The sequence below is a fragment of the Leptonychotes weddellii genome, chromosome 4 (genome assembly GCF_054177405.1).
Source record: "Leptonychotes weddellii isolate Sample4059 chromosome 4, ASM5417740v2, whole genome shotgun sequence".
Classification (NCBI taxonomy): Eukaryota; Metazoa; Chordata; class Mammalia; order Carnivora; family Phocidae; genus Leptonychotes; species Leptonychotes weddellii.
In genome coordinates this window covers 134,502,991-134,647,169 of record NC_138372.1, presented here as the reverse complement: position 1 = coordinate 134,647,169, position 144,179 = coordinate 134,502,991, and the positions used below count along the sequence as shown (strand labels likewise).

At 43.6% G+C, this 144,179-nt stretch overlaps 1 protein-coding gene and 1 long non-coding RNA gene across 2 annotated transcripts; one reads left to right on the top strand and one right to left on the bottom strand.

Moving 5' to 3' along the window:
- The first annotated feature begins 19,979 nt into the window (after positions 1–19,979).
- Positions 19,980–39,699, top strand: GDF6 (growth differentiation factor 6). Its single transcript, XM_081816282.1, has 2 exons — positions 19,980–21,425; positions 36,391–39,699. The coding sequence occupies exons 1-2, from the start codon at positions 21,002–21,004 to the stop codon at positions 37,353–37,355; spliced, it is 1,389 nt and encodes a 462-aa protein (XP_081672408.1). The 5' UTR covers positions 19,980–21,001; the 3' UTR covers positions 37,356–39,699.
- Positions 39,700–46,685: 6,986 nt separating this feature from the next.
- On the bottom strand, positions 46,686–105,269 carry LOC145721144 (uncharacterized). The gene is made up of 3 exons (XR_014144608.1): positions 105,257–105,269; positions 49,532–49,572; positions 46,686–46,769 (listed from the first exon to the last, which is right to left on the bottom strand). It is a non-coding gene; the product is annotated as an uncharacterized LOC145721144 (long non-coding RNA).
- Positions 105,270–144,179: the final 38,910 nt, after the last annotated feature.

Sequence of the window (144,179 nt, the reverse complement as noted above, 5' to 3'; positions counted from 1 at the left end):
TCAAAAGAGACCCTTTTCACTGGATTAGATTGTTTAAGTCCCTCTAGCCAGGAAAATTTTTTTCGTGGTCCTCCAGGTTTCTTTCTGGAAAGTGAGTAGGTCAGGAGGAGAGAGACCAACCTGACTCAACTTTTGTGGCGATGACAAGGGCAATACAACTTCCTAGGGTGAGCTTTGAAGTTGGGCAGACATAGAAGGGAATCTTGTATTCTCTCCATCCCTAGTTCCACAATCAGGGCAAGTTATTGAGAGAGGTGGTATTGAAGAGTAGTTAAGAAGACGGGCTTCTAGGTCTGACAGCTTGAGTTTAAATCTTGTTCCTGCTACTTAGTCTATGATCTTGGACAATTGACTTTACCTCCCTGAACTTCAGTCTCTTCTTCTGTAAACTAATGCTTTACTGGGTGGTTGCAATGATTAAGTGAAATAAAGATGTTAAGCTCTTAGTACAGTTTCTGGCACACAGCAAGGGTGCAATAAATAGAAGCTGTTACATCATCATCAATATCATCATCACCATTGGTAACATTAGTAATATGTGGTATTAGTTAAGATCGCACAGCTAGTCAGTGATGGAATCTCAAAAGTCCCTAGTTGCCTTATTTCCAGCCAAGTGATTTTTCTGTTATGTCAAAATATGTAGCTTTGGGAAAAGATTGGGCAAGAAGTTCAACAACGAGGGTGGAGATGATGATGATGATGATGTTAGCAATGACGGTGGTCACTTGAACCACAGCCTTCTGTAGAGTAGTGGTTCTCATCCTAGGTCACATACTGGAATCATCTGGATGGTTTAGAAAAGACCTGGATTTCACTCCCAAAGACTTGGATTTAAATGGCTTTGAGTGCAGCCCAGGTGATGGGATTTTTAATAAATCATCCTGGGAATTCTCACGTACAGCCAGGGCTGAGAACCACTGGTGGAAGGGCACCTCTCGTGGCTTGCTCCTCAGTGGCAATGGTCAAGACAAGATCAGGTTCTGGTGCCTGCAGAGAGGGAAGCCAGCAGACCTGGTCCCCAAATTACCTGCTATTACAAGACTGAGAGGATGTGAGCTCAGTTCACCTTGCTGGGCATCAAGAAAGGAAACAAGCAGCTGGTTACCTTTTCACTTGGGAGCCACCAACCCACGGTGATCTCCGTGGGAGCCTCTCTCTGCACCCAACTGTCAGAGGCTAACCCGTCCCAACTGTCAGAGGCTAACCCGTAAGCAAAAAGTGCGCCTACATGTAGACCTGCACATGCTTAGAAGCATGTTATCCTGGAACAGCCACGAGAACCTCAAAATGTGAGTGCATGCAGGCATGTGTGTGTATATATAAGTGAAATCATTACATTCAATTTCAGATTCTCCTGCATGTAATTTTATTCAACACAAAACAGCTGAATATTGTATAGGAAGATGACCATGATCTTGAGAGAGCCTTGAGGTTGTTCTGAGCCACCAGGTGGCACCATATTGCACATCTAGCTAATGGCCTTCGGTTTAAGAGTGCTGATTGAGTCCACCTCGCGATTTATCGCCATTATTTATCAATACATGATCTCCTCTCTACCCAGAGGTGCACAGCACAGGGTGGATAGGGCCAGCCTGGCTTGACCAGATCTCACAAAGTTGAGCAGATGTCTCAAAGTGATGTGTCAAGCTGGGGAAAAGAAACTTAGCATTGTGTCCTTGAGGAGTGGGGAGTTGAAGCTGGGGCAGCAGAGCCAGGCCAGGGTTCTGGAGTGAGAATCAACGTGTGGAGTCCCAAAAGGGTATTGTGATACCAGGAAGGTCAGAGGAGCTAGAGAAACAGGAAGGGTCTTGGAGCAGTTCTGATAAAATGGGTCAACACACCTTCATTTGTAAGGGAAGCAGGGACCAGAATAAAGTGGACAATTATCATTGCCTATGTATCTATTGCAAATTATTTGCCTCTTGAAACCCTGGACACATCAGGTAGCTGAAGCTGGTGATTTTATCAGTCCATTGATCTCTTGGGGTCTGGTCCATGGACATTTGACCCTTCCGGAGTTTTAGTTACTGCTTTCCTGCCTCTCTTCCTTCCCAGTGTGCCTTCCTCTTATGAACCACTCTCATCTTTGCCCCGATCAGGGCCCATGACCAGGGGCTGCTGCGCCCACTCTGTGCCCTTGTTCAGGACCCTCTGCTCCCTCCTCCAAGAAGTTGGTGAGGTTTCCTGTTGGAAAGGGTGAGTAAACTAGTTCACACCACAGCGTGACTAACTTAGAAATGCTTAGCATGCACCTCTTCCCTTTAGGGTATTTGCATTTTGTGGGGAAAGCATATTACAGGGAAAGGAATTTTAAAATAGAATTTCAGGCATCTGTCAATAGGACAACGACAAATGATTAAAGATACTTGTGTAAGAAAAGAGGAGTTTTGAGAATTTCACAAATTCTCGTGGGCATGCTGCCCCTGAGACAGGAACGGTCTTCCCCCACGTGCTGGTCTATACACACGTCCAGGTGGGGGGAACCAGTGGGCCAGGGAGGTGGAAAAAGCACTCTGGAGAGGATCGGTGACGTGAGTCTGGGCTCACACTCAGGCACTAGCAGTGTGTGATCCAGGCAATCCACCTGAGCTTCCCAGAGAAGTAGCCCAGCCAGCATTTATGGGATACCCACTCGGTTCCAGTGCAGCATGCGCTAAGCTTCAGGGTGCAAGGCGAAGAGCATTTACGGACGGAGACAAATGTGGCTACAAGGCTTTCTAGTGGTACGCACCACAGGGTGCACAGAAGAGGAGTGGAGGGAATGTCTAACTCCGCAGGGGTGCCAGGGAAGCCTTCCGGAGGTGAGCTCTGCGCTGGAACAAAGCTCTGAAATGTCCAAGCACCTGATGCTGGGGACAGTGCAGCCTGGCCTGTGGGAGCCTCAAGCTTTGGAGTCGCAGAGCTAGCCTGAATCGAGGCTCTGCTCCTCACCAGCTGTGGAACTTCATGTGACCAACAGGGAGGATGACAGTATGTCCCCCATAGGTGAGAAGTAAGATAATACAAGCGACCTGCTCAGATCGGTGCCTAGAACATAGGAAAATCCAGCTTTTATCTCTTATTATTGAATAACTGGTAAAGAGGGGGTTTCCAGGAAGAGAGGAGAGACTGGGACAGCATTCTAGGCACCGATTAAGGAGTGGGGGCTCCACCCAGAGCATCAGAGGAACCAGTCACGGAGGTGAAAGGGTTGGAAGGTTAGAGCAGAAAAACATCTCTGGCAGCTTTGGGAAGGTTGAACTGAGGAAGGGAGACAGGTAACAGGGGTGTGGGAAGAGTCAATGAACTGTCTGAGAAAAGCTCACTCGGGTGTGCAAAGTGCAAGGTGAATAGGAGTGGTCCGGGGAGACCATGGCAGTGCTGCCAAAAAGCCCTTGGCTGGGAGGCCCCTGGGGGAGAACCATTGCTGTCCTGCCCTGGGAGGAGGCGGGAGGGCTGTGGTAAGGCCCCTGCCCACGCCTACGTGTGGCGACTGCTGCTGACCACAGGAGTGGCAGACAGGAATCCTCGGAAGGGACTGCTCCCCACTCAGCCCTCCTACCCTACCACCCCCCACACAGTCTCTCGAATGGTGGCTGTAAGCAGACAGAGTGACGGCATTAGAGGTGGCCGGGACTTAAAACTGCTTCTCTTAATTACGAGCAGTTACTCAACTTTAGCCTCAGTTTTCACATCCATAAAATGGGGTTAATGAGAATGCCTACCATAAGACGGCTTTGTGGATTAAATGAGTCACTCTGTGGAAAGCACTAGAATGGTTTCTGGCACACAGTGCTGAATAAGCCGTTTGTTGGCTAAAATATGTAAAATGATAATAATTGCACCTACTTCAAAATGTATTGTGAACATTAAAGGATTTAGGGCAATGTCTGGAATGTAACAAACCCTCAGGGAAGTTAGCTATGACTACTGGTATTCTAACAGATGCCCCGGAGCCCAGGGAAAAAGCCGGGGGCAAAGTAAAGGTGTGGATGGGAAGGACATTTTCCCCATTCCAGTGAATCTACTTGAACATGAGCCTTGCTTTGTTGCATTTCTAGTTGAAGTTTACTTTGGACGTGTTTGTTAATCGCTTTCTGCATGCATAGATTCTCAGCTGTACCATTTTTATCTCTGAAGACATATGAAGCCCCCATTCCTTGCATTGCATCAGGCCTTTATCTGCCTGACCCCAGTTGAGTGCACTTCTGTTGGGAGGCAGAGGGATGGACTAAATGATCTCCTCCTACCCTAAAGATTCTTTTTCTAAAAAGGACAGGTCAGATTTCCCTGGCTGTCTCACCCAGAACCCCACATGTCCTCCCATTCATCTCATTTGCTTTGCAAGATCAATGGGGGATTGCTCCTCAGTTTCCTGGAGCACCCCCACCACCCCAACCCCCCGCCCCAGCTGGGTTTGGAGAGAGGAGCCATAGGGCTAGAATCTCAAGAGGGAAGGTGAACATTTCGCAAAAGGGCAGAGAAGAAAGCAGGCAAATGGAAAGCTGGGGGCCTCGGGATATCCTTGACTCTCTTCTATGCAGAACAGTAAGACCACCTACGGGAGGGCTGGTCTCCTCAGGGGGACATCAGGGAAGCCCAATGGGGATCCCAGCTCTGTCTCCATTTGCAGGATCCGGACCTACTTACTTGACTGCACAAGCTTTTCCTCCTCTGTAAGATGAGAAGAACAGCAGTACATCAAGAGTGTTTTTAGGGATTCATGAAGTAATAGCCTTCTTTCTGTTTCTTAGACACATGAAGCTTGTTCCCACCGTGGGGCCTCTCTCCAGAGGGCTCTCCCACCAGCCTTTTGTTTGATTACTTTCTTTTCAACATTTAGGCCTCAAAGCAAGTATCTTCTCCTCAAAAGGTTTTTTTTCTCACCACCTAATCAAAAATAGCCACTTCATGACAACTGTATTACGAGTTCATTTTATTATTGACATTTATTTGCTTACTGAGCTAGCATCTGTCTCCCCAGACTAGCGTGTTAAGTCCCGTGAATACACACTGCTGTGTGCTGTGGGCTTGGCCCACTGGACTGATAAATCATGTATTAGAAGCACCTGTATATTCAGCACCTAAAACTCAATGATGTTATTTTTATTATCATGATTTTCCCAGGAAAAGATGTCAGTTTTACCGTTCTCTTGATTTATTTCTAACAATCAGAATTCCTTTCAATTTTCAACCCTTAGCAAAATATTCACTTCCTTTGGGGAACTAGTATGCATTTTTTCTTCAAGAGTTGAGTAGCAGGCCATGTTTCCCTTTTCACTTCAGCTGCCAGGAAGCTCAGGGCCAAATTTTCAACTCCCTTATAGCAGCTATGTAAGCTTTCCTGGCCTGCATATTTGCCTTTCTCTTTATCCTTAGTCTTTACTTCTTGCTTTATATTCATCTTCCTTATGCTTAATCTCTGAGAAGATAAAAAAATTTGGCTTAGAAAAGGGCAGGTACCAATGAGGCTGGGCTATGGAAACTACAGCCTAAATGTAAGAGAGGAGCAACTTGGGGAGGATACTCCTGCCACAGGCCCTGGACATGGGTCTCCGCCACTGTAGATGCAGAGTCCTGAGTGGGGACATCTGCTTGGACAAGACTAGTCACACGCGGAGACCCTCACAGCGAGGGGAGCAGTGCACAGGGGGTCTCTGGCCTTCTAGGCACCTGTATGAGGCATGGCCCCGCCTCCCTGCCAGACTCAAACAGTAGGGGATTCTCAAACATGGGAGAGGCATTCAGATCTCACCCAAAATACACACAATACAAAATACACACAAAATAACTACCCACTAGAGTTTGTTTCTGTTTGGAAGGCATGTTTTTCCTCATATACTTCAAAATCTTTGCGGAATGAAGTGGGATAGGAGGATATCAATAAATACAAAGGATGTGAATTGATCCATGCCAGAAGGTGAAAGAAACCTTTCATTTCCTTACCTTTCTAAATGAAAACCTGCTCTGAGCCCCGTTTTCCAGTGGCAGCGAGAAGTTACTTACCATGGCTCCCTTCTCATTTCTTGGACCACCAGAGCCCAGGAGTCATACTTCTCAGAAAAACCGACGGGGTGGCATCCATTCTCTGGGGAGCCCTCCCCCTCCCAGTTGCCATGGAGATGCCCTTGTCCGTCTGCCTGGGCGCTCACTCAGGTGGGCAGTTCCCCTGGTAACATCCTCTCCCTCTTTGAGCCCCTGTGCTGGGTTGGTTGCTAGCGGGGCCGCTCTGAGGTGAAAGCAGAAGTATTTTCTATCCATCTGAGGGTAAAATCCCTCCGGGTGGGAGGAAGTCAGGCTGTGCAGACACCTGGAGGCCGGAACATAGCGGTGGCCCCTCCGTGGTGCGTTCTTCTCTCCCCACCCCCACGCCACCCTGGTCCCAGTGTCCACGTGTTCAGCCATCCTTTACCCAACAGCGTGGCGCACCCCTCACACATTTTCCTCTCCCTCTGCTCCGTCTGCATATGGGGGACACACTGAGTGTGGGACCACACCGTTCTCCCCAGTGGGAGGAGGAGGGTGACATTCTATATTTTTAAACATAAAAGGAGGCTGGTTTGATCAAACTCCTCACAGCCAGCAAATTCCCAGGGCTACCAGGCCGAGTTTCCAGGGCAGCAGTTGCCAAGAACAGAACCATCAAGGTGTATCCAAGACTGTTGCTTTCCTGGAGGCCTTAAGTAACATGGCCTTGCCCCTGCCCCGAGCTCCCAGCATGAAAAAGGTTCACGATGCTGTCTGAACACCAGAGGGCGCCATTAGCCCGGTTTCTGGATTCTTGTCGCTGTGCTGATCTGAGTAAGAACCCGACAGGTGTGTGGTGGTGAAATAACACCCAGGATTTTAGATTTATTTTATTTTATTTTATATTTTTTATTTTATTTAGATTTTATTTATTTGAGAGAGAGAGTGAGCGAGAGAGAGAGCACAAGCGGGTGGGTGGGGGTGCGGGGAGAGGCAGAGGGAAAAGGAGAAGCAGACTCCCCGCTGAGCGAGGAGCCCAATGTGGGGATCCATCCCAGGACCCCCGGATCGTGACCTGGGCCAAAGGCTGATGCTTAACCGACTGAGCCACCCAGGCGCCCCTAGATCCATTTTAGAGCCAGTACTTGGCTCTTTGCTGTGAATTTAGGTGACCAACAATAAAGTAGGACAGAACCTCCTCCATTCCTTTCTGCCCAACCTCAATGTGAATAAGCAACTGGTCTAAACTATGGTTTAAATGGTTTCCAAGGGCCTGATAATTCCAAGCATAGGGGCAAATAATAGTGATTTTGGGCATGAGAAGCACGGGGCCTTCTGTGAAGGATGAGGAAGGCTTGTTTCCGTTTTATCACTACGTAATTGACATATAGTACTGTATAAGTTGAAGGTGTACAGCATAAGAGGAAATCTTTTAAATAATCTCAGTGAGAAGGCTTTCCAGGTTTTGCACATCACTCGTCTGAAAACCACGTGGTAGGTCCTCCTCCTCACTCATAGAACCACAGCTCTCCTCAGGCTACCCCTTGTCCAGTATTTTTCCCAGAGCTTCCATTGGCAAATAGCCCATCACAGGGGACAATACACAGCCATCTGGGTCTTCCACTGGGAGTCTGTCACCTTTTTGAATCTGGCCTGAGCCAGACTAGGCTTATGAAGAAAGTGCTTGGCAAGTGAATGAAAACTGTAAAGAAGATTTTGGGGTGGGGAGTGGGGGTGTGTGATCAAAGCCCTTGGTCCACGGCCCGTTGTGTGTAAATAGACTGAACTTATAAATGAGTCTCACGGGGCCATAAAAGCTGGTCTCAGCAGGGCATTCACTTGGAAACACTGGTAGTGGTTATGGTTTTGAAAATAATAAAAACACATTTTTAAAAATGTGTAAGTCATAAGAAATGCACCTGTCCTGATGAGCACCAGGTGGTGTATGGAAGGGTTGAATCACTATATTGTACACCTGAAACTAATATCACACTGTATGGTAACTAACGAATTAAAATAAAAACTTAAGAGAAAAGAAAAAAAATTCGTAGTTCAGACTCTGTGTATTCATTCATCATTCATTTAATTACTGGCTATTTGCCACTGAGTCCCATAGGTGCCCCATAGGAAATGAATTCAGTGTGGCCCTTTGCCCTGGGGCTGTTTGTTGTCTTGTGGGAGATAAATACATGTAAAATGTATTTATCGCTGTCTGATGGATGAGGACTGGGATGTAAACAATGTCCCAGGAACCTAGGAAACGAACCTAGGGAGGGTTAAAGGTGGTTTCTCCTTCAATAGTTCCACACCTAATCGTGCACTCATTCATTCCACACAGATTCATCATGAGGCATCTAGGGATCAGGCTCCGTGAGGCAGTGAGCACACTCCAATTGTAGGGGTGTGCAAAGCCTTCCATTACAAGGTCCCCATAGTCTGGAGCGATTGGGGCTCTGCAAGCTCGACACTAACTAGCTCACATGTAGGATGTGGCCCACAGTGAGGAGAAACTTCTGGGAGGCTCTTCCCACCCGTAGGGGCTGACATGCACTGATTTTATGTATTACCAACGGGAGTAACAATAAAATGTAGCACGGAAGAATCCTGGAAATCTGAGCACATCTTCCCTTGCTCGGAAAATTCCTTCAGTATGGTCAGTTTGTACAAACTCTAAGGTCACGTGTTTTAAAAATCAGTTTCTGGGGCGCCTGGGTGGCTCAGTCGGTTAAGCGTCTGCCTTGGGCTCAGGTCAGGGAGACTGCTTCTCCCTCCCCTCCCCGTTCGTGCTCTCTCTCGCTATTTCTGTTGCTATCTCTGTCTCTTTCTCTCAAATAAATAAAGAAATCTTTTTAAAAAATCAGTTTCTGAGTCAAGAAAACTTAATAAATGAAATTAATTCCTCTCCTTGCATAATAGCAAGGAGAGGAAAAATGCGATGAGAAGCCAATTTTGGCAAAATCAATATTGTTTCTGCTCTTAAAGTTTGGGCAGCATGTTTCAGATCAGGGTAAGCATGCCTCACCCAAGAATGTAGCCTGATTCAAAGAAAACATAAGCTTCAGTGTCCACTTGTCTGCAGGCTTCTCTGTGTAACGAATGGAGGCTGACCATCGTGGTTGACTTTGTCTTTTTGCAAGGCATTGCAACGCGCCTCACATCTTTTGAGCACCAGGAAGGGAAGAAACAGGAGTTGATTTGATTTATATAATAAAATGGGATCCTGAGATTCCCAGGACTATCTGGGGAAAGGGGGAGATGGATGAGGGAAGTGGCAGAGACCAGGGGGATGGCGAGGAGCGACGGTCAGAGGGAAGGCCTCCGAGGTGAGACCAAATGAGGACCCTTTAAGAACAAAGACATCTGATGTTGCTTTATATGTCGTCTTGTGGACCATGTGGCCGTCTAACTTCTCCACACCTTTAGTACCAGCCTGCCAGATGCAGCATCCTTGTGTGCTGTGGGAAAGCCGAGGTCACAGGATGATATTCAACGCAAGATGGCAAGAGACAGTCACAGGAGGACAGAAAGCGGTGAGAATTCAGCATAAATAGGATATTGGAATAACAGGAAGCTGGGGGAAACATACTCTTCCAAGAACCCCGAGAAATGTCAGGAACAGGAAGGATGCTAGTTTTCCTATATAAGATGCAGGCTCTAGATATTTTAAGGTTAACTATTAAAGAAAGGATGCCCCCACATGGCAGCAAGGTGCACCAGCACCCGGATGGCTGGCCTGTGTGTCACACCCCCACCATCTCTCAGACTCTCTGCTAGGGTTTCCCGCAGGCTTTTTAATTCATTTCCTTATAAACATTCAAAGTACGTTGGTGTCCCGTGAGAATAAATGGCATGGATTGAGTTTTTCTAAATTAATAAATTTCAAAAACAGTGATTTGATGGGAGCGAAGGAGAGAGTGAGGAATCATCGGGTTAGGTTTGCTTTCTATGTATTTGAGTTTTATGAAAGAGAGTCTCAAACGAAATAATGACACTGCACAGTGGCCGCGAAGAGCTCTTTGTGGGGCAGAATGGCAGCTTGAATTAAGTGGCCTGTTTCCGTGTTGTTGTTGTTGTTGTTTTAATCTCCAGCCATGCAAGAAAGATAACCACAGGACTGTGGTAATTACAGACTAATCGGAGTGATTTGTTAAAGATAAACCTAGCTGGTGGTACTAGGGATTCTGTAAACACTTTGTCACTTTGCACATTTTGCAGACGACTTTTAAGGGAGCATCAGCTCATCTAACGGGCTTCCTTGTGTGAAGTCTGTCATCGGGGCCACTGACTCCGCTTTTAATCCTTCTTCCATTTGAGCTGATGCCTTTCATATTTTTTCAGTCATCAGTTTTGTGGCCAGTGCAACCTGTCCTGGGGGAAATGCGGCAGCCATGGTCAGGGTTTCCGGAGAACGGCAGCAGTGATGGGCAGCGCCCTCGTGCTGCCCACTGCTGCTTCCCTCCAGTTTTCTCCCGGTTCTTGGTTCTTCCACCTGGGATGACTGACATCACTGCAGGGGGTGGGCACGCAGGCACAGAAATGAGCAGAAAGTGCTTTTGCTGATGGAGCCTTTTATTCCAAAAGAATCAAGGAGGTTGTGATTACTCACTGGTTTCTTATTTTCTAGCTAGACACCATGCAAAACAGTGTGAGAGAACCTTTCTACAGAAGTGGGTTTGTTTGTTTTTTTAAACGTCAACTGCATCCCTTAGTATTTTATGGGGGCAACCCGCAACACACACCCACATGAACATACGTACACGCCCCTCAACTAAAAGTTTTCTAAGAGAGTATTTGTGCTATGCACAGGAATTCTGATCTATTCTATTCTATTTTTTTAAGATTTTATTTGTTTATTTGAGAGAGCAAGAGTGAGAGAGAGAGAGAGAGAGAGCATGAGCAGGGGGAGGAGCAAAGGGAGAGGGAGAAGCAGATTCCCCACTGAGCAGGGAGCCTGATCAGGACCCTGGGATCATGACCTGAGCTGAAGGCAGATGCTAAACCGGCTGAGCCACCCAGAAGCCTTCTATTCTATTCTATTCTATTCTATTCTATTCTATTCTATTCTATTCTGGTTCCTCTCCATTCTTTCAGTTAAAAAACTGCTGGTCATTATTCATTGTTCTGATAGCACCACCCACAGTAAAATACTGCAATCTAGACCACTAGGCACTAGGTCACCATAGTAAAACTGTCCATTTTTTTTTTTCTTAAAGATTTTACCCATTTATTCATGAGAGACAGAGAGAGAGAGGCAGAGGGAGAAGCAGGCTCCCAAGGAGCAGGGAGCCCGATGCGGGACTCGATCCCAGGACCCCGGGACCATGACCTGAGCCGAAGGCAGACGCTCAACCATCTGAGCCACCCAGGCGCCCTGTCCATTTGTTTTTAATATGGCATGCCTGGAAAATGATTAGAAGGTTAGTAAGAATTTCCGCTCTCTGATCAGTCTTCTTTCTGATCTTTTTAACCATCCTTAAAAATAAATCACTATGAACTTCATGAAGGGGCATTCACCCTTCTCTTACCTGGTTACGTGGGGGTCAGGAGGACAAGGGTTTTCAACCCAGGTCTGGTCCCAGCTGTGCCACCAAATGTGAGAGCCCTGTACAGGATCCAACTCACCCTCATTTCTCTTGTCTATAAAATAATACTATTAATAGTTAAGGTATTTCTATGTGCCAGGCATTATTCTAAGTGTTTTACATGAATTAATTCACTTAACCGCACTGCAAACCTGTGAGTTTGATGCTACATTGACCCCACATTGTAGCCCAAAGTCAAGACCTGGAAAGTTATGTGCTGTGCTGAGCCCATAGACCTACAACGCTAGAGCCAGGATCTGTGCCTGGGCAGCCTGGACATTCTTCTATACCTCTTATCCGGGGCAAGTGAACCTGGGTGATCTCCCAGGCCTTGCTCAAATCTGAGTTTCTAGGATTCTCCCTGTCACGGTGGTTCAGAGTTCCTCAAAAGTGAGTCTCCCCACATGATCCTCCCTGTGGCTCCTTGGGAAAAGTTCTGTGTTATATGGCCGTAGAGAATTATGGCTTCTGTAAGACAAACCCCAACCAATGCTTCTTACTCCAGCAAGAGGTGTGTGTGTGGAAGTGGTCAGAGAACATGGAAGGCAGGCAAGTTGATAAAATCACCCAAGGAGGGTTCTTCCTTTGTCTTTCATACCCACATACAGCACAGCCCCCCTGCCCCTCCCAGGACACACCAGGAGCTTTGGTGAGGCCGGCACCATCAAACATGCCGGTTACAGCTAAGATGTTAGAGAGGACATAGGCGGGTCCAGAAGAATCTGGAACACATGTCAAAACCACTGCCAGGCATGCGCTCAGGAGTGGCGGAAGGCAAAGTTGAGGCTGAACTGTCACAGGCCTTGAACCCCAGGAGAAGCCAACATGGCTCTTGAAAAGACTTTAGCATTAAAATGATCCTTCCAGGTACTATTGTGTTACACTCCTACAGTGATATTCTTGGCACACTGGCTACGGCCTAATACTGCTTAAATACGAACTAACTTCTAAGAGAGGGTCAAACAATCCATGGCAGCCATTTAAACCTCCAAAAAAAAAAATACAGCAAGGGAATCATAGTGTTGCCTCCACACAATCGTAAAAGTGCCCCCCACAGGGAAGGAGTCAGTATTTGTTTGATGCTATATTTAAACAAATATCAAATAATAAAATCCTTATGGGGAGATAGGGTTCCCCCCCTCCATTAGGGCCACTGTGGAAAAATAAATCTATCAAGGGACACATTTAAATAAAAAGAAAAGTAGATTAGTTCCAAGTGGTAGGGTTTGGGGTTTTTTTAAGGAGGAAAATATAAGGTTCAATTCACTTGGTGCTTAAATTAGGATTAACGTGAAAGCAAAGTTTTTAAATGTGCTTCAGTCCCAAATTGTAGCTGGTTAAAGGAGAGGAATAAGAGGAGTGGTGGGATGGGAGGTGGCAGGGGCAAGAAGGGAAAGAGAGGATAAGGGACCAGGCTGGAGACAATGAGAGCCAGTCCCTGAGCAGGAAGAGCATACTCTGAAAGATGCTGTGATCTCAAAGTCTCAAGGAGTCAGGAAAGTGGGAACTGAAGGCGCACTGAAAGGATATTATACGAGGAAAAAAATAAGAGGAACTGAGGATGGTTCACATGATATCGTTGGAGAGGTGAAGAAGAGATGGATTTTAATCCCCAAAGGACTAGTATGAGTTTTCCATTTGATCTTTGGGTGGATAGGTATAAACTAACCCTCAGTTATGCTTCTTAACAGAGGTGGCGCAAAGGGGTTAAAAAGCCAAAATTGTCAACAAAGTCGTCTAGAAATTTCTGTCTTTAAAATTATTATTTTACAAATGGGCATTTCTTGAATTATCTTATTAAATCTTTGTACTTTTTTCATTGTGGTAAATACACACAACATGAAAATTGGCCATTTTAGCCCTTTTTACATGTACAATTCAGTGGCATTAAGTATATTCATGTTGTTGTGCAATCATCACTGCCATCCAACTCCAGAACATTCTCATCTTCCCAAACTGAAACTTTGTATCCATTAAACACTAACTCCCCATTCCCACCCCGACCCCTCAACCCCACCCAAGCCTTTGGCAACTACTATTCTACTTTCTGTCTCTGCTTTTTTTTTTTTTTAAGACCAATTCATTATAAACGTGACATTTCTTTCTTTCTTTCTTTTTGTAACTGTGACATTTCATAATCTCAGCATTTAAGAAGCAAAATTATGGAGAGAAGTCTCTTTGAGGAAAGGTAGGGCTTACACTGCCTGTTCAAACCTTAAATCCCATATTTATCAATTTCAAAATGAAATTTCAACCATTTCTCAGATTTAAAGTGTTCATTGAATTAATCCTTTGTCTTTATTTTTAGTGATTCCTAGACACAGAGACACTGGAGTATTGTTTTTAAGAAGTCCACAAAAGTAAATAGTTACATCAATCATTTCTATTTGAGTAGAATATATTGAAACTAGTCAGTGTAGGTTCATGCCCTAAATATTAACATAAAATATATGGAATTGTTTCTAAAATGCTTGACAAAGCATTCACCACTTTTGATGGAGTAGTTGTTCTTTGCAATTTCTTTTACAGGTTAAACCTGGCATGTCAACAAACAGACAAGAGAGCAATAGCCAATAGATGCTGCAATCATGTAGCTAATACTATTTAGAGTTCTGAAGCAACAATAGATTATGATAAATTGATAGTAAATGTGACGTTCTCAGTGCATGTAAATAAACCCTGAATTTGAGAACCTTTGTTTTCCCAGAGCCCTAGTAAATACACTTTTAACAGAGATCTCATGTAAAGTAGCCATATGCTTATAATTATCCAAATATTGTAGATCCCCTGTGTGAAATTTCACATCTTTATTGCTTCTATTTTAATGTTTACAAAGTTGGTAGTAATTTTTAAAACCAAATCTGATCCTAAACAGGAAAGACAATTTCCTATGTAATTGTAATTTTCTATGCAAGATTTGGCAAGGATCAAATCATCCTTAGAATTTAATCACCTTTACTCTTATAAGCATCCTCTACGCTCATTTGAGAAAGGCACTTTGTCTGCTCAGTTTAAGTATCCCAATACCTATTAGCAAACTGCAATGTGTTTTTAATCTAGAATATTTGGACAAACATAAAACATGTCGAATCATTACAGAAGAAAAGTGTTGCCACAAATTCACAGTGAGATACAGTAAAAGCTCACTATGTCAAACAAATTTAGCCTTTTGAGAGGAGTTACTTAACAAAAAGAAATTCTTAAGAGGATATGAAAGCTAGTTAGACTGAAGTTTTAAGATGTAATTTCAAAGCAAATGTATAAAGAGTGAGAACTACTAAAATTAACAGAGAATTCTTTGATACTTAAAAAATCCAAATTCTCAAGTAATTAACAACCACTCTAGTTACTAAACATCTGTAATAAAAATTTACATATGGTGTTGTATATGTAAGCTGCATAAAAAACCTAGAGGCATGGATTTTCACCTCCATCGGAGGGGACAAAAGTTGAGTTAGAAGATTCTGGGTTCATGTGAGACAGAACTGGGATCAGAACCATCAGCTCCAACCCCCTCCTCCTTCTTTCACATCCATAGTACACAAGATGTCTACGGCCCGTTTCATTCTGATGCTGTTTTTGTCTCCCTTCCAGGTTCCAAACAGGCCCAACCCTGCTTGCTTTGAGAGATCTGACCAGATGAGGCACTTTTAGCCTGCTAGCCCTGTAGGCAATTAAATACACCTGGTTCGCATGGGGAATGAAAATTATTTGCTCATTAGGAATAAGAATCACTAATTTGAGAATAAAATTGCATACTATGCATTTCCTTTACAGCTCCCTCTTAAAAATCAAAGCATTTCTTGAAGTTCTTGGCAGGTAGATTACCCCTATCTCAGGGCACAGACCAAAGGTTCTCAAACCCCAGCATGCCTCAGAATCCCCTGAGGGCTTGAGGACCTGTCAGTGGCTGGGTCTCAGCCCCAGAGTTTCTGATTCAGTAGATCTGGGGTAAGGCCTAGGAATTTGCATTTCTAACGAGGTTCAGGGTGATGTTGATGCTGCTGGTCCAGGGGAGTCCCCTTGAGAACTACTGGTATTGACAAACTACAATATGGTTGGACATCTACATGCCCTGTGGTGTCCCCAAAGGAGAGCAGTGATTGGGTTGATCGGATGCCCCAATGGGTCTTCGTGCTTCTTTCAATATTCAGAACCCAAAGTCACCATTCCCTGCCAATCTCAGTACTGTCATACTGGTGGTAGGCATGACCCCAAGTTGGAGGCAGCTGGTGGAGTGGGGAAACCGAGGCCCAGAGAGCTTGAGAGTATTAGATCATCGGGCACTACTCTTCATTCCATTTCATTTAACTTGTTTGTAAGTCCTGCTGTGAAAGACTGGGAGTGCCAAAGCCAACAAGCAAGGAAACAGAGGAAATGGAATTATCAGTCTCAATATAAACAGAGGAAAGCAGGAAGGATTACAGAGCTGGTAGCTCCCAGTCTGAGCTGTGAAGGAGAAGTGGTAGCTTCTGCGCACCCTTCCCTCAGCGGTGTTTGGTTGCTGTTGTTGTTGTTTAGTGTTTCCTTTGTTTTTGTTTTGTCTTATCTCCTGCTTTTCTAAGGCAGAGTCCTTACCTTTCTTCCTGCTGCTACATTTTCCACTTTCTTTGAGGAACATGGCCCAATACTCTAAGCCAATGGCTTCTTTTGTCCTTTTGGAGGGATCTTGTCTGCAGATGAAATTTTATGAAAATGTCAAAACCATAAGAGCAGGGCTGCTTAGGGTGGAGTAAGGATGGTCATCATGAGCCCTGCCTGGTTGGCTAGTTGGTCTCCTTCTCAGAGTTTTAAACCCACTGCTTGGGTCCTTTCTGTCATTTGCTTTCTATTAAGCAATATCTATCAGTCTTAAGTCTCATTTCTCTTGGTCCACATAGGTGAGACTAGCTAGTCTTATCAGATCACCACTTTTATCAGTTTATTCAGAATAGTGTAACGGTGGTCATAAACTATGAATGGGGACCCTACTCAAGAACATTTGTATTTTAACTAGGACTTTCTGAAGATGGTAACTCAAACAAAAGCAGTTATTTCATTTGTGCAAATATGTCACTAGACTATATTCCCAGAACCCGTCGCCTCCCCTGCGGGGAGGGCGCGCACAAAAAGTCAGATTTCTTCACTCACTTTTATAAAAGTTGCCTTTCGACTGGCACTTGAATGAAACATGACATAATAAAAGAGATAAACTCCTTTATTTCTTCAAGAGAATCTTTCTCCCTGGGTAACTATGAAATAATAACTTGAAGATAGTAGCAGCACGGATTTCAGATAGGAACAGGACAATTCTATTTGCTTTGGGTCCAATATTTCTGGGCACACATATCTCTCATGTATGGTTGTTTTGTTGTCGAATGCTCCACACACCTCATTTGTGACTCTCTAGTTTCTTAAAATCATGCTAATGGATGTCACTCTCCCTTGTTCATCTTGCCAAGCTCCTGTAAACATTCCCCCTCCAGCGCGGGTTTGGTTCTTGGCAGGTAACTCCGTCGTTGTCCACAGGGGGGCAGGACATACCGTACTGCACAGCTGTTCCTGCTGCCTTCTCTGTGGGGGGAAAGAGCTATCCGAGCACAGAATGCGGGGGGAAGCTGCCCTGGTGCGTACGGCCAACCTGGCCGACCTCGTTCAGCTCAAGAACCCCTTAGCCTTTTTTTTTAGGTTCTTCATAGATGAAACTACTGAAGAACTTATGAGAGAATCAAAGACTGGACTGAAAATTTAAATTCTATATACTAGTTCAAATTCTCAAACTGTTGTGAGAAGATCTGACAACATATGTTCACTTGTAGTTTTTTCTCTGTATCTTTATTTTTAACGCACCCATGCGCATGCGTGCACGCACACGCACACACACACACACACACACACACGCACACACAGAGCAAAGGCCTTGGCATGGCCTCGTTAACACTGGGGTGAATTCCTATTTGAAACATATCCATGAGGGAGGAAGAGATAAGGCTTTATACATTACTGTGGATCATTGTCACGACATTGGAAATATTTAAGTCAGAAAGACTTGCCTCCCAGTCCTGACTGGACCAACTGACTAGAATTTCGGCCTTGGGCCCAGCCGCTGTTTGTTTGCTCACCTGGGAGACAATGCAATTTCCTTGCCTAGACCAGAGGCTGGTAGCAATGAAAGGGAGGAATATCTGCCCTGGGGGAATCCTGGAGCCGGGAAGACAGACCACATCCTTTGTGGTCCCTGTCCCAGTGTCATTTACGCTAACACACCACTCCATCTAGTGTGCTGAGAGATCCCAAGCCACAGCAAATAGGCTCATTACTTGGTTTCCTGTTTACCGATAACTTGTAGCTGATAATGATTGCTGTGAGCAAATGAAGAGAGAACATGCTGGGCTGCAATTGCAGGCAGGAACATTCCTATTGGATGGGGGGTCTGAAACCATGAATCATCATGAACCAGACTCCATACTGATAGAAATTAAAACACTGATAACACAAACCACAAGTGTTCATTTCCCCGAGGGAAGGGATGGAGAGAGACCACAAGGAGGAAGCCTCTCCTGGATGACACAGGAGAGGCGGATGTAAGAAGCCAGAAGCCGGGCGGGACCGGCTAGACCACGTGCATCTCAGGGGTGACAGGTAGGCAGAAGGGGCGACGTGGCTTGTGCTGGTGAGCAATGAGTTTTGAGCCTGTGGTTTTGAAGAGGTGGCCTGCACAGGCCAGGAGGGAGGTGGTGAAGACTTGCAAAGAGGGGCAGAAAGGCACAGAGGAGAGATGTCGAGGACAATAGACTTGGCAGTGATACAAAACCAAGCCAAAAAAATGAAAAGAAGGGCCAGCAGACATGCTTTGGGCGTCGTATTAAGTGACAGGCCAGGATACAGCAAGGTATCTATCCCTAGATTGCAAGGATAGGAAAACCATGGGCATGACAAATAAAGAAGGAATGGAAGGGAACCCATAAAGGTAAAAACATTTTGATTTGGTGATTTGTTGGAGTGGCAAGAATCTGAGAAACAATTTTGTCCCGTTTCAGTTCCATTTCCTTTTATGTTGTTAATTTAGTAAATAATAAAAAATTTTAAAGCACAGAGAGAGGGAAGAAGATAAGGCTATGGTAAAGCACCTTTGAGTTTAAAGGTAGGAACCTGACAATTATGAAATCAAAACTAGGGGATATATATGGGATTGGGATAGGGCCATGGGGCATCTGTGGAGGAGAGGAGGAAGAAAGCAGCTGGCAGACTCTGGAGCAGTGTGACCTTGGGCCTCAGTTTCCCTACCTGTAAAATAGGGATAGTACAGCCCTTATAAGACTGTTTTGAAGATTAAATGAAATGATGTATGTAAAGGGCTTACAACCCTGCCAATACACAAGTTCTCTTAGGTGTTTGCCATGCCCTGGAGGAGGCCTAGTGTCCAGGATGGAAGGCAGAGCCTAGACCTTAAGGCAGTTAAAGCATGAAGAGAGCGGGGATGTGCAACTTCATCCCCTTGCAGTCAGGTGAGTGGACAGTGCAGGGACAGAAAAAGGCAGGGAAAAGCAACAGTGAGAGGGGAACAGAAGATTGGGAACACACACATAAAAAGCGTGTGAGAGGAAATCATCTGAGAGCAAATAAAACCATAAAGAAAAGAAAAAGTCAAGAATGAGAGATACTGGGGTGCCTGGGGGGCTCAGTTGGTTAAGCCTCTGCCTTCGGCTCAGGTCATGATCCTGGGGTCCTGGGATGGAGCCTCACCTAGGGCTCCCTGCTCAAGCGGGGAGCCTGCTTCTCCCTCTCCCACTGCCTGCCCCTCTGCCTACTTGTGCTCTCTGTCTCTCTGTCAAATAAATAAATAAATAAATAAACAAACAAATAAATAAAATATAAAAAAAAAAAGAATGAGAGATACTGGGTGGGCGAGCAATTCTTCTATGCTGGAATGGGAACCCTGGATTTGGGGTCCTGGCTGTGGGTTCTGTCCCTGGCTGCACGTCCTCTGGGCTGAGTGTCATTGGAAAAGTCACTCATCCCCTGTCTGTCTCATTTTTTAAATCTGTGAAAGTGAAAATAGTAAGGCCAACTTCACAGAGCTGTAGGGAGACGAAAGGAGAACATTTTGCGGTTGGTGGCGGGACACCCAATAAATGCACAAGGAGACTCTACGTCCCTAGCATTCCAGGGCACAGAGCACTGTGGGAGAGAAGCGGCCCTCCGCCTTGACTTCCAGCGCTCAGGCCCGGGAGTGAACGAGGCAGTGGGCGGGGAAGACACGCACGGGGAATCTGGGGACAGATAAAGGAAACTCGTGATGGGGCGAGGCTGGGCTGAAGAGAAACAGATTGGGGAAGAGCTGCAAAGGGAGGGGTCCACTGAAAGAGGAGGGGGAGGCGGCGGGGGGAGAGGGTGGGAGGGCAGAGATGGGAGGGCAATGTGCGAAGAAAAGCAGGCTGGGGAAAGGGGGATTGGAATGCAGAAGGAACTTAGGGAAGGAGAAAGGATTGAAGGCGGGAGGGCAAGAAGAGAAAGAAAATGGGGATGCCGTGGAGGCGGGGGCCAGGCCGCGAGAGGAAAGAGGACCCGGGGAGCAGACCGAGGAGAAAAGAACCGGCTAAAGCCAGCGTCAGAAGAGGCTGGGGACTGCGAGAAGAGAGGCTGGGGCCTGCAGTAGAGCGCGGCAGCTTTTAGCATCCATCCAGACTCTAAAGACTCGTGGCCTTTGCCTGACCTCGAGGGTCGGGAACAGACGCCCTGTCTTTGTGGAGAGCGGTACCCCACCGAGAGAATGGGGCTGTTCGGGGCTGGGCCCTGCGCCTGGGACGCGGCGAGGCTTCGCTGGCCCCGGGCTGGCCCCTGAAGGCTGTGAACGGCCGGCCTGGAGGTTGGGGCCGAGGAAAGACGGTACCACCACCACCCGGAGCCAGAGCGCAGTCCGCTGCAGAGGCGCCGGCCGGGAGCCGTCTCTGGGGGACGCCGCCGCCGCTTCCCTCCTCCCGGGCTGCACGCTCCCCGGACAGTGGAGGCGACCGGCGAGGCCCTAGGGCCCGCGCGGCGCCCCGGGGGGACCGAGCTTCGGACAGTGCTCGGGGGACTCTGGCGCTGTGGATGCTCCCGGCCTCCCCGCCGCCGGGCTACCGCGCCCGCCTTCCCCCGCCCAGCGCTCTGGGCCCGCTCTGCGCACGCCGCCCGGCAACCCCGCGCGCGTCCCGCGGGGGCGCTGCGCCTCCCAGCCACACCGACACACGGCGGCCCCTCTCCCCTACACCTCCTGGCCGCACCACCCGCCTCTCCTCCCACCCTCCGCTCCCCTCCCCTCCCCTCCTTCCCCTCCCCTCCCGGCGAGGGGCGGGAGGGGGCGTGGCAGGGCCGGAGTTTGTGTGGCTGGGACCCGGCTCCTTGCACTCGGAGTCCGCGCGAGGAGCCGGGCCCCGGCCGCTGTCCAGCCGCTCCGTGCCCCTCGCGCCCTGCGCCGCCGCCTCTCCGGGAGACGCTGCCACTCGCTCGCCATGGATACTCCTAGAGTCCTGCTGTCGGCCGTCTTCCTCATCAGTTTCCTGTGGGATTTGCCCGGTTTCCAGCAGGCTTCCATCTCCTCCTCCTCGTCGTCCGCGGAGCTGGGCTCTGCCAAGGGAATGCGAAGTCGCAAGGAAGGGAAGATGCCGCGGGCGCCACGAGACAGTACCACGGCCCGGGCGCCCCTGGAGCGCCACGAGCCAGGACCGCGGCCACAGGATGAGCCCCGGCGGCGGCCGCCGCAGCAGCCCCAAGCGCAGGAGCTTCCCGGCAGGGGCCCGCGCGTGGTGCCCCACGAGTACATGCTGTCAATTTACAGGACTTACTCCATCGCCGAGAAGCTGGGCATCAATGCCAGCTTTTTCCAGTCTTCCAAGTCGGCTAATACGATCACTAGCTTTGTAGACAGGGGACTAGGTAAGTGGCAAAGAAGATGCCCCACGCCTCTCTCCCTGGAGCTCCGCAGCCACGGCGCTGCTCGGGCTCTGGCAGGAGGCTACATTTGTGAATTCCTCTCCTGCTCTGGACACCTCCCCCTTTCTTTTCTTAAATTGTTTTTCTCGAGCCCAGTAAGTTTCTGAATGCGGCTGCAGATTTTATTCCAGTTTACAATCCTCCCTTCCTCGCTTCCTTCTTTCCTTTCCTTCCTTTCTCCCTTCCTTCCTTCTTTCTCTTGTCTTTTGCAGAAAGCAGCTCGGTGGCCGCTCGTCTGGTGGCTGGTGGAGGAAGCGTGGAGGACGGGAGGTGGCAGGCAAATGACTGGGTCTGGAGAGGGTCCGCGGCGGGGACTGAGGGCACACTTGCCACGGGGTCTCGGGTTGTGCGCGGAGCGCGGTACAAGGCCTGAGCTGCCGTGGCCGACCGGGCCGGGGCGGGGTTGGGGGGGGGGACATGGGGCATGAGTGAGCGTTGGAAAGTCCCGAGCTCCCATCCGATCGGGGTGGGGGAAAAGCCGGCAGATGCAAGTCCCGCGGTCCGAGGAACAAGTCCGCGAACTGCATTGGGCAATGCCCTGACCCAGCCGCTGCACGGGTTCTCAGCCCTTCCCTGCCCTGGATGTGGGGATCATCAGCCCGGCAGGAGCCCCGCGCCCTCGGGCGTTTTTTGCTCCTCCAGCGCGCTCACCGCTGCGAGACGGCCAGCGAGTAGTTTCTGCTAGGGCAGGGGCAGCAACCGGCAGGACGGGGCAGGGGCAGGGCAACTAAGTCCAGGGATTTGTTGGTACTTAATTCATATGGGTGCATGGATATGCACATCCACCTTTCCAGCCAGGCATCGCTCCTCTCTCTGAGCTCCCAGGGTCCCTGTCCCTGGTCCCCTCTGAGAGCGTGGGTGCAAGAGTGGGCGCCTTCGGAAACTCCTGCACCCACTCCTTGCCACCCGCGTTCGTCCGCGCGGTGAGTGCCTCCGAGAGAACCTCGAGCTCCCCTTGGTCCCAGAAACTGAGGAGGGATTCACAGGCGCCAGGAACTCAGCTCCTAAAGAGGGGAGACAATAACGTGGAAGGAGACAGGAAAGGAAGGGAGATGAAGGAAAGAAAAGGGAAAGGGGAGGAAGGGGACGTGAAGAAAGGAAGGAGAAGATTAAAAAAAAAAAAAAAGATTAAGGATAGAGACTTAGGTTCGCGGCTTTGACCACTTCCCCGCCTCCCACTTCCTGCCACTTCCAGGTCAATGAAAGTGGGGTGGCTCGGGAACCGGCGAGCGCCAGGGTTCAGGCGGACGGGGCTGCTCCCTCCCCGCCTGCCGTGAGTACATGCTCGTCCACGGAGCTTTTCGGAGGAGGCTAAGAGCCCCCAGGCCCCCAAGCCCCGGGCTCTTCCCGGGCTTCAGACCCCAGCCTCCACGCTTGTAGCCACCTTCCTTGTGGGCCAGGGTTCCTGCCCACGCTCGGTTCGCCGCTGCAGCCGAGGTCAGAGAGGTTCATGAGCTGCTGAAAGGTCCGGGCGGCAAATTAACGCCTGCTATTTTATGGTGATTTTAGGACTACTAAAGTCACCTTTGCAGATACACACGGCTTCTTCGTAGTGCTGCAACTGCATCCCTAACCCCCGTGCTGCCAGCGCAGCTCGCCCCTCCTCCCCCCTACCAGTCTTTGCCCTGCCTCGGTTGTCTCCCTCCCTCCAAATCGTCTTTACCGTCCGTCTTCTCTACTCCTCTAGTCAAAGACTACCCTGCACATCCCTAGTGGAGACACTAAGGAAGCTCAGAGAAAATAGCTCAAGAGGCCTTTCCCCAGGGGAAGGACTCCCGGAGGCCCAGGCTGGCGGGCGGTTGGGCGCAAGTTTTCTTTTCCCCAAAGGAAGTGGCAAGAATCTCCGCCCCTCCCCCAAGCAGGCACCCCTAACTCGTAAGCTTCGCCCTGCGAGTTTGGCACGGGACCAAGAGACCCTGCAGGCTGTTCGGAGGTGTCTACCGAAGCCTGGGGCGTGCAGGCAGGAGTGGGAGGTCTCTGGGGAGTTCAGGTCCCGCGCAGACGCGGGCTCGCTTCACCCTTGCGGGCGCTGCATCCTCTCCCCCGGCACCGCGGTGGGCGTCCCCGGGCGCCGGAGGTAGGGAAAGGGACTGGCTGCGAGCCCAGGCCCAGGGGACCTCTGTTGCCGAGCCAAGGTCTCCAGGCTAGCCGGACCAAGATCCAGACGTCGGCTTCAACTCTGGAACGCGGTCCCCAGCCGGAGGAGACGAGGAGTGATCACTTGGACCGCAGCTTCGAAGGCACGGTCTCCTCCACGCTCTCAGGTTCCCAGCAAACGCAAAGAAGGGCAGTCAGTTGGCTGGGAAGGCTGTGCGGCTCGCCGCACGCCGCTCGGGGGTGAAGGAGTGCGGAGCCCAAGGCAGGAGGGGGCGCGCAGAGGAGGGGGTGTGTTGCGGGCTACAGCGCCAGCTTGATAAAGGGAAAGCCTCACTTTCCCTCTCACTGATTTTGATTTGATGTGTCACCGGCGGTGACCTCGGGCTGGACCTTCCGGGGCTTGCTTAGCATCGGGCCCCTGATTGGAGTGTTTCAACTCAGCGATCTAATTGAGGGTTCATGTCATAACACATCAAACGGTGTCTAGTCTCCCGTGATGGAAGGGACCCGCCAGCCGCGCATCCCCGGCTCCCCGCGAGGACTTCCGCCCCTCTCACGTGGGGACTCTGAACCGCGCTAAACCCGCCTACATCCCCTCCCCCACCCCGTGGATGGCGGGGCAAGGAGGAAAGAGCCGCGGCCAGCCGAGAGCTGGGCCAGCCGCGCTGACTTGGCGCCTTGCCTCGGGGATGTTTAAATCGCCGTCGAGTGCGGCAGGCTTGGCTTGGCGGAGCTGGGGACCCTCAGGGGGAGGAGCAAAGAAAATGGAAGGAATTCTGAAGCCTGTTCAGGAGGCAAGAACTCCTTGCTCACGTACAATATTTGTAAATAGCCTTCCTCGCCCGGGAACCCCGGAAGCTCAAAAGTTACCCCTCAGGCTTGAGATTAAGAGTGGGCAAGCAGGGATAAAAATCAGTCGGAAGTGAATGAAGAGCGCTTTGCGTCTATGAAGATAGCACGTTCTCTATTACCTCACCCTTGCCACCTTCCCCCCCCTCCACACACACACCCAAAGAGGAGAACTTACTGCAAGTTTTATTTTCTAAATGTCCATCCTTTCGATTTGCTCTCCAAACATCCAGGGGTAATACTAACCAACATATATTGAGCATTTACTGCATACCAAGTACTGTGCTAAAATCTGTTACCTGAATTATTTCATTTAATTCTAACAACAACCCCTGGGGAAAGTGCTATAATCACTGTTTTACAGGTGAATTAAGGAAGACAAAGAGGTTAAGTTAAGCAAGTTGCTTAAGGTCATACAGAGGGGTGAAGCGCATATCCAATTCTAGATCCTGCATGCTTAACTATGGCACTACACGGGTAGGGTAAAGGGTGAGGAGGTTTCTAAGGATGGTGACAGGAAGCAGAAGTTAAAAAAAAAAAATGGGCAGATTTCCCATCTGGTCTAATATTCTTCGGTGATTTCTTAAGATCCAGTTTGGAGTTGGAGTGGAACTTTGGATTTGAGGGTCCGGATCCGTGCTGTGCTTTGCTTCCTCTTTGTGCTCTCTGGAAAGGCACAAACCCTGCTATCCCTGATCTTTAAATATTCCTCCATATTGTTCTCTTAAAATGATTTTGAATCCACAAAGATGGAAAGTGTGTGCAGGTGTGTGTTGGTGCAGTTATAAGATCAGAATGGATCAGGTTGGATATAGAGAAATTACAGTTAGTGCATGGTGGAACCATTAAAAGGCCGCTGGTACTGGAGCCCTAGGGCCCCAACCCTGGGGCCTGAGAAAGGCAGACAGTTGGAATTTCTGTGAATTCAACGTGGCTGAGAGATAGAGGGGGAGAGAAAGAGAGAAACAAACCTCAGACTTTCCGTTTATGGAGTGAGAAGTGCCACATAATTCCAACAAGGGGGGAAGAAACCTCCCCCTTGGTTTGGGAAGAAACCAAATGAGTCTAGGAATACTGCTGCGAGTTCGGTTTCCAGATGATTTGGAAATAAGAAGACTCCTAAAATTTTTTTTCCCTGGTTATTGTTGTTAGAATAGCCTTTTCAGAAAGGAGGCAGTAGGGAACAGATAAAAACCAAAAACGAGATCGGAATATCGGAACATCGGAACTTGACACCCTAGAAATGAATCGCTGAAAAGTTTGCCACCGCCCATTGTTGGCTTCTTGGTTTACCTTCTGGGTCGCGATTATCTGGGGGCAGGGCAGGACAACTGGGCTAGCCGTGCTGCGGGGAGGGTATTCTAAGAGCTGCAGAGCTCCCTCGCGATTGAAGTTCGTCTGGGACAGCATGTTTATGCAAAACAGCGAGTTTCTGGGTGGACCTGGGCCGCAGAGTGGCGTAATCAACGCAGAAGCGCTTTTGCCCCGACCCTGTTGTCGTTGGCAAACGGAAAATGAAATATAAGCAGGGAAGTATTTTAATGGGGACGGAGGGAATTCACAACTGTTAATTATTTGGTGACCTTGTATTCGATTTGTTTGAGTCCCTTATAAAAACACTAATGCAGACCAGACGGCCAAGTGAGGAAGCCGGCAGAAGGTTCCAATCTAGGCTTTATTTCCCCGGAAAGAGGGAACAGCCTTGGAAAAGGATTGCTGAGCATTCAAGTGTGCGTGTGAGAGCGCGCCCGCGTGCGCGCCGGCGTGGGGTTTGCATTGCTGTCCAGGTTCATGATCTTCTATCAGGCCTGTGGACTGGAAGGTCCCGGAAAAAGGCCTGGGGTGACGGAAGGAAGCCTTAAAGAAGGAGTTTGTTCTTCTCTTCTGGTTGCAATCATTAAAACATTTTAAAGGCCACAAACCACAAACGCCTTAGCCATTGGCTTGTTGTTAAGTATCAGTTACTGTCACCCCCATCCCTAAGGTCTTAAGGGTTGCCTTACAAGACTCTTACAAGGGCCACCTTAGCAAGTAAGTTAGGAACACCTAGTACCTTCTGCAGCGAAAGTGCAAGTGGGGCCAGAATTCAGGCGAGCTTCCTCTGCAGGGGAGGCTAATTTGAAAAGGACTCCGAACGTTTTCCCCAGCGCGGGAGGCGCTTGGGCTCTCTGGGAGTTTGCGCGGTAGAGTTGCCGGTGGGGGAGGGGATCGAAAAACGTGCTCAAACATCCTTGTCTTTTCTCCACATTAAAACAAAACAAAACAAAACAAAAATTACCTAAACCACAGCCCACGGCAGGCCTTGAGAATCCCTCGTTCCGCAAACCGAATGAAGACAGGAAACCTCCCCCTCGCGACCTGCGAGTTTGCGCGCCGCCTGGACCCGAAGGGAACGCGGGCGTTGCCCAGGAGGTGGTCCTAACGCAACCGGGTTTTTTCCCAGTCGGAGTTCTCCGGGTTCTGGAGGCACGCCTCCTTGCAATTGGTGCCGTTTTCCTGGGGCGGCGACAGGGGAAGAAGAGAAGGGGACGCAGAGGTGGGAGAAAGATGTTATGGTAGAGATAGGACAGAACGAAAACGGTTTCCTGGCAGGACTGCTGCGAGCAGTAAACGATGCAGAGCGCATCAACAATAATCCCGGGGGGCTCTTAAGTAAAGTGAAGGGCATTAGTTCAATAAATCCTCGGGTATGGAATAACCCTGGGCAAACGCTGCTCTCTAGACCCGGGGACGGTATCCCAGCCGAGGCCGCGAGGTGTGGTTAGCGCGAACGTGGGTCCTCCGCGTCCTTTCGTTGCTTGGCACCAACCGCCTCCCTGCCCGCCCCTCCCCGCCCTACCCCCGCCTCTCTTAAAGCCCTGGCTGTTTATTTTTAAGCTCAATGGCGGTTAAGTGGTGTCTTCTGTTTATAGGAATTAAATAGGTCCTCGTCGGCCTAATGGGTTCCAGGGTTGCTGTCCTCTGCCTTCCAGGACAGTCCATTAGCGCTGCTGGGGGCCGAGGGTTGGGTCGGCGTGGCGTGAGCCGCTGCAGGCGCCCGGCCGCACTGTCCAGCTTTCCAGAAGATGCGCGCGCCGCGCCGCCCGCGGCCCGGGGGTCTGGGGGCGGAGTTCGGCTTAGGGACGCGGTAGTGGGCGTGCTGGAGAGGAGAAGGGCGGGCTTCTGGCCCAGTCGGAAGCGGTTTAGCTGACCGAGCCGAGCAGAAAGTGGGGGCAGGAGCAGCGCGGAGGGTTGGCTTTGGGATCCCGGTGGTTTACACGCCCCCCTGCCCTCCTTAAAGAAAGTAGGAACCAAAGAAAATCCGTGCGCCTGCTTTGCAAATCTGGCTTCCAGGCACCTCGGTCCAGCCCTCATCCCACTTCCCAGTAGACTGTGGCTCCCGCGCCCCGTGGGGAGGGAAATTGAATGTTAGACGATGGTCCACAGCTGCCACCGCGAATCTCATTCTGCTGCGACGTTAGTTCGGAAGTCAGCCCAAGGTGAGCGCAGTGGAGCAGAGTTTCCACTACCCCTCCTTCAGAAGCCGCGCCCGGCCCAAAACTTTCAAGAGCTCACCATTGAGGTTTCTCTTGCACAGGAGCCCTGGGCATTCAAGTCCTTTCCTGTCCACACAACACGCCAATTTGAACCCCTCTCCCCACCTGCAAACCCGAGAACTGGTCGTGGAGGAGAAACCAAATAAAACGGGAACCTTTTCTTCTACTTTTGATCTCGAAACTCTCTAGTCGAAAGGCCTGATCGTATTCCACCCCTGAAGGCTGCTTCGCGGCAGCATTTCCTCCTTCCCTCCAACCCTGGGCCTGTGTGGCTCCAGTGGGCTCCCAGTGACCCTGCTGGTCCGCAGTGCAGCGAGGGCGGCCCCTGGCACATCACCCGGTCCGGGCCCTGCACGCACAGCTCCAAGGGAAGGGCAGTGACCTTCGGAGGACATGGGTACCCGGCGGAAAGGTGGGGAGAGAAGGGTACAGCTTGTGGCAATAGAACCGGGCTTCCGTTTGGATTTCATCTGCAGTGGTGTCAAATTCAGATTCTGGAAGCCCTGGGTGAGACTGCCCTGAAAAGAGAGCCCCGCGAAGTGTTCTTGATCTCGGCTTCGAATCACTGGTTCTTGAACCCCTCTCAAGAACGCGTGGCCACGAGGTTTCGCACTAAGTTCTTGGACCCCACTTGACAAGGAATCCATTTCATCTTAGAGAAACAAAAGAATCTCCTTGAAGTGCCTTGGGAGTCCTGCTGGGGTTGCGCAGTGTCCAGTGCTCAGGGGAGAGGGCTGGTCCTTGTCTCCCACCAGAACCTGGCCTTATTGCCACAGAAGGCTGTGCTGAGGCTAGGAGGGCCCCCGAAGTTTGCCTTCCGCTGGGTGGCATCTGGGGTTCTCCTTCCCTCCCCTCCCACCCTCACTCATTTGCCTCTGGCTGGGCCAGAGCGTGGTGCACTAACACTAGGATTTCTCTGTGGGATCCAGGCGGGCCACCAGGCCTGCTTAATCCTGTGGGGTTCACAAGCCCCAGGCTTCTTGCAGGGAGGAGGGCGCCGTCTGCCAGCTTTGGGAGAAAGACTAGAAAAGCCTCTCCAGATTCCGTGGAGGACCCGCCTTGGGCCTCTCTGATCTTTGAAAGGAGGAAAGAAGCTGAGAAACGCAGGGCACGCTATTGGAGAAAACACAGGAAGCCAAGAGATCCAGAGAGAAGCTGCGCGGGTGAGTGTGTGGTGAGGAGACACACACCTGCCCACTGACTGGGCTTTCTCAGGCGACTTGCTCTGCATCTGGGCCCTGCACTCAGCCTCAGGGGCCATTCATTGCTACAGCCCATCTCCCCACCAAATGTGCCTGGCCCTTTGCGGTTGAAGAACATCCGGAATGTCATCTTCATCCCCAGCCCAGATTGGCTCTGTGGACAGATCGTGCCTCCTCCCTGCCAAAAGGGCTCCACAGTGGGAGGTGAGGAGTGGGGCAAGGAGACCAACCCCCAGGCCTCTCAGGGCTGCATCTGCCCAGCCAGGGAGCCAAATGGATTAGCATCTGGGCTAGCGCTGGCCCTGAGCCCACAGAGGAGGGAACCTGCTGGGAGGGACCTATCCTTGATGAGGTTCTGGCTGGAGGTTCGTTGTTCACCTGGAAGTTGTGTGAGAGACCTCAGTAGTGGATGACATAATGACACAGGGGCACTGAGATGGATCCATGTGATGGGGGTGAGGCCACAACCCCTGTGGGCCTTACACTTCCCTGGACCTCAGATGAATAGGAACTGGAAGTCCGTGCTTCTCTCTTTACCCCTCTGCCCAGCACCTTTCCTTCATTCACTTCTAGAAGTCCTGCCGAAATAAATGGATTGCCTCTCCTCAAAGAAGGCCAAGAGGAGTATAGGTGCATCTTCTGCCTACCTGGATGTAGGCAGTTATAGCGATATTGACTGCATTCACTGGGCGCTTCTGTGTGTCACGCACAACCGGCCATGGGTGCCTTGACTCTGACCTTTACAATGACTCTGCAAAGTGGGGGATGGTTCTCCCATTTTACAGATGAGGCATATGAGTCTGGGAGAGATTATGTGACCTAGAGTATCCAGGGTCACCCAGTCAATAAGTCACAGATCAGGTTTCAAATCTATGTCTCTTAGACTCTACATTCCTGTGCTAATTCCATGTTGTCAGTAGTAACCAATATTTGCACATGTCTTCAGATAAATATCTTTCCTACTCTTTCTCTCATTTGCTACCCCTCCTCCAGTGACTCTGTGAGCTGGTGTTATCTTCATTTTGTAGATGAGAGAATTGTTTCCCTGTAAGTTTTCGTTCAAAACTCCAGTTGTTAACATCCCTTCAGTTCTGCTGTTTAGGAAGTGATTTACTCTAGGAGACCAGAGATTGAGGCCCTTCCCCCAAGCATGGGCTGCGTGAAAGAGCAGGAGCCTTCTCAGGGTTTCTGCCAAACACAGAGTTCAAGGGCTGGGATGTCCAGGGTGACGGCACAGATACTGGAGCCAGACTGCCATGTCTACCTCTTCGTATCTTGGACAAGTTACTCTTCAACAATCTGTATTTTAAGTTTTCTGGTCCATAACATGAGCATAGTAATGATATCCTTTTCTTTTCCATAGTTAGTTTTGAGGCTTAAGTGAGTTATGAGAATTTAGATTATGCACAGCAGATGGTAATTGCTACACCAGTGTTTACTATTACGATTTTTGTTCTGGATGGTCAAGCCAGAGCACCCAGTAGAGGCTGAATTGTGTGGACTGCCTCCTGAATCTGCCCCTCAGTGAGGATGCTTAGTGAGCTCAGCAGTTTGCAACAGATCTCAACAGGGCCAGGATTCAGGACAAGAATACAGGGGGAGGCTTAGGTTATTACTGTGTCCCAGGAGAGGGTAATCGTTGGAGCACGAAGTACTCAGAGGCCTTCACACCCCAGGGGAGAGGGCTGGTGGCTCATTTTTACTCACCCTGTACACCGGACTCTATTTCCAACCTGTAGACTTTGGCACCTCAGGGCAGTGTTGAAGCTGAGTGATCTAGGGAACAAGCGACTCCAAATCTAGCCATGAAATCCCTGCGTGGCGATCTTCTTCCTTCTAGTAAAGGAAGAAAAAAGAAGATCCCGGGGGCACCCAGTTCGCCGGGAGTTGATGGCACTGGTGATGAATGTGTGTCGCGTGTCCTCCCTCCCTCTTTGCACCACCGCCCAATCAGAGCCGTGGAAGGGGGCGTGGCCGCAGGTCGGAGGGCTTAGGAATTAGGACCTTCAGATCTTGCCCTTCACTAGCTGCAGGACATTGGGCAAGTGAAGATACCTCGCAGAACCCCAGTTTCCTCATCTATAAATGAGTGTAACGGTAGAACGGGCCTCACACCCCGCGGTGAGGATTCAGGGACAGAGCCCATCAAAGCCCTGAGCACGTGCCTGCCGCAAAGGCGCGCCCCAGAAGCGCTCAGTGCTGCTGTTGGCTCGAAAATGACGGGGGTTGGGGGAAAGGCTTAACTGCAAAGACATCTGGAGTTTTCTTTGTAAAGATGGGTGCCGATCCCGCCCCTCCCATCCCTCCACCTAGGGAAGTGGGCGTGGGAAAGCCCACTATCATCTCGGCTCTCTGAGCCACCGCCTAGTCGCACCCCTAGATCTGCGCTTTCGGAGGACGTGGGGTGGGACGCGTGGCGGGGTGGCGGGTAGAGGCGGGTACGGGCCTGCCAGAGGCTTGGCCATTCAAAGGATGGGAGCCCGACGCGCACGGAGGAGCTCTCTGAGAGAGCTGGGGCCGCGGGGCACCCTCGGCGCGACGAGTGACAGAAAATCCCGCAAGGACTCTGAAGAGGGACCTCAAGCAGCCTACATATCTCAGAGATGTCTTGGAAAAAATGCAGTGCGGGCCCTTCCCGCCCCAAACCAAATAAAGCTTCGGGTTTTCGGAAACCCTCAGCAGGGTGGCCCAGGTGAGCTGGCCCCAGCAGGAACAGCCCTGGGGGACCCTCAAGACACATTCCCTGCCGCTGCGCGTCTCTCGCTGAGGCTGCGCTCCTGGGGCTCATGTTCCCGGGTGCCCGGTGTTTGGTGCCCTGAGCATCCTTTCCTTTCTGATCTGGTGTGTTTCTTAGCTTCCTCCAGCCAAGCACTGAGGCTTCGACCTGCACTGATGACTTTACCTTCCTAGGCCAATTTTCTCATTTAAAATGGGTGTTATAGTCCCTACCTTGCAAGTGATTAGTTCTTTTTCCCCCGTGTCCTCATTTGCTTCTTTTTAAAAATTGTTTATCAAATTCCATACCAGATGTGCATGTTTGAGGTCTCCTCACCTCAGCCTTTTACCAACTTGCTCTTAATTCAAAAAAGGCTGACCTATTTATGAAGACTTTTCTTCAAATATGCAGATAGTTTGTTCCTTCCTTCTCCTCTCCTTCCCCTCCTTCCTCTATCCACCCACCTGGGAAAATTGATAAGCACAAATTCAGCAATTGTAACTTGAAAGGTCTGTAGCTCTGTCTAATACACAGCAAACACTGAGTTAACTGGGTTTGAGCCAAGCTGTAACAAACCAGGTCCATGCAAATTAAAAGCAAAGTAAAAACTCCCATGATTTATTACTGATTGATTTCAATTTAAAGGCCTAAAGCTTAGGATTCACTTCCAAGTTGTTAAAAAAAAAAAAAAAAAGTGCCACAGACCAAATGAAAAGTGCATGTTTCTAGGGAGGGGGATGGGAGAGAGGATCATTTGATGCTATCGGCCCCAATTTATAAAGGACTTCAGCCCTCATTTACACAGGACTTAATGGGAGAGGAGGCTTGTGGAAGGGAATGTGAAGGGCTGGCTTCCCACCCACAGGTGGCCATGGTGGCAGGGCCAGGCCTTTTGATGCCAGGTCAGCAGGCAAAGTATCTTCAGGGTCACAGGGGCTGGTGGTGTGTGCACTCCCCAGGTCGGATGCCTCCTCTGGGCTATTTCTGTGATTCATGGCTCCAGAGCAGGTCCAGACAGGTGGGGAATGTAGTCAGTAGGAGAGCTGTGCGGAGTTGCCACCTTCTTGGACCCTCTGTTAAGGGGTTAGAGGTTCTGGAGACCCAGTGAGAGTACATGTGGCAGAAAGAGTAAAACAAAAATGTGGGGGTGGCTGTGGGGTGGGGGCAAAAAGGAGCTGAGAGAAATAGTGACTTGGTTCTGGTGAGTACCACCTTAGACCCTGCCCTGGGTCCTGTGCTTTGGAGGACCCTGTTTTGCCCGGCCCCCAGTGGCGCCTGATCCACAAGGTGGGGAAATGGGGAAATCTAAAGAGCCAAGGGAACATGCTCATCTCAATTAGTGATTCTTAAAGTGGGATCCCAGACCAGCAGAATCAGCATTACCTGGGAACTGAGAAAAATGCAAATTCTGGGCTCCACAACAACCCCCTGGGGCCTGAGAGAAGTGAGAAGTTCTATTTCTAACAAGGGTGATGCTGTATGATGGGATGCTTATCTTGCAGATTTAGGGACGCTTATAGGTTTAGTGGCCTTGAGAGCTACTACTCTACTGTGGTACCCAAACCATAGAGCTCTTGCCCAAATAGCCCAGGGCCCCCTTTTAGGGCCCGGGCAGCTGCTTCATTGGGTCTGTCCTGCAGAGAGTGTATGGACACCAGTGAAACATGCCTGGGCAGCCCGGAACTGTGAGCAAGGGTGTCCACAGTCATGCAGGCGTGGCTGCTCAAGCTGTGGGATGGAGCTGGTATGGAAAGGGAAGGGGGCAGGTTACAGAATGAAGTCCCCATTTGCACTCTTTCCTTGAGCCCTGGAAAGATTACGAGCTGGCTGGTCTTGCTAGAAAGATCATCAGAAATCCCAAGCCTGCAGAATCAGCAGAGCCCTCTACAGATGCTTTCCTCTGTTCTGACCATTCTTGAGGACCAGAGAAATGTGACTCGGCCATACAGACTAACCATTATTAGCCCCCACTTTTTTAGAAAAAGAGTAAAAACAAAAGAAGGCTGATTTCTCCATGTTTCATGAGAGAGAAATAAATTACCCTTTACACCTTCCTATGCTCTCCAGCCAGTGACAAACTGTCTTAACAGTTATGTAAGCAGAGATGGAAATGATTTCCTTCTGGCGTCCATGTTTTATTCCCAGCAAGGCCTGCGAATGTAGTTTGGACTGTATCCCCCATCCCTCATACCCCAGCCATTGCTGGTTGCTTTTAAACTCTACTACCTGCACTCCAATAGAGAGGCAATGGGGCAGTGGGGCTTAGTGGCTAAATGTTCCAACTCTGGAATTAAATAGACTTAAGTTTGGATCTCAACTTTTACCACTTACTAGCTGTCAGACTTCAGTAATCAACTTAATTTCTCCAAACCTTGGTTTTCCCGCCTGTAAAATGGGAACTATCTACCTCACAGAACTGGTCTGTGCTTGCAGATAAAGTAAGGATGAAAAATATGTCAGCCCTCACAATACTTAGCTGGTGCAGCAAATGCCTTCGGTTTGTCCCTCTCATCACATCCTTTGTTGGGGGAGAGAGAAATATGAGAGGCAAGAAAGTGAAGCCTAAGGCAATAGGTCCAGAGATCTGGGTGGTGGCTGAAGGTTGTCAGACGCAGGTTTCTTTAAAGGAGGAGAAGAAAGTGTGCTGAGTTCCCACTGATTTTAATGTGACCCTGGTCGGTTTGAAGGTCTTGGCTTCCATAAATCAACCGCCTCCAGCAGCTTTTCCCTCTTCACCTCTCTAACCCTTCCCACAGCTCCATCTCAGGTTGGGACATGTGCCTGAGAGTGAGGTAGCCTGCCCTGCAGGCAGCCCGTAGTGGGGACTGGGTTTGGCTGAGGCTCCAGGTCCAGTGCCCTGGGGCTACATCGGACAGGCAGTGAGGGTCTGACCGGGACCCAGTGACACTTTTACTGTTGAAATCGAACCAAACTTTACTAGCTTCTGGGGAAAGCTGGGGGCTTTGGGGATTTTTGTATTTGCTGGGTTGTAAATATTTTATGAGAAGGCAGCCCAGGAAAATCTGGTTAGCTTTCCGCCTTGCACACTGAAGTGGGGTTGGCTTCATGCACAAATGCGTCAAAAAAGAAGTCAAGTTTTGCCTTGGTCCCAAAGAATTCATCTTGGATCTTAAAAGCCTGTTATTCCCTGCACCTCCCCCCCAATTATGTGCCCTAAATTTCTTTTTCTTATTTGTAACCAAAAATTTAATCTTCAAAAGATTAGTTCCAAAGCAAGATTTCAAGTTGGGTGGGTGGGTGGAGGGGAGAATGTCACTGTGTGTGTGTTTGAGGTTTTCTCCTGATGTATTTCTCATTGACTGCAGGGTCTTCTCAATGGATAGTTGCCTGGTGTGTGTGTGTGTGTGTGTGTGTGTGTGTGTGTTCTTTTGCCTCACCCACACCCCCACCCCCCGCCGGCAGACTTCTGAAAGCTTGGTTGCTCTTTTGTAGGTTGTTAAAATGGTTGGTGAATTTGAAAAAGGAAGCAAGCAAGCAAGCAAGCAAGCAATCCCAAAGCAGATCTTCATTCTGTCAGCTTTGTGCTGGGCCTAAATACTTCAGCAAAAGTGTCTAAGGGGCAGCAACGCTCCCCGAGACCAGGAGGTCTAACTAGGGCTGCATCTTCAAATCATCTTGGAGCTTAAAAACAAAAACAAAACCCAAAATGAACAAACAAAATCTAGCAAAAACCCAGTACCCAGGCTCTGTCCAGAGACCTTGTCTCAATTGGTTAAAGCAAGCCCTGGCACTGGTAATTTTTAAATTCTCTGGATGATTATAAGGGGCACCCAGAGTGAGAATAACTGGTCTGGAAGTTTCCACTTACTGACCAGCAGGTACTCCAGGTCAGGCATGGCTGCGGTACGAAGGACAGGACATGGTCCTAGCTCCTATGGGCCGGTGGAGGCGGGGCAGGGTGTTGCTGGGAAAGACCACTAAGGAGACAAATAGAAACGAGGTCACCGTAGATAGTGCTAAGTGGGGTGAGATAATAAACCCGGGTCCTGTGATAGTGTCCGAGGGAGGCTACTTTAGATCGGGGTGGTCGAAGATGGCCTCTCGGAGGAGGCGACATTTGGACCGAGACGTGAATGATGAGAACGACGAGCCAGTCAGCCGAAAGGAGGCCTGGGGGAAGCGCGGCCCGGGCCCACGACCACAAAGGGCACATTAGTGGTTACGCAGGCTCCTGGGGGAAAACCCGGGAGGCCGCCGCCGCAGCTGCCGCTCCAGCAGCCACCGACTTCCGCCCTGGGAGTCCCGGGCTGACCGGGGGGTGAGGGGGTGGTGCGGGGGTGGGGGGAGGCCTGCAGTGGTGCTCCTCCTCCCCTAGCTGCGCACGGGCCCGGGCGGGGAGCCGGGGTGGTCAGGCCCCGGGCTGGCCGAGCTGGACTCCCAGCCGGCCTGCCCCGCTGCCCGCCCTTTTCCTCCCGGGCGCGGCCGCAGAGCACCGGGCTGATCTCCCCCTTAAGTGAAACTGACTGTAATGATTTTTTATCTCGCAGACGATCTCTCGCACACTCCTCTCCGGAGACAGAAGTATTTGTTTGATGTGTCCACGCTCTCAGACAAAGAAGAGCTGGTGGGCGCGGAGCTGCGGCTCTTTCGCCAGGAGCCCGCAACGCCCTGGGGGCCACCGGCCGGGCCGCTCCACGTGCAGCTCTTCCCCTGCTTGTCGCCCCTGCTGCTGGACGCGCGGACCCTGGACCCGCAGGGGGCGCCCCGGGCCGGCTGGGAAGTCTTCGACGTGTGGCAGGGCCTGCGCCAGCAGCCCTGGAAGCAGCTGTGCTTGGAGCTGCGGGCCGCGTGGGGCGAGCCGGGAGCCGGGGAGGCCGAGGCACGCGCGCCGGCGCCCCAGCAGCCGCCGCCCCCGGACCTGCGGAGTCTGGGCTTCGGCCGGAGGGTGCGGCCCCCCCAGGAGCGCGCCCTGCTCGTCGTGTTCACCAGATCCCAGCGCAAGAACCTGTTCGCCGAGATGCGCGAACAGCTGGGCTCGGCCGAGGTCGCGGGCCCCGGCGGCGCCGGCGCCGAGGGGTCGTGGCCGCCGCCGTCGGGCGCCGCGGACGCCGGGCCTTGGCTGCCCTCGCCCGGCCGGCGGCGGCGGCGCACAGCCTTCGCCAGCCGCCACGGTAAGCGGCACGGCAAGAAGTCGAGGCTGCGCTGCAGCAAGAAGCCCCTGCACGTGAACTTCAAGGAGCTGGGCTGGGACGACTGGATTATCGCGCCCCTGGAGTACGAGGCCTACCACTGCGAAGGCGTGTGCGACTTCCCGCTGCGCTCGCACCTGGAGCCCACCAACCACGCCATCATCCAGACGTTGATGAACTCCATGGATCCCGGCTCCACCCCGCCCAGCTGCTGTGTGCCCACCAAATTGACTCCCATCAGCATCCTGTACATCGACGCGGGCAATAACGTGGTCTACAAGCAGTACGAGGACATGGTGGTGGAGTCCTGCGGCTGCAGGTAGCGGCGCCTTTCCTGCCGCCTTGGCCCCTGACGGCAGGGGAGGCCTGACTGCAGAGAGGCCGAGGAGCTGGCCTCGGAGGAGGCAGAGGGTGGGAGGAACAGCCTGGACGTGCAGCCGGGTGGGAGAGGAGGGAGCTCAGCCTTCCCAGAACCTTCCACCTGCCAGCCCCGAGGGAGATACGGATTTTCACACCTTGCCTGGCCACCCAGGAAAAACAAGCCAAGGAGGATTTCTTTAGTTGTTGTTGTTTTTTCCTTTTTCTTTATTATTGTGGCTTTGGATTTCCTTGTGTGCCTCACAGGTTTTGATAGGAGGTGGGGGGCGGGGAGACGCAGACCTGGTGCTCAACCGCTCCATGGATTGAAAAATGTATAGTTTAAGAAGAGAAACAGTGTGGGAGGAAGAATCACCTTTGACCACGTCTTGGTTTGATTGTTTTCTACCCATGCAAAGAAGGTGGGGTTTTCTCCGACCATGTCCTAGCCTGTGCCTTGTGACCTCCCGAGCAGAGAGTGTTCCAATAGAGGAATTAGCACGGAGAATAAGAAAGCCAGGAAGGGCCCTGCCTTTAGAAGAACTTGCTTGTATACCGGGCTCTGCCCTGGCCTCTGCCAGTACAGGGAGCCGGCAACCGGCATCTCACTCAAGGGGGCTCAGGTCGCTGCCTTTACTGTTGCTTTTTCTGGTAGGGGAAAGGGGAACTGGTATGGATGGAATGACAAGAATGAGCCCAAATGGAACCCCCTGAAGGATAATGAGAAACCACCAGGCCTGCCTCTGAGGGGGCTGACGCTGAGGTGTATGAACCAGGCTGGAGGTAACCCAGGAAAGGCCCTTCTGTGGGGTCTGTTTCTAATTGATTTCTTTGAACAGAGTTTGCCAAAATTCAGACATCCCCTCTTAAGGGGAAGGTGATTTTCCAGTTAAACAAAAAGCGAGTAGGGGATGGGAAGCTATATAAGTAAGGTAAGAGGTGCGGAGAAGGGGGAGTGAGCCAAGAAGCAGAGGCTGAAGTCGGGAGGGGAGGTGGTGGGCCCCTCAGAAGGATGGGGACATAGGGGCCAGTCCAGAAGCAGGGAAGAGGGATTCCGGTCCCTGTGCCCAGAGATTTCTTTCACATCTATGTTCCCTCCCTTCTCTCTTAACATTCCTGAAAGATTACCTACCATCCAGCGATAGCCCAGGGCTCCCCCAAAAGAATTGTTTCAGATTGTAATTACCAGTTAGGCAATGTTTTTAAAACTTAGTAATGAGAAACTGTGAAAAGAGCAAAGTGTTACATTGAGCTCGGGGGTGGGAGATGGGGAAGGGACAGTGAGGAAGGAGGCAGGGGTGGGATTCATCTTCCTGAAGGAAGCAGGAGAGAGCAAAGCGCAATTTAAATACCCATTCCCAGATTGCCAAACGCATGGACTTTCCCCCAGCCTGCACCAGTATGATTTCCAAGCATTGCCAATGAGTAGAGTTAGTTTGCAGAGTTAGTTTCCTTCTCATCTTTGACCATGAAATGGTTTAAACAAGGGAACTTGTACCAACCATTTAAAAAGTTTTTGTTTTTCCTAAGCGGTTTTGCTCTCTCAATCTAAGCCTGTTACTTGTTTGGTTCAGAGAACTACAAACTGTCCAAGAAAGGGTGAGAATGATAATAAATGCTAATATAAAATGTCAAGTAAAAAAAAAAAAAAAGACTTGGCCAGGAGAAATAATTTAAAATGCACATTTGCTTTGGATGCACTGTTGTTCTGTTAAGGCTGTATATATTTGTTTATTTAAGGTGACTGAAAGTGCAAAGAGGAAGTGGATAGCATGCAATTCATCTTAATGTACAAACGTTATATGCACTCAAATGTTATAATTTCTAATATTTTTAAAGTTTATATTCGAGTTGTACAAAGTTAAGCATTAATCAGATATTTCATTCTGTCCTAATGTTATCATTTTCTTAAATATTATTACAAAATTTTAAGTCTGTCTAATGGAGAGTTTTTTTAAACTGTCTACCTCACTATAATACAAGTATTTACAACACTAAAGTTACCAGAGGTCGATTTTATATTCAGAACATTTTTTACAGTATACGTTTCTTGGATGATATTCAATCTAATACTGTATTATTAAACTCATTTTCCCCCTTAATCACTCAGCCTGGTTTATATGGATCTAGTTAGAAAAATCCTTTTCTCGAGGAACTACTGTCCATGGTATTTTGGTCCAGTATGGGACTGAATGTCTGAAAAGGCACTGATGATTTAAATGTCCATCCCTTAGAGCATTGCCCTTTTTCTTCATAACTCTGCCATGAGTCTTCATGAAATTTTCACTCACCAGATTAAAGCCACACCCTTGTCAACTATTAGAACAGTGTTAATAAGCCTGTAACTCATTCCAGCATCTCAAGACCCCAAGCAAGAATCGGATTATTTTCTTGCTTTCTTTAATGTTGAAAAAAAGCTGTAAATCACTTAAGCCAAGCAAGCTGTCGGTAACTCCTGTTTACGGGTATGGCATACCGCAAGCAGAAGGTAGGCACCGTTTCTGTCTTTGTTCCCTTGCTGTAAATTAGGCTTGTACTTGCTGTACAAGTCTGAGCCCTCACTGTGTGTCAGGTACAATGAGGTGCATGCATTATTTCGTGTAAACCCCTCAGAAACTCCAAGATGTAGGTATTATTTTTATCCCCACTTCACAGATGAGGAAACTGAGGTGCGGAGAGTTTAAGTAACCTGTCGGTGGTCATCCAGCCAGGGCGTGGTACTTAGGTTTTAAACCTAGTTCTTTCAGACTCTAGAGCCTGAGGTGTTAACCGCTGTACAGTTCTCCCCCAACATCATCTACCTGCTCTCCAACTGGTGCCGAAATGTTAGAGTGGGGAATTTGCAATTAGTCACAATTATGAGGGTTGGTGAGCTGTCACAGGGGCCACCAACATTGCTCACGGTTTTAGAATATGTGACTGCTGGGATGTGGGAAGCTGAATATGGGTACGGATTGCAAAGCTCAGTGAGTTCTTCGCTTAGGCTTGCCTCAGGAAACCCATCGTTTTAGGTCATTACTGGGCTTCTGTAGAGTCTCTGCAGCTTTCTGGAACTGCCTGGGTGTGGTTATGTGAGTTTGGGTTCTCAAAATAATGGTCAATTTACAAATAGGTTATGTTTCAATAGACTGGTTGTAAGTGGTCTGTGTAGAACTGAGAAACATTTTCCTATGGAAACAATGTTGGTTTGCGTTTCCAGGTCATTTTGCGTAAGTTTTATTTACCCAAATGGAACTTTTTAATAAAGCAACTTTGACTTCTGGGTTTTGGGAACAGATAATCACCTGGGAAAGGAAAGAAAAAAGAGGCTCTTGCTCTTCTCTTTCCTGGGTCGAGGCAGTTTTTGAAACAGTTGAGAATTTTTTGCATTTTTCCATCACTCTTTCTATATCCCTCACCCAATTCCCCAGCCTCCCAACTGCCCGGGGGGCTCCCAGCCCTACACTGTAATATGTCCCCACTCCAGAGAGTTCCCTTTTCTGCATAAATATTTCCAGCCCCAAAGTTATTTTCCTCTCTTCCCTCCATCAGAAAGTTTATTCCTTCACTCAGATGGTAGAAGAAACACAATCTGATTAAATTACATGAAGATGTAAATATCTCCTAGCTCCTTAGCCTTGGAGACATTTGCATTTTAAGCAAAGAATCTTGGTTAACTCAGATTTCTTGTGAGTGATGTGAAAAACAACATGGAAGATTCAACACGCAAGCCACACACAATTTGGAGAGTTGAATGTGAGCTCCGCACTAATGATACAGGGTGAGTGGAGAGTCTTGCCCGTGTGAAATTTTTGACGTCCCCTAGGGTATATTTTGAAGAGACTATTTATAGCTAACTTGTTTTAAAAATTAATATCCAATGTATTAAAGCAAAACATTTAATAACTTAGTTTTGTTTTTTTTTCTAAAGCTCTTAAGTTTAATGAATGTAGGCCCCATAAAGAGTTTGTTTGCCCTTAATTTTGCTCGTTGCTGTGTTCTCAGCATCCAAAATAATGCCCAATACACAGCATACGCTCAATAAATATGCTGAATGAATAATTTTACAAATCCTATTTTGCTTGTTAATCTAATCATTTTAACAAGCACTTTGAAGGGAGCCTTAGATTTATGCCTCTTCACCTCAGGTTGAATGGATCAACCTCCCTTAATCAATTCTGGTTATAAACCCAGTTAATAAACTTCCTTTAAATATTGTACTGCTTTTATCAGTTTAATATATTCAATTTTCTTTTAAAGTCCTTCAGATTTCTCTAAGAGGAAAAACCTTCCTATGTAAACCACTCCAAGTAAAGCTAATAAATTAAACTTCTTAAGATGATGATTCTTAAGTTCTAGTAAGCATTTCAATACTGTTTATGTCATTTAGCTTAACATCCGGAATCTAAAATGAATTACTCAATCACACATTTAAGTTGATTTCAGAAGGCTAACCTGTTAGATACCTTAATAAACAACACTTCTTAAAGCTTACAAACGTTTTATATACAGATTGTCTCATTAAGAAACCCTAATTTTGAACTTAGTACAACAGTGCTAATGATTTAGAATCAATTTACTTAATCTTTGTATTTACTCTGAAATTTCCTTGGGTTAAAAACACTAACCCACGGGTGCCTGGGTGGCTCAGTCGGTTAAGCGACTGCCTTCGGCTCAGGTCATGATCCTGGAGACCCGGGATCGAGTCCCACATCGGGCTCCCTGCTCGGCAGGCAGTCTGCTTCTCCCTCTGACCCTCCGCCTTCTCATGCTCTCTCTCTCTTAAATAAATAAAATCTTAAAACAAAAAACAAAAAACAAAAACACTGACCCACTCCTGAAAATTATAGTGTCACACGCAAGGTGGGGAGAGCATTTCAGCAGACTGTGGCTGCAAATCTGCCATAGGCTTCAGCTGAGAAAGGAGGTGGATTCTCCCTGGGACACTGACCACATGCCAACTCCCTTTTAACACTCACTGTAAAACATGAACCCCAAACTCCTATATTTTATGAGTTGGTCTCTCTTGGTTTCAAGATAGGTCATTCACTCATTTTTCCTCCTGATTTGAGTAAATGGAATTCCACACTCCTCATTAAGATTATAGCTTTCTTCCCTGATTAATTGGATTTCACATTTATTTAATGATCTTAGGACACATCTTTGTTTTCACCTTTGGCTTTAAAATTACCTTACTGCCAGGGCGCCTGGGTGGCTCAGTCAGCTAAACGTCTGACTCTTGGGTTTTGGCTCAGGTCATGATCTCAAGGGTGTGAGATCGAGCCCTGAGTTGGTCTCCAGACTCAGCGCGCAGTCTGCTTGGGATTCTCTCTCTCCCTCTTCCTCTGCCCCTCCCCCTGCTCATGCTCTCTCTCTCTCTAAAATAAAATAAAATCTTAAAAAAATTAATAAAATTACTTTACTGCCACTTTACTGAATTATTCTGCCCTTACATAATCCTTTCATGACCTTTTCCAACTTTATTCTCAAACTCTGGTAATCAGAATTCTGTATTTTTTTTTCCTGTAATGTTCCTTTGTGGAAGAGCTACAGCTCTTACAGATATTAAAATGGTGTCTGATGGAAGCTGCACATCCCTTGTTCTGGTCTAGTTCCGTGGTCACAGCACTAAAATCGTATTAATGAAAACACAGTCCCTATGCTTGAGGAGTTCACGGGAATATTATTATTATTACTACTGTTATCTTATGAGGTAATCTTTAGGAAAACTCTAGTTATTATCACTCTGCTTGACAGATGAGAAAACTGAGCCTGAGCCAGGGTCAGTCACTTGCTTGAAAGGCCTTAGGACGTAATCTGGTGGAATCCAGAGCACATTCTCATCTGCTCACTCATTTGGCAGGTAACTGCTAAGTTCCCATAGCATGGCAGGCATTGTGTGAGGCTCTAGGAAACTTTACACATCCAACTAGAGATACAGGAAGTTCCAAAACTGAGTTCCAGGAGTAAAGGCAGGCTGCTGTCTTTACCTATATTCTGCATTTTTATAGCTTATTCTTTTCCTTTCCAACTCACAAATTCCCTGAAAGTTTCCTCCGCCTTTCTCCATAACTGTCGAGGAAGCCGGGAGAATAGGATTCAGCTTTGAAGGATGGGGGAAACAACTTACAGCCATGAGTTCTCTACCATCCAGATATTCAAAATTATTAAAGGCGTAATGCTAACCTTTCCAAGAAGTCCAAACTTATTAGGAACAAAATGTGTTTGATTTAAAAGGTTTAATGAATATTTGTTATGTATTGGTGTCATCTCTGACTAATGGCAGACTTCACCAGATGTAACAGAATGATCACAGGAGTGGAAATTAGAACCTCTTGATGCAACTTTGTTTTTGAAAATTCATATTTCCAAGTGATTATTCTTTTACTTCTATTGGGAGTCCTTAATCATGATAATGATTCAGTAGCAGGAATGTGAGACTAGTTAGTATACTTTTTTTTTTTTTTTACCTCAAACAGCTAGGAAACCAATAGTATGTGTCCAGGGAATTTTAAAACAAGTTTAACAGGATTATTTACCCTTGACCTGGGGCAATGACCAAATGGGGTGACATCTGTGATGCGATTTGGCCATCCGCAGCTCCATGTTTGGTTGTCCCTCTTCGGAACAGAGAGAATCTTGTGTCTCTGTCCAGAAGACCTGATGATTTCCTCGTGAATGCCAACTGACTTACACCAGCCAGTTGTGCCATAAACTTTTCTTTTTTAAAATTCTTGATTTGATCCTGACTTTGGATTTTTGTAAGTTCTCGGGAAATGATGGGCTCCAATTTGTTGGAAGAAAGGGGCAGTTGGACTACCAAATGTCTTCCCTCCTTTCCTTTGAAACTAATATAGTCATTTCCATAGGGTAGTATTTACCTAAGTTGAGATAGTCTTAAAAGTCTTGGAGTTTCAATTTTGAGACTTGCCTTATCTCCAGTTTTATACCTAAAATCTCCAGTGAGTTGAGCAAACCTGGAGATACTCAGCTTTTGAGTTATGTTAGTATTTTTGCCCTACTAGTGGTTGATGTTTATTGGCCACCCCTAGCATTCAAATCATGGTAGAAAATTTAAATTTATTCAAGACTCTTAGTTAGAGGGCTCAGTTCATAGTTTATTCACACCAGAAAGAATTTTAAATGTTGCTTAATTTAAAATTGCTGTCCAGAGCAAATGGACATTTACCTAATGAGAATGTTTGGTTTAGGCTTAAACAAAACTGTATATATATTCATTCTAGATTTCAACTCTTGCCAAAACCTGACTGCTGAAGCTTGTTGGGAATGGGTTGCCAGTGAGCAAGAACTTCTGCCATTGCAGTGAACAAATGGTTCTTCAAAATAAATGGATAATAGTTTCATTAAAAAACCATTTTCTGATTTCTAAAGATTACTTGTATTAATTGGAAGGTGACGTCTTAGCCAGCACATTGGTAGCTGTTTAGTTGCCGAGCTGTCAGTGGGAGTGTGCAGAATTGAGCACTGGGATAGCATGGTGGTTAAAAGCCCATTTGAGGCATGATCTGAACAACCACTATATCTTAGAATTCCTCCAAATCTTTGAATTTGGGCTGTTTGTCCAGCAGTGGGGTACAGGGACGGGCAGATCTGGCTCCTTCATATCAGTATCTCCCAATCTCTTGATGTGACCCGGGCTGTAGGTGTTTATCCTAAGATCATGTTTCCTGGGTCTGTGTAGGTCCACCCTTGTTCTCTAGCAGGGAAGTAGCAAGGAATTCGTACCTCCCCTAGAAACTCAAGAATGTGAGGGAGACATCATTAGGGCAGCAATTTTGCTAACTCTGGCTGGAATGTTGGTGGCTTTTGTGGCTGGTGGAGAAATTTGGTTCTCTCCTAGTTGTATAATGTTATCGACAATAGTGGTAGTAATGGTGGTTGAAGAGTCAGTCATTTTAACCATTTGCAATTAGAGATAAAGTTTTGACAATAAAAGATGGGTAATATCACTTAGGCCTTTGCTCAGTTTCATTTAACAGAAACCTCCAGGATAAGAGTAGCTTAAATTTAAAAAGTTCAGTTTCCACACACAAAAGGAAAAAGTTCAATGATAGGCAGTCCAGGGCTTAATAAGTGTCCCACAGTGTCTTCAGAGCCTGAGATTCCTATCTGCTCCACCATTCTAGTGCATAGCTTTCATATTCAAAGTTACTTCATGGTCCAAGATGACAGTTGAAGTTCAACCATCACATCCCAGCCGCAGGCCAAAAGAAAGAAGAAAGCTAGAAGGGAAAAAAAGGGCTTCTCCCAGCTGGATGAGCTCCCTTTAAGCAGCCTTCCCAGAAGTCCCAAACAACATTTCTCTTGATTTTTCATTGGCCAGAACACACCCACACGTGGCTTCCAAGGAGACTAGGAAATGTAGTCTTACTCAATAAAGCATATGATCGTTTTTTGGTTAGGCAACAACTAGCCTAGGGTTTTAAGGCATGGACCCAATCTTATCACTTACACCTCCTCTTCCCTGAAGGTGTCCTAACCCTGAGAGCTCCTCACAGAGAGCACAGTTAGCTCTAAGGGAAAACAAGTGTCCCTAAAGTGATGGTGGAGAAGCACAGGACCGCCAGTAAAAGCTTGACTGGAGAAACATGCTGAAGCTCGGAAGACAAGCCTTTCTCGCTCTCCCTCCAGGAAATGTCTGGGATCTATATAGCACACTCTGATCTAGGGACTTCAGTGTAGAAACAAAGGTTAAACTGAAAGTGCATATTAAGGGAAGTGTTGACCAGTAAGGCAAATGGTAACTTTGACCAAGCAGATTAGGAACCCCTCCTCCTGGGAGAAGGTGGGAGGTAGAAGGTAGAAGATACCATCTGGATCTTAGTTTTCCTCCTGCAGGTGTTCTTGTTAGGCTGTATGTGTATCTAGATTAAGATACTTACAGAGGTATAAATAATCCCATTATTGTGTATACAGTAATATTCTGTATCTTTATAGATTCCCTGTGTATATATAATACACTGCATAGTCTTATAACTCTGAGCTCTGCAATCTATGGGCCCTTAAGGATTAAGGTGTGCTGAGATATTGGGCCCGGGGCAGCCAAAGCCTACAGCAGCCTCACTTCTGTACAAGAGCAGACTCTTCTGTTTACCCCAATGTGGTCCACAATTTCAGTGTGGGCTCTGGTCCCCCTAAGTGCTATAAATTAGTTTATTCTAGGCAATCTCATGGTATGTGTCACAAGAATATCACTTTCATTGTCATTTATCAGTGATGGAAAATAAGTAAAAACTCATGTTAGTTGTAGGCATAAAACCATACTTACTCTGACTGAAATGAAGTGCTGACCTGGGCTCTTAATCAGTGGATAGAGGTAAGAACTAGTCAGGCTCACCACAGTGAAGAACTGAAACCTCCTTAGCCTCCAGATCAAACATCTTTAATGAGATAGAGGAAAAGATCAGGTTATTCCAAGAAATTACAGTTGACTCTTGAACAATCCACTGGTTAGGGGTGCTGATGATTAACATGTATTTTGTATGTTGTATGTATTATCTACTGTATTCTTACAATAAAGTAAGCTAGACAAAAGAAAATGTTATTAAGAAAATCATAAGGAAGAGAAAACATATTTACAGTGCTGTATCATCAGAAAAAATCCACATGTAAGTGGACCCATGAAGATCAAACCCATTTTTTAAGAGTCAACTATATAGCATCATGATATTTGTTTTTGTTTTTTTTTAAAGATTTTATTTATTTATTTGACAGAGAGAGACAATGAGAGAGGGGACACAAGCAGGCAGAGTGGGAGAGGGAGAAGCAGGCTCCCCACTGAACAGAGAGCCCGATGTGGGGCTCGATCCCAGGACCCTGGGATCATGACCTGAGCCGAAGGCAGACGCTTAACGACTGAGCCACCCAGGCGCCCCTAGCATCATGATATTTGTGATATTTTCTGTGATAAAAAACAAAACCAAAAGCAATATTTCACTACTTGGATGTTTCCAGTGGGGTTTTGTGAAGCCGTGCCGTTCAAATGATATCTTTTGCCTCACACCTAAAACATTCTTCATTGTTCATTATTTAACACTGATCTTTATTCCGCAGATGGGCAAAATGGTAAACTACATGAATGTTAACAGTTGAGTTCCTTTCATGGACCAAGCCTTGAGTGCCCAATAACCTCATGTATTATTTTGCTTCCTAAAGGTAGATTACAGAACAAATATGTCTTCTAAAAAGTATGCTCGGGAAGACACTCAGAAGCCAGTTCAGGCTCTGTGGATGTGGAGTGGTCTATGACTGGGTCATGGCACCAAATTACACAGCTTCTTTTGAGAGTATGTGTGGTCTGCAAGTGTGGACCATAGATAAAGCTAAAATATAGAGACACACACACACATATATTTAGCTCTCTTACAGAGATTTCTCAAGCTTAACAAATGACCTAGTATGTAGAAAGTTAATTAATGTTATCATTATTATTATATTTTTTGGATAGATTTTTGAAAGTTACATTAATTTTTGACTGGTGATAGAAATGATAGTTCAAATGAGCCTCTAGTAAGGGACATCGTTCATTCATTAAGGAGTTGTGACTTTTGGGACATCTATCATTTGCTAGGTGCTGTGGTTGGCACTCAGAATACAGACTTAAATAGGAAAGTCTTTGTAAAAGAGAAGACTTGCTAAAATCATTGCAGCACAATATGGGAAGTATCATTAGAGATTTGAGTATCAGGCTGAGGAGGAGAAAGTAGAGCTCCTTCACACAAAAGTGACATTCCCTTGAGTTTTTAGTGAGCCATTCACCCTGATTTGTAATCTCTCACATCGGTGAGGTGGGTTGCCAAGTTAGTGTGCAAAGTGTGATTACAAAAAGATACATGCACCCATATGTTTATTGCAGCATTATTTACAATAGCCAAATTATGGAAGCAGCCCAAGTGTCCATGGATAGATGGACAGATAAAGATGTGGTATATAGATACACAGACACACACACACACACACACACACACATTGGAATATTACTCAGCCATAAAACAGAATGAACTCTTGCCATTTGCGACAACATAGATGGATCTAGAGGGTTTAATGCTAAGTCAAAAAAGTCAGAGACAAGTACCATATGATTTCACTCATATGTGGAATTTAAGAAACAAAACACACGAACAAAGAAGAAAGAGACAAACCAAAAAATAGACTCTGAACTACGGAGAACAAACTGGTGGTTGCCAGGGGGTGGGGGAGGCGATGGGTGAAATAGATGAAGGGGATCAAAAATACACTTATGACCGGCACTGAGTAATGTATAGAATTGATGAATCACTATATTGTACACCTGAAACTAATATAACTACAACTGAATTAATTAAAAAAATAAAAATAATAAATAGAAAAAAACAGAATAAAATAAAAGACAGTGTTGCATGAACTCTCCCTAATAGTATGGGACATGTTAATGCAAATAGAGAAGGAGAGGAGCCAGCAACGTAGGGTGAGGTTTCAAAAAAAAAAAAAACCCAAAACCAAAAATCCAGAAAAATTTGCCTATTTTTCTCAATTATGGAGAAGATTTATCTTGAATATCATTAAGTGGTGTTGTACGATGTGCAGTTATGATATTGCTTTCTTGGGGCACCTGGGAGGCTCACTCAGTTAAGTGTCTGACTCTTGATTTCAGCTCAGGTCTGGAGCTCAGGGTTGTGAGTTCAAGCCCCGTGTTGGGCTCCACGCCGGGTGTTGTGCCTACTTAAAAAAAGAAAAGATATTGCTTTCTTGATATCTGGAAAATTATGATCTTATGCGGGGCCAAAGCGTTTGCCATGGGAGGTGAGGGAAGCGTGTTCACTTATGTGCCCTAAAGAGCAGTGGCAATGGGTTTCTCATCTACTGGATCGCAGTGGAAGGGTTAATGTGTTAGTGCTGACCCAGGGCTGGAAGATGAAAACCAGTAGGCTGGGATATTTTTTTTATTGTGTTGACACAGATGCATTTTCATGAAGATTTATAAGAAACTTTTAATTTTTCAAAATACTCTACCTCTTGCTTTTCAAATTCCATTTTACTTATGTATGTGTCATCTACACTACAACCTCGCTGGGGGAGAACAACAACAAAAAATATTTCTCTTTTCTTTGAGGTTTTACATTCACGTGGAACATTTTTACTGAGTCAATAAATCCTTGCTTACCAGTGAGGGTTCCCCAGAGGCACCGATCTTCAGAAAATTTTCTGAAATTTGGGCAAACCAGTAATCATTCAGGAAGAGCGAGCAAACAAAGGAAACCTATTACCTTTCAAGAGAAGCAGGAGGTTTTGCATGATAATATCACCACTACCAACAATCATAAAAAACAGCAACCATGAGAGACCCTTGCTCTGGGACAGAAGCAATGCCTAGTGCTTTCCATACTTGCTGTGCCTCCCCCATTTCCTCCTCTCTACTGTACTATTCCCAACATACAGACAGGAAAACTGAGGTTCAGAGAGGTCAAATAAAATGCCTGTGGATACAGCCAGAAAAACAAACAAACAAACAAAAAAAGCAAAGCTGGGACCCATACCAGGCAATCTGATCTCAAAGTCCACAGCAATCTTAACCACTGTGTAATATTGTCTCACAAACATCCCCAGAATCTGCTCCATCTCTTATCACCGACAAAGCCTTGGATTTGCTGGGAGAGAAAAAATGCTTGAAATCTAACTGGGCTCCTCTAGTATCTGTTTTGACAGCCGAAATTAATTGTCCATTTTCTGAGCACTTTTTGGCAGCGCGCTGTAATGACCCGAACTGCCGTCCCCTTCCTTTTCAGCTTGGCAGGTCTCCCCGGTGTCGGGCTGACAGGGAGTGGGGTGGGCCTCGCACTCCAGCCATGGTGCCTGGCAGGGTTGCAGGCTTTGATGAGAAAGGAAGTGATTGTTCTCCCTCCCTGGAGTTGCTGAGACTGATGGTGGGCATTTTCAGACTCTCTGATTAGAATGAAAGCCTCACAAAGCTGATTAAACCAAATGTGATAATTGAGTGGAGCCTATCTCCCATCTTTGTGTTTGTCTTGCCAAAGTGAGACCAACTGTCTTTCTCACTCTCCACCTCAGCGCCCTCCCAGGGAAGGGAGAGAGGTCCTTCCTCTGCACTTTCCCTCAGTGCTGACCAGAAGAGGGAGCAACTTCAGCTGGAAGGTGAGAAGTGTTCAGGCACATGTCAGAATGAGCACCCATCTGTAAGTGTGCTCATGCTTTCCTGACTAAAAACATTTGTTAAATTGAAAAATGCTTCTGAGAACAGAAAATTATCAATATTTTTTTCCTTGTAGCTATGAGCTTCTAAGTACCGTTTTGGGCAAATTTATGTTGAGGCAAGCAGAAGCTGCCCCCCAAAGTGCATTTAATAATTACTTGAGCAAGCCCTTAATATCTTTGATACTGTTATTGTCGAGGTATGCATGTGCTAGGGTTTGAACTGCAGAAAGCATTGAGTCCTAAGTGCAAGGTACTTACAGGATAAAATGTGAAAGAGATTTTGTGGATAAACACCATGATTTCCACCTCCCCTCTTTATTTTCTCTGTGTTTCTCTCTTGTAAATAATGAAGGATGCAAATAAATGGGGAGGTCAGTGTTTGGCTTTGGATAGGAATATTTTCTCCCCTGATTCTTCACCATCATTCCAGGCAAAGGTAACCTGAACTTCAAGTTGGGTTTTAATTAGGAGGAGAAAAGTAAATTGGAACTGTGAAGGGGAGGTGATTCTTCTAGGTGGGGACTGCCCGAAGAAGAAACCGAGAGGAAAATGAATGAAGAAAAAAGTCACCCTTGGCTGCTTGATATTGGATGGAACAAAGAATTTGGATCAAGTAGACTTTCAGCAAACTATAGGAAGAGGAGAATGAATTTGATGCTAAAGGCTGGGGAAATATTGAGGCTGGAATAAAGAGAAAGGAGATGATGATGCTGGCATGCTCAGATATCAGTGGAGCATTCAAAGCAGTGGATCCTGCTTGCGGGGGAATGGAGAAGGAAGAGGGGGTGTCAAGTAAGAGGGAGGCCACATGTGCTGATTGGCCAGGGAAGGTCCCAGTTTATACCTGCTGAAACTAATTACTAGCTCTCTTGTTCACTGTCCAGGTGTCCTGGCTTGGATGGTAAATTATATAGTCCCCTTAATCTTAGTTTACATATGGTTCATGGTCAAGGGATAAATGAAATACTTAGCTACACATATGGAGGGGGAGGGATAGATTTTGGAGAGATTGCTATAAAACAAGCAAACAAAGAAAGCAGGATGACTAGAACAGTGAAAAGTCACCTCACTGGAGATCTCCTGTCACAAGGGGACATGAGGGGGACCATAAGGGAGCAATGCATTGCTCCATGTGATAGCAAGACCTCTAGGGACAATGGATATTTATTCAATGAAAATATTGAGCCAATAATACATACTTGGGAGGAGGATGAAGTTGTGCACAGGTGGAGGAAGCAGAACGTGATGTGAAGAAGTCGAGATCAAAGCCTGAGAGGGAGCTCCTGGAAGCAGAATTGATTTTCCAGAGAAAAGATGTATGGGAGGAAGTGTGGAGGGCTCTGTGGATTCTCGCTCTTGGCTGAGCCAGAAATAGGGGGCAGAGGAGTCAATAGAGAGACAATGGTTTGTGGGACGAAAGAGACACACAGTAGATGAAGCTTCAAGAACAGAGGCGCGGAGAAGATCTTGCTTGCAGTGTGTGCTAGGCGCCGTGCAAGGCATGAGACAGAGTTGAGTGATGCATGGCGGTAGCCCTCACAGCGTTCACAGTCTGGAACTCTAAGACAATCACTGATACTCAGTTACAAATCAAAGGGATGATGTTAGAGGAGTACAGTCAGGAAGGGCTTAATCCTGCTTGAAGGTGGGATGAAGGTCCTGGGGGGCAGGGGTCAAATTGTTGGAGATGACTGATGGGGTCCTCAAAGAAAGATTAGGAATTTTCTAGTTGTGGGAGTGGCAGAAGGGAGGATGAGACATTATGCCAGGTGGAGCCATCAGGATGAGCACGTGCAGGGAGGTGCAACTGGAGCACAGGGTATCTGTTGGGTTAAGACCACAGATGAGGGCACGTGAAGAGCATCCTGAGTTCAAAGCTGGTGCATGTCACTTTTGTCCCGCAGCTCACCATGAAGAGTTGTTAGAGAAGGGGAGTGTTTCACAAGTGAACTCTGAGCATTGCACGGAAGGACAGAATGAAGGAAGGTGAGACTGGAACAAGGGAGAGGGTGAACCATGAGAGAACTCTTCATGGTGAAAGGACCGGAGAGTAGCAGAGGGAACTAAGGGACACCTGCACTGTCGGTTCATCTGTTCGCAAGGTATGCAGGGCGATTTGGATGTAGAAGGCGAGGGAGAGAGAAGACGCAAATATTTTGATTATGAGGAAATCTTTGAGAGGGTGGTGAAAGGAGGCAGCTCCAGAAACAGAGCTTCAGGGAGGTGAGAAGCGAGTTTGGTGAAAGAAAGCAGAGATGGGTGGGGAGAGTCTAAGGCTGGAGGGGCTGAGATGGGGTGACAGTGTGGTGGGGAAACGGGGAGGAGAAGGGTGGGGGCAGGCATGCTGCCAAGGCTGGAGGAAAGTGGTTAGTTTTATTTCCTGAGATGGATGGGGGGACCCTGGGTATATTTGGTTTTGATGGGGTTGTAGCAACAGAAGGAAAAAGCTGATGAAGAATGAGGGAGATTTCTGTGCTCACTAGAGAAAGCAAACAGCTCCAGCCAAAGTTACAGCTCTGGTACGAGGCTTACCACCAGCAGGTACTCTAATTCTTGCAGATGATAGTGGTGAGTTCAATTTTGGTGGAAATTGGCGGGGAGGCAGGAGAAGAAACATGGCTGAAGAGGCAGAGAGCTGCCAGGGACAACATGAACTGCTGTGTGTTTGACGAAGGGACTGAGGTATTAATAGAGCTACCAGTAGAGAAGGAAAGAGAAAGCGAGAGAATGTAGGGAGTCATGTGGGTGCAGAGACACGGGAGAAGACAAGAAAACCAGAAAGCAAGTTTAGGGTGGTGGTGAGAGTTTGTTGTCTTTGCCACCTGACATTCATACCTACTTCTTGACGTGAGAATGTCCTGAATTTGTTTTGGGGAAACCACCCTTATTCAATGTTTGGCTCAAGTGCTTAGTGTTCAGTTGACTCCACTGAGCCCAGCACTGGAATGTGAGGCTGGGTCCAGAATCTTACACATTGTATTTCACCCCCGGGCGTAATGGCTTGTACATGGGTATGCACTGTACTCATGTCAGAGCTAGGGAAGCTCAATTCTGGGATTCATTATTGAGCTACTGAGGGAGAGGACCCTTCCATCCTTCCTTCCTTCCTTCCTTCCTTCCTTCCTTCCTTCCTTCCTTCCCTCCCTCCCTCCCTCCCTCCCTCCCTCCCTCCTTCCTTCCTTCCTTTCTTTTAAAGATTTATTTATTAATATTAGAGAGAAAGAGAGCCACGGGGTGGTGGGGCAGAGGAAGAGGGAATCTTAAGCAGACTCTGTGCTGACCGTGGAGCCCCACGTGGGGCTTGATCTCATGACCCCGAGATCATGACATAAGCCAAAACCAAGAGTCCAATGTTTAACCGAATGAGCCACTGGGGCATTCCAAGACCCTTTCTTTAATGCTAGACTAGAACTGAGAAGGATATAAGCTGGAGTGGCAACAGACACTTTACAGCCTTGAGGGGAGAGCCTATCAGAGAATATGGACAACATAGTGGAGCGCACAATTTATAGCGAGAGAAACTGGGTCTTCATGATACCCTCTGGGCTCCATGCCTGAAGCTGGGCCAGCACTAGATTTTCAGTTGCATGAGCAATAGACCGATTCTCTTCCAGTTATGCCATTTGGATTGGGTTTTCTTCCTTGCCATAGAAAAAACTACATCTGATGAAGGATGTAAAGGGATATAGGTGACTGAAGAGAGGAGAGGGTTGAGTGTAGGAATGGAAGAGAGGCAGGAGCAAAGAGATTATTGGAGGTTATAAAAATAAGGCTGGTTGGGATGAGAGGAAAGGCTGATCTGACCGGGACTAGCTAGACATTTATATATGAAGGGCATCCTTGGCGTATAGTATATTTCCCTAGTGGATATCGGCCTAGGAGTTGAAGCTGCCCTGGGGATTCAAATTTTTCCTCTCATGTCCACAAAGACAACAGCTTGTGGTGATATTTACACTCGGGAATACTAATAGAAGCCCATTCATTCACTCATTCATTTGCCCAGTGAAAGTTTATTTGCATCTGCAAAACACTATGGTAAGAATCAGGAGGCAAAGACGCGGTCTTCTGCGTAGAAGTGCTTTAATGAGACAGGGTGGCAGTCAGAGGTCATTACAGCACTGGGTCGTCGGCAGACCGGGGCTAAGTGCAGGAGTTTGAGCTCAGAGGGAGCCAGAGAGAGGTATCTGCATGGCCATAATAAGTTAATAGAAGTAGTGCAGCGAGCGGATGCGTCAGATGACTGCTGGTTTGGCCCTGGCGGTCTAGGTGAGCTTTGTTCTCTCTTGGAGTCTCGGTCCCACACTGGAAAAGAGGAACCAGATGAGCATGGTTCTGTCTGTTTTCCTGTTCTGTTTCTCTTAATGCAAGTGGACACTTGCTTATTCACTGTGTTAACCTCTGGTTATTGTAGGATGCTGTTCACTGAGGCAGTCAGATGGGGATTTTGAAAGTCTTCTTGACTTTCACAAACTGCTTGCATTCAGTACAGTTGCTGCTGGTTTTTTTAGTCAGTATACTGACTGTTTTGCCCACCTGGGAAGAACAGGCTCACCCTGCTTGACTCTCCGGACAGTGTGTCTGAGCAGCTACAACACATATTTGATGCAATGAAAAAGCAATTTTTGTCCTTAAAATAAACAAATTTTCTCCTTCTGTAAGCCTGTCCAGATGATCAAAAGCCAGATAAGACCTTCAAACAAATTCCCTTTTACCATTTGCAATGTAAAGAACTCCTTGATTCCGAGTGAACCCTCCCCTTTCATTAATGGAAGCGCAGTTCTTATCTTGATGTATGTGTAGCTGGTGCTTCTTCAGTTCTGACAACAGGAAAAGTGAGCCACGGAACAAAATGGAGCCCTGAAAAATTGCTGTCCTGATACCACTGAAATTTCTCCTTCTTTCAAGCCCACTCCACCCATGTGTCATGTTTGAGAAATGAAGAGCATGAGAGGTATCTGTAAAGTTGACAAGTCCGCAAAGCTTTTTTTCTTTTAAACAGCCTGTGATCACTGAGTCACTGGCCAGGCTGGAACACTCTTCTAGGTATAGTGACAGTTAACTGGATGGACCAGACACTCTTTTGCCCTTCAGAAGCTTCTAACCAAACACGGGCAAAAACAATTAGAAGAAGAAATGAAGTTCAAGAGCTGCAGAGTCTGAGGATCTGTGGACTCAGAGGCAGTGGCTACAGCTTCCGGCCCACGTGCCATTCTTCGAGTGCGTGATAAGCAGAAAAAAATGTACGATTGCGATTCTCTTGTTCTCCTCCTGCTTTCAGGGGAGTGAAAAATAAAAATAAATTTTCCCATGGAGGGGAGCCTTGCCTGTCTAAACTGTGCAGCATGGCAATCATGTGGGTGCCGAGTTCCGGGCGGTGTTCAGTGATGAGCGTGGCACCGGACCCACCACCACTCATGATGGAGCAGCAAGCTGTAGCTGGACCAGATCTCCAGACATCGCAATGAAGCTACAGGTAGTTGATTTGTTCGTCATGTCATCCAGGATGATTAGAAGCCAAGGACCATGAAATAATGCTTGCTCAAGTCCTTTTGGCTAGATCGTCAGACAACTTTGTCTTTAATCAGTTTGGAGCAGGCCAGGGCCACAGAAAGGACGAAGTAGATGACAGGCTCCATCATGATAAGGCAGCTAAGGTTGTCTGAATAGCCACCAAAACTCCCTCATGGGAAGATATCCAGGGCATGTAAAGGTGTTATGTGTCAGGGTCTCCTGCTGACTTTGTGTGGGGGACATGGGCTCTGGCATGGTCACCCTTCTCGTTTGCAAGGTCTATGACCAGGACCCTGATAACCTTTAGCATAGTACCTTCCCCAAAGTCCCAGACACCTGGCCAAATATCATCTTCTTCATCCACTGGTTGGTGGAGATCATTAATAATGGAGTACTCTTATTTGCTCCTGAAACTTCAAGCTGAGTACTCTGATAGACAGTGACCCAAGTGTTAGGGAATGCATGTTTGGGTACCCCTAAATCCATACGTTGAAGTCCTAGTCCCCAAAGGGATGGTATTTGGAGATAAGGCCTTTAGGAAGCAATTAGGCCATGAAGCTGGAGTCCTCATGATGGTATTAGTGCCCTTATAAGAAGAGACATGAAAGAGCTTGCTTCATTCACCATGACCCGTCATCCTTCTCTGCCGCGTGAGGATACAGCAAAAAGGCATCCATCCACAAACCAGGATGTGGGCTCTTACCAGGAACTGAGTTGGCCAGCACTTTGACTTGGGACTTCTCAGCCTCTAGACTGTTAGAGATAAATGTTCATTGCCTAAGCCACACAGTCTATAGTATTTTTGTTATAGCAGTTCAAACTAAGACACCTGAGCCACCTCATCTCGGTCTGCTTGTCTCCATTTCCCTGGCCAGTTCAATACTAACTTCTATAAGCTGGTGGTCTGCCTGGTCCCTATTTCTTACCTCACATTTTTAAAAACGATTTTATTTATTTATTTATTTGAGAGAGAGTGAGAGTGTACAAGGAGGAGCAGAGGGAGAGGGACACAGAGACTCTGTGCTGAGCGGAGAGCCCAAGGCGGGGCTGGATCTCAGGACCCCAAGATCATGACCTGAGCCAAAATCAAGAGTCAGACGGTGCTCAATCGACTGAGCCACTCAGGCACCACACTTATCTCACATTTTTATGTTGGGTTTTGCTTCATCCACCAGCGTAGGCAACTGGTAGTACTGAGTTCTGACTGAGCCAAACCTCACCCAGGAAACCCTCAATGCCAATGCAAGATGGCAGCATGTGACCCATGTCATGCTTCTAACACTGTTGCCATCAGGTGGATAAAGTTGCTCACCAGAAGAACAAGAGCACCAGCTCCTACAAAGAATAGATTCCCAGCAATGTCAACACAACATCTACAACATTCCACCCCATGGGCTCAAGGTACCCATCAACAAAATTCACCCTCTAAGAACTCTTCATGGGAATTCCTTGTCTGAGCAGTTCAGTGCCAAATCCTGTCTGAAAGCTTCCTCTGCTAGAGCACAGGGAAAGGAGTGGATGAAATGGAATTTCTGGAGGATGAGAGTAACAAGAACACCCTTGTCTCAGAAAATCCATGGTATCAGGATGCTATGAAGAGAAGGATTTCATGAAAGAGGCCAAGAAGGAGGCCTGAGGGAGGACATCCTCTCCCTTAGTTTACTTAGCTTTCACTCTGGATCCATTTCCTTCCTACCCCCACCCCTTAAAGCCAGTAGAATATTTCCATCTAGGACTTTTCCCACCCAAGAGTCTACTGCTAAGTACCCACGATTCAGATGGCCTGATCTGAGCCCAGACTGTGGTCAAGAGAAAACAAAGACGAGGACGATCGATTCTTAGCAAGTAGAACCACAAGGTCACCCCTGACTTTCTCTCTCATGTACCATCTCCATCTGTTTCCTTGGCTCTCCTATGTTCCCTTCCCTTTCTCTTCTACCTCAGCTTCAAGGCTAGATGTTGGAGGCGTTATTCCCATTGTTGAGTTCTCCCCTAAGTTCTGCTCTGAACTCTCATTTTCCTCTGGAGACTTTCCCACTCTGTTGAGGCCATCATCCTATTTTACCTCCTTCCTCCTGGCAGCCAGAAAGTGGGGGGAAACTGCCTTGATCTCTAAGCCCCTGGGGAAGATCCCCCTCCTCCTCTTCCCTTGCTCATTACAACCATAAAATAGGAAAAGGAATGCATTGTTAGCTAAAAAGAGTAACATTTTCCCCAGGGTGGGGGGAGCGTGGTCAGAGGATTTCTGTCAATTTCTCTTTTTCTTCCATCGCTGGGGCTGTTTCTCTACCTCTTGTTTTCCTGGTCTGCCACTCAGTTTTGGTTTTGCACCGAATTTGTTGCTTTTTGAAAAGGTGATGCTGTTCTGTGAGCCAAAACCAAACAGAAAGAAACGGAACTAAAGCGCTCAGACTCCCCTTTTGCTTTTTTTTTTTTTTTAAAGATTTTATTCATTTATTTGAGAGAGAGAGAATGAGAGAGAAAGAACACATGAGAGGGGATAGGGTCAGAGGGCGAAGCAGACTCCCTGCCGAGCAGGGAGCCCGATGCGGGACTCAATCCAGGGACTCGATCCAGGGATTCGATCCAGGGATTCGATCCAGGGATTCCAGGATCATGACCTGAGCCGAAGGCAGTCGCTTAACCGAGCCACCGAGGCGCCCCCCTCTTTTGCTTTCATTCAATACACCTTTATCAAGCAGCTAGTCTGTGCCGTGCACTGTGTGGGGAGGGACACAGCAGCACGTATTGCTTCCTCCCTGCAGGGAGCTGAGCCAGATGGGAGCTAAGGAATGGCCACCCTTTGGGGGGGGGGGCAGGGAGGAAAGCTGGAGGGAAGTGCTAAAAGTGGCTGACAAGGACCACAACAATGGGAAGTGGGCTGGGATCATTTTCTGTGACATGTAACTCTTCAAAGCTCCGCTGGGAGTACTGAAATTTTCAGTTTAAGGAAAACTGCCTTTGCCCAGTGGGGCATAGCCATTGAGACGCACATTTGTATAACTTTTGTGGCTTATTCTAAAGCAAGTGGTTCTCAACCAGAAGTTTGCCTGCCCTTCCCCCACCCCTTTTCAGGGACATTTATTCATGTCCGGAGGCATTTTTGATTGTCACAATTGGGGTGGGGAAGTCATGGGGGCGGGGAAGGAAGGATGATCGTTACTGGCATTGAGTAGGTAGAGATCAGGGATGAGGTAGACATCCTTCAGTACACAGCCTCCCACAACCAAGAATCATCAGGCCCAAACTGTCACTAGTGCTGAGGCTGAGAAGCCCTGTCCTAAAGGACACTAACTGTGCAATGAAAGCGATAACTAACACTGCCAAGCACTTGCCACGTGTCAGGAATCATTCTTAGGGTTTTACATGTGTTATCTCATTTATTTCTCACAGCTGATTACAAGATAGGTTCTATAATCATCACCATTGTTTTGTTTTGTTTTGTTTTGTTTTTTGAAGAGTGAATCCTGGAGAGATTCAGACTTTTGCTGAAAGCAAGGCTGGAAAGCAGCTGGGTTAGGATCTGACCTGCAACAGCCTGAGTCCAGTGCACCTGCCCTTGACCACTTCATTGTGCCCCTCTGGCAACAGAACTACTAATGTCCATTGTTCTCAGTTGGGAAGTGTAGTTACTCTTTTTGTTTGTTTGTTGGGTGGCTGGTTGGGTGGTTATGGAAACCTAGAAGAGGGGATAGAGGAAAGGGACAATCTCAATGACTTGTCTTTGTAATGAAAATGATCAGGGTTTCCTGTCTCTCTGTGGCTGCACGGGGGTGGGTGGATCCTGCAGAACAGGAATGAAGACGTTCACCTGACCAGACAGGACCCACGTTTAATGACAGGACACACTGTGTCAGGCACAGCACTCCTCTTAAACCACACTCACCCTGCCCGGCTGACGACCCTGCATCCGAAAGCAGGTCCGCAGCCTCAGCCAGACTTGGAACCCTTTGAAATACCATGTTGGAAACTTCTTGGCAAAGCCTAACAATAGAAACCATAAGCAGATTCTAAATTACCATTATCATTAATCGGGGTTGACATTTAACAACCCCCTCCTAAGGACTGCTCAATCATTGTCCCTTTTCATTCCTTTCTCCCAGATTCCCACAGGCCTCCTTAGAGTGAAGGGTACCTGAGCCCTGCCCATGTGTGTGGTCCTCGACGGAACAATGGAGGCAAAGTAATGCCTGACAGAGCAGCCTGGGACCTTGGACATAAAGCAGATATGGGGGCACAGCCAGGGCCCTGCAATCTGAGAGAGGGCCATACGGAGCAGTGCAGAAAAGGGAAGAGGATGTGGGAGAGGGGCCAGGCATTCAGGGGTGGGTGGGAACGAGGACAGCCAACAATCTGGGGTAGGGAAATGGAGCCCGAGAGCACGTTTGTGTTCATACATACCCAGAGTTGTCACTTTAATGGATGCCAAAGAAGGAGGCAGACATGCGCTACAGGTAGCCTGGGAAACCAGCCTCATATGAGAGAAGGATTTTTTAAAATCCTTAATTCAGGAAACCTACTTATAAATTATTGTCTTAGAGCATTTTTTTTCTTTTTAACAAGTATGAGTCATGCTTCAAATTTTTATTTTACATAATTTAATTTTTTTCCCCAATGCATGTAGGTTTTAGAAACTGCAAAAGGCCTGGACCACATCTCTGATCTGTCTATTCACTCATTCATTTATTCTGCAAATATTTGTTGAGATCCCACTAAGTGCCAAGCACTATTCTGAGCATTGGGACTACAGCTGTGGGCAAAATAGACATGGGCTTGCCCTCCTGGAGCTCACATTCTAGAGGGGGAGACAGACAATAAGACAGTAAACATTACAAATAAATAAATGACTTCTGTGCCTCAGAGGACACAAGCCACAGAATGAAAAGGCAACCTGTGGAATTGGAGAAAATTTTTGCAAATCATATATCTGATAAGGGGCTAATATCTAGAATATATAAAGAACTCCTATAACTCAACAACAACAACAACAAAAACCCCCAAATAACCAGATTAAAAGATGGGCAAAGAACTTGAATAGAGATTTCTCCAAAGATATACAAATGTCCAACAAGCACATGAAAAGATGTTCAACAGCACTAATCATTAGGGAAATGCAAATTAAAGCCATAATAAGATACCACTTCATACCTATTAAGATGGCTACTACAAAAAGAAAAAGACAAAAACAAACAGAAAATAACAAGTATTGGCAAAAACGTAGAGAAATGGGAACCCTGGTGCGCTGTGGCGGGAATGTAAAATGGTGCAGCTGCTGCGGAAAACAGTATGGCAGGTCCTCAAAAAAGTAAAAATAGAATTACCATATCATTCAGCAGTTCCACTCCTGGGTATATGATATGCCCCAAAGAATTGAAGGCAGTGTCTCAAAGAGATATTTATACACCCATGTTCATTGGTGTTATTCACAATAGCCAAAAGGTGGAAGCAACCCAAGAGTCCACTGATGGATAAACAAAATGAAGGACATACATGAAATATTATTCAGCCTTAAAAAGGAAGGAGATTCTGACACAGGCTATAATATGGATGAAGCTTGAGGACATTATGCTAAGTGAAATAAGACAGCCACAAGAACACAAATACAGCATGATTCCACTTATACGAGGTACCTAGAACAGTCAAATTTTGGAGCATAGGATGGTGATTGCCTGAGGGTAGGGATGGAGTGGGGACGGAGAGTTGTTGTTTAATGCGGACAGATGAAAAGTGTCCTGGAGATGGATTACACAACAATGTGAATGTACTTAACATGACCATACACACACTAAAACATGGGTAAGATGACAAACTTTGTGTTATGTGTATTTTACCACAATCAGAAATTAAAAAAAAAAAAATAAGGTGTCACGGAGACATGGAAATAAAGCAAGGTGACAGGGAGTGGGTGTGCAGGATGGAGTTGGTTGCATCTTAAACTTTGGGGCCTTTAGGTAAGCCTCGCCGAGAGAGTCTTATCTGAGTGAAGGCTTGTAAATGGTGAGGGAGTGAGCCATATGGATCTAGGCGGAGGGTGCCTCTAGGGCAAAGGCTTTAGGTAGCTTGGCATGTTTGAGGGACATGAGCCCAGTGAGGATTGAACCAGGTGAGCAAAGGGGGAGAGGAGTATCGGACTGTGCTGGGCCTCGGAAGCCATTGTAAGGATTTGGTTTTATCCTGAGTAAGGGTGAATCCACTGGAGGACTGAGTAGGGAAGAGCAAGGAGCTGGCTGATGTTGTAATGGGATCACTCCATCTGCTGTGCTGAGAAAAGACTGTAGAAAGGAAAGGAAGGCACGAAAGGACGTTGGGAGACCAGGTAGAAGCTACTGTGTCACCCCAAATGAATGAATTACGGTGGCTTGAATCCAGGTAGGAGCAGCGGAAGTGTATTCTCAGAATACACAATTCACATCTCCTCAGACATCATTTTACAGATAACATCTGGTTGCAAAACTCTGTTTATTCTACCTGGTGGACTTCGTGAAAATGTCTATAACACAAGTGCCCAAACCATTCCCAGGTATTCCGATGGGTCCGGTGATTTAAGAATTTCGAGAAAATGAGAAGGTTTTAATAGGGTTGAGCAGAGAATGTCTCTGAGGAATCCGATTTGAAAGTTAAATTTATAACTGTGTGAGTGCTGCCATCTTATTAACTGTAGGATCCCATGAAGTCAACAGGATCCACAGTTCACTGGTCTTTCCTTCGGTTTTGCTTATTGTGTATTGTCAGTTTTATGGAGTTTGTAACGTACTGTCTAATTACTAAGTTTTCAGAAAAACTTGGAAGAGGGAAGAAAATAAAAAAGCCAAATCATCCATAAGACAATGCTCCAGAATCAACAGCCACTACTAACAATTTAACATGTTTACTTCTGGTGGATTTTTCCTCCTGATGCTTAAGTTATTTTTATTTATTAGTGGTTATATAAGCATAACACTTTAGGTTATTCATACTTTCCAACCAGCTGGATTATTCTGGGTTCATTGCTTTGGAGAAATATGTGACTGACGCTCTCTCTCTCTCTCTCTGGCAAACAAAATCTTAAAAAAAAAAAAAAAGAGAGAGAGAAGCTTAGGTGGCTCAGTTGGTTAAACGTCTGCCTTTGGCTCAGGTCATGATCCCAGGGTCTTGGGATCAAGTCCTGCATCGGGCTCCCTGCTTAGTGGGGAGCCTGCTTCTCCCTCTGCCTGCCGCTCCCCCCCTGCTTGTGCTCTCTCTCTCTAATAAATAAATAAATAAATAAATAAATAAATAAATAAATAAATAAAATCTTAAAAAAAAGAAACATGTGACCGAGCAGAGAGCAGAGAAAATGGGACTCTCTCCCTGGCTTTGGCATTTGAAAAGCCAATATGCTTAGGGGTATAGAGACGATGGACCAGAGTTCTGAGAACAGATTTGAGGAGTATAGGACCTTCTCTTTCACCCCAGCCCCCTAATACACACACACACACACACACACACACACACACACACCCTGGGAGAAGAAAAACCCTAGCATTCCTAGGCCCTGTTCTCCAGGTTTGCCTCCAGGAAAATGGCAACAACTCAGGACAGACTGTCAGCACTGAGACGAGAGGAGCTTGTTCCCATTTTCCGAGTGGGACCTGGGAAAATGATAAAATTACAGAGAAGGGAAGAAATGGCTGTGGGTGTGTCCAGGCAACAAAGCCTAAACCAGTCTCATAGAATGTCCTGTACCTCACTGTGGTTTGGAAGCAGCAAGATGACCCAGTGGGGTTGACTTTGGCTGGAAGTGAGGACCATGGCCAGACTGGGGGCTGAGCTCCTCCATAGACGCCCGAGTGCTGTGTGGATACTGCAGATCTGCTAGGAGAAAGGCAGACACCTAGATTCTGAGGTTAAATTTCTAGTGCTCCAAGGTACAGATCTCAAAGGGAAATTCAATTGTCATAACAAAGTATTTTTTCACCTTGGGTTCGTGGACTAAAATCTGTACCTGTTTACTCTTCTACAGATTTATTTTATATCCGGATTTTTCCCCCCATTATTTTTAAGATTTCTATCCAAACATCATTTTTTAATACTGGCTTAATATTTCATTCAGGGATGTCATAATTTTCTTAACCAATTCCTTGTTGTTAAACATTTTGGTGATTTCCAATGTTTTGCAGTAATAATTAATGCCGTGTGTATCATTAGACACAAGTGTCTAGGGTGAGGGGTTTAAAATAAATTCCACAAGTGGGGTTATAGGTCAAAAGGAGTGAACAATTTTAATTCCCATAATACATATTGCCAAACTGCTTTTACAAAAGTTTTGTAGAAATCTATAAGAGCTCATGTGTCATCTATAAGAGCTCATTGTTAGAATTCAACATTAGGGGCGCCTGGGTGGCTCAGTCGTTAAGTGTCTGCCTTCGGCTCAGGTCATGATCCCAGGGTCCTGGGATCGAGCCCCGCATCGGGCTCCCTGTTCAGCGGGGAGCCTGCTTCTCCCTCTCCCACTCCCCCTGCTTGTGTTCCTGCTCTCGCTATCTCTCTCTCTGTCAAATAAATAAAATCTTTAAAAAAAAAAAAAAAAAAGAATTCAACATTAGATCAGCATCAAATGACTACTATTTTGTACCTAAAAAAGAGATTTCACTGGTTTATAAATAATGTATATTATTTTTCTCCGATTAAGAAAGGAGAATATGTTCACTTTGAAAATATAGAAAAGTACAAAACAAACAAACAAACAAACTGCAAATCACCTAGAATCTTAGCACTTGAAAATGGCCCCAGCCCACATGCTGATAGAGATGTCCCCGTCCTTCTGAGTACGTATGTCTACTCACACGCACAATCATATCTGCCTGTATTTTGCTGCTTATAAAATTAGAATCATTGTATATATCCTTTTTTATTTAACAATACTATATTTTCCAATATCAGAAAATATTTTTATAACACATTTGCACTATTACTAACATCCCAAACCCGCCTTAGATACAAAACACTCACTCAATAAGAGCTTGCTGTTGGCATGATGAAATGGGGATATATGTATACAGACACACACACCTATCTCACATAGACCCTGGCATGGGATTCTTGCACCCAAAATACATGATCGTTTGCATATTGTGTAGTGGAATGAGCACTGATGTCAGAAAATAAGGACTTTGAGTTTGATTTCACTGTTGAGCAGTCATGAGACTTTGAGCACACCAAGTAAGTATCACCACTCTTTGCCTACCTTTGTCTTAGGGGTTTACTGGGAGTGTGAATAGAAAAGGAATAGGAAATGTCGTGAGTCTGACATCTTTGAACTATGACTATGAGAGCAAATGATCCATGTTAGGGGTATGAACACACATAGCATTTCCAGGGCCTTCAGGGCCCACTCCATGTCCTCACAGACCCCACACCATGTGAGAGATTGAGGGTCCTGAGGTAATTCTGCAATGCTTCAAGGTCAGATCTCTAAGAAGCATAGAGCCCACAGGTTCTGCCATTCTGCTATTCTGATGGCATTCTGATGTGGATCATCTGCTCTCATTTCCTCTTGTGAACCTGTTACGGTTAATTTTGTGTCAACTTGGCTGGGCTGCAGTGCCCAGATATTTACTCAAGCATTATTCTGGATGCTTCTGTGAGGATGTTTTTTGGATAGGCTTCAATAATATTTAAATCAGTAGACTTTGAGTTAAGCAGATTGCCTGCCATAACATGGGTGGTCCGTATCTTATCAGTTGAAGGCCTTAATAGAACAAGGGTGACCTTCCTCTCAGCAAGAAGGAACTCTACTAGCAGACTGCATTTGGACTCAAACTGCTACTCTTTTCTGGGCCTCCAGCCTGTTGGTCTGCCCTGAGGATTTTGGACTCACCAAGGCCCCATAATGACATGAGTCAATTCCTTAAAATAATCTCTCTCTCTCTCCCTATATATGTAGGTGTGTGTATGCACAACACACACACATCCTATTGGTGCTGTTTCTCTGGAAAACCCTAACCAATACGGAACCTGTACAATTTAGGTTGGAATCCTTTTAAAATTGATAGAAGTTAGATAACTCTTCCTCTAGGATCCTACTGGAAAGCTCCGTCCAAATGCCACAGAACATCCCAAAGACGTTTTCTCTGCTAATTTTTAAAAACTACAGCTAGCCTCCTACTTTCCCTTTCCTCATCAGATTGCTTTCTAAGTGTGAACTTGGTGGGGCCAGGAGTTTCCGGTCCACAGTGGGCGCCCCACCTCTTACTGTCTACTCTCACTCCAGGTGCGCTGACCTTCTTCTTGTTCCTTGACGGGGCTCCTTCTGGGCTTTGCCCTTGAGGCTTGTGGTGCCTGTAACAATATCCCGCGAGACGCTCGCTTCTGTTTTCCTCTCCACATTCAGGCTCTGGCTTACAGATCAACTCCTGGGAAGCCTTTTTTTTAAAAAAAGATTTTATTTATTTTGGACACAGAGAGAGAGTGTACAAGCAAGGGAAGCAGCAGAAGGAGAGGGAGAAGCAGGCTTCCCGCTGAGCAGGGAGCACGATGCGGGGCTCGATCCCAGGACTCTGGGACCATGACCTGAGCCGAGGGCGGACGCTTAACCGTCTGAGCCACCCAGGCGCCCCCTGGGAAGCTTTCTACTGCCCAGGACAGAGCAGCTATCCAATCTCTCCAGTCTCTTTCTAGCACCTGCCTTGTTTTTGTTTGTTTGTTTTTAAGAGAGAGAGAGAGAGCGCACAAGCAGGAGGAGCAGCAGAGGGAGAGAGAGAAGCAGGCTCTCCAGTGAGCAAGGAGCCCCGATCCCAGGACCCCAGGATTACGACTCGAGCGGAAGGCAGACGCTTAACCGACTGAGCCACCCAGGCGCCCCACCTGCCTTGTTTTATTGTCTTCCTTGCTAGTATCACTTCTGATGTGTCCTGTTTCTTTACTTGTTTAGTGTTGGTCTTTCCCCACCAGAATGTCAACACTGTGGAAGGCTGCCTGGCCTTTTCTGTCTTCTCCCTGCCATATTCCTAGTGCCTAGAACATTGCCAACTCTGAACAGGAGCTCAGTGAATAGTGGCTGAGTGAATGGATGAATGAATGAATGAATAAACGAATGAATGGATGAATGAATAAGTACATTTTATTGAAGCACTCAGCTAGTGAGACAGGGGTGTGCAGGTGTGTGATATCCTACTGGTGAGAAGAGAGTAAATTGCTCATTTTTGAAGGTGCATTAACTCTTTCAGTTCCCTAGGGTATCATTTAGTTCACTGGAACAGTAATTTACCAAACAGTACCTTAGGGGCTTAAAAAAGTTAATGCGCCTCCAAAAGTTTCTAATTTACACCAGGGAGGAGTTTATTTACCCAGCAGGGTTTGACCTAATAGGTCTTAACTTCATTTAAGAGAGTCATAAGGACTTTATCACTTTTCCACCGTCACATTTCCTACCCTAAACATCTATCTGTTTGTGGAATACATGCGCCGGTTGTTGGTGTACCTGCTCGTGTTTGCGTGCACGTGCGCATGTGCACGCACGCACACACCCAGCTCCGTATTAATACCAAGACCTGAGGACATTGCCATCTAATATAAATATTTCATGTATATTTTAGTTTGGATAATTTAAAAAATCTGCATATTATAATCCTTTCAGATAATGTTATTTTAGTGGCTGGTATATATAACAAATAATTGCTTAATTAGTTAACATTTTGTTTTTTATCCAATAATTCAGTTGCAAATATTAGAGAATGTAGAAAATTCTATGCATTTGGGTTCCCAAGATTTATCCATAATATGCAGTCTTACTTTATGTTATGTTATGTTATTTTAGGTTTTTGTTGTTTCAAATAGCAAAGCTGTCTCCTAGTCTTGGATATGTTTGTTCTGAGATTTTCCAGATTTTGCCTGATCTTTCCTTTTTTACCAATTACTGTCAATTTTGTACTGTTATAACATGTCAAAAAAATTTCCTCCACTCCTGGGCTTATTTTTTAAAAGATCATTCTTACGGATTCAAGCTCCAGAAATATCTTTTTAAAAATTGTCAAAATGATGTTACAGGACTTGGTAAAATGTATTTCTCAACTTTGGGGTCAAATCAAGAATGATTGTTACCAGCAATAGGTAGCAGACTTTTTGATAAAACAGGTTGTGGGCAGAGATTTCCAAAAATGGTAAAAACCTGTTAATTAAGAGTTCCCTAATTTAGACTGTGATAATTCATCTTGAACTGGGTTTAAATATGCACTTGCTTTGGAATGAGGGGTTTGCTAAGCAAATAATAGTGTAAACCAGGTCGCAGAGAACAACTCTTTTGAGAACATTAGCATATTAGCATAGTATGGTAAAATCTTGATAGGGTCATTTAATTTTTTGAAGCACAAAGTTCTGTTGTTGTTAAACACTGTAAAAACATATCCCCTTCTTTTGTTTTGGCTAATGTGGTAACTGAATTTTATTTATGAATATTATATTTCCTTAGGGATATTATTCTGGACAATAGTCACAAATCTGCATAAGCCAGTAGATGTTAATAATTAGAATATTGGCTCTATGAAGGTTTTATTTATTTATTTATTTATTTTTACAAAGATTTTATTTTTAAGTAATCTCTATGCCCAACATGGGGCTCGAATTTATAACCCCAAGATCAAGAGTCCCAGGTTCCACTAACTGAGCCAGCCAGGCACCCCTAGATTATGGATGTTTTAAAAGATATTTTCTGATGCAGACTTAGGTTTTGTGAATTAATACATTCTTTAAAGTTTGCTTGTAGCAAAACATCAACAGTGTCTGGAGAAGTGGAAGTTTTCTCTTTACGATCATAGAGATTCTCTAATTTCTAACAGATTATTTACTATAGCAAGCAGTTTATATATTTGAAATAAACAGATTTTATTTTAGTATTCTATCATTTCAGCCTTTTCACTAATCCAGAATTTATTTTTCCTGTTAATTAAAGTGGTTGCTTGAATTATTACTGCACTAGAAAAGCATTTTTAGTTAAGTGTATTTCAAAAGTGGGCTTTGTGGGCGCCTGGGTGGCTCAGTTGGTTAAGCGACTGCCTTCAGCTCAGGTCATGATCCTGGAGTCCCTGGATCGAGTCCCGCCCGCATCATCGGGCTCCCTGCTCAGCAGGGAGTCTGCTTCTCCCTCTGACCTTCCTCCTTCTCATGCTCTCTGTCTCTCATTCTCTCTCTCTCAAATAAATAAATAAAATCTTTAAAAAAAAAAAAGTGGGCTTTGCTGCAATATTTCTTTTGTATCTTATTTTTTTTAAAAAAGCATTAAAACTGGACTTTATAATAGACATACAGACAGTGTCGGAGAGGGGTTTGGGTGAGTGCTGTTGCCATGGCGACCTTTGTTGGTGTCCTTGCGCAGAGATTTTCCTACCTCTGTGTTATCAACAGGTGGTAACGATATTTAAAAGATCAAGGGTCTAACTTTACTAACTTGACCCTGGCATTCTGAACAGCTACCCCTTAAATTCCTAGGTCCTTAATGGGGCTCGTACTTGGCTGTCAGGTTGTAGAAGTAGCTGGTGCCCTGACTGTGTTCTGATTCTATTTCATATCCTCAGATTTGAAGGCTGTACCTAAATTCACGTTTCTTTTTTCCTGAGCCCTAACGTATGACCTTGCTTTCATCTGACAGCTGAGGATGAAAAACTATATCCTGAAAATGGTCTTGTCTTACAAATAAAGAAGTCTGAGCTGGTTCATCATCGACTGTCTGAATTGCTTTCAGGAATATAATTTGAGTCTTGTCATTTTTTTTTTAACACTTATTTTGGCTTCCCCAGGATGAAAGACATCCAGAGTAATAGAAGTGACACAACAGATTCGTGTCAGGAGATAGGAAGAACGTGGCAGGAGGAAATATCAAGCTGGGTATTCTTTAGTTAAATGTGACTGTTTTAGTCAAAATGACTTGTTTGGTGCTACCTGTGTGCGTCTTAAAATCCTTGAATGACAATTTTGTATAACCCTGTAGATCTCCTTTTCTGATTCTCTAGTTAGATAAAGTTTTAAGTCCTGATGAAAGCCAATGCTGATTCAACCATAATCGGTTGAAAACTACTCCCTGGAGTCTACAAGAACGCAGAGCAAGTTCAGAAAAATCCTAAACGAGACAGGATCCATACAAGGTTCTAAGTGTTCTAGGAGCGGTGAGGCATTATTCTGCTTTAATTTATTATTGGAAGCTCTATGCTTTCAGGGAATTTGTTATATACTTATTGGTAATTTTTCACAAGATTTCATTACACTGAGGAAATATGTAAATATGTGTGAGAAAGCGGTAGTTAGCCTCAAGTGACAAATAGTAATCGTTATTTTAATCTCATATTTCAATTAGCCTTAATCTTTTGTTTGTATAGCCTTGAAAAGCTGTAAAAATCAGTCATTATAGTTTAATTACTAACCATTATCCCCTGTGGCTAACTCCACCTCCTTCTAAACAAGCTCCTTCTTTCATTTCGTTCTGAAATGCAACCACTGGCATTCTCAAAGATAGTATTACCCTTTACACGGCAGGCTTTGTAAGTTACATTGCAGAATATCTGAAGTTTTGTTGCTTCTTCCTGGTCCCAGAGAGCAGCTGTTGCTGCTTCTTTTTTTTTTTTTTTTTTTCCCTCTTGAACTGGCCTGTTTGCTGTTCCACTCAGAATAGAATCACACTTAAGTTTTTACATAATGACAGAAGCTGACTGTTTCCTGCTCTAGTGTTTATTTAGTAAAACATTTTACATTCCTGGATAGATACCAGTCTGTCATTAATGGATTCTTGGCTTTGGGCCAATAGCTAATAGTTTTATTGGTCCTCATAACATAGCTATGTGATTTTTGTAACCACAAGGGGCTCTTTTCTGTGTTTTTCTTTCTCCCCCCCTTAAAAAAATAACCTAACAGCCTAGAGATGCACCAAATGTAAGAACACAGCATTTCTCTTTAAATCATTATCTACCCCTCTTCATTCATTCTTTTTTGCTCTTCAGAAATTCTCACATATCTTGGCGTATTTTGAACAAGGTTGGAACTCAGTCGTTTGATTCTATTCCCAGCTTTCTCATTGCCTTAGCGAAAGAGGCCTGGCAAGGCTCATTTTCTCTGCTAGGTGGTGTTGATTTGCCCATCTAAATAGGGGAGGGGCAGGAAGGGTTATTTATAGTGCGGGAGTTTGTCAAGCTTTATTTGATCGCTTTAAGCATTGTGTAAGGGGGACCAACATCTGAAATCTTGAAATCGGGTACCCAAAAAAAGGAAAAGAAAGATCTTTACAATTGGGTGAGTGTACGCAAAGCTTGTACATTTCATGTAGTTTTTCTCCCCCTTAGAGACATAGGTGTTAGTTGTGAATTCAGAACCTGCTTCTTTGCTCTTGACCTCACATGAAACTGCACTGTGGTGCCTTTGTAACTTTGATGCTTATTTCCTCTTGGTGCCATTTGCTGTTTAGATCTTTCTCCTCCAGCTCCTCATCTATTTTGAAATGGAAGTTAAAGTACTTTGGGTCTTTAAATCCCCTCCCCCCCCCCAAACTCAATCTTCTTCCTAACACGTAAATAACTATGAAATTCCAGAATCCCAGAACTATCTTAAAATAAGTTAGAAATTGGTCATGGTGATAACTAGGTTGTGTTCCAGGGATGGTAGATCCTTTTCCTTTGCCTTAATATATATGAAACGGCAACAACCAAACATGGAGGTAATGCACGCAGTTGTGGAAAATTTGGAAAATATGAAGACTATAGAATAGGATAATCACTCTTGATTCCCAATCTCCACCCCACTCTCACCCCGTCACAATGATAGATGCATGTTTTCACCCATTGCTTGCAGTAGTTGCTTTTCTCCACTTTTATACCTACTTTGCATTCTCCTTGATTTACTTATATGATGCTCATTTCCACACGCCATCGGAACTATAACATAATTTTAAAGGATGTATAATATTTCATTACAGGAATTATAATTTACTCAAGCATCTCCTAATATCGGGCATTTTGTTTTTCTTTTCTTTTCCTTTGCAACCATGAAGAATGTTGCAGTGAACATGTTTGTGCATAAACCCTTACCTGATTCTTAGAATTCTTGAAGATGGCTCAGTTTTTAACACTACCTCGTCGTACATTAGAAGCGTTCAGTTCCATCGGTGGACACTCACCTCTGGCAGCTAACTCCAGGGACTAGTAAAGAAGAATGCTCTGTTTTGGTGCAAAAGGTCTGCCTTCAAAAAGAGGTAAGAGTCTCAGAGTTTGGTAGGTAGGGAGAAGGTCCTTATTACTTTAAGGAAAGAGGTTTGCTCTTGTTCCTCTGGAGAAGTAAGGGTATGATGTATGTGCAAATACGTCTCGGCGGCCTGACACAGCTACAGAGGAAGGTGCGCCTTGTGCCGCAATCACTATATTGTACACCTGCACACTTAACACTGTGATGTTTTAGAACAGGATGATGCCAGTTCAATTAAATGTCCCAGAACAACAGTGTGTTTTGCAAGGCTGTTCTTTGACAAGCAAAACTTAAAAATAAGTGTTTTCCACTTTTGAAAACAATGCCTATAAATAAGTCAGATACTACATAAAACAAATCAGCCACAATATAAAATGTATTCGAAAAGCCAAGAGAGAAGGCTCTGGATAAGAGTGTCACTAATCACCTGTTAGTCCCTTAGCTGTAATAGCCTGCTTTTGTTTCTTTGTGAACTTAATTCTTTGTTTCTTTGTGCTGTTATGTTAAAAATTATGTATGGATTTATGGAACTTAAGGAAACAATAGCTAAAAATAAAATCCCATAATGCAAACTGGTGCAGCCACTCTGGAGAACAGTGTGGAGGTTCCTCAAACGGTTAAAAAGAGAACTACCCTACAATCCAGCAATTGCACTACTAGGTATTTACCTAAAGAATACAAAAATACTAATTCAAAGGGATACATGCACCCCGATGTTTATAGCAGCATTATTAACAATAGCCAAATATGGAAAGAGCCCAAATGTCCATTGACTGATGAATGAATAAAGAAGATGTGGTACACACACACACACACACACACACACACACACACACACAATGGAATATTACTCAGCCATCAAAAAGAATGAAATCTTGCCATTTGCAATGACATGGATGGAGCTAGAGTATTATGCTAAGTGAAATAAGTCAGAGAAAGACAAATACTATATGATTTACTCATATGTGGAATTTAAGAGAGTAAAGGGACAAAAAGAGAGAAAGAGAGGCAAATCAAGAAGCTGACTCTAAGCTATAGAGAACACACTGATGGTTCCCAGAGGGGAGGTGGGTAGGGAGTGGGTGAAATAGGTGATGGGGATTAAGGAGGGCACTTGTTAGGATGAGCACTGGGTGCTGTATGGAATTGTTGAATCACTATATTGTACACCTGAAACTAATAACACACTGTACATTAACTGGAATTTAAATGAAAACTTAAAAAAATAAAAGCCCATTTTTTATGTGATAAGATTATTGTCAGTATTTTGACTTGCTTAGCTGATGCTTTTAAATAGTGGCATGTTCCTATTATTGAGTTCAACCTCACCTTCCCTTCCTGTTAATATCAGAGCCGGGTGTATTTGGAAGCTGAATGGAGGAATAGAAATGGGTTATTGCTCTTGCTGTTTCTGATTATTAAGTTAAGATTGTTGCTTATCAGATTTGGGAGAGGACATTTTCTTCCCTCTGGATACCCATAGAGCTTCTTTTGGGTAAGTTCTGTTTGGGCCACCAAGCCTAGTTATGAATCTTATTAACGGACTTGGTTGATGGTTCAGGCCAGCCGGGGGAGAACAGCTTCTGTCTTGAGTTACTTCTGTGTGACAACCCAGGCTGACCAAACGGATTTCACACCCAGTGAGATGCTATGATATTCAGAGCTGTCTCCGGGTCTCCTAGACGTCCACACTGGCACTCCTACTCTGGCTGGAAGAGAGGGTGCTGACTTGGTGGCAGCCAACACTTTCATTTGGTTTTTGCCCAAGAACTAGTTGACCAAGAGGCAGGGTTCCAAAATGAGAGGATTTGATTTCCCTTCATTACCACCAGCGAAAACCCTGATTTATTTGAACAACGATGTGGAGCAACCTCTGGACCTAACCACGAAGCCAAGAGAAAAGAGAAGCCTGGGTTCTTTGAAGCTAAGATCCACATCTTCTTCATCTTTATCTGTCCCTTGCCTCTTTGTAGTGTGCTTTGTATATGGTATACCGTCACTGAACATTTGTTTAATAAATCGTCCAACAAATCAAATTAGGATCTGGTATTAGAAGGTGACGTATATCAAAAGAGCCAAGTCTTGTGCCAAGTTGAGGAGTATGTACTTTTGCCCGGTAGTTCATGAGGCCATAGGGCACTTGGATAAAGGAATCATCAGGGCTCCCTGTGTCTCATGGTTCCGGATGTGCTGAGGAGCCGGCAGAATGGGTGACTGGTTTTGAAGTAGACTCTGAGAAGGGGACTGAGCAGAAGGTGGCCACCTGGCCTGCCATGAATTCTCACCAAGCAAGGCCTGCTATAAACAGGAATGTTTTAAAATAGCGGGATGATAACGTGAGGGATTTCACAAATGATCATTTCTCTCTCAAGTTCTCTCTTCTTAAATGGGTTATGAAGTCATGCTCTTGTCTATGCACTTTCCTTTCATTTTGAACTCCCCATCTCAGCCTGAGCAAGAATTTTGCAAGCTTTGAAATATGTCAACATAAAATAAGCTTTGTGACAGCTTGAAAAATGTAAGATTCATAATGGACTCCACTAAAAATATGGTTTGTTAAAAAAACAAACCAGGCTCGATCTTCCTCACTTGGAAAAACAATCAGATGGAACTTGAGCTATCACCATCCTTTTATAGATTCCTGCACCACGAGAAGTCAAGCGTTTCCCGATTAAAGCAGGCATATTTGTGAGGTTCCTTTCAACCACTTGCCCAGTGACCTCTGTGACCTCTTCAAGTTCTACTTGATATTCCTCAAGGCTCTTACAGCATCTACCTGTTCCATGAAGGCTTCCAGACTACTCCTCACATGACAACCTATCCATCTGATTTCATTCTCAGCTCCGGATTGGCTTGTATTATTCTCTCATTGATCCATTAGTATTTTCCCCCATCTTCCTCACGGACAAGGTTCTTGGTGGTCAGAATGAAGCTTTTTACTTCATATGAGCACAGAAGTTTATTTCTTCTTCACGCAAATGCTGATGCTATATGCAAGAATGGGTTGGGAGGTACTGGAGGGGTTTCCTGGGATTTAGGTTTCCTCCCTCTCGTGACAGCACCTTGTCCACTGGGACCTTCCAGGATCATTGCAACACAGGAGAGAGAATGCCGAGGTGGCTGCCAGCTCTTCGGGGCCTCAGCCTGGAAGTGACACATGACATCACTTCTTATTTTGGTTGCAAGGTGGCCGAGAAGCATAGCTGTCACATGGACACGGGAAGGAGAGGAAACTGTATGTAGGTGATCCCAAGTAGTGTCTACTATGTGGCTCAACATACCCAAACTAGTTTCCCTGGCTATAGTCTTATTCATTCCAAGCCAGTTCCTGTAGTAAAAAACGAAACAAAACAAAAAACCAAAAAGTAAATCAGATCATCACACTTTCTGAGTCAGTCATTATCTACGGGATAGAGTCCCAACTCTTTAAAAAGTCACAGAGGCCCTCCAGAAGTTGTCCCCTGACTCCCAGCCCTTCGGCTGTCCCTCGGATGCACATAAAGGTTCTGCTTTGTCCTGCCTGGATACTTTTGCCCATGTGACTCCTTGAGTCTGGAATGTTCTTTATCTCTGCCCGCCTGAAAAATTTCTGCTCAACCTTCCCTTTAGAAGTCTTGGAAGAGCCACCTGGCAGCTTTAGGGGAGTCTTCCTTCGAGCTCCCAAGGAACCCCCTATAATGGCACTTCCCACATAGCTGCCACCGTTTATGTGTCACTCTCTCCCATTTAATGTGGCCTGGGCCTAGGGAAGGTGCCATGTTCTACTCAGCTCTGAATCATCAGGCCCAGCATTGTGCCCAGCACTGAATGGGCTCTCAGGATATATTTGTTGGGTGACTACATTTAAGTTGAATATACACATTGACTCTACCCACATCGAAAATAATGAGATTAATTGATTCTCTTTCAAACCTTGTAAGGATTTGGGGGCCCTGGGTTGGGATTTGGCTGAGGGTCAGAGAACTGGGGGAGTTCATATTTTTGGTTTAGTGTGGGCAGTTATGGGGATGAAACAGGGGCTCACTATTAGAAACAGGTACAAATACAGGAAGGAATATAGTTTAGAGACTGGTTTATTTTCACCTCATTCATTTTCTGGGGTAGTCTATTTTTTTTTACTTCACTGATTTTCAGTGCTTATTGTTTCATGTTCTCCAGCGCTTTGGAGAACATTCTGCCTCCACTGTTCTTTTAGGGCTGTCTCCTTGCCCCCAGCGATTTGGTGCTCCCTTGCATTAGCTAGGCATTCTCAACCTTCACTCTTGCTGAACTTCATGTGAGGAAGAATGAGATCAAGATCTCATTCTTGCTCTATCACATACTCTCTGATCCTCACATTGCTATAATCCATCTCACTTCTGTCCTTCATAGCTTAATTCAAGACTCTCCTGCTCCCAGAGGCATCACCAGATTTTCTTAGACACACGGGGATGAGCCGGCCGCCGCCTCGGCATTCTCTCTCCTGTGTTGCAATGATCTTGGAAGGTCCCAGTGGAGAAGGTGCTGTCATGAGATGGAGGAAACCTAAATCCTGAGGAAACCCCTCACCATCACCATAATTAGTCACCCATCACCATAATTCAACAAGTCCTCTGAAGGCTCAACAAACAGGTTGGCTCAGCCAGATGGCCTAGAGAGGGTTGAGAAATCAGGCTGAGAAGAAGGAGTTAGAGATGAGGAGGAATCCTCATGTTAGGCTCAAGGCAAGGGTTCTCAATCCCCGAGGCAGAATAGAATCACTTGGGGCCCTTACACACACACACACACACACACACACACACACACACACACCCTGGCTCCATCCCCTGAAGAATCACATCTAATGGGCCTAGTGTGGGACCCGGGCACCACTTTTTATAAAAGCTCCCCCAGAGATTCTGTTGTGCAGACAAGTTTGATAAACTCATTGGTTTGCAGGGTTTTTGGAATCCATGGGACATTATCTAAAACCCGGTTCAGAGGGTCATTAGTACTGGCTACTAATGGTCGTTAATATTTTCCATCGCAATAAATCTCTTTTCTCTTCCTTCTCTTTGTTTCCCACCGGGAGCTGGAAAGACACTTAAGGGTCATCAAGTTTTGTTCATAGTTGTAGGACTCAGCAGAGGGGCCTCACAACTCCAGGCACTGCCTCCTCCCTCCACCAGAGGACTCACATTTATTTATGTCTTTTTGTATTTATTTGCTTATTTTGAATTGGGGCTCTGGTTAATATTTTGTTGGAAAAATGACTTTCGTGGCTATAAAATATTTGAAAATCACTGTAACTGATTCAACTATTTTAGAGATGGACCCGCTTTTTAGAGATTTGTTGCAGGCCACACAGATGGATTATAGCAATGTGAGGATCAGAGAGTATGTGATAGAGCAAGAATGAGATCTTGATCTTAGCAACTAACTTCTAGGAGCCTCTGTTGTTTCCACGTCATTAGATTAATGGCCTGTCCGCAGCTGAGAGTCATTCTCGAATGAGAATCTATGTGCTAGCATGTTAGAAACACTATACAATATACTGTGGGAGATACCCTTTTTAAAATTCAGGACTTTTTGTCTGCTTTTCTGTGATGCAAACAGACAAAAGCTACTTAAAGCTATGTCCTTTTGCAGTGAGAGTGGTGTCACAAAAGTCAATCTAAGGAGATTTGAAGTTTCTTATTTATTCATTCCAAAGTATTTCTTGAACACCTAATATAAACCAGGCATTGTGCCAATTTCTGGGGCTTCCATAGCTAATGAGATGGGTAAGGTCCCTACCATCCACAGGGTTTGAAAACGGATTCTGAAGGCAATTTCAAAAGGGGTTCCTGAGGGCAGGCCTGCTGGGGTGAGGGTGCCATGTGCTGTGACAGCTTTGGAGAGAGCCCTCTTTTAAAGGCTTAATTAAGTTCCTGAAAGCTTGTTACTTTTAGCTAGACTCCTCTTGTGCCTTGCTTTGCTCTCTCCTCTGTATTAGGTTGTTGTAGATTCATGCTTCCAAGCTGTAGGAGGAGCCAGCAGGACTGCGTTTACATCTAAGACCCAGAGAAAATTTCTTTCTTCTTTCTTCTTCCTTCCTTCCTTCCTCCTTCCCTCCCTTCCTTCCTTCAAGACTTTGTTCATTTATATGAGAGCGAGAGTGAGAGAGCACAGGCAGGGGGAGAAGCAGAGGGAGAGGGAGAAGCAGGCTCCCCACTGAGCCAGGAACCCGACGCGGGTCTCTATCCTAGGACCCTGAGATCATGACCTGAGGTGAAGGCAGCCACTTAACTGACAGAGCCACCCAGGCGCCCCAAAATCCAGAGAAAATTTCTATGTGCCTCAACCAGTGATAATGATTTACAGTGTGCTTTCAGGGACCAGCTTACTGAAGTGTGCTGTCACTGTCATGTGTCCAAACTTTTCAGTGATAGGGAATCACCTTAGATGATGGGTAAGCAGAATAACAATATTAACAGCAGCTTCTTCCTCCTTAGCAAAACCATGAAACTACGTATGCAACAAAAAGCAAATTAGCTGCCTTGCATGTATTCCTTTTGGCTTTAAGTAACAACACTCCAGTTTCCTTCTGGGGACATATCTCCTCTCCTCTGTCACATGATTCTGGGGGGGTCCCCTCTCCAATCCAGGAATAGGCACAAGACACAGGCTGGCCAATCAGAGAACCAACTGCCCTTTGTTGGTCTCCATAAATGGCTGAGGGTGGTGAACTAGAACACCAGATTCTCTTGGTCAGGTGATTGGCAGAGGTATGTGAATGGGTTGCGACTATGTAGTCAGAGTGAACTCCAACACTTGAGTGTAATACTTTCTTCTGCTGGGATTGCAGGGAGGAACATGTATTTCTGGACTGCTGGTAGCCAGGGACAGAGCATGCCTGAAAATAGAGACTTTCAGAGGAAAGCCATCGTGAGAGATGGAAAGAAACCACATCCTGATGACATTGTTTGTGTTACTTGATTCATCTGGGCCTGAAACCAGACTAACCCTGAAATTTTTTAGTTACACAAGGAAATAAATCCTCTACCTTTTGTTCTTAGCTCATTAGTCAGTTTGAATTTTTCTTAAAAAATCATCAGATACTGAGAAAGTCTGAACTAATATGACACCCCATTCATTAATTCGACAAATACTTATTGATAGACAAATGTATAAAGCACAACACTGTGGCTGGGATAAAATGGGTGGGTGAACAGAAATATATTTATGTAAAATGGGTGATTCTGACCTATAGTTGTATTTCATCTGTATTTGTTTGGATCTCTAAAAGGTCTTTTCTGTACAGTGGCTTAACCTGGGACGGCCTCCAATCTGTGGACGCTTTGTGGGTCACAAAGTTTAGATTAATTATATAGGTATGCAGGGAGACATTTTGTTAGCGGCTGTTTTAAATACTTGCACATTGGTTTGACTCTTGAGGTCTTGGTTTTTAATAGATCGTATCATATGAAAGTTTCACATTATCATTTGGAGGAAATTCAGATATTTTGAGATGGAGTGATATCCAAAGACATTCCTGTTTCTGGGAATTTTGGTTTCTATATCCTGTGTTGGTTTGCAAGATATGTGCATGAAACTCTCTTCAGGACAGACCTGCCCTACTGTGCAAAACTGGCTCACAAGCATTAGTTTTTAAAAAATCCAAAATGATAGGCAGAAATACCCGCTCACATGAGCATCATTCAAAGCTCAGGAGACATTTGAGTTCACGGCTGGTTCATCGATACTGCCGTGGACGAGATCTGCTTTCTGAGGGCTCTCAGCTTGCTGAATTGGACGATGAATTTGTACTGGACCACCTGTACCTCATCCAAAAGTAATGCAATTCCTCCCAAAATGTTTGCTGGTGCTTCCTATTATAGTCTATGGAACTTTTTCTTGTTATGTTTTGTCACATTGTGTTACAATTTGCAGCATTAGCTGATACTTCATAAAGGGAGGAAACAGGATGTAGGACAATGTAGATGAATAAAAAACATACATTAGCATTACTTTGCTTGTATATTTTAAAGCAAGTTCCACATTATTTGAGCAAAACGCTGTTTTTGTTTTAACTTATCCACAATATCATTGTCACACCCACCACAATTAACAATGTTCTCTAAATATCATGGATACACAATTTCTTTTAAAATTTCCTTATTTGTCTCAGAAATGAAATGTCATTTGACAGTTGATTCATTCAGTAAGGATCCACACAAGGTCCATACTTTGCATTTAGTTATGTCTTATGTCTTCTGTCTTCTATATCAGTCCTCCCTCTTTTCTCGACCCCTCATCCCCCATGTTGTTTATTTGTTGAAGGAACTGGGCTGTTTGGTCCGTAGAATGTCTTACATTCTAAATTTGGCTGATTGCTTACTTTTGGTATTCTTTAATTTATCATTTACTTCTTTTACTTTCCTATAAACTGATAGTTAGGTCTAGGATTAATTAGATTCATGTTCATTTTATTTAGGCAAGGCTGAAAGGTGCTATACTTCCTATTCTACTCTGTCAGGAGTCATCATGTGCAGCTATTTTTCTTTTAGTGGTACTAAGATTGAGCAATGGGTTTGTGTCAGCTGCGTCCATTCATTATGACATTCACTATCACCCATTTAATTAATTGTTTTAAGTTGTTGCCTGCATTCATTCTTTCATTAAGAGGCTACAGAATGGTGCTTTATTAGCTGGAAATCTTCCACAGACAACTTTCCTTCTGTCATGGATGCTGTAACTATATACCAGGAAAAGGGAAATAGCCAAACATTTCAAGTCCTCATTGACTTTGTCCCTGGGGACCCAAAGCATTGTGATAGCCTACTTTTAGAGTAAGGACACACAGGGGCTCAGTAATAAGTGGGTTCCTAGCCCCGATCTGGTTCACAATGGGTCCGCTGGGACCATGAACACACCTGGACAAACTTAGTAGTTGGCACAAGCCACACATTGGTTCCTTAGCTTTTGGGGTAAGAGCTCTTGTAGTGGAGCAAACCAAGTGGAAGCCCTTGAAACTGTTCACTCCTTCTAGCCAAGATAGTGAAGCAAAAATTATATTGCCTCCCAGGGGAATGAGAGAGTACTGCCACCTCTCAAGGTCTGACACATGCAAGGGTGGTGGTCCCTATTAGGTCTGCATTTAATTTAATCAGTCTGACCCTTACAAAAACCAGATGATCATGGAAGATGACAGATCCCCACACACCTAAACCAATTAGAAGCCTCTACTGAGGCTGTTCTTCCAGATGTGGTATCTTTGCTAAAGTAGATTGACCTGGCCTTAGGTATATAGTATGAAGCAACTGATCTAGTGATCTGGGAAGTATTTCTTCCCCACTCATATCGGAAAGGATTGAAAACAGTTGGCATTCACTTGGAATGGAAATAGGACACATTCACAGTCTTACCCAGGGCTATGGTAACTATTCTGTCCTCTGTTACAATATAGTTCAAAGAAACCTGGGCCATCTGAACATTCAGAGCATAACACTGATATACTCCATTGATGACAACATGCCAATCAGACCAGATGACTAAGAAGTGGCAAGTATATTATTGATAAGATATGTGGGGCCCACAGGGTAAGAGGTAAACCCTAGAAAATTCAAGGGCCTGCCCTATCAGTGAAACCTCTAGAGGTCCAATGGTCTAGAACAGGCCAAGATGTCCTCTTCAAGATAAAGGACAACTTACTGCATCTAGCACTCAGACATAGCATATTTCACACATGATGCAAACAACACTGCTGAAAACATTGAAAGGATTTGGCAACTGGTCAGATCTACTATCTGTATAGACATGGAGACAAAGACGACGCTGAAGTTTCCAGTCTGAGGACTGAGATGATGGGGATGCTAGAAACTCAGTTTTTGCATGAAAGATAATGAGTTCAGTTTCAGACCAATTCAGTTTGAGTTGCATGTAGATAGTCTAGCAGGCAGTTGGACACATCAGGCTAGAGCTTATAAAAGATGTGAGGGCTAGAAATAACATGACTCCACGAGTCATTCAATAATTATTTACTGGAAACCTATAATGTGTTTAAAGCTGGAGCTAAGGCTCAGCTTTGTGGTACCAGAAAATTAACAAATGCCATATTAGGAGACTAAATTTATATCCAGGTGGAGGGGAAGTTATATTTTATTTGACATGGGTGCCATCAGCATATCAATATCAATTAATTTAAATTAAGTAATTAATTTACAAGTCAACCTTAAATATTAACATTTGAAGCTATCATTCCTTCACTCACTCATTTATTTATTCATTTACTTGATGAGATTTCTTAGGAAGAGAGAGAGCAGAATAGCGGTTTTCATCTTAGATGTACAAATGGTCCCAAACTTACAATGGTTTGACTTGTGCTTTTTTGACTTTATGATGTGCAAAAGTGATACACATTCAGTAGAAACTGTACTTCGAATTTTGAATTTGGCTCTTTTCCCAGGCTAGAGCTATATGGTACTATCTTCTCTCATGATGCTGGTCAGAGGCAGCCACAGTTCCTGGTCAGCCAGGTGATCATGAGGGTAAACAACTAATACACTCACACCCATTCTATTTTTCACTTTCAGTATTTAATAAATTACATGACAGAGTCAACACGTTATCATATGATAGGGTTTGTGTGAGATGGTTTTGCCCAACTGTAGGCTAATATAAATGTTCTGAGCACCTTTAAGATGGGCGAGGCTAAGCTATGATGTTTGGTAGGTTAAGAATATTCAATGCATTTTTAACACGATATTTTCAATCTATGATGGGTTTATCAGGACTTATCCCCATTGTAAGCTGAGGAAGATCTGTGTATCAGAATCACCGGGGAGCTTTAAAAAAATGGAATGGCTGCTCTCCACTCCAGACATACCGAGTCAGAAACTCCAAGGGCTGGACTTGGCACATATTTCTTTTCAAGGCTCCACAGGTAATTCTTACATTCAGAAAGAGTTCAAAACCACCAAAGGAGTAAAAAACACATCCTTGGTGAATAGCTCATTTAAGAAAGAAGAAGAGCAGGAGAAAGAGTAGAAGGGGATCAGCAAAATAGAAGGTGGTTCAAAAGAGGATAATATCATGGAAACCAGAGGAATACTGTGTGCGTGTGAGTGTGTGTGTGTGTGTGTGTGTGTGTAGGGGGTGGGTGGAGGATAAAGTGAACTTGTGACTAAAGTTAGTAGGGAGATGTTGTGGTGTGTGTTGAGAGAGAAGGCAGAGGAGGAGTGGCAAGGGGAGAAAGAACGGTGGAAAGAACGGTGTGTATTGTTTTATAGGAACACAATGGCTCTTGCATCATATGAAATTGTACTTCTGGCTTCAGGCGTAGAGTCCCACTGGACAGGTGTACCATTGGGAAAGAGGTATGCCCTCCAACTCCAAACTAGAACCCAAAAGCAAGACCCTAGGTAGGTATGGGAGGGCATTCAGCATCCCTTGATGTTCCTGAACTCAAGCATTCCAAGGGAGCTTAGGATATCATCACGATGATAGTTGGCCTCAAGATGATGCTTGACATCAAGATGATGCTTTCATATGGATAAGGCATGGGTTGGTGGGAAGCTGTGCTAGGATCAGTACCCTGCCCTATTTCCCTGATTGTTTATCTGAGTTCTGTGTTTTTCTCTTGTCATAAAGGAAAGTCTCTTTGGACAGCTGTGGTCTCTTGGCTGCAGAAAGGAAGAAGGAAAAGCATTTTGTTCTCTTGATTCAGAAAATGAAGCACAGGGTAGCCAGCAGGGTGGTAGCGATACCTGATGCAGCTTCTCTTCCTCTCCAGGAGGGTCTTCTTTCAGATTTAACCCTGAGCGTCCTGAATAATGTTGTAAGTAGGAAGGCAGTGTTTACTGATAGGAACCTCCTAAGTCAGGGTATTCAGTGATGGGGTTGACTCATTTAACTATGATTTCTTTTTATGTATATATATATATTTGGTTTCTTTTAGGGGAACCTCTCCCATGGGGAGGTCAAAAGTAGGCCATTATTTTTTTTAATCTCCAATAGTCTACTGCAAAAAAATATCAGAAAACTTGAAAAGAATAGTACAATCATCAACTATATTATCACCACCTAGACTCAATAATTGTTAACTTTTGGCCAATATTTGCTTTATCTATCAGTTGATAATTTTTTTTCTGAATCATTTGAAAGTTGCAGATATCATATCTCATCCTGAAAAATTATTCAACTCTCAAAAATATGGACAATTTCCTGCATAATCACAATACCACTATTATACTTAAGAAAAGTAACATTAATTTCTGATTTCATTAAATGTCAAATTTGTACTTAAATCCCCACTGCCCTTAAATTTCTTTTTAGCTGAATTATTCTAAAAAATCAGGATCCAGTTAAAGTCTAGGCATTACTTGCAGCTGTTGTATCTCTTCATTCTCTTTTAATCTAACACAAATCTCCATAATACGGATCACTAGCTTTTTGAAGCAAGCACCATATCTTAATACTTCTTATCTCCAGTCTTGAACCTGACCAATAATAGGTATAATGGTAGATTGCTGCTTTTGAAGCTGTCCTTGAATCTGGGCTGGCTCTCCAACTGCTCTGACCAATAAAATGTGGTAGAGGTGATGTTCTGGAACTTCTGAGACCAACCTTAAGAAGATTTCCCACCCTCTTCCCGGCCATCTCTTTGCCCTTCACACCCTGACCTCACAGGCTTTTGCAAGCTCCATTCTCACAGCTGCCTCCCTGCACGCCATGTCCTTGCTCATCCTGGATTTCCCGGGGCCTCTGATGGTGCTCCTCTCCTCTGCATGCTGGCATCCACGTCTTCTCCACGTCTTCTCTGTGTCTGCTACATATCAGTGCCGCCCTCTCTGGAGCTGGTCTGCTGGTCTTTCTCTACGCTTCTGCAGTGGTTTTTCTATATTTCTCCTGTCGTATCTGTCATGTTCTGTGTGTGCTGCAGAGACTTTGCTCATAGCTCATCAGACCCTGGAGAGCGGGAACCATGCCTCTCATCGTTCTAGTTCTCTCACCACTCTGCTTACAATGCCTGGCATGGGACAGGTACCCAAGACGAGTTAGAGGTTTGGCTCTTCCAGTGGCTAAGAGTGGGTTTGGAGTCAGATTGCCAGGTGTCCGTCCCGCACCTGCTGCCTACCAGCTGTGGGATACCGAGCAAGATCCCAACCTCTCTGTTTCTTGATTTCATCATCTGTAAAATGAGGATGGTAACAGCTTATGCCTCATAAGGATGCTGTCAGCGTTAAAGAGATGCATAGCTTGCAATTAGGCTTGCTGCCCAGTAAAAAATGGGTTGTAATCAAAGAAGTTCACTGAATTGAATTAAGCATTTCTTTTCCACACTGTATACTCTTTTCTTTTTCTCCAACCCCTCACCTTGTTTTAGGCTGTATAATTTTCTACAGCAAGTAGAATCTTACTGGATGTAGAGGGAGTAAGAAAGGGTCAACCCTCAGGGCGGGAGGCTGTCATGGTGTAAATAATATGCTACACCAACCTCTGGAAGGAGTGGTATCTTAAATGCCTAGAACTCCCTTTAACAATTTTTCTTTTCCTTTTCAAGATTTTATTTATTTATTTGAGAGAGAGCATGCAAGAGCTGGGGGAGGGGCAGAGGGAGAAGCAGACTCCCCGCTGAGGGGGGAGACCAATGTGGGGCTAGATCCCAGGACCCTAGGATATGACCTGAGCCAAAGTCAGATGCTTAACTGACTGAGCCACCCAGACACCCCTAACAATTTTTCAATATAGATGGACTTCAGGCTGAAGAGGCATTTGTGGATGGGAGAGGAAGAGGAAGAGGATGGGATTAAGAAAGAATAAAGTCCTCAGGTTTGGGCCTAGAGAGACTGATAATCGCTTTGAAAGGCGACAAAAGGAAGCTGGTCCCTCTCTGCCCACATTGTAAGTCCTTGATTGGGCTGGATTCAGTGGGTCCTCACCCTCATGCCAGATGCAGTTGTTTATTTCTGGCTTCTTTTAGGAACCACATTAGAGAGGACACACCCTTTGGGCCCGCTTGAAAGATCCTGTAAAAATGAAGGCATTCCCTTGTAAGTAAAATATTCCTGAATGCAACAATATTTGGGTAATTATAGTCTCCCAGGAGCATAATCCTTAAATGGCCACGATAATTATAGTATCCCAGGCCTGTGGCATTTCTCTTTTAAGAACCTAATCCCATGGGCAGAGGGAGGTGGGGACCCCAGGATGCTTCTTCTGCTGAGTCTCCCTAGGCAACACCCTATGATGGATTATTCTAGAAAGCAAGCCCAGTGAGTCTTGCAACCAAGACTTTCTTGCTCATGCTAGGGTATGACAAAGAGTCCAGTACAAAGCCGTGTGCAGGAGCAAGGGCAGTTATTTCTGACAAACTGAAGTCAACCCTGTGTGTAAACAAATGAGGTGAGGAATGATTCTTTGGAACTGTACCTCTGATAATCATTAGAATGCTGATGATTCTTTCTGGGACAGTTTTGGCCAAGGAATCAAGTCAAAGTTTACGGTTGTTGGTGTAACTTTTATGTGTATCTTCTAATCTACTCTGGGAAGCTAGCTGGGGTGAGTGTGGTATTTTGGCCAGGACTATGCTTGATCTTTTAAAAGTTCAGATATATTTGCAGAAAGGCAAATGTGGCTGGCTCTGGGCTGCCCTCTAACAGCAGTCAAGGTATAAGCCAATGCTCACAGGGCAGAGATAAGAGAGTGGGGCTGGTTTGGTGTGGCCCATCACCCTTGCTGGGAAAACAAGCCAAAATGAGTCTTAAAGAGGTGAGCAGTCAGAGGGGTCCAGCTTGTTTGTGTATCAAAGGGGGGGGCCCAACATTGCTTGAGTCCTGGATGCCTCCCCCTTCATAGCTTATCATCTATTAATTTGCTCTCGATGCACAGCGGCTCTCTGAGTAATTTAAAACCATTGAAAGACTGTATATTTTGTTTTATTAACTAGATTATAGCCTGCCCAAGGATGGTACCATGGTCGATAAGACAGAGGAGAATACTCTCAGCCTGTGACACACTATCTCCAGGACTTACCCCTTGGTTTATGGGAATACCGTGCATTTCCTTTTACAACCTGCCACTGTTTGGTTCCCACAATTAGAAGGAGTTGTTATGACTCACAGGGCTCTTTTCTTTTGAGGCTTGGCAAGGACACTTTCTCTAGTTCGACTGACTTCTGTGGGCCTCGGGATGATTTTTATAGATAAGAGTAAGAAAACCCTCTACTGACCTCTATTTCCTAAGCTGGTAGGGGAGGGGGCTGCATAGACCTCTCTCTCCATTCCCTTGAATTCTATAGGGTTTTGTTTGTTTTTGCATCCATATCCTTTGTAACATTCTTCCATTCATTCACTAGCAACTATTTGTTTCATTCCACTTTGAAGATATGTGCTGGCCGCTGGAAGAAGAAAAAACGAAGATATGTATCTTACCCTTTCAGAGCATATTCTGCGCAGAGGATGCTCAATACATAGAGCCCGTGTCTCGTAAAGCACAGCCATATGTCTGGATGGCATTAGTATGTGTTGGTTCACAGCCCCTGATAGATTTAACATCAGCTTTCTTATGCCACACGTATTTTCCCCACTGGCATCTTTTTGTCACTATTCTGCTAAGGTGATTCAGAGAAGTGTGTTGATGGGGCCCTGCTTTTCTGACTTGCTTTATTTCTAGCTATTTTCTCTTTGAACAATGGAGGCATCGCACTGGGTACATTTCCCGGGACTCGTGTGTTGTCAGGGTGCCTGTGGGAGTCTTTTTGTGAGTCGTACGAAAAGGCAGAGGTTGCAGCAAACAAAAGCAAGACTAGAAGAAGTGCTAGCAAGACCCCGAACACCCCTCCAGGAAGCTTTTGGACAGCTGCAAACCATGAATGTATGAATAGCATTTCGATAGTATTTCACAAGGGAACATACCTACCTGTTAATAGACACCAAGTCAAGTTCCCTTAGGTTCCCTGCAAATCTGAAGGAGTCAGAAAGTACAAACACCGATTCTAAAGTTTTCTATGTGCATGTGTGTACACATAGACATACACACACACATATATACACACATTTATCCTGGTAAGAACATTTAACACGAGATTTATCCTCTTAACAATCTGTAAGTGCACAATACAGTATCGTTAACTACAGGCCGTGTTGTACAGCAGATCCTAGAACTTACCCGTCTTCTATAACCGAAACTGTATACCTGTTTAATAGCAACTTCCCACTTGTCCCTTCCGCGTCCCTGACAACTGCCATTCTACTCTCTGCTTTTATGAGTTTGACTATTTTAGATAATTCATCCAAGTGGAATCATGCAGTATTTGTCCTCTTGTGACTGACTTGTTCCACTCAGCATAATGTGCTCAAGGTCCATCCATGTTATTGCACATGGCAGAACTTCCTCCTTTAGGTCTGAATACTACCCCACTGTATGCATAGGCCACGTTTCTTTGGCAGTGGTCATTTCGGTGGTTTCCACATCTACATTTTTACCGTCTAGAAGATGAGTTGTTCTTCATGTGATACATTGTATTCTTATCAACACCTAGCTTAAAACGCTTTGAAATTCCCAGAGAAAAATCAAAGATTCCCTAACATAGGATATGAAGTCCACCAAAATCGGGCTCTGTCTGCATGTCCAGTCTCGTTTCTCACCTTTGCCTACCCTCCCTTTATGCTCCAGCTTCACTGAACTCCATCAGATTCCCACACACAAGTTGCTTCCTGTTGTTTGCCTCAACGTACCTTCTTCTCTCCCAGGACCCTCTTTTCCTTCCCTCAACCTCTTCACCTAGATGATTTCTACGCAAATGTGAAGACTCAGCTCACGTGTCACCTCCACTAGGAGCCTTCCCAGAACTTTTGTCTCCTACCCCACCTCTCTCCCCTGCTCTGTTTGTAGTGCTATCATTTGGCTACCTGTAACATATTATAATTATCAGTTTCTGTGTCTGTAACTCCCACCAGACCTTGAGTACCTCGAGGACAGTGACAGTTCATCTCTGTGCTTCAGGGCCTGGCAAAATGTTTAGCAGAGTACTAAGTTCTCAACACATATTTGTGGACTGAATTAATGAAAGTTAATTTTTCTGAGCCTCAGCTACCTCGTCTACAAGGTGGGGACAATAATATTTCCTTGCAGGATTTCTGTGGGGACTGAGAACATGTAGTAAAGTGCCTCGTCCAGAACCTGCAAATGAAAGGAGCTCAGTAGCAGGTGGACCTTGTTCTTACCAATGAAAGTGCAGTGGACTCGCTGGGGAGAAGGCCATGTTCTGACTGTAGGCTGGGAATCAGTCAGAGTGAAGGATGTGGCTTGCTGGGGCAATGTGTCATCAGCCACAGTCTCAAGCCTGCTCACCGGGATGACACAGTGACTCTCACTGACAGGTGGTTGCCAGTGATCGGGGCTCACAGATTCTCAATTCCTAGGATAGAGAACTTTCTGTTCACTTTACAGACCTGTCAGGTCACCCACGAAGGTCATGCAACACAGCGGAATTGGGTCAAATGTATTTACTTTCTTCCCCCTGCAAGACTTGTGCCTCTCTCAAAGGTGCTGCAAATGGTCCTGGGTGATGCCGTGCCAAATGCTCTTCTAGAAATCAAGTTCATTTTTCTGACTCACTCTACGTGCTTGGGCAATTGCCCAGCGTCTCCATGTCCATCTCTGAACCTCAACGTACTTTTCCTCACTTTTGACACACACACAAAATAAATTAAGTTTAATTCGAATGGTGCTTCCCCAAGTGTAGGCTCTGAGGGGACTGTCATAGGTGTCCAGATGCTTTTTGTTCTATGTGACAGAAAACCTAACCCCAAATGGCTTACACAATAAGAGGGAATTTTGATCTCAGCAAAGGTCCAGAGTGGGTTGGGTTTCAAAAGTGGATGCCTAATCATGGCCCCAGCTCTGTTGCTCGGTGATTTTGCTGTTTCTGCGGCCTATCATTTATTGGTATGATTCTCAGGCTGACTGACCTCGTGGTAGCAGAAGTGACTGCAGCACGTCAGGACTTCAGTATTGGCAAGGACGCTACCCCAGATTCACTCTGGTGCAGTGAATGTCACATATGCCGCATGAGCCAATAAGGATGGCCCAGGAAATGGAATGTAAGGATTGTGGAAGCCAATCAAACTGGAGTTGGTGGGAGGAAGGAAGCAAGGTCAGCTTCTAGAATGGATAGCTGGGTAGGGGAGAGGAAATTACAGGAATGAAAATCTTAGAGGGATGAATGGATATCTATTATCACAAACAATAAAGAGCCACTATAGCCATGAGGGAAATTATTATTTGAAAGGTCTGATTTTGGATGGCTAGTTGAATTAAGCCAATTCTCTCTCTTTAACCATTACCCCCAGTACATGGGGAAAAAAAATCACAGAAGGTTTCAGCAATGCCAAAATAACAGTGAGATAGAGAATCACAAGCTTCATGAAATTGTGTCCCTTTAATAAAAATTATTATTATATCCTTTGGTTGTGGGATTATATAGAAAAAAAAAAAAGACCTGGCTTCCCAACAATACCTCATGGTTTTAGAAAGAGATTGAGACCTTTTGCATCAAGTTCCAACAGAAGATTAGTGATTAATGGTTGAGCTGTAAAATACTCACAAACCCCGGGCTGGTTCATAATGTGTACGAATCTCTAAAACGTTTAAGTGTACAATCTTCTGCCCAGCTGCACCTCAGCCCTTCCTCTCTGTTTTAAAAATAAAGCTACCAGTTTATAAACAACTTTCATACCAAAGGCTTGACCCCTGGGTGATAAGTGACAAGAGAAGTGTACTAATGGACATTTTAAGAGTCCCGCATCAGCAGACTTACCCTGTCTCAAACTGGCTTGGGGTTATCAGTGTAATCTTTTAAAAATTACTTTCTAAACAAACTTAACAACTAAGATGATTGGTATAAGGGAAGGAAAGTTAAAGCCAAAAATATTTCAAATGTAGCTTTAGAAAGAATGATGGCACATACATTACTGATCAGTTTCTGAGCTCTGGACATTTTCCTGTTTTCTTTGTAGAGCAGAAGAGGTTTCATCTGCTCTTGTGCCTTTGACCTCCTGCCACATAACACAATCTGAAAAAAAATGTGAATGTTGTAAATAGGATTCAGAATTACTCCTGCACACTGCACCGCACTGTGTTAGGTGTGATGGTAAACAAGATAAACAGTATCTCCCATGAAGCAGCTTTTATTTTAAATCAAAGTGTTAACTAGTCTTCTAGTCAAATGACCCATTGACTTCATGTGTTTTCCTCCTCTACCTCTACCTCCTGAGACCCTAAAAAGGAAGGAGGAAATAGTAAAGGATGAGAAATTTAAACCAATTCTGGAAGACTGAAAATAAAACAAGGACTTGTACCTGACATAGTAGGAAAGAGGAGGTCATAACCTCAAGTACTATTGAGAGGGATGCTGATGAGGGACAGAGAAGGATATTGATGGCTGGCAAATCACTTGCCCCCTGTAGCCTTCCTCCTGAAGGTGAGGATGAGGTGTAGAAAACCAGGAGACTTGAATTGAAATTTCAGTAAAGGAAACAATTGGACCCACAGATCTCCTCCTGAAGGTGAGGATGAGGTGTAGAAAACCAGGAGACTTGAATTGAAATTTCAGTAAAGGAAACAATTGGACCCAAAGATCTCCTCCCTGATGCTTTTTTTTTTTTTTTAATTGAAGTAGAGTTGACACACAATGTTACATTAGTACCAGGTATACAACATAGTGATTAGACAGGTCTATACATTATGCTCTATTTATTGCACCATTATTTACAATAGCCAAGAATGCAAGCAACCCAAGTGTCCATCAATATAGATGGATAAAGAAGATGCAACATATATATGGAATATCATTTAGCCATCAAAAGAATGAGATCTTGACATTTGCAACAACATGGATGGACCTAGAGGGTATAATGTTAAGTGAAGTAAGTCAGAGAAAGACAAATAGCATATGATTTCACTCATATGTGGAATCTAAAAAACCAAAATAAATGAACAAACAAAAAGCAGAAACACTCCCTGATGCTGTTTAAGCAGGGGATACTATCCCCAAGAATGACACCGGACGTTCATTCTTTGGAATTATTCCAGGCTACCAGATATAGGGAGGGCAGGGACGGTGTTGAACTGAAGGAGTGAATTAAATAAAAACCTCCATTATGAAATGTGGCACCCTTAGGCTGCTTCCTTCCTTTCTCCTCTGAAGACATAAATAGCCAGGGATAAACTCCTCAGGCAGGACACTGGAAAACTGCTCTTTGGAGACACTGAACTGGTCCAGAGAAAATACTGTCACATACTGATAACTGGGATTCCCTGACAAAGAGCTGCCTGCTGACCTGACCCTTTTGCTATGGTGGAGTCTACCAATATACAAGTCCTGATCACTCACGGAATTTCCAAATAGCTTATTAAAAATCTTTTATTATAGAAAATGTCAAACATATAAAAGTAGAGAGAGCAGTATAATAAACCCTCACACATCCGTTGCTCAGTGTCAACAATTAGCAATTTATGGCCAATCTTGTATTAGTCATATTGTTACCCACTTTCACTTTCCTGTATTATTTTGAAGCAAGGCCCAGATATTATATCATTTTACCCTGAGATATTTTAGGTTGTATCTCACGTGTTTCTAAAAGAGACCGACTCCTCAAAAGAAACTGCTATCCTGTCATCAGCACTGAAATAAGTCAGTGTTCAAATTCTCAATTATCTTATAAATGTCATAATTTTATTTTATAGTTTGTTTGAAATAGTCCCAAATTAGTTTCACTCATTGCAATCAGTTGATATATATGTCTTTTAATCTCTTTGCATCCCTGGGGTCCTTAGCTATCTTTCTCTTTTTGTTTGCTATTTATTTTTTAAAGAAACTGGGGTTTCCTTGCTGGAGTTTCCATGGGGTAAGATTTGCTGGCTGCATCTATGTGGTGCAGTTTAATAAGTTCTTTTGTTGTATTTATTTCCCATAAATTGGATCTAAAGGCCGAATCAGATTTAGGCTGGATTTTTTTGTAAAGAAAAATTCCCAGGTGGTATTGTATTCTTCCATTTGGATGCACATAAATCTGACTGTCTTTCTCTTTTGGGATGTTAGCAGTTATTAATGCTCATCCATTAATTTATTAAGGAATGCAAAGTGGTGATATTCTATCAGTCCTTCATTTATGAGTTGGAATGCTTCCATAAAGAGAAACTTCACCGTGTTTGATATTTGCTCACATACGGTAAAGGTATAATAAGTGCTTGATTCTTTCTCTTTATTTGCAATTTTTTAAGTAATGAGATGACTCACTTTTTAAGTAATGAGATGACTCACTCACTTAATTTTTAAGTAATGAGATGACTCAATTGGTCTCTAATGATGACCAATTAAATTTTGTTTTGCCTCACTGCTCTTATGAACTTGTGGATTTAAACATATTTAATGTGTTCCAAACTATTGATATTATTAGCCTTGGGAAACTATCCAAACTATTGATATGAAGCTTAAATTGTCCCATTTTTGGCTAGTGAGTTTGGCTACTGAATCCTTCTGATACAACATTACTATCTTTGATAACTTCTTTGCTATCAGTAGAATGGAATGACACGATGATCCAGACCCACTTTGACATTTTTTTTCCTTAAATCACAGTCATTAGAGAAAAGTGTATTTAACATGAAAAAAGATATCAAAAGAGAAACTCAAAGGAAGCAAGGGTAGTACAGAAAACCATAGAGATCTTCAAAAATAACTCAGAGGTCGCTAGGATGGAAGATAAAGCAAAGGTAATTTCCCAGGGGAAAAAGAATAAAAAGGAAATAAATGAAAATGATCCGCTTGAGGCCTGACATTCAACTAGTTGTAAGACCAGAAGGAAAGAATAGAGAAAAATCAAAGAATATTACTGGGAGAAAACCCCCAAAACTCAAAACCCAAAACCCAAACAAAGACAAAACAAAACCAACTCTGTTCTCCTCCTTCAAAGTTTCCTAAGGCTAAAACTATGACTGAGAGGGCCCACTAAGAACCAAAGACAATAAGTGAATATTGACTCATATTCAATGCACCATCATGAAATTTCATGAAGTTTCAGAACACCAGAAATAAGGAGATCCCCTACAACTAATTACATACAAAGAAACAAAAATGAGTAAAGCTTTAGACTTCTCAACAATAAACATGCTAAAATACAATGGAGGAACTTTTGCTTCCACCTAAAATGGCATAATGGGGTCTGGGTTCATCCTCCTGCCTGAAACAACTGAAAAACCAGGCACAATATGCAAAACAATGTTTTCCAGACATTAGACACTAGGAAACAAAGTACGGTGATCCCTGAGGGATGGAAGACAAACAAGGTTGCCTCAGCTTGCTGCCTTGAGAATTTTCAGGCCACAGAACTGAACTCAGGGAAATTAAGTTAAGGGTTAAGGAGATTAGACAAACTGTGGTGGCTGGGGTTCACAGGCAGAGCCTGGGAGAGAACAGAGCTGTGCAGAGAGACATCCAGACACCTGTGGATGAGCTCCCTCAAGTATTCAGCAAAGCACTGATCAGTGACCTCACCGAGGCTGGGCAAAGAACCAGCACAGAAAAGAATTAGTGGGAATAGTACCTTGAGCTCACATAGGTCTGGGAATAGTTCCTGTATCCACCATCCAGACTGGAAAACCTCATTAGTTAGCATAGTCGGAAGTATCTCTCCTCGTTAGAAGAAAAGAATTAGTCCTAAATGACATGCTACTCTGTTTTTGCTTAGTAAATATTAAAAGCAACATCCAAAAGGATCAAACAATTTCTAAGTCACTTCTAGAATGACGATCAAGAATATTTATAAGGATGCAAAAATATCTAGTAGCCAACAAAGAGTGGAGTAATATTTTTAAGATACTGGAAGAAAAAGTTTCAACCCAGACTTTAATACCCAAAGTGCTACAAACTAAATGTGCCCCCTCCACATTTCTATGTTGAAATCCTCACCCCAATGTGACAGTATTAGACTGTGGGGGCTTTGGGAGGTAATGTGGTCATGAGGACAGAGCCTTCATGAAGGGATTAATGGGATTATAAAAAGAGACCCCAGAGAGTTTCCTTGCCCCTTCTGTCACAGGAGGGCACAGCAAGAAGACTGCAGACTACGAACTAGCAGGTGGATCCTCACCAGACACTGCATCTACAGGTGCCTTGATCTTGGACTTTCCAGGCTCCAGAACGAGGAGAAATAAATTTCTGTTATATATCAACTACCCAGTCTGTTTATTCTGTTATAGCAGCCTGAACAGAATAAGACAAAAAAATATCAAAGTGGAAACTGAAGTTTGAATTACAGAACTTTTCAGACATATAAAAGCTGAAAGAATCTATCACCCACAGACCTACATTGTAAGAAATGTTAAAGGAAGCCTTTTAAGCAGAAGGAAAATTATGCCAGATGGAATTATGGATCTAAATATGGTAATGATGAACACAAGAAATGGCACCTACATGGGTAAATATATGACCTAAAAATTATTTACATCTCTTTAAAAGATAATTTACTACTTAAACAAAATGATAACTATGCAGTGTGGAGTCTATAATGTATGTAGAAGGTAAAATGTATGACCACGATAGAATAAAGGCAGGGAAGCGAGAAACAGGAGTATACTCTTGTAAGGTTCTTATACGTATGTGAAGTGGTATAATATTGCTAGAATGTAGACTGTTATAACTTGAAGATGTATACTATAAACCAAAAGTAGCCACTGAGATAACAAAACAAAAAGTTGTAGCTAATTAGTCAACAAAAAAGATAAAATGGAATCAATCATAAAAAATATTCAGCTCCCCTCCACCCCCCAACAAAGGTAGAAAAAAGAGGGGAGAAATGAACACATAGAAAACAATTTATTTGTTTGTTAAGACAAATAGAAAACAAATGGCATGATAAAAAATTTAAACAACTGTATCAATAAATATATAAATGTAAATGGTATAAACATCTTAATTAAAAGGCAGTTATAATCAGATTGGATAAAAAAGCAAGACCCCAATTAATATGTTGCCCACAAGAAACCCAGTGTAAATATAAAGACATAATTAGATTAAAAGTCAAAGGATGGAAGAAGATCTACTATTCTAAAACTAATTGAAGGAAATCTGCATAGCCTATCTTCATATCAGAAAAAGTAAACTTCAGAACAAAAAAGCATGATCAGAAATGAAGAAGGTCATTTCTTAATGATAAAGGAGTCAATAAATCAAGAAGTCAGAGCAATCCTAAGTGTTCCTGCACCTCATAATACAGCTTCAAAATACATGAGGCAAAAACTGATATAACTGCAATGAGAAACAGACAAATCCATAATTTTAGTCCTAGATTTCCATATCCCTCCTTCAACTTCTGGAACAAGGAGACAGAAAATCAGAACAGAATGGGTAAAGACAACTGGAACAATACAATCAACCAACTTGACCTAATTGACATTTATAGAACACTCTCCCCAACAACAGCAGAGTACATACTCTCTTCAGGACACAGAGAACACATCTGTCAAGTACCGAATTCGCATGGAACAAGTCAACACACAGCTGACCAAGGTAGACCATAAAATAGGCCTTGATAAATTTGAAGGAATTCAAGTCATACAAAGTATGTTTTCTGACCATAATGGAACTAAATTAGAAATCAATAACACAGGGAAATCTTGAGAAATTCACAAATAAGTGGGAATTACACAACACACTAAAATATTTACTTTCCACTCACCTTTTTGGAGAAGGCTAAAAGGATGCACTCCAGAGAAATTAGAGAATTAAACAAGGAAGGGAAAAACCTGTGCTTTGGGATATAGGAAATCCCACCCAAGATCTTGTCCAAAGGAAGTTCAGAATGACAGCTATCCATAGACCCAGAGAGCAATGAGATCGAAATTAGGAAAGAGGAGGGAGAATTTCCTAAGAAAAAAAATAAAAGTGATACATCATCTGGTATGTTTAAACACAGGCACATGATACAGGGAGAGATTTGAGATACCTAAGGATACGTTTATAGATAATTATGAGATAAAAGGGAGGTAATAAGTAGTACCAGCAAAAATAAAAAGTTGTATAAGAAGCATAATTATATCATACTATTTGGCTGTGCAGAGAACAATATTCTGTGTTGTTATAGTAATGGTAATGACAGATTGATTTTTAAAAAACTATGTGATAGCTGTGTTGGGAGGCTAAAAGTCTGTTGGTGTAGGAGAATTTATTATCTATCACAACATCAGTAAATAATACATCTATTTGATAAGTCAAGAGGTAGGACCACACTGTCTTACTTAAAATAATGGAGGTTAATATCAGAATAAATAGTTTTCAAAAGCTAAAATTGTTGCCTCTGGATGTTACACTAGGAAAGTGGAATGGGAAAGGGTAGGTCAGGTGATTGCTAATCTCCACTAGATGCTCTCCTCATTCTTTGGGTTAAGACAAAATTCTATAGAGGTATTTTTTGATAAAATATTTAAAACAAAAAATTAAAGCAATTAAGCAGGAAACAGCTATATTTCCAATGACTCTCTAGTTTGAGGGCAGAATGAGGAAAATTTCTTAGAGTCGCTCCTCGGCATCTGAGCTGTAGAAGGTAAAGCAGAATATGCCCAAGGTGTAAAATGTAGACATACCTCCGTAGTGTTTAACTAAGTTTACTAGCTAGTAATATTGAGTTGTAAGGGTAATGACATTTAAAAAGTAATGACATTGCAATGAAGAACTAATGGATTGGGTAGGGCATACCAAAAAACTTCAGTAATCAAAATAACATTTTAATATAATACTTTAAAAATCAAGATGAATGTGAAAAATCTACAATGGGCAAAATGTCAAAAGTTTTCATGAAAAGACAAGACTGTAGTACGTATTTTTTCTGTGTGTCAGGCTCCAATATGGCTCGGCATGGCACCGTTTAACAGATAGTAAGTGTTGCAGTTACTGGAAGAACAATAATCACGTCTGCTTTCTTATCCTAAAATTCTGTATGAAGATGAGCTGTTGGCACAAGGGAAAGTTTTTTGAAAACATACTGTATAAATGTCGGTTGCTTCAAATAATCTCCATAGTACTTTATCACCTGTTAAATCATTAACTCTAATCAAAGGTATAGTGACTTCTGGCAAAGTCTCCATCCTCTGTTTTCTTCAATGCTCTTAGCAAAATGAGTAGTTCTTAGGGATACCATTTTCTTTGCCCGCGACTGGTGTTTAATGTTATTAGCCATCTGTTCCACTTCCCTTACTCCTCAAAAGTGAAGGGAAATTTGTCCAAATCCCCCTGTTGGTTTTTTTCCTGTGTTCACAGCTTGAACTGTAACAATGGGGATGGGACTAATATTTTCTGTTGGGAGACAGTGCACCTGTGAGAGCGTGAGCTCTAGAGCACCAAGATGTGGCAAGTGGTTGGGGACTTAAACCAGTGGGTAGTTGGTAGAAGAAATGGAGTTCATACTTCTGGATAGGCACCTTTCTCAAAGACCTGTTTCTCTCAAGGTCCATCTTTTTAATTGCTGACTTTGCACAGACTCCAAAAAACCTGCATACCATAATCTGAAAGGGAAGGTCAACCTAAAGGTCATGGGTTTTAAGGGTGCTACTTCAAAGACATTTATCTCCTTTACAAGGCCATTAGTCTTGGGTAATGGTCTATTGTCTTTCATCATCCCAACCTCTTCACCTGCCTGTTTACTTTGAGTCCAACCACAGAATTCAAGGCCCAGTACGAACTGGTGCTTTTTTGCTATTTCATGCTGGCCCAGTGGAAGGTTGTTCCCAGCCTGTGAAAGCAGTTGTCAGCTGTCGGAAGGAAATGCAGTTACTAGGGGAAGGATACGCTTTAGCTTTCAGCTAAAACATGGGAAAGAAGTATGAAGATGGTATTGTAGTTCGATGTGTAAGTCTAAACAGATATCAGAGACATAAATATCAACAATAAACACGGCTACATTGGTATAGCGCTGACCTACACATTTCATGTCAGCTGCCTCAGTGACTCCTCATTGTGACCGTATGAAATAGGTATTATTATTAGCCACTTTACAGATGAATAATTTTTCAAGGCTCTGGTAAGCTGCAGAACTGGTACTGGAACACAGGCAGTGTGGCTACAAAGTAGGGGCCTTTAACTTCTCTGCTCTGCTATCTTGCGTATAAAAGAATAGTATAGCCATTTGGTGAATTATTATTTAGCCTCCAAAATAGTATAGAGTCTGTGTGGCAAATAAAGATGAAATACAAACTGCATGACCCTGGGTTTAAGCTGTATAAAATACATACAATGTAGGTAAAGATGGTCAGAGGCCACGGACCCCAGATGGCCAAAATTAAAAAAAAAATCACAGAGCCAAAATATGGCAAGAAAAGCCATAGTAGAATTTGTAGTATGTATATAGTAGAATTTGTCTTGGAATATGTAGTGGAATTTGTGCGTTGTTTCTAAGAACTCTGTTCCTGATTCAGTTCCATTGCCCAAACTCAGGTTTGTCCCCAGATTTTGACTTTTTGCAGTGTTCTGGAAGGGTTCTTAGGGAAATCTCTTGCTGGTGCATGTTCTCCAACTCCCTTTGGTTGCTTGGGTCACACACCGATTCACTCCCGCATGGCTGATACTCATCACATACTCCCTAGTCTCTGCCCTTGCGTAGCCCCCCATCCCACAAACAACGATGAAAATAGTTCTTGTGGTTTGCTAGTGAGATTATGTTGATCATTTTCTCCTATTAGAAATAAGAACAAAATGTCTTGAACCCAGTCATAAAAATGATTGTGACATAGAGATTTATTTCCTTAAAAAGCCTACCTTGATGTTGAGCATTGAGTAATACATAGAATTGTCAAATCAATGTTATACACCTGAAACTAATATAACATTGTCAGTTATACTTTAATAATAAAAAATTAGGAGACAAAAAATAAAATAATAAAAAACCTACTTTGATCGATCAAATGGGTTATGTTTGATTAATACCTGTTGTAAACACAAATAAGGTAAACCTGGGTGTGAGCCTACAAGTAAAAAACCAAGAACCTCTCACAGTTATGAATGAGGTGGTATTTGGAGGAATAGGTTGTATTGGGAGAAAAAGGAAATGATAGATTCCAGACAGAGTCAGTGATCAATCTATGTCAATCCATTCATCTATTCAGCAAATATTTATTGAGTATACATCACGTGCCAAGCACTGTGCTAGGTTCTGGGTATTCAGTGGTGATCATCATGGACAAGGTCCCAATATTTGTAGATTTTATCATATAATTAGTAGTGGAAACAGATTTTAAACAATTAAATATAAGCCTATAATTACTAACTGTTGAGTGCCATGAAGGAAAAAGCAGAGCATCATGAGAGAATAATCTGGAGATCTACTTTAGACTGAGGGCTCACAGAAAGTCCCCTGAAAAGATAAGACTTAAGATTTGACTTGAAGGATAAGAAAGGACCAGCCATACTAGAAGTCACTGCGAGCACACTTTGGGTGGTGGTAACAGCAGAACCTGTAAGGACCCTGAGGTGATAGAGAAAAGTCCAAAGAGGCTGGAGTGTAGCTACTGAAGAGGGGAATAAGGCAGGTGAGGGTTGAGGTTCGGGTCACGAGAGAGTAGTGGATTTAATCACAAGTGCGATGGGAAACTAGGGAAGATCACTACTTGGAGAATAAACTTGAGAGCAGTAAGAATGAAAACGAAGGGGTTACTGCAGATGTCCAAACAAGAAACGGTAGACCTTTGCACGAAGGTGTTGGTAATGAAGATGGGGAAGAGAGAAAGAGCTGAAGATGTATTGTAATGGAAGAATTCTTGGAATTTGGATAAGGGACTAGATGTGGGAAGGAAAGGGAGATAACAGAATGATGTATTCGTCAGGTGGTAACTGCTGTGACAGAGAACCCCTTCCAAGTCTCAGTGATTTAACCACTAAAAGATTTTCTTGCTCCTATCACAGTCCAGTGTGGGTCAGCAGGAGAGTAAGGGAGGTCTGCTTCCCACATTGAGGTTCTTACATCTTGTGGAGTCTCCATTGTCAACAGGTGGCCTCCAAAATCACCAGGGACAGAGAGAGCATGGAAGACCACGTGGAACATTTCAGGGCCCATCCGGATATGGGGTGCATCACTTCTACCCACATTCCATTGGCCAGAGCTCAATAACAGAATCACTCTTAACTGCGGGGGCTCGGGGGTGCTGGCTAATATAATCTGGCTGCCTGTTCAGGAAGAATATGAAAGAGGTTTGTAGCATTATCTCTGCCCCAAATGACTGCCTGTTTTTGACTTGAGCAACTGGCTGGATGGTGCTGGTACTATCTGTATACCAAGCTGGGGAGGACAAGGGGAGGAACAAGTCTGTGGGAAAAGATCAAGTAATTGGTTTTAGACTGGCTAAGCTTGAGGTGCCTAGTTTCCATCAAGGTGGAGATGTCAGGTAGGCAGTTTGATACTCAAGTCGTGAGTTCAGGTTTTGGCCAGATACATAAACCACTGGGAAGTGTCTACATAATTTGGGCAAGTCTGTGTGTATTGACTGTGTATTTCTCTGGCTATTTATTTACTTTACTTACTTATTATTTATTTATTTGTTTAGTAGATAGTGTCAAATTGATGGACATCATATCTAATGGAAGTTAAGAGGATTAAAATCAGAGAATATTTTGGTAAGAAGTTTCCATGATGAAATCCTTACCCTCTACATTCCTATTGAAAAACACGAGAACTTTTAATCTTCAATGTTCACATAACATCCTGGAATTAAAAAAAAAATTGATCTAGATCCCATTTTACAGATGAAGGAACTGAGACCTGAAGAGATTCAGTGACTTGCTCAACACCAAAAAGCAAAAGAGTGGTTGCATGAGGACCTAATACCACGGGATGTTCAAGCCAAAGCTGTCCCAAGTGCTTTAAGAACAAATACACTTTTGGGGGCGCCTGGGTGGCTCAGTCGTTAAGCGTCTGCCTTTGGCTCGGGTCATGATCCCAGAGTCCTGGGATCGAGCCCCACATCGGGCTCCCTGCTCAGCGGGAAGCCTGCTTCTCCCTCTCCCACTTCCCCTGCTTGTGTTCCCTCTCTCGCTGTGTCTCTCTCTGTCAAATAAATAAATAAAATCTTAAAAAAAAAAAAAATACACTTTTTGTTCTGTGTTGTTTATTTGTTTTGACCCCTTGGAATATATACCTCTTTAAGCCTAAGTGTATTTCCAAATTTTCCTGGAGACTTTAACACGGTTCCTAAACTCTGCACAAATTCATTCTCAAACACCTGTTAGAATTGGTTTTACTGCTTTCCGCTTCAAGGACTGCACCCAGCCCACACTGTTCCGTAGAAACCTTCTCCAGGAAACACAGCATTTGTTGGTTCTACTTAATTTAAGTTTTGTTCTGCTACTCTTTCTCCCTTGGTCTTGGAGAACACAGAGAACTTATGAGGCTAATTTAGGGCAGCTATGCTAAAAGTTGAAAGTAATGTTTTCTCTTTGCAGGAAACACCCCAGGGGCAGAGAATGCAGGAAATTGTGTGTCACTGTGATGAGAAACAAATGAAAGCCTTTACAGCAGACATGGCAGTCTCCAATCCCCTCGCGCGTCCATCACTACGTGCCATTGCAGATGTGTCGTATGGGCAACAGCCAACTGAGCGTCCAAAACACGAATTCTCCCCATTCCCTTCCTCACTATGTCCTCCACAGTAATTCCCAGGGATCCTAGGAGGCAGTGGATGTGCTCAGAAAAATAATGTGAGCGCCTGTGTGACTTTTAAGATAATTAGAATAGGATGTAATGTATGACCCTGCATTAGGAAGCAACTCCCTCGAAACTATAGCATGTTCCCTTTATTGCATGAAGGCCATGGTCATTTTATTCTACTCAGATATGGTTATCCTGAGGAGATCATTCCTGTTTCAGTTACCTGGAGAAAGAGGAATATCCTTAGGCAAGTAGTGGGAATTGAGTTGGAAGACTCTGGGAATGTAGGCTGGAGAAAGAACTCTTGGTTTAGTCTTTAAGGATTCCATGTGTCTGGGAAGATTTTCCTTTGACAAAGGTCAAAGGTAGCATCCATCATGAGAAAGCAATTGGGAGGTAGAAGAGATCTCAAATACTGTGTCTTCCAATGCTTTGGCCAGCCACAGTTTGTAAGCCAGATTCTTTAGATTCATGCTGCTTTCTGAATTTATTTTCTCTTTGTTATACCCCAGAAGCAAGGTATTTTGGGCACACTTGGCCAGTTGGCCACTTCCCGCGGAGCAGGGAGCCCGATGCGGGGCTCGATCCCAGGACCCTGGGATCATGACCTGAGCTGAAGGCAGACGCTTAACTGACTGAACCACCCAGGCGCCCCAACACACTTGGCCAGTTTTAAATGAGTGAACATTTTCTCCTGAGGCCAGAGATAATCAAGGAGAGACCCTGATGCAGTGGTTCCATCTGGGGGCAATTTTGCTTCCCTGGTGACATTTCTCAAGGTCTGGAGACATTTCTGATCATCACAACCGGTGGTGCTGGTGCTGGTGGTGGTGGGGGGGGGTGCTACAGGCATTTAGTGATTAGATCTGCTAAACATCCTGCAACACCCAGAACAATCTCTACTGCAAAGAATTATAAAGCCCAAAATGTCCACAGTGTCAAGACCGAGAAACCCTGCTGAAGAATAAAGATGAGCCTGAGGGGAACAGAGTTGGTGGCATGTGGCCCGGCTGTTGCCAACTTCCAGATTTTCCTTCCAGGACTACCTTTGGACATTCTGGGTTTTTATTGCTATTGAGATAAGTAACATTTCCTTGCTCCAGTCTTAGGTAACATGCTTCTCCTATTCCCAAATCAGAGAAACCTCCCTGGTTTCCTCCCTTGTTCAAGTCATTAATACCAAATATTTATTGAGCTTAAACCAGTCCTATAAACTAAACTATGCCCTGGGGAGACAAAGAAATTTGAGATGTCCCTTCCCGGAAATGATTAAAGCCTCAGTTGGGAATTCTGAGCTGTCACTGTCTTCACAAAAGTCCTTTTATAAAGGAATTTGAGGATTGGGGAACAATGGGCATTACCTCCCACTGTGATCAGGTAGACTTCAATCTTCTCCTGGGTTATTCCCAGACTCAGAAAGTCATTCTCCAAGTTTATAACAAATACCTGGGACATTAAGACATTTATAGTCCTCTTAATCTGACCAATCATGCGATATAAAAATAGCAGTATCAATTGTGCATGATTCTCAGATTGTGTTCTACTTTCATTTCTTCGTGGGATCATTTTCATCACTCGACTACATTTTGTTCATTGTTTTCTCCCTTGAGAGGCTGAGGATTGACTTATTTCTTACAGAAGACCTGCTTTAAGAGCGTTATTTCTGAATCTTGTTTTGTTTAAAGGAGAAAGGCAGGGTTGGAGGAGGTCAAACATTCCTGGGGACCGTTATTTGCCAATTAGGAACAGACCTAGATTTTCGGTATGTATTTATATTACTATCCCCCTTCACATACACATACAAGAGCAGAAAATGCTGTGCACCCTCACATGGGGAGTGGGGTGGGAGGGCAAAGACAAATCTATAATCCGACAATTTGTATAAATTATAAAAGAAATAAGAATATGTAATTTAGCATAAAAATTAATATAATACTAAGTGACATCTTGGTGTTTTAGAACGGTATGTGGTTTTTCCTACAAATATAATACTTACCTCTGATTTCTATATATGCATTATTTTGCTTACTATTTATTTGTTTAGGTTTATACAGTAGACTTCCCCTCTTTGTGTTATTGGCCACGTGTAAAATTTGAAGTTTAAACTTGGATTCTGACTAATTTACTCACAAGAATGCCAAAAGTTATTATTTCTACAAGGTAAATTGTAGTATATTAAAGAATTATTCAGCCAAGATCTCATGAATAAAGAAGTAAATTAGACTAAAGCCATTCTTTTCCCAGAAAAGGGCTTTAAAGGTAGAAAATAATCAATTGCTTATATGATTTTCATAGATCTAATATACTTTTTTACGATAACTTTCCCCTCTAAAATATAAGCAAATACCCCTTACCTTTCTCCGCAGTTGGGACTTCTGTGTAAAAACAAAATATAAAATAAAGAAGTCAACAAAGAAAAAAAATAAAGTTGGAAAATATATCCATATGCAGTAAGGAATGAGACATTTTGAAGATTGGGGAGTTAGTCTGAAAACCTGATCACATAAGATAATTCGGTTAAGATGACTTCCTCAAATATTTATCGAGTGCCTATTACATATACTAGAATTAAAATAAAATATGATTTTAACCAAGAAATCAGTGTAATGATTTGGATCCATTAAAAAATTCAGTTTAAATTTAATAACCCTGTCATGAGGGTGCCTGACAATATTTCCTGGCATCAATACATCAACAAATTAAAATTAAATTAACAAACATTTAATTAACAAACTAAAATCAACAAATAGTTAAATAGCTACTATGCATAAGCAACTGTTGTAACACGATTGGGGTGGAGTGGGGTTAGGAGGAGACGTAAAGATGGATAGCAGTAGACTCTTAACCTCAAGTATCTTACAGATTAGGCCATTTTGGAGTTAATTCATTCCCATTATTGTAAACTAGTGTGTGTGTGTGTGTGTGTGTGTGTAAACGTGTGTCAGTGTGGTATGTATGTGTGTGTTATGTGCATGTGTGTGTATTTTGTGTGTGTGTATGTGTGTGCATGTGTGGTGTCTGTGTATGTGTGGTGTGGCATGTGTGTGTGTGTGTGTGTTGGGATGTGTGTGTACGTGTGGTGGTGTGTGTTTATATGTGTGGTGTGTCTGTGTGTGTTGGAGTGTGTGTGTGTTGGGGTGTGTGTGCGTGCTGTGTGTCTGTGTATGTTGGTGTGTGTCTGTGTGTGGGGTGGGGTATGTGTGTGTAGTGTGTGTGTATATGTGTGTGGTGTGTGTGTGTTGGGGTGTGTGTGTGTTGGGGTGTGTATGTTGACGTGTGTTGGTGTATGTGTGTGGCATGTGTGTGTTGGTGTGTCTGGTGGGGTATGTGTGTGTAGGGTGTGTGTTTTTACAATGTCATTGTCATACTAACCAGTGAAATGGGTCCAACTGAGGAAGAGATGGACAGGAGAGTAATACCAACCTTTCCTTGTAAATTCCTCCTTTAAACTACTCACAGGAGGGACAGAGAAGGTTAAAAACCTCTGGTAAAAAATTGAGATTTGTTTAGAAACCATAAACAATTCCAGATATCTGAAGAGTTGTTGAAACAAAGGCCAAAGCAAGAAATACATACTCTACCACGTATCAGGCAAGCGATAGTAAATTGCAGCAGAGGATTACTTGTTTTCTCACCGCACCCCTGCACTCTCCCTTACGGCGCCCCGACCCCGAAGTATGAATACCAGGAGAGAGAGGGAAGGTATCTGGCTATTTACGTGAAAAATGACTCTCCCCTACAATCACCTTCTGTCAATAAAATGCTTATTTTCTGACATGTCAATTAGGTGATTCATAATCCAGATGACCATCCCCTTCCATTTAGTACTGTTGGACTGGGTTAAATGTCTTAAGTGTTTACCCTTTACGACCAGTGGCTTGGATCTGTTCTCAGTCAAACTGGGCCACTCTGACATGTTTGCCTGTAGGATTTCTCTTGAGGTAAAGTAACCATTATTATCAGATTTTAAACTGAACGGCAGATTAGGACAGTGGCTTTACCATCAGCAGTGAAGAATGCTTGTTATACAGTACCGTGTATCCACAATAGGGAGTTTGGAGGAAGAGTTCAATGCATAATAAAGAAGCCTGTAATTTACAGAACTACATGAGGGAGGCTTATGAGACAGAGCTTCGTACTTCAAAGGGATTGTCTGTTTTTCAAATGCCCAGTTATTAGGGAGGGATGATTTGTCCTAGCATCTAAAGCTAATTTTAAAAGATCTGACTGATAATGAAGTAATCATTTTTTAAAATTGAGATGCAGTTCACATACCATAAAATTCACCATTTTAAAGTATACAATTCAGTGATTTCCAGCACGTGAAGTAATCATTTTTAAAAAGATTGGTGAGGATTGGTGTAGGATAGCCATGTTGCATTTTTCATTCATAAATATACCCAGTTATACCTAACAAATATTAAATGATTGCAGTGTTAACATACCAGAATGCTCCTTTGTACTTCTCCAAAGCACTCTACAAATAAAGAATAGGTTTCTATTCTACTGAAGGCATGAATTATTAAACAATTTTACAGTTAAAGTTAAAGCATTTTAAGCTTTAATTCTGAAGAAAGGCAGATGGAGTTTAAAATACCCACTTCAAATTTTTTTACAGAGATGGTGTTTGGAGAACATTTGAATGGAAAACTTTTAAACTGTTCTAGAAACTAGAGAACATAGTTTTTGATAGATAAAAATAAAGTTTTGGAAAAACATTTTTTTGCAAATAGGCTGAATTTCAAAGAAGACTGCTTTTCATTATTTTGGAGTAGATGTATGAATAACAGGGAAATTTCAACTTTAAAATGTCAGAATGCTATATGAGTAAAACAGTCCGAACAAATAAGCTGATGAGAGACTTCTGGGTAAATTAGTACAACATAGAAGATAAAATTTAGTAGAAAAAAGAAGATAAAAAATTGTTTTGGCTGAAAGTAGGTCTTCTTAACCAGCGAATCTCAGCTAGAGGTGGAGGCATGTTCCCAAAGAGATAAATACAATTTCACTGAGGCTCTTTCACATTATAAGCTCTCTGCACAACCTTCCCACCCCTTGCCCACCAAGATTTTCATGTGCCCTCCTGGTACGTGGTGAGTAACAGCCTCCTCTCCATTGGAGACTAGACAAAGGAAGATAACCAGTGCTTTTCCTTTTTCTTTTTCTTTTTTACAGAAAAAACTTTTAATTTAAATCACACTCAAAATCTGTAACAATTTGGCGAAGAGTTAAGAATCACCTCTGCATTATCTGTGAAGAAAAAGGCTTACTAAGTAACTGCAGTAAACATTTTAGAGAAAGTATTTTATTTAACCTACTTAAGAGCCTCACTCGTTTACAAGCATATTGGAACTATCATTTACCTAGGAAGAATGCTGTTCTATGTCACACTACAGCTAAAGCACCTGGGGTGGGGGAGAATTTGATAAATAAATTTGGGACACATCGAGTTCAATAGATGGAAAGTATTTTATGTTCCACATGATTTCTCAGATATTTTAATTGACTGTTGACACGCCAAGAGCGGCGTGTCTGATGAGTAAACTGCCATTTCACTGGTGTTTTCTTTGTAAAGTTGTGGAACATCTTTTTATCTTGCAGTTTTTTTCTGTACATTGCCTGTTCATATTCCTTACCTATGTCTCTATTGGATTGTTGGTCTTCTTCTCACTGCTTTTTTTAATTTTAATTTTTTTTTAAAGATTTTATTTATTTATTTGACAAAGAGAGACACAACGAGAGAGGGAACACAAGCAGGGGGGAGTGGGAGAGGGAGAGGCAGGCTTCCTGCAGAGCAGGGAGCCCGATGCGGGGCTCGATCCCAGGACCCTGGGATCATGACCTGAGCCGAAGGCAGACGCTTAACGACTGAGCCACCCAGGCGCCCCTCACTGCTTTTTTTTTTTAGCAGTTCATTCCTTTCTATTACACATATTGCAAATATTTTCATTCTGTCATTTGTCTTTTAATGTTAGTGTTTTTTTGAAACATAAGTTTTTATTTTTGAGTAGTCAAACTGACAGTCTTCATTCTTATGACTGCTGGGGTTTGTACTTTAGAAAAGCCTGCCCCCTCCCCAAGATTATAAAGATATTTTTCTATATTTTCTCTAACAATTATATAATACAGTATTTAAAATATTTCAGTGCCCAAAAAGCTTTCTTCAGTGATAGAAATGCTTGATATTTGGGACGCCTGGGTGGCTCAATCGGTTAAGCATCGGTTAAGCATCTGCCTTCGGCTTAGGTCATGATTCCAGGGTCCTGGGATCGAGTCTCGCATGAGGCTCCCTGCTCAGTGGGGAGCCTGCTTCTCCCTCTGCCTGCCGGTCCCCCTGCTTGTGCTCTCTCCCTCTCTCTCTGATAAATAAATAAATAAACAAAATCTTAAAAAAAAAAAAGAAATGCTCGCTATTTGCCCATCCAATATGGTGGTAACTAGCAACATGTAGCTATTGAACACTTGAGATGTGGCTAGGGGGAACTGAAAAACTAAAGTTTTATTTTTATTTAATTCTAATTAATGAAAATTTACATTTAAATACCCACATGTGGGTACAGGCTACATATTGAACAACACAGAGATCTCTATATCTGAAATTTGTTTTCATGTGCACCATGAGGTAGGGAGTTTTTTCTATATGACTGTCCAATTATTCTAACACTATTTGTTGAAACACTCTTACTTTGAACCAATCAATCAATGTGGATTGATCTGAAAAGTCACTTATATCAGATGTCAAATTCCCATGTATATTTAGATATATTTCTGGACTCTCATTTGTTTCATTTATCCACTTGACCATTCTCAAGCCAATATATCATGTTTTAAAATACTCTTTATCTAGCTGGTAAGGCAGATCCTTTGTCATTCTTCTTTTTCGAAATTTATTGGCACCTCTTGCATATTTTCTTTTCCAGGTAAAGTTTAGAGTTGGCTTGCCAACTTCTATAAAATAGTCTCTTAGAATTTTGATGTGGATTTCAATGAATTTATAGATCCATTGGGAAAATTATTGACATATGATATTACTCTTTCCCTCTAGCTATTCTATTTTTATTCTATAATTCTACTCCTATGTTTATTTTTTGTTAGATCATTCCTAGCTATTTTATAGTTTTCGTTGCTGATGCAAAGAGTCTCTTTTTTGAATTAAATTTGGGGTATAAGAAAGCTAGATTTTTGCACATTGATCTCATACTGTCTATCTTGCTGGATTGTCTTAGTTTTAGTCTTTATTATCTTTGAGTTTCTAGGTAATCAGTTACACTGTCTTCAAATAATGCCAATGTTACTTCTTAGTTTCCAAATTTATACTTCCTCTCTCTATATATTTCTTATTGCATTGGCTAGGATATTGAGAACAAAGTTCTTAAACAAAGTAATGACAATTGGGAATATTATTTTCTTTTTTCTTTTTGGAACTGCTTTAAATGTTTAATTATTATATGGGTAGCTTGCTTATCTCCTTGCTCATTCTGAAGTCTTCCCCATTTCAGTAAATGGCACCTCCAAATTTCTAATTCTGGCTAAAATCTTTTCTTTTTTTCTTGACTCCAGTCTTTCTCTCAAATCTTACACCCAAATCCATATAAAAATCCTGCTGGCTCTACCTTCAAAATACGTGCAAGGAGCTTTTCACTATCTCCTTCACTTCTAGCATCTGTGCATTGATTCAAGCCATTGTCCTCTCTTGCCTGGATTGTTGCCTTAGCCTCCTATTTGGTCTCCTTAGTTTTGCTTTTGTTCCTAACAAAGCATCCAGAAAAATTCCTTAAGTTTATAATTCAGATCATGTCTCTGCTCAAATCCTTCTGAAGATTTCCCAGCTCATTCAGAGCAAAAGCTGAAGTTCATACCACGTCCTCTAAGGTCCTGTATGGTCAGACTTCCTTATCATCTCTTTGACTCGTGTTTCTTACTCTTATTGTCCCTCCCGCCTCCCTTTGAGGCTTTTGCTTAAACATCAGCTTTTCGATAAACCCTTCTCTGACTACTTCGTTAAAACGTTCACAACACCCTATTCCTTCCTATCCTACTTCTCTGCTTAGTTTTTCTTGACAGCTCTTGTTGCCATCTGACATAATCTCTATTTTATTTATTTGCTTGTTGTCTATCTTCCCCCACTAAAATGTAAGCTCCACGAGGGCAGGGCTTTCTTCTGTTTCATTTACTACTTTACCACATCCACATGGCCTAGAAGAGTCCTTGGTGCATACCAATGGCTCAATGTACGTATGATTTTTCTCCTTAATTCTGCTAATATTAATTCAGATTTAAATGAATGTTTAGCCGTAATTGTGATCCTGGACTAAACTCTCATTGGTCTTGAATATTTTTTATACTCTGCTCATTTTGAGTTGATATTGTTTGATTTATGTTTTTGCCTTTTTTATTTTCTTAAGGGAGAGCAGTTGATAGTTTTCTGTTTGGTTTATAATTATTCAGTTTTTATATCAAGATTATAGTTGTCTCATCAAATAAATTGAGGAGGAGCTTTCTTTCTACCTTTATTCTATGCTCTATAACCATATATATAATAGTCTTTTCATTAGATGTTTTGTAAAGTTTGTGTATAAAAACCAGCTGGACCTAGTATGAAGCTTAGAGTCCTTCCGTGGAGATTGATCTATTCAAATTCTCTAACTCTTGATTAATTTTGATAAAATCTTCCATCTAATTGCATTTTTAAAAAAGATTTTGTTTATTTATGAGAGAGAGAGTGAGAAAGAGAGAGCATAAGCAGGGGGAGTCGCAGAGGGAGAGGGAGAAGCAGGCTCCCCGCTGAGCAGGGAGACCACAGACTCAAACTCCAAGACTGAAGACTTGGGGCTGGATCCCAGGACCCCAGGATCATGACCTGAGCCAAAGGCAGACGCTTAACCAACTGAGCCACCCAGGTACCCCTTCATCTAATTACATTTTAAAATTTATATATATAATTGCTGTCTTGCTGTCTTTTTGTTTTTAATGATATTTGAGTCTTTTCTCTTTTTTTGCCTACAAAAGCTTGTTTATTACATTAACCTTTTAGAAGCTTTGGCTTTATCTATTTATTTTCTCTTTTTATTAATTTTTTCTTTCAGCTTAATTTGCCTATACTCTCATGTTGAATGTTTAGGCCTTTATTTTTATTTTTTCTCTTTCTTGTTTTTTAAATGAGTATATTTAAGTGTATAGAAAGCATTTGAACTGCATCACAAAGAACTTGATAGCTTGTTCTCTTTGTCATACATTTCTACATAATCTGTAGTCTCCATTTTAATTTCCTTTTTTTACTCAATAATTATCCAGAAGAGTGTCTTAAAATTTCCAAATCACATGGATAGATATTATTTTTTATGTATCCTTTTGTTATGTTTATTTTTATTTTACTATACTCAGAATCAGCACCCTGCATGCTTTCTTTGTAAAACATTTAATGAGATTTAGCCTTCGGCTTGATGATGAATTTTTTTCAATTATGTCATGGGTATTTAAGAATATATATTTTCTTCCTTTGTCATGTGCAAAGTTTTATGGTTATCACTTAGGAACTGCATCATAGTTTGGTATTCAGAACCTCTGAATGGTTTATTGATTTCAGAGCCAAGAGTTTTAGGATCTCCTTGCAGGACTCTGATTTGCATTTCCCATCATTTCCATTCTTTAGGTATCAAAACTTTGCTGTTAAGTATGTGGCCATTGACATGATAAAGACCTACTATTCTTGATCTCTACATTTTCTTTGTGGAGTGTTACTTTTATTAAAAGGCAAAATAATATTTTTTGCCATTGTTATTTTGTCTTGAATTCCATTTTGAGTAAATTAGCAGAGCGCTATGATTGGCTTAGTTTCAGTAGATGCCCACTCTGGGCATTGATTATGGCTAGAGTAGGATTAGGTAAGACTATGTGACATCCAGAGTAGCCATGGGGGCTAGGGTTTTGGGCAAAGGGAGCAAGGGATTAGGTCTCAGGAAAACAAAGAGGGGACTGCTGCCCAGTGTCACAGATGCCCACCAAATTTTACTCTACCATAATGTAACATGGGGGAAATAATATAAGACATCAGATACAGGAATGCATGAATTAATTTCACTGTTCACTTTTCTCAAATAAACATCCCTATTTGGAAAGCTTTCTTGATTTCAAAGGGAATGAAGCCAGGTCCATGTCTTGCAATCCTTAGATGACTGGGTAAATACAAAAACCTGAGGTGTTAATTACTTCTAAAATCATTAGGGAAAATAGAAGCACATGTAGCAACTCTCAGAAGGGAATTGATCGGGTCTACAGAATAGAATTCTAAATTCTTAAAAAGAGAAGCTCATAAAAATGTCGCCTTGAAAGCTGAGGCACTTTAGCAGTACTGAAGTGAAGGGGAATTTCAGATTGTTCATTCATCAGGCTTTCCACTCAAACCTGTGTGGTGTATTTTGCAATGTGGCTCAAACAGCCATACTTTCTTAATAAGTACTCTTGCAAAGCAAACCTTGACTCATGTGGAATAAAAGGCAAGGGGGAATCACAGAACCATGTAATTTAAAGCTAGAAGAAAGGGAGGAAAGAGGAGAGTTTTTTTTTTTTTTAGTTAACCTGAATTATGGAAGATATTTAAATACATGTAATTTTATAAACCTTAAGAACATGTTGTGAACTAAGATACAAATAGACCTCAGTAAGAAAAGTGGGGCAGGGAAGAATGACAATTTACCTGGGTTTCACATCACAAAATGAGATGGTGTAATGAGAGATGCAGCAACCTCCCTCAAGAATTTTAACTAGTCCTATATGCCCTCTTGGGAAATACGTGCTCCTGGCATTTGAATATATTGCATTGTAATTAGTTTATTTCATGAATCTCACTTATTAGCACACAGACTTTGAAGGGAGGTCTGTGTCATTCATTTTTGTGGCTGCCTTGCTTAGAGGGCCGAAAAGTTCCCAAATCATGGTGCTCAACCAAAGTTCGCTGAAAGACTGAATGAATAATTAAATAGAGAGGATTTATGTAGACTGGTCAAAATCCAACATACCTCTGTCTCCAAATATTCCAAACTGTTGGTGGATGAAGTAATCAAATTAGGTATGAAAATTATCTAAAGTGTCTGTATTTAGCACAAACTCAGACACAGCAGGGTCCAGCTTAGAACTTTCTGTGTCACTCATCAGCATGGGACTGCATGAGAACAGAGTTGTAGAAATGCTCCCGAGTCCTCCCTTAATCCTTTCCGTCCAGCCTGGGTAACCTCGAATCCTGGTGTGCTTGGGACAGTCCCAGTTTATGCTGTTGTCTCAGTGTAATTATTATTAGTGTCCCATTTCAAAAGTGTCTCGTTTGGAAAATAAGTTATACGGTCATTCTATTTAGAGCGGTTTTTACAACCTTATGTTCCTGAACCTACATGCCCTTCAAATATTGGAGATTCTGTTGTATTAGAATAGGGCTTTTTTTGGACCAAGGTGAATGCTTTTCTTGTGCACTTCTGCAGAAATGTCTTGGAATCATGGGAGAGTCAAATTTTACAGCTTTGGGAGATGACATCTTTGCTTGCCTCATCATGCTAGGACAGTTTTGGCTTGAGCAAGACTCCAAGGGGCCAAAATATCTTGGTGCAGTTTTTAAATCTGAGCCACTCTGCTCACTGCTTGACATTTGACCCATTTGAAAAGGAAGAAGTATCAGGTTTCTCCGAAGCTTTGAACATGAAATTCTCCCACATTCTGGCAAAACCCATTGCCAAGAGAACTGACATACAAGTGACAAAGGCAGTGATGACAATTTAGAGCTTCATATGATTTCAACTCCCAAGTATCAGGTGTGTGGTAAAGGTAGTTTAGAGACCTGTAATGATGACTGCTTTATGCCCTGACCTTTTGTACCCACTTTTCTTCCTCCCCTACCCCCACCCAGTCAGCCAGCCTGTCCCTACTCTGTCCGCTTGTTAGTGGTACGTTCTTATTAACCTGAGTCATAACCGTAGTTACTAAGTCAGATATTTGTTCAAAACACATTTATCAAATACCTGTCATGTACTAAAACTAGGAACATACAGATTTTTCAAAAGGTCTCTGCATTCTGGGAACTCACATTCTAGAAATTGAGACTGAAACATTGGTAGATCATTAAATTGTAGTATGATAAGGGCCATAATGGTGGTCTATCCAAAGGGTTATGGAAACTTTGAGGCAAGAATGATTGATTATGTGTTAAGCTTGAGGTATTCTGTCAGATATTCAAGCACAAATGCCTTGTAGGCAGCTAGGAATATGGACATGGGACTCAAGAAAGAGGCGGAAACTAGAGCTAGAGAATTTTGTCATTTATTAAGAGGTCCTAGTTGGAGTCTACCAGAATGGCACACAGTGTAGCATAGAGTTTAAAGATGCAGGCTCTGGAGTAAAATCCTGTTTTGGTAAGATACAAAAAAGAGCGTTTTGCTTCTCTTTTTGATTTGTCTTAATTATAGTTTATGTTAAATCATTTTTGTTTGGTGGTATATAGATGTCATGTCATATGTCAATTTGACAAATATGTCAATATGACAAACTCGAATTTTCCTTTTATTGAGTAAAGGATATTATTTGATTTCTATTAAAATGGCTGAAATGGATTTACTCCATTATATATCATTAATGCTTCTTTAGTGAGATTCCATCTATTTATCTATCTGGAACAATTGAATGTGTTATTTTCCTAAATGGGGATGATGGAGATAAAGATTCTGGTGGTGAGGAAAAAAAATCTGTTATGTAAATGAATACATCATGGAACTAGCTCCAAAACATCTATTGTTCTATAAATATTCCCTCTTATCTCAAGGTGTGTGAGATAAGGCAATCTAGATTTTATCTTAGAAATGACTCAGGAAAGCTAATCCTGATTGGAGACATCTGGCCAAAGAATGCTTATCTCCCCTACCCCTTTTTACCCTGAAGGCACAGAATAAGAATGATACTAAGTCTTCTGCCCAGCGTCTCTCAAACAAAGACCTAAATCATTGGATAGTTCTTCAGTCCCGTAATCACCATCCAACTCCCCAAGGCCAGGGATCATGAAGTTTTCTGATGAAAGAAGTTTGGAGACATTACTTGATTGAAATGACATAGGAAGGCAGTGTACAACCTGGAACAGTGTGCAAGACTCTCTTCAAGATCCTTTTTGTTTTTTTTTTGTTTTTCCCAAGATCCTTTTTCAATGATGTTTTTGTTTAGGATGTGAATGGTTGAAGATATAGAAATGATTTACTTTAAATAGCCTTGAAGGAGAAAACAGTTGGGAGATGTTGTATGTGTTTATATGTCCTGACTCAATCTTGCATGCAGAAAGTAAATGTTAAACTTTTCAGAAATATATGGTATTATTATTATTATTATTATTATAACAACAACAAATAGTAACAACAACTAGAATGATATTAATAGCGGATGGTTACATAGCAAGTACTGTGTGAACCTATTCTTCTAACCACTTACTTAATCCTCACAATCAAAACCTTATAAGGTAGGGATATTATTACCCCCATTTGACATACGATAAATCAGAGGTAACATATTAAAAGTGCTCTTGAAGCAAATTTGGGATTCTAAATTGATTAAAATAATTCTATCTCAGGGCCAGTTTTTTCTTACAGGTACATGAGAAATGATAATGGGAATTATCAGGAAAATTCCGTATCAAAAAAATGTTTTAAAGCTTACTTTTCATGGCAAATTAATATATATATTTGAGATTTTTTTCATCTCTTGACATAGGGTTTGTATTTGTCTTATGAATGGCACAAAGAAACACATTCTAATTAAGTTGTGAATCTTCTTCTGGATCACTTAGTCTTGGGTTCAGCCAAACACATGCTTTTTCTGCACCAATCTGGGACTTAAGCAGGAGCGAGGAGGACCCTCAAGTAATCTCTTTAGTAATAAATCACCGCAGATACTCAAGAGCTTGCTATATTTCAAATAATATTTATCAAGGGATTGACGAAAATATCCACTTTTAGAAGTCCTCAGAGAGTTTGAAACTTGGTCATATATTTAAAATTGAGTCCTGGGGACTTTAAAGCATGTTTTTGCTTCCGTTTATGGTTTTGGAAGGGGAAAGAAAAGCCATGTAATACATTTTCCTTACCCTTTCAGGGAGGAATGAACAGTTCTGTGTTCCTAATTTAAGCATTTTTCTGCACAGTCTTGATGACTGGGTCAAGTCGGTCTGATGAATCAAGCCATAGGTTGGATGGGCAGGAAGTGGCTGCCTCAGGACGCCAGCACGCTGGACGCTCTGTGCTGAAGCGTGAACATCAGAATGACAGAGCTCATGCTCTGTGGGTGACTGATAAGAGGTCAAGGTGTGTAGGCAAATGAATACCAGGGCTGAAGTGAGAAGCTCAGGATTGGAGCACCAGTTCTCTAATATAGTGGGAGGGTGGCTGTGAACAAATGGTCTGAGGTCTTGGGTTTTTCATTAAGAAATGGTAAGAGTATCTAGCTTACCATGCAAATATTTAAAAACTATTAAGTGATCCATTAATATTTTATTGATGGTAAAATTTTTAACAGACTATTTGTTCTGCGAATATCTATTGAGGGACTACTTTGTGCTAGGCAAAGTTCTAGGTACTGATGATACAATGAGTGAGTGAGTGAGTCTTTATAGTGGGGAGGACAACTTCCGAGGGTCAGGAACCCAGAAGTGGCTTAGCTGGCAATTCTGGCTCAGGCCTCTCAGGAGACTGTGGTCAAGGTGTAAGCTCTGGCTTTGGTCATCTCAAGCCTTGACTGGTCTGGAGGACCAACTCCCAAGCTCATCCGTGTGACTGTTGGCAGCAGGCTTTGATGCTTTAGCACATGGGACTCTCCATAGGACTGCTCACTACATGGCACCTGGTTTCCTCCAGAGCAAGTTATCCAAGAAAGAAGAGAAAGAGAGACCAGGATGGAAGCTGTGGTATCTTTTATAACCTAGTCTCAGAGAAGTGACACATCATCACTTCAGATCAACCCTGCTATACGGTGGTGTGGAACTACTGAGGATGTGGATAGCAGGAGGTTAGAATCACTGGGGCCATCTTAGATGCTGGTTATCACAATATCGTAATACGTGCAGTAAAAAGTGCTGCAAAAGTAATAAAGTGCTGTGATAGAGAATGGCAGAGGGTCAGGGCCTAATTTAGATAGCCTTTCTAAGAAGATGACCCCTAAACCGGGATCTTCCAGCAGCCATAGGAAGGTCCAGGGAAGAGGAACTGCAGGCAACAGCGGATACGAAGGCAGGGAAGTGAAAGAGGTGAGTATTTTCTGGGGATTGTTAGGAAGATAGTGTGAATGAATAATGGTGAGGGGAGAGAGTGTGGGGGCTGGAGATACCATTGGAGGGTCAGGCAGGGGCCAGATCACATAGGCCATGTCACCATAGTAAGAGTTGGCATTTTTTTTTTTTCCAAAGAGCAATAGGAAGTTATTCAAAGGCTTTAGGTGAGACGTAGGCATTACCTGCATTTTAAAAAAGATCTTTCTGGCCCTTTCTGTAGACTGGATAGAGAAAGAGCAGGAGTGGAGGCAGGGAGACTAGTTTTCAAGTTATTTTAATAGTTCACAGCGAAGGTAAGAGGGGATGGTGCCAGGTACAAGCTGGTGACAGTGAAGGTGAAGAGTGGTGGGCAGTGAGGGCTATAATTTGGAAGAGGAGCTTTCAGGATGTGCTGATGGATGGAAATTACTCTTTACGTGTGTGGGGGGTAGGTGGGAGGTAAGGACAGGATCAAGAATGAATCCCAAGTTTCTATTGGTGCCATTTACTCAAAGGGAGAACAATGGGTTGCAAGGGTTTGGTTGGGTTGGGGGTGAGTGGATGGGTGTTGGAGAGGATTAAGAGCACCTTTTCGTCTGTGATGTCTTTGAAATGGCTGTGAAATACAATTAACAAGAAGGCAGTGGTACATATGAAAACAGGTCTATGAATTTGGGAATCATTAACAGAGGTGTTTTTAAAGCATGGAATGAATGAAATCCTCTAAAGAGGGTGTAGATGGAGAAGCAAAGAGCCCATAGAAACCTAACTTCATCCTGGGGATAAGTAGATGACTCCAGCCATCACCACTGTCACTCCAGTCTTTCCCATGAGTGCCAAGAATATGGATTAAAGAAAGGAATGAAAGACCCAAAGGAAAGGAAGGGAAAGGAAGGAAGAGAAGGAAAGAAAGATCTGTCAGAGGAGGAGCCAGCTAAGATAGCAGAAAGGAGTGTCTGTGAACTGAGCAGAAAACAAGATGAGGGTGACACCCAGGATAAAGAAGAGGAGAGAGTGGTCAACATGTCCAAAGCTCTTGAGACACAGAAGTGTTCTTTGGATTTGTTTACAAGGAGATCGTTGGTGACTTTGCCGAAGGGGTTTTTGGGAAATGATGGGTGAAATCATGGTGGACAAGAGAATAGGTGGGAAATGTGGAAGAAAAGATTGGATAAGTAGCAACTCTTCCAAAACTTTTGTGCAAAGGGAAAAGGGAATACAGCAGGAGCTGAAGGACAATGTGGGAATGAGGGGTGTGTGTGCGTGTGTGAGTGTGTGTTTCAGGATGCTCTTCCATTTGGAAAGGAGAGAGAGAGACTTTTGATGCATGAAAGAGAGCAAGATTGAGTGAGCAAGAGAGAACAAGAGAGGATGACATCTAGATAATACACGAGGCAATATAAACAAAGAAAAAATTAGCTTAAACTTTTAAATTCTTTTGTTCTTTTCACTCTACCCTCCTCGACTAAAAGAGATTTTAAAAGTTGATTTTTGCCAGATTTATTTAGAATGTGGTGGTACTTTCTTCTTTCAGTCTTTGAGTAATTTTTTGCCCAGCAGCCTGAGTTACTCATCCTGAGTCTGACTCATGCCTGGATGGAGGATCTTAAAAAATAACCCCAGCTGGGTGTGGAATAATATCTTCTACACAACATAAAGGTCTTGTGATACTCCATGTGGTAAAACAAAGGGACCACCTGAATGGAAAAGAAATAGAATTTTCTTGGTTTGATGCCAGTCCGCTGCTTGAAGGTAAAAGGCAACAAGACGGGACAGAGAACTTGCTGTCATGTCCTGGAGATCCTCAGTACTCCCAGTTGCCAGGGTCCTTGCTCCTCTGTAGGATGTATTATGAAAATACCAGTCAAGTTACTAGGAGAATTAGCTTGTGTAGTAGCGTATTCGATGAACTAGTTTTATTCTTATTTTCCTCCCTTCCCCTCTCCTCTCTCTCCTTCTTTAATTCTTTCTTTTGTTCTTTCTTTGATACATGCTCTTGGCACTCACGGGGAGGATTGGAGTGACGGTGCTGATGGCTGAAGTCATCTATTTATCCCCAGAATAAGCACAGAATAGGCAAGAGATTACGCAAATTGACATGGATTGTGCATCCAAAAATACTTTGGCCTTAATCGGGAAGGAGGGTGCTTGTGCTGAGTATTGACCTTTCCTGTGACTGCCTGGACCCCACCCCCACCCCCACCCCCTGTCAGCGAGAGTGGTGGTAACTTATACTGAGGACCAGGCATCACACTGGGCATGCGTTATCTCACTTAGTCCTCCTCAGAGGAGTTCTGAGAGGTAAGAATTCTCATTCTCAGCTTCCTGAGATATATTTAGTAATTTGGCTGAGCCTGGATTATATTTATGTATTTTTAAATACCTTTGTTCTTTCCATGAAGGATGTAGGATAGTGTTAACTAACGGTGGATAAAAAAGTGCATCGAAAGTCAGGATGGTCTTTGGTGACTCATTCACTCGGACCAAAGCCTATTAGCTCTCAGCATATTTGAGTCCCTGGAGTCCCTCTATTCTATGGCATCCTGCTTCTCCACCGAGGCCATAATAGGCTAGGGTCAAAGAGAGTTGTTTAACCTCAGGCAAAGGAGGGATTTGGGTGAAGTTTTTATTTCTGCACCCCTGGCTTCTACCTTCTTCCTCCGGTCTGTCCTTATCTGGCACCCCACCCCCCTCATTTGTAGGTGCTTCCCAGCCTCCCACGCCTTTCCCTCTTATTAAAGCCTATTCCACTCCAGAGAAAGGAACAGATAAACTCATTCTCAGTGAGGTGCAAATTACTCATCAGTCCTGGTAAACAGCCTCTCCTATAGGAATTTTCTGTTTTTAAGAGGGGGAGGAATGAAAGGTTCTCCTGGTAGAACTTTTATTTTTTTTTTTTAAAGATTTTATTTATTTATTTGAGAGAGAGAATGAGATAGAGCATGAGAGGTGGGAGGGTCAGAGGGAGAAGCAGACTCCCCGCCGAGCAGGGAGCCCGATGTGGGACTCGATCCCGGGATTCCAGGACCATGACCTGAGCCGAAGGCAGTCGCTTAACCAACTGAGCCACCCAGGTGCCCCCTGGTAGAACTTTTATAATCAGTGGGCAGTTGGGCAATTGAGATACATTTTCACCTGGGAAACTTTCCTATGGTTCTGGAGAGCATCCTACCCCCTCTGAGGTGGCTGCTAGGGGAAGAGAGGGGCCAGCTTGGCAGTGACAGGACACACCTATTGAAGACTGCTCCTTTCCTCCTCCTTTGGCTACTCATCTCCTGATTTTCAGGTTAGAAACATGCCCCCAGCTTTGTATGGAGGAGAGGAATTTGGTTAGCGGTCATTGATAACCTAGAACAAGAAAACTACAGGGTCCTCTAAACTGTAATTTAAGGGAATCGAACTATATTTTGAAGGTAAGATAAGGTAAAATGACCTAAACATTTTCTAATTTCTAGCACTTAAAAAAACTGAGACTGTATACTTTTATTTAAAGGGGTTTGGGTAAAGATTGTCAGTGTTCTTTTTAAATTCACTGGTTTTATTAGATTAAACAAAATCACAAATACATGCTCATTAAAGCAAGTCATGGAATTTAGTGGCTTATAAGGAAAATGTGTCTACTCCCTCCACCTCTCTCCTGAAGATATTAGTTTGGTGTGTACCCTTTCACAACTTTCCATGTGTTCTAACAAACGTATCTATAAAATAAATATATATAATAAATGCATAAATGCATCTGTATATAATAATTTGTAATAAATATAATGTATATGTACACGTACATATAGATATGTATATGCATACATACACACATATATAAATGCACATAGTAGGGTTTATTTGCTAATTTCTGTAAAATGGTATCATACTAAATAAATTCCCTACAACTTTCATCTCTTCACTGATAATAAATATCAGACAGTCCTCCAGGTCAATACAAACAGATCAAGCCCTTCTTTTTAAATATAATATTCCATAGCATGGCAGTATCATAATTCATTTGACCATTGTCCTATTAATGTACATTTAATTATTTCCATGGGGTGGGTGGGAGGGTGTAGATTATAAGCTCTAAGTATAAAGAACATTCTCAAATTGGTAAGAAAAATAAAAGTCCAATAAAATTTTAAAAAACGGGCAAGTAGATTCACCGAGTGAGAACTGAAAATGTCCAAACATATATGAAAATAAGCTCAACTCTCTAGAGTCATAGATACGCAAATGGAAACCATTCACTACGTTCTTTTACTCATTAGATTAACAAAAATTAAAAAAAGTCTGTCAACAGCGATTGGTGGCACAGATAAGGCAAATCTTGTATCTTGTTGGTGGGAATGTGTATGGTGACCCAGTAGTGTCTTTCCAAAAGCAAGGCCTCTTATCCTCGATACTGCAATCCCACGTTTAAAATTCGAGCTGACATCATAAATGCATCAATATGTAAGAACCTATGTTCAAAAGATGTTTGCTGCCTGTTCAATCTTCAGATCCAGTAATTTTCTGATGTTCACAAGGGAGATGTCCACAAATTGATTTTAGAAACCTTAGAACAGAGGTAGGTTCATACTAAGTACTGCTATTATTATTGAAAAACTAAAACAGTAAAAAATGAAAAACAACAACAAAGGGGGGAGGGAAACAAGCCAGAAAAGCTAACCAACCATGAAATGACATCGCTTAATGTTTGTGGAATATTTGTGAGCATGGATTCCATACAGATGTTCCACTCTCCCAAGAAACAGAAGCCCCAGGAAGGTGGAGGAGTCCCCCTCCTGTATGTGTTCTGACTACCAGGCAGCATGCTGCAGTTATGTAGGGAATGTTAAAAGAAAACTCCCCTGAAGTATGGCTCTAATTATTTTCTCAAATTATGTATACCAGACTTAATTCTGATTTTGTCCATGGAAAGCAATGCAAGCTTTTAACCTTTTCCTTACTTTACTTAAAACTACTGAGCCACTGCTCAAATTGTAATTTCAGAACACTATTAATCCTAACATCCTCCTCTGAGGCTCCGGACAAATCGTGTAAACCCTACAGCCTCACCCAGCAAATATGGTTTGTGAACCCATTACAATTGCCAAAAAGGATGAAAGGATGCACAAGGTAGGGCCGGCGTTAGAGGGTTTAGCAGCCCTGTCTGAGGCATGGGGGAGGGCAGGGCAGGAAGGTGTGCAGAGGAGAGGGTTGCACGTTATCATACTGTAATGTGATCAAGTACTAAAAGTAAAAGGAATGAATTTCCTTAAGAGGAGGTGACATTTGCATCTTGAAGGATGAGCAGACTAATTTCTTGGTGGATGAGCATTTCATATGGGGGAACAGAATATGCAAGTGCATGGAGGTTGGAAAGGTTTAAAATAATGCCATGGTAGGGACGCCTGGGTGGCTCAGTCGTTAAGCGTCTGCTTTCAGCTCAGGTCATGATCCCAGTGTCCTGGGATTGAGCCCTGCATCGGGCTCCCTGCTCAGCGGAAAGCCTGCTTCTCCCTCTCCCACTCCCCCTGCTTGTGTTCCCTCTCTCTCTGTGTCTCTCTCTGCCAAATAAATAAATAAAAATAAAAATAAAAATAATTCACAGTATGTAGTGTATTACAAATTGTGGAGAAAAAGTTAATAAATCTCAGTAAGAGGTACTGATGGTCAAGACTAAGTAATTGGCAGGAGGAATAGAAAGGAAGAGCTGGAATATTGAGAAATATTTATTTTGGGGGCACAATTTAGGTAATTTTGGTGACCAGTTGGATGTGGGAGATGAAACAGGAAGCATCTACAACATAGTGGTGAATAGCTACCCTCTGAAGTAACACAGCCCCGGGCCCTGTGAGCCGGTGATTTAACATCACTCTAAACTTCATTTTCCCCCTCTATGAAATCGGACTGCTAATGCATTATAACCTCATAGAGCTGTTTTAATGCTTAAATCATAAAATGCATATAAAATGCTTAACCCACTGCCCACCAGCTAGTAAGTCCTCAATAAATGCTCCTTATATTATTATGACTCAAAGAGTAAGGATGAGAGAGAGAGAGAGAGAGACAGGCAGAGAGACAGAGACCGAATGGTCTATGGTGTTATTCATCAAGATGGTATACATGATGTTGAAGGGATGGAGGAAAGATAGCAAATTCCATTTTGAACCAGGTTTGAGGCACCTGCAGGATATCGTGAGAGATATCTAGTTGGTAAATGGTTCTGGATCTGCTGTGAGAAGTTTGGAGATCTTTGGTGCTTAAGTCATGAGGCCAGATCACACGCAGAGAATAGAAGAAGAGGAGATCAAGATAGCAACTCTGCAGACCCTAATACTCAAGGGTCAGCTTGCTGGAGGAGGTGCCAGCAAGGGAAACCAAGAAAATAATCATGTTCCTAAAACAAATACAGTGATAGACATGTCCTGTAATACTGTGAAAGCTGGATATCTATCCATAAGCATAGTCTCATGTCTGAGGTGTTATTTACAGCACTTGCATGCACATTACCTGTTTTCATGTTCCTAGCAATCATCTAATGACTTCCTCAGTTATCGTAAATGGAAGCTCAGGTTTTCAAATGGCAGAGCTAAGACTTGAAACCACATCTTTCTGCTCCAAATCCACTGCTCTTTCCATTTTCTCCAGTTGTTGTTAAAAAAAAAAAAAAGCCAAGTGAAATGTAGATTTGAGCTATCTTGTTCCTAGAGACTAGATGACCTGTTGAGATGTTGTGATGATCCACTTATCAGTCTCTTCAATCCTATCAATGACTGGAAATTTTTATTGACACCTGATCTTTGGCACGGCCCCCAGATGACCTAGCAGAGTAGCCCTGCAAGGGCCTCAGAGCTGAGGAATAGGTCACCTTCCTCAGGGCAGGTGAGGGGAGAAGGATGGAGCATAGAGGTTCTTGCAGGTTATCCCAGTGGGGTTGGGATTATTTTGCCCTCATCTTGCCTTAGGTGTCTTCAGTGTTACTGTCCATTTCTCCTTCACTGGATGAGAGGGCATAGGCTTTAAAGTTGGGCTAGTCTGGTTTTAAATTCTAGTTCTTCCACTTGCCAGCCATGTGACCTTGGGCATGTCTTAACTTTTAAAAGACTCAGTTTCCTTTCCCAGGAAATGGGTCTAGTAATATATTCCCAAGGGAAGAATTATTTATGTTTGGCAAACAATTGATGATCAAGAAAAATTGATTAAGTCTTGACTGAGATTAAAACTCTTCATTGGCTCTCCGTTGCTTTGGGTTAAGAACTCTTCATCTTAACTAGGCTAAAAAGCCTTGTGAGGTCCAGTCTCTACTTCTCTCTCCAGCCTCCTCTTGTAGCATGGATTTCCTATGCTCTTGGCTCCAGCCATACTAGCCTTCTTTCTGCCCCTCCTTGCCATGTACTTTCTTACCATACAGCCTTTGCATGTGCTACTCCCTCTGTCTAGAATGTTCCCTCTTCCCCTTTCTTTGCCCACTTACTTCCTACTCACCTTTTAGAACTCAGTTCAGATGTCCCTAACTTCAGAGAAGCCTTTTCTAATTTCTAGACCAAGATAACCTCTGTATACTTCTCCCTAATTGCACTTATTATAGGTAAAATTTTCTCATTGATTTGCGTTGTTTTCAGTACCTGTCTGGGAAGGTTGAGACCTTGTCTGTTTTTGTTATCTTTGAATTCTTAGTGGCTGGCACACTGCCTGTCACATAGGAGATTCTCAATATTTGTTGACTAAATGAGTGAATGGCATAATATATGCAAATTACTGGACACTTGCAATCGCTCAAAAAATGTCAGTTGGTTCCATAGTTCTCAGAAGTGTGTCAGCCATCTCTTGTGCCTACAAAGCCCTGGATCCCTCTGGAAGACAATATTATGTTATGAAATTATATGGCACTTAGAGTTGCACTGAAACTGAGTTTGAATGCCGCCTTTGCTTACTAACTGGACAAATTTGAAACCTCTCTGACCTTCATTTTCCTCATCTACAGAATGGGACAATCATCTCTTATAGGGCTGTTGTTGATGCTCATTCAGATATTTACAGAGTACCTCCTGTGTGCTGGGCACTGTTCTTGCCACTGGGGCAGAGGGTGATGGGAGTAGTAATCATTGAGGTCTGAAATGTGATGGGCCAGATCACGTAGGGTTTTATGTGTCACTATGAGGACCTGTATTCTGAATGAGGTGGAGAAGGTTTTGGATAAAGGAGTGATATGCATTTTAACATGGTTACTCTGGATGTTATGTTCAGAATAGATTGTAGGGATGCAGGGGAGGACCAGGGAGACCGGTTAGATGAGAGACACTAGTGGCTTGAATCAGAGACGTAGCAGTGGAAGTGGTGAGAAGTAGTTGGGTTCTGTATGTATTTTTAAGGTAGAGCTGATTTGCTAATGGCCTGGATGTTGGGTAGTAAGGAAAGAGAGGACTCAAAGGTGAATTGTGGACAACAGGAAGAATGGAGTTGCTGTTTACCTAGATGTGGAAGATTTTGGGAGAAGTCAGTTTGGTACCTGGAGTGGGAATCAGGATTTTGTTTTTGGACATTATAAATTTAAGATGCCAAGTAGAGATATCCAATGGCAGTTGGATATGTAAGTCTGGAGTTTGCAAAAGAGGTCTGGAATGGAGATATAAGTTTGGGAATTGCCTGTAGAAAGATGCTATTTAAAGCCACGAGACTGGATGAGAACAACATCCAGTCTAATGTTGATAAATGTAGATTTAAAAACAGAGACATTAGATCCAAGGACTCATATTTAGAGGTTGAGATTGTAGGGAATGCCAGCAAAGGAGTCTGATAAGCTTGGGATGTAGGGGGAAAACCAAGTGAGTGTGGTATCCTGGAAGCCAAAAATGAGGAAAATGTTCAAGGCAGAGGGAGTAGCCTATTAGTGTCAAATGCTATTGAAAAGTCAAACAGGATGAGATCTGAGAATTGACCATTGGATTTAGCAGTGTGAAGGTTAACGTTTTTGTTATATGCATTTATATATGTAATGGAGGAAGAAAAAAATTTAAGCCATAGTGACCTTCTAGGAAAGCTGTCTTTCACTAAAGGGAAATCTCTTTGGGTTAGCAGAGTCTAGATTAATATATGCAGAAGTATTCCTGGAGCCTTAGGTAGTAATATTTGAGATAAGCTGGACCCTTTTCATAAAGGACTAAAAAGGATCTGTACTGGGGGTTAGACTGGGTGGCTTGGAAGGAAAGAGATGAGGAGGAGGGATGAAATCAGAATGAGTGCAGGAGGTTATTGAGATGATCTGAGGCTGGGGTTGTGGAGCACCGAAAAATGCCTGATGATTAGGGCCAAAGAGCCCTGAAGAACTGGAATGGTAATGTTCAAATTAGGTAGTAAATTGAGAGGATGAAACCATCTCACCTGTGGCTAAATCTTTGATTAAGTCTATTACTCACACTGATACCTTTTAAGAGTATGATTCTGGGGCACACCTGAGTGGCTCAGCCAGTTTGACTGAGGTCATGTTCTCAGGGTCCTGGGATAAGCCCCGCTTTGCGCTCCCTGCTCAGTGGGGAGTCTGCTTCTCCCTCTCCCCCTCCCCCTTTCTGTGCTCATGCTCTCTCTTCTCTGTCAAATAAATAAAATCTTTACAAAAAAGAGTGTGGTTTTTGTTTTTTTGATAGAAACTGAGGGTGGGGTTGAACTTCATGTGTATGTTAACGTGAGGTGGACCACATGCAAGATGTCTGAGATAGAAAGATAACCCATCAACCAGAAAGCAGCAGGGGCAGGAATTCAGAGCTTCGGATGACTAGGAGAGTGCTAGCCTCCCTGGAAATTGCAGGAAATTTTGCAGAGAAGGCTCTGGATTTCTCCAGAGTGTGGATTGGGAGGTTACAGTGGTCCTACTTAGGTGACCATATCCAGGGACTTCTGAGCTTCAACTTATAAGGCACCAGCCATACGGTAGTCTATACAAATGTTATTTTCCTTCCTCCATCTCAGCTCTTTTCTAATCAAATTTAAGCAGGTTCTCCAGACATTTTATCAGTAACCACCATGATTAACTACTGACGATGGTACCAGTTACAGTAGGCACTCTAGAGTAGAAGGTAGACAAGGTCTTTGTTTGCCAGGTGCTTGTAGTTGGGATGGGGAGGCAAAGCTGAGGCAAGACAGGATGAACTCAAAGGCAAGGTGGCATGGCTTGGGCTCCTCCTGCTGAGGAATTGCTTGGTCAGTCGATGCCCCATATTGTTTTGGCCTTCCAAGTATTCACCTGTTTTCTTAATAGAGCGATGAATTCGTCAAATGTAGGTAATGCTAAAACAAGCAGCCCCAAATTTCAGTGCCTTAATCTAACAAAGATTCAGTTCTTACTTGTTTCCCAGGCCGATGTGGGAATCAGCTGGAGTTGGAAGAGTAGGATGTTCTGCCACACACTGTTATTCAGAAACCCAGGCCCTTTCTTTCTAGGGGCTCCTCTGTCCCTTCAGGCCTCAGAGTCCTCTGCATCTGTCTAGCCACCAGAAGAAGAAAGAGTGTGTCAGGGATACCCTGACCTTAGTTGCCTGTATCCAGTAGTTGCACCTCACTTCTACTCATGCTGTGGCATGTGGTATCCCCTCGATGCAAGGGAGGTGGAAAATGTGCTTTAGCTGAGTACTCATGAAGAGGTCCTGCATCTAGTGAGCTTCCAAATTTTATATGAGCACAGCCACAGGCCAGGAGTGGGGAAATAACATCATTCTACAGTGGAGGGAACTAGCAGAGGGTGTGTGGAAGCCTGGATGCAATTCATCTTACTTCATAAGAGACAAATTAAGAACACAAATGAGATGGTAAGGGCATTAAATCTGCTTTATAGCTCAGCACCTGATGTGAAGGGGTCCTATCAAGCCTCTTTCATTAACATTTTAGCATTTGTTTATAGACATAATTGTGTGCCTGTTTAGGTGGTAAAAGCAGTCTCTTCTAAATAGGCTTCTCGACCAAGCCAAGTTCTAAACCCCTTTTATCGTTGGACTAACATTGGGGAAGCTGTAGTTCCTTAAGCTGAATTTGGGAGCTTTGAGGACATTTTTAGCAAAAAACCTTCTGAGGGAGAATGGAACGTAAGCATGGGAAAGTATGGAGTAAGGGTAAGAGCATGTGCTTTGTTTCTTCTTTTTAGGTGATCGATCAGGTATTCACTCCAATGGATAATTTTCAGGCACAAACTCAGTCTCATTTACTGTGGATATTAAAATGAACAATTCTTATTTCTAATCCCCATGACAGAATAATCATTTTGAATAACATACAAATAAGAGCTTTAGAGTTGACTAAAATAGCATGGTTAGCCAGACCTTATTATCCTCAAACAAAATGTTAAGACAGGCATCTTTCTTCTCTTTTGTGGCCGAGCTGGAGAATCTGAAGAGAAGCATAAGCAAGCACTGTGAGAAGGTAGGTGAGCAAGAGAGGAATTCCACAGATGGTTTATAAACTATACATACCATTTTCAAAAGAATACTGACATCTTGGGGTAAAACCTTATATTTCTGTTGTGTACTAGTCACATGTCGTTGCTTGAAAGTTTATCACCAATACAGCCTTGAAATATGAGATTTCTTTTAATTAACATTCTCATGAACCTTATCACCAGGCTCAATGTGATTTTTTCTTGATATACTCGCACTTTTGCCTGAGGCTGCCTACAGGAGGCCATGTCCCAACTTTCCCATAAAAATGACTTCCACATTCCACATCCCAATTACTCTGACGGACCTGCCCAAGATGCCTATAAAACTCTACTACAGTCTACACCACCTTCTAACTAATATTCGACATGTGTTTTTGATCATTGAATCAGATTTTCAAAAGTCAGAATGGTTTTCCACGTGGAGTTTGAGTAAACATATAAACCTTTGTTATTTATATACATGGTTCAAAAAATAATATATGAGGCCAAGGTTGTGGAAAGAGCATTGGACTTGGAGTCGGCTGAGCTCAGTGCTCAGTTTAGCCACTTATTCTCAGAGTGACATTGGGAAGGTTAGCTAATCTTTTTGAGTCTCCATTTCCTGATTTGTAGTTACCTCCAGGGTTACTGTGAGACTTACGTGAGCTAATGCATGCCAAGGACTCACATAGTGAGGAGCTTATAGTAGATGCTTAGGAGATGAACTTGCCCTTGCCTTTATTCGGTGCTTTTAGGGGCCAAGGAAGAAACACATTCAGGTTAAACCTTATTGGAAGTGCTTTTGGTTACAGTTGACAGAGAACTTACACCAAATGATTTAAACAGTATAATAAATATATTGGCTCATTTATGTGAAAATTCCAGATGTGGGACATCAGGCATGGTTTGATCCAGGAGTTCAGAATGTCATCAGGATTGCAGGGCTATTTTCCCATGACTTTCCATCACATTTGGCTTCATCCTTAGGTTGACTTTTCTTGTGTCACTTGGCTGCCTGCTGCCCCAGGGCTATCATTTCCTTCTTCACATCCAGGGGGGAAGATAGCTTCTCCTGCCCCAAATGTCAAACAATAGTAATGAACTCCCTCTGGTTAGGTCATGGGCCCATCACTGAACCTATCTGTCACCATGACTGGGGAAATCTGATTCCTTGATTGGCTTAGATCAGTCAAGGCTAACTTCTGAAGCTGGTTGTGGAGTTAAAGCTTCTCAAACCACAAAGTTGGGGAATTTCTTTTCTTCTTAAGAATGGGAGAGAGTAATGGATATGGAGGAGACAATCCATTGGCAAATCCACTCCTTTGGTTTCCCTCTTTCTTTCCATACCTACACCTTCAAAAGTTCCTGCCTACGTGAACCACACCCATCTCTTCCACAAAAGGAAAGACCCCAAGTCTCATCTTGAGCTCCAGATCTGGGATTGCTGATGTACCTTCTTCTAGGTCAGTTTTTGGATGCAACTCTTCACAGTCTGGTAATGTATGGCTAAATAATATTGTCCACTCTTGTGGAAGAGCCTGCAAATAGTCCCTACCATCCAGTCTTCCAGTACTCCCTTTACTCCTGAGTTTTGACAGGAGGCTCCCCAGCTCACGGCTCCCCAGCTAGATGCTATCTTTCCCAGCTTTCTTTGCACCTCTCTGTGGCCATGAGTCCAAATTCTCAACAGTGGAATGTGACCAAAAGTCACATGTGCAACTTCCCCACTGCATACATCAAATACATTATTTGTCCTCTATTTCCTCTCAGTGTCCCTTCCTGACAGCAAGAATGCCATGTGGTGGTGAGCCAGTCATGCAGAGGAGCACCACCACATAGTGTTCTCAAAGAGCATCAGCATCACCTGGGAGATCATTAGAAATGCACATTTTGGGGTCCCACTCAGGCCTACGGATTCAGAAGCTATGGCACCGAGGTCCAGAAATTCCTAGTTTTTAAAAACTTAATAGTTTTATAAAGATAATTTGAGGTTGCTAATTTAGTTGGGGAAGGAAGAAAGTGATTTTTAATAATCTGGAATTATTTGTGAGATGAGGAAACAGTGAATATGGGTGGAGATAAGACACCGCTCCTAAAATCACCTCCTAATGTTGCCAAATTCATTCACACTTACAGCAGAGCAAGAATTTTGCCTTCCACTAAGGAAAGGTAACAGAAACTTGCATCTTAGTCTGCTATAATGAAAGAGCTTGTAGCAGAACGAAACTGCTACCAAGAAAAACTTGAAAAGTTAGATAAAATTAAAAAAACCATCTGTATGAAAGTGCCAGGGAGGGCTAAGGCAGGGCTCAAGAACTCTGTTTTAACAAGCTCTCCAGGTCATTCTGATACACACTTAAGTTTGAGAACCACTGCCAGGGGTGATTTGTCCCTGTAGTCCCCAGCATTTGGTAGTATTTTTGATTGTCACAAAATGGGTGGAGGAGAGGTGGTGCTACTGGCACCCAGTGGGTAGGGGACAGGAACACAGTGGTTGTGTGTACAAATACAGTGCATGTGACAGCCCCCCACAGCAAAGATTTATGTGGTCTCAAACGCAATAGTGCTGAAGTGGAGAAACTCCACCATAGGAATGGTGGAATAATGAAATAGAAGAAATGTGGGGTCCCTGGCTAACTTTGTAGAGCAGATCTGTCTACTTGCTCTGGATGCCCTCCTACGTCTACCCCTGCACTGTCCAACATGGTAGCCACTAGCCGCATGTGGCTATTGAACACTTGAAATATAGCTAGTCTGAATTGAGATGGGCTATAAATAAGCACAAAAGAAAAAGAATGTAAACTATCTCAATAATGTTTTCTATTGACCACATGTTGAAATTTGGACAGGTGAGGTTAAATGAAATTAGGTTAAATGAAATCTATTTTTAAAATTAACTTCACCTGTTTCTTTTTTTTCCAATGTGGCTGCTAGAGAATTTTAAATTACAAATGTGACCTGCATTATGTTTCTATTGGACAATGCTGCTCTAGCCTGCTATATGAGAGGGAAATGAACTTCTGTCTTCTTTGAGCCACTGAATTTTTAGGTTTTGTTGCAACAACTAAGCCTGAACTCCTTTCTAATACAACAGGTTAAATATGAAATGGTGGCGGAGTAAATATAAAATATAAAAACTGCAAGAAAAACTTTTATTGGAAGAAGTAGACAATGAGAAGACAATACCTAGTGGTTACTGGTTCGTTGCCTATATTACAACCTGTTGGACAGGGACAGTGCCTGCCTTGGCCCTGCGGTGAGTCGCTTGGTCAGCCAATCTGGCAAACGCTGGCTAGGCTTTCTGGAATGATCCCCCTTGTCCACTGTCCTTCTTGGCTCATCTAAGATGGATATTGGCGCATATGCCCTTTCTGGGATCTGTACTTCTTTGGAGCCCATTACTTTTTGGTGCAAATTTGGGGGGCCTTGGAATTGCCTTGGGAGCTGAGTAATTACAGGCTATTGTCAGCCAAGCTTGGGTTTCTTGGGTTGAACTGAATTGCTTAAAACCTTAGGCTTCCTGTCTATTTCCTTCCCATCAATTCCATAAGCTGGTAATCAAAGCCAGAGTTCTTGTCTAGCCATCTCTGAGTCTGGGAATTCCCGTCTCTTAGCAACAGACTTCTGTACTCTGCCCTGTCAAGATGGCCAGGGATGATGACTTTGCCCAAACTCAGCCAACCATGATTGTTCAGCAGGCTGTGAAGCAACCAGCCTGAGGGCACCGTCCCACAGAGCTACCTGGTACTGCTTGGTGAGTGGGCAAATTGTAGGGATCCTCTGTGTTCAGTAAGTTTCAGTTCAAGGCATCTGCGGAGGAGTCAGTTGGTCAGCAGTAGCAGAAGCAGGGGCAGCAGACGTGGAGAGGTGGTGGGGTGACTATAGTGACTGAGTACTTCAATAGGAAACAGTAGCCCCTGCTGCTGAGGAGTGACAAGGTCAAACAGGCAGGAGAACTGTTTATATCCTGAATACGGCTCTAGCTTCTGAATACCATTCTGGGCTACATAAAGCCTGGTGGTGTGGCCAAGGTGGTGGGTTTCATGACTGAGAGCAGAGTGACCTATCTACGTAAAAAAAATCCCTTAAAAGATCCCTTTCCTGGGCTGCACAATACCACTCTAAGTGAGTCTCCCAGCCCTGGATCCCTGCCACGTGTCTGAAATGTACCCCGGTCCTAGTGGGTGTTTGTCAGGCACTCCGGGTCCCCTCTCTTTGAAATGGACAGAATAAAACTCCTCTCTTAGATTTGTGAGTAGATTTTTCTGGCAGAATAACGAGCCCCTCTTGCCATTAATCTTAATAGGCTTTGGGGCTAACAAAAGCCATTTTCCCAAGGTCGAAATTATTCTTAAGTGGACTTTGGGAAACATTTTAACCTTTTTGTCACTCAGGCTAAAGAATTAAAACACATTTCTGGAATTTTTTTCTGGGGTTACTAGAAAGCCAGAGTGAGGCGTGGCTACCTTTGTGTATTTTTCTTTACAGATATCTTGACATCAGGGTACATGGGCCCTTCTTAGTTCTGGTTCATGTTTGTATTTCCATGTATAGAGCACATTCCCAGTAGATATTTCTAGAAAAAAGAAGTGGCATAATGATAGGCCAAGGAAAGTAAAAAATGTTTTTTATGAAGCAAACAGGCCAAAACTAAAAAAAAAAAAAAAAAAGGAATGATTATGACACTGATATACCACCCTGGTTATAACCCAGGGTTACCGGCTTTGCATTAGAGTCTCAGACTAAATTCTTCTAATGTAAAACAGTGCATGGCAACCAACTCCCCATTTTCTCCCAGGTAGAGTGACATAATAGGAGATGTCACTTTGAATACTCCCAAATGAGAAAGAAAGATGACAGATTCAGCCGCTGCATGGTTCAAAGATGCAGGAAATCGATACGATCCATGGTGTCATTTAGATTTAAAATAAGAGTCCTTGAGTGTTCAGTGTTACTTGCAATAAATATATTAGATTTAAGCCTCAGTTTGAACCTAACCATAACTGGACTCTTAACTATCTGGTTTAAATGATTGGTAACATGAGGCATTTCATAATTTCTGGTCTATTAGTTGCGATCAGGTCCCAATTAACATTCCAAGACCTGGCTTTAACCAACCTATGTGGAAAATTGGAAGTGGGAGCACATATTTGGACAGACTGTGCCTTCAGTTGGTGTTTGTCATGTAGTTTGTATTGCATTTTTGTGTGTGTGTGGGGGGGGTTGGACTGGTGGAGGTCATCAATATTTTCTTTCTGTAATATTAACCTGAGCTGTATGTACTTCCTGGACCAAAGACACTCTCTGTATGTAATGTGAGGGAAAACCCTTCTCCAAGGTGTTGAGGTTATCTATTGATCGGGCCAGGCTAAAAGCTAAAATCCACTTCTCTGCTTTACTTCCATGCCTGAGTGAGAAGTTAAACTGCTGCCCCATATTAGCTGACTCATCTAAAAACACCATTCCACGTATACCTCACGCCTCCAACACAAATCCATCCTGCTCCTGGGGGCCCACTGTCCCTCTCAGGGAAACCTCGTAGGTTTTTCTTAGACTCCAAACTCATCAAGAGGTGATGTGTCCAAATTATTTGAAGGAGAAACCTTAAAAGGATTCTAATACTCCACCCAGAGGATCTGACAGACAAGTCATCCCAGGAGGGCTTTCCCAGAGCAATAGCCATTCAAGTGGCCCACGCTAGGCTTGAGAAAAGGTAAATATTGCGAGTCTGACATCACCTCAGTACCCGTAACCCTGCCAGGCTGTAGAGAGTGATCTGGATGCAACCGAAAACAGTATCTTCTTAACATTTAAAAGAATTGTTTTTTAGAGAGAGAGGGGGCGGGGAGAGGCAGAGGGAGAGCAAGAGAGGGAATCTTAAGCAGGCTCCACGTCCAGCACAGAGCCTGATGTGGGGCTTGATTTCACTACCCTGAGATCACGACCTGAGCTGAAATCAAGAGTCAGACACTTAACTGACTACGCCACCCAAGTGCCCCACAAAACAGTTCGTTTTTTTAAAAGAAAAGCTCCCTCTCTTTAGTTTATAGGCTCACTGGGAGTCATGTACCTGGAGCGAATGCATCGCGGGTAGCATCTGAGAGTGCAGGGTTTTGTATTGATCACAGGCTCATCTAATGGCACTATATTCCTGTGTTTCCAACTTCCACTGAAAACAGTCCTTGTTGGGGCGTCGATCATGAATGCCCATGAGGCTCCTTGAATTCTTGGATCCTGTTTGGCTGGAAAGAGTGTATTAAAGAGGTGCAGTGCTTCTATGCGAGTTTTACTGGCACTGGGATAGGCTTTGCCAGTATTTCTGAGGGTGACGATACATGGGTACTGTGACCTCTGTGACTCCATAGTCAATGCCACCAAAAATCTATCCACTTCCTTCTATCTCTGGACACTGCATCTGTTGAAGACCCCACCACCTCTCACCTGGACAGCTATGATCCTCTCACCACTGGCCTCCCAGCAGCCATTATTGACCTATTCCACATCCTTTCTCTGGCCTGCTGACAGATGATCTTTCTAGATTGCAAATTTGACCATCTAACTTCCTTCCATAATACCCTTCCATTGCTTCTCATGGCCTTCAGGATAAAGCCCCAAACTTTTGAGATGGCCCATAATAACCCCTCTCTCCTTCCCTGGCTTCCTCAGGACCCTTTGTTCAGTGATAGTCTTTTCCCCTCAGACTGCAACATCATGAGGGCAGACTGGAAATAAGTTGCTCATTGACGTGTCCTCTCTGTTGGCATGGTCCTGCATGGAGCAGGTGTTCAAATTTGCTGAGTAAATGAACAAATGAAGGAATGAAAGGATGTCTGCAGGGCCAAAAGCTAGGAATTATGTAATGACTAAACCAATTATGGGCCTGGGCCAATCCATTAAATTAGCTGTATGTTAAAAGATAGCTAAAACCTAGAAGGTCAAAGATTTTAGCTTTTTAGGGATGAATGGAGGTGGACTGAGTTGGTATGTCTGACTTGTCATGGAACAATGCATTAAATAGGATTATAGTAAAATTGCGAATGAAATGTCCAGTAGTACTTATTTTTATTCTGCTCTAAAATGGGATAGGAGTGGGCTGGTGGTTGCATCTCATCTCTGGATGTGGTTTGACAATCTGCGAATACTTTCAGCCTCAGCAGGATGGCTGCCTATGTTCTCATGCATGCCTTTGTATGTTTGTGTGGCTTTTGCATTTATCACTGGAAAGCTTCTCCATAGATTAATGTGTCTCTCTAGTTCTACTGCCATGCCATTTTGGAAAGACTAGAGATGAAGAGCCTTGTTTGGCTGCATGAGACTTCTTCCTTAGAGGAATCAGGGCAAATTTTCCTGATAACCTAACTAGCCACTTACCATTTCCAATGGGAACAAGAGGTGGAGGATGTAGGCATAGGGCTTCAGGCAGACGTTTGCATTCCATGATATGAATGGAACTCATATAATACACAGATCTCCAACTTCCATGCCACAAAGAGTCTAGCTGAACAGTATTAAAGAAGAGGAGGATCTCCCCTCCCCGACCATTTTTCCAGCATCAGTTAGATGCATATCTCACTTTCATTAAAGTAGGTAATTAATACTATTGTATTTAGACAAACGCATCCAGAGAGACAAGAACTTTCATCTACTTCCAACATAATGACTATAAATGATTGTCACTATCTTTTGAATAATGATCAGAACATTAATGATATGTTTTACATGCACATCCCGGAAGTAGATATAGTTTCTTTTTATTTGGCCCTCAGTGGATATGCAATTTAAATTACCTATAGACTGCTAGCTTCTCATCTTACTCATAGAGGATGAATGGGGAGAAGAGACCACTAAGCTGTAGCTAGAAAAAATAAAAATATTTACTTCTTTTCTTTCTCTGCTCTGTGATGAGTTACTGTTCAGATACGAGCAAACATGTACCAGAGACTACTAGCTGCCTATCTCTACATCTATTCTCTCTTCCTCCTTAATAAAAGAACCTGATATTTAGGTAGGCACATTGTCTCCAAGATGAAGGGCTATGTCCTCTTTTTGTAGCTAGGTGTGCTCATATGATTAGTTTCTAGCCAACAAGAAATAAGCAAAGTATTGTGTGGATTTCTAGGAACTCTCCTAGAAGCCACTTACCATCTCCAATGGGAACAAGAGGTGGAGGATGTAGGCATAGAAAAGAAAGTGGCCTTTCTTTTCTGTCCTTTCTCCATCCTGCTGACTGGAACTTATATGTCATGGCTGGAGCTCTAGCAGACACCTTGGACCATAAGGACAGTGGAGAGGTAACTGGAAAAAGCCTGGGCCCTTGGTGTAGATCAGTCTGGTTGATGTATTTCCAGTCTTTTTTTGTATGAGAGAGAAATACTGTTGTGTAAGCCACTGTGTGTGATGTGATGTGTAGCCAGACCTAAGGCTAACTGTTATACTGTGAACAGGGAAAGAATGGGTGGAATGAATTCTCATTCTTGGCACCCAGTGTCTGCAGCAATAACATTTCCTTAGAGCACGTTTTTTCCCTTAGGCAATATATGAGTTCTATATGAGGCAGACACTCACTCCTCAGATTGGGGTCAAAGCAACAAATGGCAAGATTCGTTTGATTGGGCTCTGTGCAAGGGTTCATGGGGATCTGGCTTTCTGTCTTAGCTTGGAGGCATAGTCTTGCCATCATCAAGAGAACACATGAAGAGAGGGGGTATACTTGGGGAATTTTAGTATGACTCCAGGTATGGTAAGTGTTTTTATTAAAGATGCTGCTCTTTTGAGATTTAATCAAAATCAGGTATGGTAGATCTGACTTATACGAACTTATGAGAGAATCTCTTCTCACCTCTATGCTCAGTATGTCATACTGACAGCTTGAAATTGGCCTTGGCGGGAGTATTTATAGTATGGAAATCAGCAAACGCTAAAAATCACTTGTTGGTTTTTTTTTTTTTTCCAGAAATCCTGCTCAGCAGGCCACTGGCTAACACTGGACTAGTGTTCTAAAAAATCTTCCTTTTTCTCACTGAACTATCAGAGAAGAGTCTGGAGCATAATAATTACTTCTACAGTCCAGAGCTTTAAGAGCTACAGAATGCTTTCCCTGACATTATATCATTTGAGCATTATAACAACCCATGAAATAGGCAGGGTGAAGGGCTGAGATTGAGAGGTACATGCAGAACGAGGAGTGAAATTGGGATCAGAAGCCAGGGCTGTTGTCTCTTGTTCCTGCTAATTCCACAGGAACCAAGTGCATTTCCCTAGGACCATTGGATAGCGAAGAAGATTAGGAAGATCTAGCTCTGAAGGAAAAGATGAATCAAGGAAGATAGTAATTTTTTCCATTTCAATGTTATTTTTTCTAATATAGGCCTACTTGAGGGGTAACCCATAAGAAATTAATGTGACAGGCTGGAAGATAGCATCGTACTTTTCTTTGAGTATCTGTACTAATTACAGTTCTTAATGAAGCTGTGGCAGCTGTGGTGGGAACCAGCGTGCTACTGAGGAAAGAGCATGAATTCTGGAATCACACACCTGGTGCCAGAACTCTCATTTTACTGCTGTGTGACTTTAGGCAAATCACGAACCTTCCACACGCATCAGTTTTCTCATCTGTAAAATGGGTATAGTAATGACCGCTCAGGATTAGGTGAGATTGCTGTGTAAAGCAACCATCATAAGGCCTGGCACATAGTGGATACTCATCAAAAGTCATGCCCCCCTTTGCTTTTAGATTTTGAGATGCTAATTATCATAAAGTAACTCACGAGCTGTGATTCATACCTACATTTTCCTCAAAATAGGTCAAAATGTCTCTAACCTAAAACCATTTAGATTATAAATGTTCTGCAGGGACTCCTGAGTTTTCAAAGCCAGAACCAGCATTACAGGTTAGTGGGAGACAGAGTTCAGAGGTGAATTTTGTGAGAAAAGGCCAGCAGTTTTTAATTTTGCTCTTTGTCTGTAGTACATTCCACGCTGGCTTTTGAGACCGAAACCAAATCTGGCAGCAGGAGGCAATCATAGAGTTTTCATGTAATTCAATAATTTATCACAAAAAATACTCATTTATAAACAATGACTTGTTTTGGAATGATAGCAGCTGTCAGTTTGGAGGCCTTGTTTCTCCCCCCCGGGAGAGGAGTCTGGCTTCCCCTTTGCTAAATCATGCAGGGTCGCTGGGTTTGGAATCTGAGGCTGAATGCACTTTACAATGTGTTTATGTTTTGGTATGTGCATTATTTCATTTTTACTTTGTGGTCATGAAATCCATGTTCCCAGATGCTGAAAGTGCCTCTGAATAGTCCCCCTGCTTGTGGAGAGGAAATAATCAAGCTCGGAGCTGTGATTGCACCTGAAAACACTTGGATCAGAAGAGGTACAAATGTAACTCTCTAGCATGACAGACACACAACGTCCTGGTGCTCCTCTGTGTCATCATTTGGATTTGCTTCAGCAAGAAAGAATCCTGGATCCTTTGCTTTTTGGAAACTCTATTGCCAGAATGATTTGTACATCTGAAAGTTGTGATTATGTCTCTCTAGTGTCTTGGGAAATTCAGTGTTTTGAGTTCAAGAGATCAGACTGCCTGCCGGGAAGGAAGTGTTCAGCATCCTATGAAACCACTTGCTACCTTGCATCACTTTTTCACAACTTCACATCTGTTTCATTAAGAGCCGAAGGGCCCCAACTTCTCTTAGAGCTCCCCAGGCTCTCTTGAGAGCTTGGAAAGCTGTAGAGTAAATGCAAAAGGGAACTTGCCCAAGAGCTGGAGGTCTTCCACTCCCAGCATTCGCTTTCATTGCCTGCTGTGGCATTTTCCCTCCCAAGTTAGTCTTTCACAGTTCAATCAAGTTCATTCTCAATGGCCACATACTAACTGTAGCCAACTAGAAGACCTATGATAGAGTCTACTGGGGGTGGGGTTTAGTGAGACTTTAATTGTGTCCTCCCCTACCGCTGCCCCCACACACACCAAAAAATACATTGATGTCCTAACCCGTAGTACCTGTGAATGTGACCTTGTTTGGAATTAGAGTCTCTGAAGATATAATCAAGTTAAGATGAGGTGATTAGGGTGGGCCCTATTCCAAGATGCCTGTTGTCCTCCTAAGAAGAAGGAAATCTGGACACAGGCACACAGAGAGAACACCATGTGACAACAGAGGCAGAGCTTGGAGTGATGCAGCTGTGAGAATTACCAAGGATTGATGGTCACCAGGAGAAACTAAGAAGAGATTAGAAAAGCTTATCCCCAGCAGTTGTCAGAAGGAGCATGGCTGACACCTTGATTTCACACTTTTATTGTCTAACACTGTGAGACAATGAATTTCTATTGCCGTAAGCCACCCCACCTCAGGTACCGAAATCTGTATTAGTTTGCTAGGGCTATTGTAACAGAAGTACCACAAACTGGGTGGCTTAAGTTTTCCCTGTGTGTCTTAAGAATCAGAAAAGTCCAATGGAATTCTGCGAATCACATTCTCCCATCCCTTTATCACAACTCCCCATCCCTGCTCCTCTTCCCCCAGAATCTTACAATGCTCCTCCCAATGCTTAGCTGTTGACATTGCTTGCATCATATCACCACTCAGGTGATACTCAGGCTCCTGACTGCCTGTTCCCACCAAAGCTTCTTACTCTGTGTCCAATGTCATCATTCATTGGTCCTATGCCAACGAGTAGCAATCATTTAATAGGATAAATAATTTCCCAGTGGGGTGACTTCTCTGTGATATTCCTTCTTCTGTAATGCTGTTTTAACCCAGTTAAATGCTGGGTTATGCTGATTTAACCCAGATATCTTCTTGAGAATTTCCCTAAGAAGCACAAATGAAGTCTCTCAAACACCCTAATGGGCTAGTGGGGAAGATGGTATCAGGAGGATCTTTGCAGTACAAAAGGGGTGCTCTGTTTTCATTCCCATCCTACAAAGGAAAAGATAAGGAAGAAAGAGCCACCTACCCATGTTCTCTCTCTTGGTAGTAATGCTTCAGCGAAGGCTATTTTTGCCCAAATTTTGTCTGGGGAGAAGGAATTTTCCTGTGCAGTCAAGAGACCATATGTGGTTTCTAACAAACAGGCCTTTTTCATGGTTTATTTTTTGTTAACAACATAGATCTTCTGGACCGACACTTTTTCTTCAAGAAACTTCAAATGGGTTGTAAATTTGTGATGGTATTAAGCCAGCTCCTCTCATCCATTTCTTTCCTCTAAGTTGGAGAGCACTGAGCCACCTTCATTTGGTCTGCCGGTATGCAATGAATGGTCTGTGGGAACCACATGACACAGCAGGACATGTGGTAAGTTTCCATTCCCCTTTCTCCTTAAATATAAACTCCCAGCTGGTTTTTTCCCTCCTGAAGTTTTATTCAACTTAATTGCAAATTGTTAGATTGCAGTAAGCTATCTGGGGCACTTAGAATGGGGAGGTAGGATGGGTGGCAGAGAGAGAGAGAGGGGTGGAGACAGAGAGAGAAGGAGAGAGAGAAAGAGGAGGGGAGAGAGAGAGAGAAGGAGAAGAGCCTCTGGAAATCTGGAAGAATGTGGTGCATTTGAAATCTGATAAGCTGTTGCTGGTGTTACCAGATCTCACGGTTTATAACAGGCATGCAATATTTATGGCTTAAGCCATTGTGCCCCTTATGTAGGTTCAGCATACTCACATTGCAGGACAGACCAGGGACACAGCACTTGGGATTTGAGCCTGGGACTGGTTGAGCCCTGTACCTTGTGACTGTCTCTGATCAGGAATAGAACCTTGTACACTAGCCTGAGCCAAGCATTATGTGTGAGGACACAGTTGGGCTGACTTCACCAAGACCCATTTTTTTTTTTGCATTTATTTATTTATAAATTTTTAAAAATTAACATATAATGTATTATTTGTTTCAGGGGTATAGGTCTGTGATTCATCAGTCTTACACAATTCACAGCACTCACCATAGTACATACCCTCCCCAATGTCCATCACCCAGCCACCTCATCCCTCCCACCCCCACCTCTACTCCAGCAACCCTCAGTTTGTTTCCTGAGATTAAGAGTCTCTTCTGGTTTGTCTCCCTCTCTGGTTTCGTCTTGTTTCATTTTTCCCTCCCTTCCCCTATGATCCTCTGCCTTGTTTCTCAAATTCCTCATATCAGTGAGATCATATGATATTTGTCTTTCTCTGATTGACTTATTTTGCTTAGCATAATACCCTCTAGTTCCATCCACATTGTTGCAAATGGCAAGATTTCATTTTTTTGACAGCTGCATAATATTCCATTGTATACATATACCACGTCTTGTTTATCCATTCATCTGTTGATGGACATCTAGGCTCTTTCCATAGTTTGGCTATTGTGGACATTGCTGCTATAAACATTGGGGTGCACAATTTACATGCCCCTTTGGATCACTACATTTGTATCTTTGGGGTAAACACCCAGTAGTGCAATTGTTGGGTCATAGGGTGGCTCTATTTTCAACTTTTTGAGGAACCTCCATACTGTTTTCCAGAGTGGCTACACCAGCTTGCATTTCCACCAACAGTGTAGGAGGGTTCCCCTTTCTCCGCATCCTCGCCAACATCTGTCGTTTCCTGACTTGTTAATTTTAGCCATTCTGACTGGTGTGAGGTGGTATCTCATTGAGGTTTTGATTTGTATGTCCCTGATGCCGAGTGATGTTGAGCACCAAGACCCATTTTAAGTAGCTGCCCAATATATAGCTGTAGGGTATCCAGGAATCATGACAAATTGGAAGTAATACAGAAGAGATTGAAGAACTCCTAAACTCCTCATACTTTCAGATGAGACCACGTGCATTCTCATTAATGATAATAGTTATGCCAGTGACTATTTATGAAAGTCTCCTATGCATCTGACATTGTGCTAAGCACTTGACATATATATATCTCATTTAATCCTTACAACAAGCCCATGAGATGTGTTTTACTATTAGCTCCTTTCTCTAGATGAAGGAACTATCTTAGGGCATAGCACAGTGTCTGCCATATAGTTGGCCCTCGATAAATACACACTGACTACACAATGAAAGGTAAAAAATGTGCTTAAGTTCATATAGTTAATAACTGATGGAGGCCACATTTATATCTTCTCTGTGTGGTATTTTAATTATACTAATCAATGGACTCCGAACAGAATTTCAGATTGAAATAGCAGAGCTGGAGTAGGACTTGTTCATGTGAAAGTCAGCAATCCTGAAGAGTAGCATTGAAATACTTTTCTTTTTCTTCTTTTTTTTCACTCCAGAACAGAGGAAGGAGGGTTGGAGTTGACTGAGGTAGTAGATGAAGGCAGTCAGGCTAGGGCTGTGAACAAGGCAGGAATATTCTAGAGGACAGATTTGAACCTATATAGGACTCTTGCATGTGGCTGAGGTAAGGCTGGGGAGGCTCTGAAACCTTACATGGTGTGAACAGAAGGAATGAATTAGCTGAATAGGGGCAACTCTGGACCAGCCAATGCCAAGGGATCAGTGATAACAATCTTGGTTCCTTTCTGCTTTTGCTTGGAGGAAACTGCTATGTCTACATGTTTAAATCAATAGTTCTTCAATTCCAGGTCCTGTTTTAGACTCACAATGGCAGTCAGGGCAGCAGAAGTTTGATTACAAAGAGGTGATATCA

Bases quoted from the DNA above. Each gene is read 5' to 3' on its own strand.
- GDF6 (XM_081816282.1), top strand. From the start codon at position 21,002: ATGGATACTCCTAGAGTCCTGCTGTCGGCCGTCTTCCTCATCAGTTTC. The intron at 21,426-36,390 runs GTAAGTGGCAAA...TTTATCTCGCAG, and splicing joins CTTTGTAGACAGGGGACTAG to ACGATCTCTCGCACACTCCT.